The sequence below is a fragment of the Elgaria multicarinata genome, chromosome 3 (genome assembly GCF_023053635.1).
Source record: "Elgaria multicarinata webbii isolate HBS135686 ecotype San Diego chromosome 3, rElgMul1.1.pri, whole genome shotgun sequence".
Taxonomy (NCBI): Eukaryota; Metazoa; Chordata; class Lepidosauria; order Squamata; family Anguidae; genus Elgaria; species Elgaria multicarinata.
The window spans coordinates 53,225,074-53,349,907 of record NC_086173.1 but is presented as its reverse complement, the minus strand read 5'-3'; the positions used below and the strand labels follow the sequence as shown (position 1 = coordinate 53,349,907).

Genomic DNA, 124,834 nt, shown 5'->3' with positions numbered 1-124,834 from the left:
TCAGGCTGAAAGAAGTTCAACATTCCTGGTTTATACCCATCTTCCCCAGTGAGATGTGTGCCCCTGCCTTTCCCAATGAGAGGCACAGCTAGTGTCCAAGAAGATTAATTCTTAAGAAATGCTAATTGCTACTGTGCTAACTGCAGCCAATTTGGACCTCAAATCTTTGCTACAGTAGTTCCTTAACTAAACTTTGTTCTCTTTGCTTCCCTGCTTCCTCTTCATTTCTTGATTCGTTTCTTAATGGGACTTGAGTTTCTCAGAAAGTCATTTTCTGCAAAAGGATGTGCACCAGGATCGGCAAATTAAATAACCAGGTACAGGACTTTGTCGATCCTGGTGCACATCCTTTTGCAGAAAATGACTTTCTGAGAATCTCAGGTCCCATTAAGAAATGAATCAAGAAATGAAGAGGAAGCAGGGGAGCAAAGAGAACAAAGTTAGTTAAGGAACTACTGTAGCGAAGACTTGAGGTCCAAATTGGCTGCAGTTAGCACAGTAGTGGCCGAGAGCTGACCACAAGGCCATGTTCAGGGTGGGTAATGGGTCCAAACTCTCAGGGGTGGCTTTATCCTAAAAGCCATATTTTATACTTTTTGTATACGGGATGCCTGTAGTTCACCATACCGGAAACTCTTTTGGGTTGTAGATTCCAGAAAGGAACTATTTTCCTTGCGTGTGTGTGTACATTTGCTGGGAAAGAAATTAATTGTTAACTTTTCTGTGCAGGTGACACATCTAAAGTAGGCATTGTAAACTTTGTTCTTGTTTATGTTGCCTTTTTTTCATCAAAGGATTTGAGGTGGAAATTAAACTTGCCAAGTCAATTCCTGTTTTGCTTTTTAGTCTTATTTTTAAATTTGCTTTCTGACCAAAGTTCTTCCTTTTATTGAATTTCCCTGTTCTGCCTGTAAGCAGAAGCCATCACCACTCACCAAAAACCACAACGCTCTGAGTTCTTTGTGCTCGTTCACTCAGACAGCTTTACCTCAGCCTATTGTTGCCCAGACCGCTTACAGCACAGCTCCAACTTCTCCAGCTGTAGCGCATCTGTGGGCCTACCTCTCCCAGCCAAGCTGGGCTCAGGGCAGGTTCAGGATTTGCCCGAGTGGGGCTGAGGAGGCGGCAGCGCTGTTGCAGCTGCACGAGTGAGAGCAGCACGCAGACGGGGCTCCTCAGTGCATGCGCCTCTCTCTGGCCCCAGCAGCAGGAGGGATGGCCAGGTGGGCCTTGTCAGAGCCCCCCTGTTGGTTTTGGATGTTGTGAAAAAACAAGCCGAAGGCAGGGGCAGAACCAAGGATAATCTTGAAAATATTATTTGTATAAAAAAGGGTTAAATGAAAGTGCCTACGCATTTCGGACAAAAAACGTCCTTAGGGCTTATTCAACAAGGTTTTTGCAGTTGTCTGCTCAATGAAATCATAGGCTTGAGCAGACAACTGCAAAAACCTTGTTGAATAAGCCCTGAGGAAGGACGATTTTTGTCCGAAACACATAGGCACCTTCATTAAACCCATTTTTATACAAATACTTTGCAGGATTATCCTTAGTTCCACCCCTACCTTTGGCTTGATTTTTCACTCCCTCACGGGGTTTCCCTTCTCTTCCTGCATCAGTTTTGGATGGTGGCAGCTACAGTGACAGGAACGTGAAGGTTATTGCAAGATTTCCATTACCAGGGGAATAGAAGACCGGTGCAGAGCCAAGAAACAGTGTTTTGTTATTAAAGCTTGAGCTTTGAACTTTTTTCCAGTTTCAAAATTTTCTGCATGTCTATCCTACTCAAGCTTCATTTAAAAAAAAATGAGCAAAATTGGTCTGGTAGATCTTGAGTACTAAACCGTACACTACAGTATTCTTATATAGATTAAGGGTGGAGACAGTGAGTAGATTTTCAAGCAAACGTATCTGGCTTTGGGTGTATTCTAAATTTGGTGATGCTGACCTGGAGAGTGAATCTTCTTCATCTTGGTAAGTACATCCCATCGCAGCCTTCCCCAACCTGGTGTCTTCCAGATGTTTTGGACTTCCCCATCAGCCCCAGCCAGCATGGCCACTGATCAGGAATCCTGGGAATTGTGTAGTCTAAAACAGATTGGGGCACCAGATTTATTTATTTAAAACATTTGTATCCTACCCTAAATCATTAAGATCTCAGGGCAGCGTACAGATTGGGGCAGGCTGATCTAGAGCAACATGCTGTGTCTTAACTAGCTGGTGTGAAGGCAAGTGTGCTTTTCAGGCCAAACGTTAAGGGGTTTATTTGGGTTGTAAAACCTCACCTGAGCTTTGGCTACTGACCTGACATGTCAGAAAGCTTCTAAAGAGGTGTCAGGAGATCCTATGATTTAGTCCAGCTTGCTGTTGGATATTTCCTAAAATAAGAGCATTTACATCAAGCTCTTCCTTACACACAGCTGGTAGTACAATGCAGAGTGAGAAGCAGATATGAACTTAGGGTGTGGATAAAGAGAAGTGCAGCTGCTGGGACCTCTGGTGGTACTAGGAAGAAGGTCTATGCGTTGGACTGGCACTGACGACAACAGCTAGAAGGCAGGAGCTAGGTGCACAGGTGGCTGTGGGATTAAACAAGCTAAATTGCAAAGAAATGTTCTGTTCTAGCTGTGTTTTCAGGGATGAACACTAGAGGGTGATGGCTAGGTGAGAACTGCACAGTTAGTGAGTCCTGGAGAGTATTAGTCTCGTTAAACTCATTGGGATTTTATTTAGAGAAAAAGCTCTTGCGCTCAAAAAATGTGGCAAAAATGTAAATGAATTGTACTGAAGTGGCTGCAGCATTCCAAAACAATCAGATGTGCCAACCTTCCCCAACTTGGTGCCCTCTGGATGTTTTGGACTACAATTCCCATCAGCCCCACCTAGCACAAGCAATGGCTGGAGTGAGGGGAATATAGTCTAAAACATCTGGAGGGCACCAGATTGAGAGAGGCTGAGCTAAACCTCGTGTTCTGAAAAATGGATTCCCATAAGACAGAGGTTGATTGAAATCTCTATTCTCAGAGTAAAGTTGGAAAACATGCCATCAATAGGGTGGCCAGTTATACATTGCAAAAAGAGAGAGGGAAAACAAAAGAAGGTACAACACTGTGCAAAAACTGCATATGCAAATTTGTATGTATAACTTCAAATTTAGAAGCAATTACTAGAATTTCAATAGAGTTACTTCTATAGTGAAGTAACTTCTATAGGGAAGAGTGTAACCAGGTGACCTGTGTGCTTGCTCAATCTGTGACCCAGGCAAGGCCAGCCCTACCATTAGCCAGTGAGAAGCAGTCATTTCAGGCAGCAAATAGGTGGCAGGCAGCAAGGTGTTGGAGAAGGGAATTGTGAGCCATGCACCCTGCTCTGCACCCCTTAAATTAGTTCACAGCCTTGAGGGGCAATGGAGGATACTGCCCAATTGAAGACAGTCCTGTTGATTTTTGTATATGTAATAGGAGCGATGCCATCTTGTCCTTCACTCAGGCAGCAAAAGGTCTTGGGCCCTCACTGGGTCCAGGTGCTAACTGTGGATGGGCAGCTTCATGCCCCCTGCTCCCTTGAGGACCTTCAAATAGAGGACTTCCCTCTGTAAAGTAGGACACCTGGCTAGTTAGCATCAATTGCATCTTCCTTTTTTACAGTCCCCTCCCCCCAAGCAGAGGATTGTATCTGATGTTAGTCTAATTTAAGCCCATCATTTCAATGGGCCTACTCTAAATCAAGACTAACACTGGATAGAGCCCAGGGTCCACACTGTCATCCCTACTGAAATTCACATGGGAGGAAAGGAAGCAACCTTCTATATTGGGGGGGGGGGGGCGAGGGGGGAATTGCTTCTCCTTCCATGAAACCAGACGCTCTGTCTTACAGTTCGTCGCTTTCCCTGGATTGTGAAGGGGATGGAAGGCTTTCCTCATGTAGTTCCCTGCCAGTGGCAGCTTGGGGGACCCCGCCTCCGACTACTTTCCTTGTGGAATTTAGTTTTCCTTCTTCCTCATACCTAAGGCTGTGGAGAGGGGGGAATTGAGGGGCGCCACTCCCTTAAGTGGAAGGCCACTCGCTCGCCTCAGGCGCTGGCTAGAGCCGCCTGCTGCGCTGCTGACACGAGTCCCTGATGGGCGGAGTTGGCCCTCCTGCTCCTAGCCCTGCCCGGGATCTGGGAAAGGCACCAGCCCCGGCCGCGCGCTCTTCGCCTCTTGGGTCGAGCTCAGCAGCATGGATACGGGCTCCGGCCCCCTCAGCCCCGTGTCCAATCTGCTCCAGGAAGGCCCCTTCAGCTGCCCCATCTGCCTCGACGCCCTGAAGGACCCGGCCACCATCCCGTGCGGCCACAACTTCTGCTTGCGCTGCATCGGAGCGCACAGGCAGCACCCAGGGGGCGTCGCCGGAGCCCAGCAAGGGACCTCCCGGTGCCCTCTCTGCCAGGAGCCTTTCCCCGCTGATCTCCAGCTCCGGAAGAACCACACCCTGGCCGAGCTGCTGCAGATCCGGCTGCCCGCTCCGAGCAGCCCGGCGGCGGGGTTGGCCATGTCCCCCGAGGAGCTGCGCGCTCCCGCCGGAGACGCCTGCCGGCCCGGGAACGCCGATAGCCGCCCTCCGCGCGAGCAGGAGGAGGAAGTGGTGCTTTGCGACTTCTGCACCGACGGGGAGCGGGCCGAGGCGGCGCAGTCGTGCCTGGTGTGCCTGGCCTCGTTCTGCGCCCCCCACCTGCAGCCTCATCTCAAAAGCCCCGCTTTCCAAGGGCATCGGCTGGTGCCGCCCTTGCGGCACATCGAGGAAAGCCTCTGCAAGCTGCACCTCAAGCCCCTGGAGAGCTTCTGCCGCACCGACGGGAGCTGCATCTGCCAGCTGTGCCGGGTCCAGGAGCACCGGAGCCATGAGGTGGTGGCGGTGGAGGTGGAGCGGGAGCACGTGGAGGTGGGTAGCAGCCGCAGCCGTCGAAGGCACAAAAAGGCCCTTTGTGCAGCCTTGTTCGAGGGGCGCGGCGGGCTCGCGTTCCCCTCGCGGGACTGTGCGGAGATTCCTGCGAGCGTCGCTCACTAATTCCTGAGCAACCGAGAGAGTCCTGGGGGCAGCGATGGGGGTTGCTGGGTTGTTGCTTGACGTGCTAAATTTAGGAGCGTCACAGCCTGAAACTCCGATAGCGTCGGGAAGTGGCTGACTGGAAATGAGGGGCCGGGAAACGTGGAGGCGGGAAAACTCGGCTGGAAGGAACGGCAGACAGAGGATTGAGTCCAATTCCATTGAAATGAATGGGACTAAAGTTAGACTAACATTGGATACAAGCCAGAATGTGATTTGTCAAATGTTTGGAAACTACCTCAAAACTTGCTTACTTAGACACCCTGTTTCCTACTTTAGGGATATGGCCAGTGAGGAGGAAAAGGCACTCTGCACATGCTCAAAGGCCCATTTTTAGAGTTTACTTTTTAAAAGGAGAGACATTTAGGAGCAGACTCATTTTTAGAGACTGGCTACAGTTACTCAGTACAGGGATAGAAACGCACTGTATCTCAGAGGAACTTAAAGTAGTACTTAATTTTCCAAAAGGAGAGGTGCTGGGGTCAGATCTACTTGACAATCTTACACATTGAGCTGGAAGCCTTTCCCTTACATTTAATTTATAGTTAAGAAGTGTGGGCAAAGCTAAAATAGCCCAGGGTAAGGTTGAGCCGTGCACTTTGCTTTCTAGTTAGCCTAGATGTTCTGGGGTGAGTGTTTGGAGACAGAGGTATTCTCTCATGTATGATATCGTTGGATAACCCTGATGCTGAAAACAGATTTGTAGCAGAGCCCTGGTGAGTTTTGGTAGTGGAGCATGGTCAAGGAGATTGGCAAAGCCTAGGTGGGGAACTACAGGTTTGAAGCAAGGGAAAAGGAGAAGCAAATGGCACTTTATATAGGGTGACCATATGGAAAGGAGGACAGAGCTCCTGTATCTTGAACAGTTGTCTAGAAAAGGGAATTTCAGCAGGTGTCATTTGTATACATGCAGCATCCGGTGAAATTCCCTCTTCATCACAACAGTTAAAGCTGCAGGAGCTATACCAGTGACCAGATACAAAAGAGGACAGGGCCACCAAATGCCACCTTGATGTGCAAACAGCCCTAGTGACTGTCCCAGAGTCACCCAATGAGCTTTATGGCCAAGGGGGGACTAGAATCCAGATCTTTTGGGTCTCAGCCCAACACTTTAACCACTACACCACACTGGCTCTCTATTTCGAATTCCCAGTTATTTAACAGTAGCAACAACAAATCCTTAGGCTCAGGATGTGCTCAGAGGCACCCTATTAGTTAATTCTCTTCTTAGATCTTTTTCACCTGGCTCTTGTTGGTGGGTCTTGGGGTGCTAGAAAAAAAACAAAGTGGATTCAGCAAGCCTGAAGATTGGGTTGACTGTTTGGAGCAGGTGATCAGATTGTTTGTACAATGGACAGTGCTGCTGCCTGGGTGACATCTTTAAGGTGAAGTACACATGAGAGGGCCTCTTTAGTCTGAGTGTCTGGCTAGGCATATGGCCCTCTAGAGTTGTAGTTCAAGACTTTGGTAGGGCAGCAGATTTGGGAAGAATGCCGGAGAGGAGCAGTGGAACGACAGGAGGAAGGGCAAGGACTGTTGGAAGAAACCCTTGCCTGGCTGTCCCACAGTGACTGCAGCTTGGTCTGGCAGCCTTTGAGTTGTAGCAGGCTGTCAATGCATGGAGATGGAAGACTTGAATCGTTGCTGGCTGTGTGGACAGAATGCACTGCAAAGGACAGGGTGGAGTACCATGAGGAAATAATGTTTAAACTCAGAAAAGGGGAGTCTTAATTGGGTTCAAACCCATTACATTCAGAATACACTGAATAATTTTTGTCTCGGACTGTGTACAAACAATTCTTTATATAGGATTATTTCTTCCTTACCATACTAAGATCATTAGCCCTTAACCAGCATTGGTAGGTTGATAACCATACTACCATAGTAGTGAGTGCAGCATGCTTAAGGAGTGAAAATTGTTTGGCTCTGTTTTCTGAACTGCAGATGTACAAATAAATGAAGTAATTAAATTGACTAGACCACATTGCAAGCAAGTTTGGGTCTAATCACTTTTATTCCTAAAGTGAACATTGCACTTTTAAAAAACCTTTTAACAGTGTTTTAAGGCTGCGGTCCTAGTCATGCTTACCTGGAAGGAAGTCCCATTGAATTTAGTTGGATGTACTTCTGAACAAACATGCATTATGCTGTTAAGGTGTTTATGTAGATATGCATCTGTTCTTTAATCTACAAACAATTCCAAAACAGACTCAGCATGGAAGGGGATTAATCACCATGGGAACCATCCAAAAGGTGACTAGGACAGTCACATCCATTGTAGCAATTCTGACCATACTGCTGGTTAGGAGTTCTTTTCAGCTTTTCCCAGTTACTGCTCAAAGTGATGGAGAAACCTGCAAAACCCATTTAACCAAAAACTTTTGGGAAGAAAAACAAATGAATGTGTGTACCTGTTACCATGTGTCTACTGTTACACCCAAGATGTAAGTGTACACATGTGACCAACCAAAAGTTATGGATCTTGAGCTGAGAGACAAGGTGCACCACAGGTAAATTGCATTTCACATTTAAACCAGGAGAATATTAGCTATTGAACACAGACTAAGATCCGAATCAAGTAATACAGGCTTTATTACAAAATCTGTGAGTTTACCAAATATATAGAAATTGGTTAGATTAGATTAACACAGATTAGATTAACCCAGTTGAGCTTGGACCCGCAACTCTTAGCTAGACATATAAAACCAGGAAGTAGAGAGAAAGCAATAGAGGGGGAAAGGTATGGTTGTAAAGCAAGGGGAGGGTGCTAGAGATCTGTGTTGGAGACCTAGATGCCATGGAGCAAGCTCAGAATGTACCTGTCACAGGACTGAGCAAAGCACGGGGCAGAATGGAGAGGTGATAAAAAGAAACTGGAAAAAATCAGACAGAAGGAAAATGGTAGTGTAGATATTTTACCTGTTTCAGAGAAAAAGGAGTCAAAGGAGGGTCTTTCCCAAAGGTTCGTAGTGATGCAAGAGTTTGTCAAGGGGGACCAGATACCAGGACTATGGGAATGGCAGTTCACAAAGTAAAATGGGAATAAATCCACCTTGTCTCTACAAAAAACAATGGACAGGTTGTTTTTGTTCCCAGGCAGGCAAAAAGTAATGGGGGACTGAAGATAAGCAAGCCACTTAGGTCTCCTTGACCTCCACACAATTAGAATTTAAGAGCCCTGCTTAGTTGGCTCTGGCCAAAGATCTATCTGGTCCCACAGTGACCAACTAGATTCCTCTGGGAAGCCTACAAGCAGGACATGATTGCAACAGCACCCTTTCGCTCAGGTTTTCCACTGGCGTTCAGAGGCAGGGTGCATCTGATACTGGGGGCAATATAGAGGCATCAGGACTAGAAACCATTGATGACTAAATTACTTCTGGTATGAAAGGCAGCATGTCTGCCTGCAATCTCCCATCACTGCCTTCGTCTGCTTGGGAACAAAAACAACTTACTGATTGTTTTTGTAAAAACAGAATGGAGTGGGGCAAGTTAGATGAAAACTGGTTTCTCCAATGAACCCTTCTAACTGAGCTAAACATAGAAGTGACTAGCTTAGAAAAAGCCAGGCAATTAATGTCCCGATTTCCTGTTGGGCCACTGTTTTTAAAAGAACTCAAGAACTGCAATACAGGGGTGAGAGGGACCATCTTGGGGCTATCTGCCATCTCCAAGCACATCTCAGGGAAAGCAATCCATACTGCCTCCTGGATGGCTGCTCCAGGAACACCAGCCTGTAGGTCGGATGGGTGCTGCTCCAGCTGTGGTCAGGAGGAGCGAGGCAGGGGCTCCTTCTGGGCCAGCTGTGGTCGGAGGGGCCAAGCAAGGTCTCTAGGAAGATGGGTTGCGGGCGGATAGCCCCTGGCAGAGGGTCTCCTTGAAAGAAGGACTGGAATGCAGTTGGGCTGCTGGTGCTGGATGAGACGGTGGCTGGTGAGGTGCTGGTGGAGGTTCTAAGGACCCGGAAGGCTGCGGTTGTTTGCTGGGGCAGCAGGGATGGGCTCATGGAACCACTGCCTGTGGCCATGATCAAGGGCAGGCGTGGGGCAGAAGCAGCCTTCTGCACGGGTGTACTGGTCAGAGGATGCCATGTGTGGTGAATGCCCTAGGTCATTGCTCTCTGTTGGGGCTACTGGAGGTGTCATCCTGAGCTGAGAACTGCCCCTTTGGGGGTGTTGGCATTGGCGGGGGGGGGATGACCAACAGCGTGATCCTGCTCCTCACGGTGTATCCAGGCACAACGTCATGTCCTTCTTCTAGTAGCCATGCCAGCTCATCATAGAAGGGCATGGTGCGTGGTTCAACCCCGCTCATCTTGTTGTGTGTCACAGTCTCCTTGAACTTCTTTTTGAGCCTGTGGAGCTTGTCCTTGCACTGCTTGGCAGTGCGGTCACACCCGCGTAGCTTCATCTCGCTGGAAAGCCAGGGTTAGAGGCTGTCATGCCTGGCAGTGGCCATATAGCTTGTGCCTCTGGGCTACTCCATAGCTCAATGAATGCGCCCACTGTTTTAGACCATGCTGGCAAAAGTAGCAGTCCGCAGCGTTAGTGGGAAGCTTCCAGGATCATCTGCCAGGAAGGATCCTCAGCAGCAGTGGGAGAGTACAGATTAGGGACCTGGAGATAGCTTTGGGAACTAGCCATAGACACTGGGGCAGGGAAGGGGTGATTGCAGAAGCAGGCCCATTGAAGTGTTATGTATACTGGTGGCAGTGGGACATGTTTCTTTTGCTGGATCTACTGAGGTCCTCAGTAAGAGTATCACTAGAATTACAGCTTTAGTAGCTTCATATCTTCTCAGAGACTATTGCTTTCAGTGGAGATGGTTCTCACATTCAGCTACAAGTCATGAATGCTGAGCTATCAAGTGATGTAAGTGTATGGTGGTATACATATATTCCCTTGGGACTATACTCTGGGGATATATAGTCTTTCTAGCTTGTGGGGGGATGGGGAGTTGGGTTTTGCATAGAGATAGCAGGAGAAACAAGTGTAAGGCAGGGGGCCTGAGAGGAGGATATTTGGAAAGGATTTGGAAGTTCCCTTCTGAGTATCCTTGTTGGGTTGAAAGTTTAGACTCCAGAGACCTAGAAGGGACCGGGTGCCAGGTCATGGTACATGGAGATTTTCTCAGTGAAGAAGAACACTTTCTGTTGAAATTACAACCTTCTATAAGTTCTGAAGTATTGAGAACTGAGGTTTGACTGAATTAGAACTATACGGAGGCTGAAAGAAGGTGTCATCACGGGGTGTGGAGGGTGCGCATGCATGTGCATATGCTTCTGGTGCTGTTCAGTGTTTAACCATCCCCTAGAATGCTTTCCAGCAAAGGGGTGATAATAGAAAGACAAACATTTAGCTGAACTTCACTTTGGTGGATAGACGGTCTGGGCTGCCAAATTACACACATGTAAACAATCTGTTGCAGTTGGATTTGGGAAGAACGCAGAAACAAAAGTCAAGGGGTGGGTGGGGAGAAATAGTGTGATTAATTCCATCTGGTGTTAACTGGGCCCAGCCAATTCCTGTTCCGACTGCTTTGCCTTTGGTGTAATTGCACCCGGAGCTCATTTCTTTCCCTTGTAGCTCTTTCCCACAGTGGCTCAGACCGGCTCCTTTATTTCGTTTGGCTGCTTTCCCAGGTTCCGCTCCTTGCCCCGTTTGCCTTTTGTGTTCCATTGACGACGGGGCTTTTTTTTTCCATCACTCCCCTTCCCAGATGGCGCTGACTCACCTCCCACATTTTCACCCACTCATTTTAATAGAGCTGTCAGTTTTGGTTTAGTACAGAGTAAGTTAGGAAACCACATAGTTACATAGGAAGCTGCCTGATACGAAGTCAGGCCCTTGGTCCTCCTAGGCTAGTATTGCTGACACTGACTGGCAGTCACTCTTCAGGGTTTCTGACCATACCCGGCGAAGCTGGGGATTGAAGAGGGCACCTTTTGCATGCAAAGCAGGTGCTCTACCTGCGCACCCCACATCTCCAAAAGGTGCATTGACTCTGTGCTATCTTTGGGGGGATTGTTAGACTTGGGAAAGTCATGTAAGAAGTACTTTCCAACTCCTTAAAGCAACTTAAATCTAAAGATCTTTACATGGGGCATTTAAGGACATAGAATTCTTCCTTAATCTGTTATATCAAATGTTTGGGAAGTGAAATGCATTTAAAAGATAGAAGGTGCACTGACTGGTATTAACATGCTATAATAAGCCATTGAAAGTGCCTTAAACCTTGTAGTATGCTCAACCCCAAAAGGCCTGCTTGCAGAGTGTTGAGCTCATTAGAACTTGAGGGACCTCGATTTGGTGTTCTCTTCCAGCGCCCTTGCCATAAGCCGTGCACAGGAGTGAAAGCTACTGTGGTTTTCATAGTGAGAACAGGTCTCCCTAAAATAGCACCAGCAGTCATTGTAGTCATTGTGGACAACTTTCAGGGGGATGGGGGGCTGCATCGACTCCACCCCGGGACTCACTAGGGGCCACACCCCGCTACACTGAATTTTTCTGCCACCACAAGGATAAATTGGTGTAATTTTTGCTGTGGCAACAAATTCACCAGCAGCAGCATGGGACACAATAGGGGGGTGTAAAAACATCAGGGGCACACATAGGGTCTGTGGGCCGTGTGTTGCCCACCCCTGCTATAGAGGTACAAAGGAGGGGGCATAGAGACCATCCGTAAGGTGAATCTTGCAATGGAGTTCGAAGAGCATAGCAAAGTTGCGGCAAGGAAGGGAATTGAGTATTGGTTAAAATGAGGCAGAGTTTGGCAAAGGTTAGAAGGGGGTTGAAAAGGGAACAGATCTGAACACTGCCTAATACGTTGTAGACAATCCTGTGGCCCAGTGGTGGAGCACATCCTTTGCATCTAGAAGGTCTTGGGTTCAGTATCTGAGTACCTCTGGTTATAGGGACGTGGGTAGCAGTGCATGAAAGACTTTGGCATGAGACTCTGGAGAGCTACTGCCAATCACGGCCAACACAACTGGACTAGATGGACCAATTGACTGAGAGGATATAAGGCAACCCTTTGAATCCTAGGCACCGAGTCCTTTTCTCCTGCCAAGCAGCCATCAATTGTCCTCAGTTCTTTTATGGAGCCAGAGCAGTCTGTAGCTGATGAATGGAAGGGAACACATCTATTAATTATTTTTCCCCTGGAATAAAATGTTATCACTCCTGGGTGGAAGAAGTAGATGCATTCCCATGTGACAAAAATAGATTGCTCTTGGCTCTGGATCAGAGATGGCTACACTTGGCAAGGCGTAAAACAGCCTTCCCCAACTTGGTGTTCTCCAGATGTGTTGAGACTAGAGCTTCCACCGTCCCAAGCCAGTATGGGCACTGGAGATGATGGGAGTTGTAATGCAACTAGATTGGAGGGTGCCAGTTGGGGAAGGCTGGAGTAGAGCAAGTTTCTTCTTTCAGGGCAAGTCTGAAAAAGCATTCTTTAGGAATGGTGTGAGTGAGAAAGTTAGAATGCACATGCATAACAATATAGTTGCGTTGCATAAGAATAACACCTTGGCATATTCCTCTAAAGCAGGGGTGGGTGGACTTGCAATTTGAAGGTTCTACTTTGGTTTTATTATTAGAACCCAGAGATCCACCAAGTGCAAAATAGTGGCTCAGGCAGATGGGCATATGGTAAGAATGATGGAGCATGGTGCCCTTGAGCACATGATCAGCAGGGGAATTTATGCTCAGTACCAGAACCAAGCTCACAGAAGTCCGTTCTCATGCAAGCTTTTTCAGAATCCTAATTTGCAGCGGGAGGAGTGTTAGTTGTTGCTGTTGTTAGACAATGAGAGTTGGAAGTCCTTGCCAATTTATAAGTAGATCCCAATCTGCCTTCTCTGAAGCAAGGCCTGGCTTTTTAGATGTTTTGGACAATAGCTTCTATAATCCCTGACCAGGCTGACTGGGGCTGATAGGAGTTGAACTCCAAAACTTCTGGAGGGCACCAGCTTGCCTAACCCTGATCTAAAGAGAGAGGATAGCCACCTGCTTAGCCCATGCTAAAGTGACATTACCATTTCTTTTAACATGCATCTGTTTTGTTTTAGTTCCATGCAATACTAGGAAGAAGCAGTGTTATGTTTTTAATTCGTGTACATAATTAGCACATGCAACTAAGAATCATCTATTCCCCACTCTGGGGGAAAGGAGCAAGCTGTTTTACCAGAATCTGGCATTATGTTAAACAGTCTGGGTTACTTTACAGTTTAATCTCTTTCCTTCCTGCTCCCTAGTTCTGTTTTTAAGAGATCAGTGGGTTACTATGGCTTCCCCAGATAAGCTCTGTGCGTGGCACTCTTAATTTCCTTGCTTTCTGGTCTGGCCGAGGGTGTTGATATGATTTGGGCTGGGGCTGTTCCTTTCTCTGATAGTGCAATGATTGTTCCTTTCAGTGCAGCCCTCTCAGTCTGGTCTTTATCTCCCTCCGGCACATTGTTTAAACCGAGCTTGGAGCACTTTGCTCTTTTTAGAAAGTTTCCAGTCAAAATTCAGCTATTGGACAATTGGAAAGGAGGAAATAATGGCTTCCCTTACAGGTCCTTTAGACAGTAGGCTGTTGCTTTTGCAAAAACAAACAGACACACACAATACATGGTGATGATGATGGTTCCAAAGACTCCCATGTGTTCAGGGTCGACTGCCAGAGAAAGGGGTTGTTCCTGTTTTTGAAAAAATTGTTGGGAACAAAATAAATAAGTGAAGAGAAAAGAGAGACCATAAGGACAATGAGTTATGTAGCATGGGTAGACCGTATATAGGGGCTTGGGGGAGCAGGGGAGATGAGACCGAGTGCAAAGTGAATTGATTGACCATAAACATCTATATTCAGATGTCCCCTGGGATTTGCATCTTCAGAAAAAATGATTAATTTTAGCCTATACAGAAACACATTCATTGTAAACCTTTATCTGTAATGATGGCAATTTGAATATAAACGTGTCCTCTTCTATAAATGCAAGTAGATTTGTGATTCCTTCTTCCCCTATTTTTTTTTTTTAATTGGTAGGCCCAGAGACCGAAAATCTTGAACAATGTTGAGAATCAGCTGGATGAAATTGGAGTCACTATTTCACAGACAAGGAGGACTGTGGACCTTATCAAAGTAAGATGATCACCTTTTTTTCCTTCCAAGACTAAAAACTGAATGTTGAATCACTTTCCCATGCCCTGTTCCATCATTTACACAGAAATCCCTACGATATCTCTGGATGTAGGGGGTTAAGGGCGTAGGCTAACAATCCCTGGCCTGGTTAGCATCTGAACTCCCATCATTCCCAGCCAGCATGGCCAATGGCCTGGAATGCTGGGAGTTGTAGTCCAAAAGATCTGGAGGGCAGCAGGTTGGGGAAGACTGGTGTAGGCTGCCTGTAGACTTAGGCCACAGCTAGACCTAAGGTTTATCCTGGGATCATCCAGGGTTCCCCCCTGCCTGAGCACTGGATCCCCTGTGTGTCACCCATATGAACAAGTTTGACCCCTGGACGATCCAGGGATAAACCTTAGGTCTAGCTATGGCCTTAGTTACCAAGAGATGGCTCATCCATGGATACTTTCCGTATACTACTAAAATGTTCTGAGGTTTCATTAAAAAGGATGTATAAACAAAAGAACAAAAGTACTCTTGCATGCGCACACTGTTATGCAAATATACAAATTTCCTGAGAGTTAATCTACATAGGCAGCAGAATTGCACGGTGTTTTTCCCAGACTGTGCCACCTCAGACTGCAGGTGGATCACATATTTTAATGTTCCATTATCAGAGTGTATGTATATGTGACTCTGTGCCTTTTGAAAAGTAGAATGCCAAGGGTAGCCTCCTTCAAAACATGCTATTTTTGCATTGGCACAAGGACACTTCCTCATTTCTGGAAATCTGATAAAGACAGGAAGATATTTTATTAATAGCCATCTTGGTTTAGTGCATTCCTGAGATTCTGAGCCTTAGCTAAGGGATCAGGAACACTCCTTACTTTTCAGTGTTAACTGGTTTCAAACGCCAGTAGAAAGCCAACCATGGTTAGCATTCAGCATTGTACTGCTGCAACAATAAATGGGGTTGGCACTGCAAAGGGAAGAGAGCTGCAAATTTGAATGGGAGAAGGGAAAGGAGTGATTGCTGTTAATTTTTTAAAAATAAATTATGATGTCTCCTGTTGTGTTTAGCATCATGCAGAATGTCTAGTTTGGCCTAAGAGTATTGGCTACTTAAATACAGATATTGAATAACTTTTAATGGGTCTTTTATCTCACCCCTTTAAAGGACGGTTTGTTCATGTTTTGGGGAACCACAGTATATTAGATGGACTTTAATTGATTTCAAGCCACATCTGTGTGTTTAGGGCACTGCCCAGAAGGAGAAGGTCAGCAAGGTCTTTGCCGAGACAGCCAGGGTCCTTGCAACTTTTCAGAAGGAAGTCCTTGGCTTCATCGAGGATGGGGAAAGAGCCATGCTGAGCGGGGCAGAGGAGGAGCTGCGGCAGAAGGAAGAGAGGCGTGCCCTGCTGACCGAATGCAGGCAGAACCTGGAGAAGGTCCCCAGCACAGATACCATCTCTTTCTTGCAGGTGTGCTCTGCATATTAGTCCTGAGGATGACTGACCTGCTAGCAGAGAGTCGACCACAAGGGCAGCCAATGAATGGCTCTACTCCTTGCCTCTTCCTGTCCTTCCTCATCTGGGCAGCAGAAAAATAGGAGCATTCATGCTGCAACATCTCTCCCTGGAGAAGGGCAGCAGCAATTTCGGACCCACAAGCTTGTTCATGGACAGGTGCTTTTTTCCTGCCCAGATGGAGCTTTGTTTATGGATGAATCAGGACATCTCAAAACTACATTTAGATTTGCTGCTCGTACTTACGGTGACAGCCTGAGTGCCATTTCACACGTTCTGCAGCAGCAAAGCTGGCTTTGCCACCAAGCATGCTCTCAAAAGGAGCTAAACCCATCCTGACTCTCTGATGTAGATATTTCTAAATGGAAATGTTATGTTCATGGATTACATTTTTAGGTATGCACTTCAAACATTTTTTGAAGTGAACCGCCCAGAGAGCTTCGGCTATTGGGCGGTATAAAAATGTAATAAATATAATATAAATATATAATATAATAATATATAAATATAATATAATATAAACATTTTGAATGTGCATCTGAAACAAAACACATAATGTGTGAAATAAATAAATAAACACCCCTCCGATGTCCTATTCTTCATAAGCATGATGCAATCCAGGCAGAAAAGAAAGCACCTAGCCATGAGCAGCAATGGTTGTGTGAACTGGTATTTAATATTATGGGCTACTGGAGAAACTGTGTGAAGCTAGGAGCCATGATTTATAGTAGACAAATTATGTGGATATGTGTGCTTGATAGCTAATGTGTGACAGTGGGTGATTCTGTGTGGGTAAAGGCAGCAAAAACAACAACATTTAAATAAATAAAAATCAAATAAAATGGGGTTACTCCCGCATTGGGGGAAGGTGGAAATAGGCTTTTATTTCTTGTGCTGGGCCCCACAACTTGTAGAGCTTCTATTAATATTACAGTACTCAGACCTGTCAGGATCTCTACTGGGAAATGTGTCCTCATCTGTTTCATTTGTATAGGCTGGGTAAAACAACCTTATAGGGAGGAGGCTCTGTTGGCTTCTGCTTTGTTCCAAATGTAGATCCAGGAGTGCAGCATGCCAGCAACTACAGCCAGTATAGCTGCTCTTTCTCTCTCTCCTTCTGGTATGTCTATTTCCATACCATGAGCTGCAGTCATAGGCTTTCTGGTGTTCTGGGAAAAGGCGGGTCTGCAGAATCAGTCCTACAGTCCATCAATTGCTGTATTTTTTTTTATTTGGCACAGGAGTTTCAGGCACTGAAAATAGCAGCTGAAGAAAAAAACATCTCATGTACAAGCTTCCCTAAAGAGCTGAGCTTTATCAAATCCAGCCACGCTGTGCTCGCAGTGAAGGAGCTGCTAGTGAACATTTGCAAGAACCAGTGGGATCAGCTCTCAGGGAAGGGAGATGAAGGCCCTGTTCTGTACGGGATGCCGGAAGGTTTGTAGTGGAGGAAATGCTGTCCTTATGTTCCACATAGAGCCTTATGAGTTTTCTGCAGTGTTTTGACTTCAGAATTCTTTGCTGGCTCTGCAGTTTCTGTAGAACCTCTTTCAGCCTGGGGCAGAATTCCATTTTGGACAAGCTCTCAGGCTGCATTCCAGTGGCGGGTGTGTGGCTGAAGGCAAAAGAGGCATGGCTGAAAATGCCAGCATATTTTAGCTTAAACCTCTTGCTGCCAGTATTTATTCAGAACTAAGCCTTAGGGGAGGCATTTCAACCTTTTAGAATGGGGGAAATCCTCGCACAAAATCCAGGAAACTGCCAAACTACTGGAAGAAAGAGGGTGATGCCAGGGGAAGAGTGAGTAGCCATCCAGGGAACCCCAGGGAGCTGGGAGCTGGTTTAGGACTCCGGGCCAGAAGCTCTGCACCCCCTGCTTTAGAAAGTATTTGTGGCTACAGAATATCAGATGCAGAGATGATGATGATGATGATGATGATGATGATGATGATGATTTATTACATTTGGATACCACCCCATAGCCAAGGCTCTCTGGGCGGTTTACATAGGATACCAATAGTAGCTGCCCAGCAAATGATTCAATCCACCATCTCCAAATAACGATATATTTCTAAGCCTCTGACTATGAGTGGGTTGGAAGAATGGGCAACAACACACATAGCTTCTCCTCCTTTCCACCAGTTTTCAGGGTGTTCACTATAGAACCATTTCAATACTTTTTCTTCTCCTGTATTTTATTTTAGAAATTCCTAATTCTTCCCCTTGATGCCACTGTGGTAGCCAGCCTTATGCAAATTTAGCATAAACTTGCATTCATGTGATACATTTTATTTGTAGAGTTTTGCTGCTTTTATTTTGCAGTTTAGACTCTGGGGCATTAGAATCCACTGGGCATTATTCACATGATAGGTAGTCATTCTGTTCATCTACATTCCCTTTGGTATTTTATAAAGGAGCACATAAGCACTTTCAAATTGGCATTTGAGACTAGTAGCTGAATGTGAAAAGTCAACATCCTCAAAGGGAAAATATGTTGCAAGCTACAGCCAACAGCTCAAAGTACTGCAAAGCATGCAGCTGCTCTAAAATTGCATAATAACAAGACTCTAATTTGGTCTCAGGTTTCTGGGACTCATTGCCTTACTCTTGAGGTTTCATGAGGTTTCCATAATGACTCAAATCTGAAAGCAACAAACAGATATCGTTGGGTGTGGTCAGCAGTGGTTTGGGGAGCCTATCCAAAGTGGCTGTCCTTGAAATAGGGCCTTGTCTTTCAGAACATAGGGGAAGCTTCATTTATTGACAACCTTTAGTTTCCAGACTCCCGATCCTACCAGGATTAGTGCTGATGTTGCTGGCTGAGTTGTAAAGGGAGTTAGCTGTCTTCTAGCTGCATTGTTTGAAACTCCCATTTTGTTTGCATTTTCCCTGTGCAGGTGCACAAAACAGTACTCAGGCCATTTCCCCCAATTTCATTTGGCTAGTATGGCTCTTTGTTCTAATGAAGACCACCTTTCCCCAGTTACAATCAACTGCTACCCAGAGAAGTCATAGCAAAGTGAATGCTAGCCTAGCTTTGGGTCCTGACTGTTCAGGACCTGCATCCCTGAAGTGTTTAGGCTCTGTCATCAATCCCTGTTGCCTTCATGGACATGTTTCAGACCATGTAGGGGCAGGAGAAGTACTTCCTGAGTGCTCAGCAAGCCTGGGATAATTGCCCCCAACTACTTCCAGGTTTCTTCCCATCGCTGTCCATACTTGCACAATCCAACTAGAGTAGGGTAACCATATGAAAAGGAGGACAAGGCTCCTGTATCTTTAAAGTTGTATAGAAAAGGGAATTTCAGCAAGTGTCATTTGAATGCATGTAGCACCTGGTGAAATTTTGTCTTCATCATAACAGTTAAAGCTGTAGGAGTCTTGCCCTCTTGACCAGATACAAAAGAGAGGAGGGCACCTGCAGCTTTTAACGATTGCAATGAAGAGGGAATTTCATCAGATGCTGTATGCATACAAATGTCACCTGCTGAAAATCCCTTTTCTCTACAACTGTTAAAGATACAGGAGCCCCATCCTCTTTTTCATATGGTCACCCTAAACTAGAGGAAAAGTTTGACATCTGTGAAAACTGAGCACGCCACACCCTTGTAAGGGGGGAAGGCTGAAGGAAGGGGAGCAGAAAGGGTTTAAAGGTTTGCAGACCTAAGAAAAAAGTTTCCCAGCCCAACCACTTAGTAATGTGGATGGATTACAACATCTGGGGTGGGAAGAAAGCAGCTCTTGAGATTTTGGGGGGAATTCACTCCGATGTCAGCATGACCAATAGGCAGGAATGCTAGGAGATGAAGTCCAAAACATACTTCCGGCCACCCCTGGACTGGAGGACCACAGCACATTTATGAGTAGTCCTTGTTGCTGGTTAGCTGTAGAATAGCATGATCATATATTGATAGAATCTTGAATCCTGTAATAACTCCCTGTGGGATTTCCTTCTGATTTATAGGTTTAAAAGTCTAAGCACAGTAGCCCTATTGATACTAGCTGAAGCTGAGGTAAAAGAGGGAGATTTGCCCCCAAGTGGCTGTTTGGAATGGCGCACCACACACAGCCCCTTTAGTGTGCATGTTTATTTTTGCTGTATGGAGTGCTGGTGTAAAAATTATAACACATTCCTCTCCTCACAGTGACCATTGGACCCCAGGTTCCTGAAAAAAGCAGCAATCCTGCCTGTTTGGAGTCACGAGACTATTTTCTCAAATGTAAGACAACTTTATTTTATATATTTCTTTTTCTCGGGTGATTGAGCAAGTTTTAGCAGAAGGCAGGCTTTCTAGTGTAGCGTATTACATAATTGTAAGTCTATTTGAAGTTCATGCCAAAATTAATTGACAATAAAAATTATATGCACAGTCCAGCCAAAATGAAATACTTTTCAATTACATGAACGAATGATTTTTTACCCACTGGAATCAACAGGTCTGAAAAGTGGTTCACTTTGGTTGTATAGCATTAGTGCCCGTTACATCCCCTGACAGGAAAGTTACATAAGGAGATACCCAAATCTGGTCAATAGGCTATATAGCCCAAGCCTGTCAACGGATTATTTCCAATATTTATAAACCACTTTTCAATTAAGCAATTAGAGTACAACATTGTTCAAACTATTTTAAAAAATACTTTAAAATAGGTTTAATGACTCAGTAGTTGTCTTTGCCAGCCTGGCTACTTCTAGTAGAGATGTGGGGATTTAAAAATGGGTAGGAGAGAGGACACAGGACATGCCCTGTCATCATGCTACCCCCTATTCTGCATATTAGAGGAGATGGAGAACATGTGTTCACTCCTTCATTGCATAAAATGGTTGCTGAAAGAGCTATTTAAGTTAATTATATAGTGGACTACCATAAGGGCTAGGAATTATTATTTTTAAATAGCCTGAGATTCTTGATGCGCTATATACTTTTTAAAAAGCGTGTATTCTGTTTTTCTACTTTAAAAGACTACAAGGTGACTTAAATAAAAGTAAATAGTAAAAATAACCAAATTCCTAAAATGGCAATTGGCAAACTAAATTATGCAACATTACAAAATTGGTAAAACAAATTTACTGCCACCCTAAAAGATAGTCTTGGTAGTATCAGGTGGACCTCCATGGGGAGGAAATTCCAGAGCTGGAATTCAACCTTGTGGTCCTTCCCTTTGGTAACCACTTGCCTAGCCTCCCAAAATGGGGCACCTGGATAAGGCTTCAGGACAAGATCTTAATTGACACACAGGTTCATATGTGAGCCACCAAAATGCAAGAAATCTAGGGATAGGCAGAGCAGCAGTTGGATTTGCTGGCTCTGGAATACATGAGAGCTCAGACTCCTAAGCATCTGAGCACTCATGGTTTAAAGCGCATGTGTATCAAGCTCTCATGTTTGACGGGGCAGTTGGGGTGGGAGAGAGAACCTGAAACCATGAAGGCAGTTTTTGCTAAAATGTAGAGAAAGTAGAAGGGGTCTTAATTATCAGTGTGCCACTAATTTCTTCATCACAGTTTCTGCTGTCCACAGTCCTGTCACACTCTGCCTCTAAACAACCATTAAGGGCTCAACACATTATGCCAGCTATTCTTTTTTACTAGGTTGTTGCAAGAGTCCAATCCCACCATGATAACCATAAGGTAATTCCTGGAATAATTGGACCTTACACGCAGAAGTGTGTTAATGAAAGGAAAGTGACTTTAAAAAACCACACCTTTGCCTGCCTGCCAAACACACAGGCAGCACACAGTGCCTAAGAATGGAGCCCTTGTGTGAAGGGATAGGTGGGCACAGAAACGTGCTACAACACAGTTTTTAAGACCCCCTGTCTCCTTCTCCTGCTGGTGGTAAGCAGCCAAACTCCGGATGCTTGGCATAGGTTTTATGTACACCATACACACAACTAGAGCCTTCTCTGTTTTATATACATACGACTGGAGCCTTCTCTTTGCCCCCTGCCCCCCATTGCTGTTCCTCCCCAGTGCAAATGTACACATGCAACTTAAAACACATATTTTGCTTTGCCTCTCTGTTAGGCCACTCTCTAATATAAGCGAAGGCTGCAAAAGGTGCTCATGGCCAGGATATGATGCATTCCTGAGCTGATTGTCACTTAGCCTCAGAGATTTTAACCCACCAGACAAAAATATTTATTACTTCTTGACGAACTGAAAAGCACCTTCATGGAAGGCTGGCTCTTCGTCTCACTCTTGCATGTTCCCATCTTCACCTTTGACCCCACCCATCACTGGAATGTGGCCCCTGAGTGCTACTGTGATAAATGTACTCATTTTTGTGCAAGATATATTTAGGATGCAGCTTTGGAGTTCTCCGTTCACAGAACAGAAAATTAGTTAAAAATGTCAAACCTTCTTAAACTTCCCAAGAGACTGCTAAACGACGAAATATACAAGCCCCTGTGACTGTATGTTTTGGTTTTGTTGTCCAGAGAGACCTTGTGACCTTATTTGCTTATCTTTTCGCCTGCCTTTTCTCTCACCTTCTGCACAGTTGCTTTCATCATCGATTTGGACAGCGATACTGCTGATAAGTTCCTCCAGCTCTTTGGAACCAAGGGAGCCAAGCGTGTACTGAACCCCATTGCCTATCCCGAGAGCAAAACCAGATTCATCAACTGTGAGCAGCTGTTGGGCGAGAACGTAATGAACCGTGGCAACTATTACTGGGAAGTGGAGATCATTGATGGCTGGGTGAGCATTGGGGTCATCACGGAGGATTACAACCCACAGGAATCATATGACACGGGCCGTCTGGGCAGGAACGAGAAGTCCTGCTGCCTGCAATGGAACGGGCAGAACTATGTCGCTTGGTTTGGCGGCTTTGACTGTGTGATACAGCAGCCTTTCTTCCATACCATCGGGGTGTACTTGGAGTATTCAGAGAAGGTGCTGACATTCTACGGAGTCAAAGATTCCAAGATGACGTGCCTGCAGCAGTTCAAAGTTGCTCGCTTCAAAAAGGGCAGTTTTGATCCCTTCCAGAATAAGATCAACCACCAGTTTCCAACCCTCTTCACACACAACCTCAAACCAGCCTTTTTCCTCGAAAGTGTAGATGCCCACATGCAGCTTGGGCCTTTAAAAAAAGACTGTGTTTCAGTGCTGAAGCGACGGTAACACACTCAGTGTATAGCAAGAGAATATTGGATTCAGCAAAGAAAGTTAAAATAAAATCACTTTGGGGACAGTACATCACCTTATTGGTCTAGGGATGTGAGACTCATCACTTATAAATCTGTCACTGCCAGATTTGAATAATTGGATAGGTATCTTTAAAAATAATAGACCTTTTAGTCAAAGACATATAATCTTATGGCATATTCACACTGGGCTTATCCCAGAACACCTGATGTTTTGAGTCACTGTTCTTCTCTTTCTATATCAAGGGTGGGTAACTTGTGGCCCTCCAGATGCAAGATAAAGCCTGGGCTGGAATTCTAATACTGCCTTCCCCAACCTGGTCTCCCCCAGATGTTCTGGGCTACAACTCCCAGCATCCCCTGGGGGACAGGAGCAAGAGATTGGGCTCTTTTAGCATCTGTAAGGCCATTGAGTCCAACATATGTTATTTCTTTTCAAGCAGTAGGTGGAAGACCTAAAGTTGTTAGCGTTTGAGTATAGAACCAAGAAAATGGGGTGAGATATACTGATTAAGGCAGAGAATGGAGGTTTGAACTTCTGTATGTGGTAAAAAACTGAAGCAAATATATGTCAGCCTTCCCCAATCTGGTGCCCTCCTGTGGTGTTGGACTACAGCTCCTATCATTTCCCAGACAGCATGCCAGTGGAATTGGGTAAGGATGATGGGAGTTGTAATTCAACACATTCAGAGGGGCTGCAAGTTGGGAAAGACTGGCATACTGAATCAACCCTTTCCAACGCCACAACTAACATGAGGCTGCAAACAATATTTCATTTAACATCTAGTCCTACTGAGAGCATTGAGGAAGGGGGAGAAATCCCAATGTCCCCTCTAGCTGCTGCCTGAGCTAATCTATGATGCATTACAAACATTTCTGTGGGCATTAAGGCACTAAACCTAAACTTCTGATTTAAACTGTTCTGTTTCAGAATGCGAGATGGTGGTTGAGTTGAAACAGATTCCTTCCATTTCTGGGATATCATGAACAACTGATTGTTACAAGACTTAATATAAATGTATGATGATGGAAGGGAAAATGAAACTTGGTTAGATTGGAAATAGAATTAATGTTTAGTTCCAAGATTTATCTTCATGCATTCATCTTCAAAATAATAACTGAATTACTCTAATGCTAGTGTACTTCGTTATCCATGGTATTAGTATTACAGATATGGTTGTAAGAGTTTTCTCCAGTATTAGTCTGTAAATTGCCTGCCCCACAATGCTTGTTTTTTTGGTACAAAATAAATTCTATTACGTACTGTATACAGAGTGAAAAATATTATGTACTGGATTAATCATGAAGTTAATTGAATGAGTTCACTTGTTCCTGTCTACCAGCAAGAAACAATGAGGTCACCATAACTATTTTCTACTTCCGCTAATGGAAATAACTACAGTGCAATGGCTCACAATCTTTGCCCAGCATTGTTATATTTAAGCCTGTTAAACTTTCAGCCAGATGCTAAGTAGATTTAATCAGACATTAGTCTGTCTTGAATCATTGTGAGAGACTTACTTCCTGGTAAACATGCCTGATTGCAGCCATATACCTTCTCTACTGCAATTGGCTGTTGACAGAATGCTGTACTAGTAATATTGTGACTTCTATGTTCTCAACAAGCCTTTGGGGATCAACTGGAATGATCAAAAAGTTCACACTGAAGCAAACCTGGCTGTATCCATTGTTCCTTTATAAGCAAAAGGGTAAAGCCAGTATGTTTCTTTCCTTACATAACTGTGCTATTGATACTCTTCCTAAACTGTGTTTCACTTTTGGAATAGTAACTTTTTGCTTTGTCCCTCCCCACCAAAAACCATACACAAGTTGTTGTATAATAAAGTGTGTGGGGAAATAAGTGGGGATCTAACTTCCATTAAACAATGTGCAAATACAATCCTAATTTCTCTGTCTTCTGTAAACCAGGAATGAATTCCCATCTGCTTTCTGCAATGGTTAGCATTTATACCAGTTTTCTATGGTCAGATAATAAATGGCCACCTTTCTGTCTCTACTATAGAATCTATAGATAACAAGTGTACTGCTTGCACAATCCACACCATCCACTGAACAAATAACATTTGCACACCAATGTATTTGTGTATTTATTTATTTATTTATTTATAAGGCCCATATTTCTTTGTTTCATGATGATATACACCTCTTCCTTGGATAAAATCTAGGGCTCCCCCCGCCCCGGCACCAAATTCTATCACAAAGTATCATGGGAAGACACTCATGACTACTGTAATACTTGGTGCTAAACATGTTGACTAACGTCAAGCTCAGCACAAACCTGAATAATTCTCCACTCTCCACATTCATTCTCTAAGTTCTGTCCTCTGAAGTGCATGGAAATGGAGAGGGACTGGTCTTGGATATGGGTTTTTTAAAATTAGTTGGGGGAAGTTCAGGTCCAGATAGGCAAGGATGGTTTGGACAGCGGACATCTCTGGGTGCAGCATTGTGAACTAAAGCAGTAATGTGATGATTAGTACTGAAGGTGGCTTACAGTTTAAAACATTGGTTTACAACAAAAAGAAGATACACAAAGGGGAGTAGGGGGTAATAAGCAAAATCTGGATATCAATGCTTTTACAGCATTACATAATAAAGGTAGTTAATGAAACAGGTGAAATTGTCATTTCGGGAGACAATTCTGGGAAGGGAGAGCAAAAGGAGAGTAGATCTCAGCCAAGCTTCTAGAGGGGGTGCTCACCTTTCCCTTTGTCACAGGTGGAATGGCCACTGATGGACGCAGCTCTAGAAGGAGAGAACCCAAATGGCAATATTTATTTATTTTACTTATATCCAACCCTTACTATCTAACAACCATATAAAACACAATATATTGCATAAAGAACATTAACATCATGGCTCTAAAACCACAAATATATACTAAAATGCAATAAATACATCAATACAATCAATAAAAAACCCAAATATAGCATTTGCCTATGCTCCTAAAACCTGCACAAATAAATAAGGATTTAACTGGCACCTAAATGACAGCAGCGTGGGGGATAGCCAAATCTCTACTGGAAGAGGGTTCCATAGCCCTGCTAGATGTGGTAGCTCCAGGGACCACACTCCTCAAGGCTACCACAAGCAAAGTCCCATCCCTCAGCTGATCTTAAATCCCAGGATGGTTGATATTGGGGAAGGCAGCACTAACCAGACTGTTGGTGGAAACCTTGCTGCCTCACCTCTCCCTGTGATGCAGCCAGGTGCAATAGGACTGGGCAAGGGCTAAGACAGTAGCAGCGAATGATTTATTTAAGGTTAATCGTTTGTTTTTTCTTTTAAAATTCCTGGTTCTTTGGCTCAATCTTTCATGGCAAGTTTAGAGCAAGCACCTAATGAAACCATGTATAAACACAGTATTGTAATCGTTCTGAGACCATAAAATAAGGCAAGTTGCAAAACTGCAGCTGTTGTTTTCATAATGACGTTCAATTAATTTTCTTTCTTACAAACAGAAATAATGCTATTTCTATTTTGTTGCAGCTCTGTCTTCTCCCTAACAGGGCTTGCGAACTTGACCACATTTGCTAGTGGGGGTTCATTTGTAGATGTACATATAGTTCTCACTTACAGCATTTTAACTTGGATGAAAGCCCTGGAAAAATGAGTGTTTTCTCCACTACTGAGCCAGCCAGGAAATTTCTTCATAAAAAAGCAATGGCACAAAACCACACAAAACTAGAATTGTAGTAAAAATAGCTCGTAAAGCCACAGAAGTGCAAAGATTTCTTTTTTTAAAGGCTAAATACCTGCCTCTGAATTGCAGCTGTTCTGTATGGCAAAAACACCAAAAAATCAAGTTACACTAATATAGCTTTCCCCAATCTGGTGACTTCCAGATGTTTTGGACTACAACTTCCAGCATTCCTGACCATTGGTCATGCTGGCAGGGGCTGAAGTCCAAAACATCAGTATGTCTGCTGTTTCCTGTTTAAGTGGTGTTCAGATGATTTAATATATATTTTATAGAGAGTGAGAAGAAATAAATCAGGAGGCAAATATATTATCAATTAAGAATCCTGCCAAAAGAGGATGAAATTAGTGTATGGACTAGCTTTAAGCATAAATCTAAAGTAATACATAACTAAGTCCCATGGAAAGCCATGGGGGTTTACTTAGTAATGACTTAATCCTGATTAGAATTAAGTCATATTTTCTTGTTCCACTGGTTTCAACTGAGCTTAAATGCAAAGTATATTAAAATATACTGAAATCTATAATGCAGGATGGTGAGGGAGGGGGACCTCGGGCCTGGGGGCCCAATTCAGCTCTCTGAATTTCCCAAGATGGCCAGAGCCCTTCCCCACCCACCAGATAATGATATTGATGCTGATGATTGATTTATATATAGGGGCAGCATCAATGCACATGGCACTGTACAAAACAAGAATAAAACAGCAATTCCTTGCCACAATGCATGCATTCTAATAAAATCCTCAAAATAAAACTGAAAGGAAGGATGGTTTGCCACCTTTTGTACAGTTTTCCCCTATTCTAAATTATTGAAATACTTCTCCTAAGGTTTAGTTTTAGCCAGTAAGAACTTTAAGCTACAATATGCTATTGGCCCTGCCTACGGCCATACTACCTTGAACACGCCCGATCTCGTCTGATCGCTATTGGCCCTGCCCCCTTTGCCTTCAGTCCTGCCCCCTTTGCCATTGGCCCACCCATCACTGAAATACAGCCCTCCCTGGTCACAGAGAACTTCTCCAAAATTGAATTTGGCTCTTGGGCTGAAAGAGGTTCCTCACCATGCTATAACGTAAAATCCACCAAATGTTTGACATTATTCGTATTAATATCAATTTTATTATTCATCTTCGTAAGCTGCTCTGAGAGCCTTGACAAGCGGGGTAAAAATGTTGTAACCAAATAAATAACATTCTGGTGATTGTAACCACAAAAAACAAAGGTCCACAACTATGAGTCATTCCACCTGTTTCCATTGTTAATCCACTCTTCTGTGACCTACGCCTTTCAGGTTTTTGTACTTCAACTCCCATCAGCCCCACACAGCATAGCCAGTGGTCAAGAATGTTGGAAGCTGTTGTCCAAAGCATTGGGAGGGCACCAGGTTGGGCTAGGCTGAGCTAGTCAATGAGGCAGTGGAGTCATGGGGCCAGGCAGGCTAGCTCAGCCCTTAACTCTCAACGTGGTCTCTCTCACACACACATCAGAGAACTTCAGAAAGGGCTCTAAGCACATACTAATGTACATTCATAGATCGGCCCTCAGATGGAGGAGTGCTACATGCACAGCATGTGCACAGAGAGCACCTTCTGAACACTTGCGGGGGTGTTGCTACCAGCTGTAGGCCCAGGCTAGCCCATACACCCCTTCACAGGTTCTTTCAATGTGTATGTATGCAAGTGGGTTTCTGAACGCCCCCCACCCCGATATATAAACTATGCAACTTTAAGAACTGGTCCCTGAATTTGCTTCTTTTCGTGTTTTCATCCCATTTCCCTTTTGTGTTGTGCATTTTAGATTGTAAGCTTGCGGGTCAGGAGTCTTGTTTTTGTTTTTCATCTGTGCACGGAGCTTAGTAAATATCATGTGCTTTCTAAATGTTTAATAGTAATCCTGAGTGACCGATGGAAATGGAGATTGCCTTTTGAGAACATCTTAAATTTGACCTTGATGTTTAAATGAGCAATATATTGTTGTTGTTTTCTGGGGTTTTCTGGACCCTTTAATACAGTTCCTCAGTTGTGGTGACCCCCAACCATAAAATTATTTTCGTTCTCCTCTACACGATCCATTGTCATGGGATGGTTTGCTAATGAAAATAATACATAACAATAGCTTTAATAATACAAAAGATGATACATGACAGTTCAGTCAATACAGTTTCCTAAGACCATCGGAAATATGTGTTTTCCGATGGTCTTAGGCGACTCCTGTGAAAGGGTCATTCGACCCCAAAGGGGTCCCGACCCACAGGTTGAGAACCGCTGATATATGACAACCGACAACACTTCATGCCCCTCTCAATCACTTAGATAACGTCCGCTTCTCTCCCCCCACTCCGCGCTCTCTTTACACTTCCCAAGATGCACCACGCGAAAGGTTTATTATGGTGATGTTTCAAAAATGGCCGCCTCGCTTCCACGCAACGAACTACCTTTCCCGTCAGGCTTCACGCCGTCCCTTCCGGTCTCTGCGTTGCTTGGAGCACAAGTACGCCGGAAGCCTTCCGCAGAGCTTGCGTAGTGCTACTTCACGACATCGAGTCCCCTCAGTCCGGCAGGTGCAAGGGAAGGGTCCGCATTTGGTTAGTAGCTATGGCGCTGAACAGGAACCATTCGGAGGGGGGCGGCGTCATCATCAATAACAGCGAAAGGTATTTGGGGGGGGGCGGGTAGGAGAGCGCGCGCGCATTCAACGGTGTTTGCTGTTCGAATTCTTCTTGTGGGACTCCGGTCTGTGCATAGTGCGTCAGCTGCGCATCATCCCTCCCCACGACCCGTGACCCTCAGTGCCCCCTTCTCCGTTCAGGGATGCCCCGCCCTATGAGGGGCGGGGAGAGAATGTTTACTTTGCCATTGCGGTCACCCCTCCCCCCCCCTCCCCCCCATGCTTGCTTTCTTCCCGACACCGAAGTCCTGCTGGACTAACTGGTGGACTAGCTCGGAAGTCCTACCCCTGGCAGGCTCACTCCTCGCTCCCTGGGCTTCTTTCGCTGCATAGACCGTAGTCACACCGGGTGGCAGTTTAACTCAATGGCACTTTTAATGCCACAGTCTCCAGTAAAAGAAAGGACTTTGCATTTGCAAGTCTAGGAAGCTCATCAACAGGCTGTTTTGCCTTGACTCCCCGTTTGAACTCTAATTGAAATGTCACGGATTGCACTACTTGCATTTCATCACTGTTAAACTCCCAAATTTTTTACATGTCCTCCGCCTTAATGTATATATACCTGCAAAGGGAGAGTTACATTTCATGCATCTGATGACGTCGACCACAGTCCATGAGCGCTCAAGCCACAATAAACTCTTTGTTTGCGGTAATATCACTGAATGTGGAGGTTCTACTCTTGGCTTGTGGGGCTAATAGACACTGCTGGACTTAATCTCCATTAATTTGACTTAATGTGTGTGTGTGTGTGTTTCTTTCGGAACAGTTTATTACCAACAGTGTGTGGCAATGAATTCCATAGATTAAATATGCATTGCATGAAATCGTATTTCCTTTTGTACATACTGAACATATTGTGTTTATTTGAATGTCCTTGGACTGTAGCATTTTGAGAGAGAGAATAACTTTTCTCTGTTTCTTGAACTCCTTAATGTTCTCCCTCAGTTTCCAAGTTGAGGGTTTGGGGGTGTTTTTCTTTTTTGAAGTAAAACGGTAAGTTTCTCTTTCTTATTTTAATTAATTTGCTGTTTATTCTCTTCTGTATCAGGCTAATAGCACTAAAATCCCATTTGGGCTGCTATCAGTGGATGTCTCTTCCCATTGTCTAAGCAGCTGGCAAGTTGATAGATACAAAACTTCTGCGGGATCGGGCCCAACGTGGATTGGAAAAGTATCATGGTTGTCACATATAGTCTTCTGTTGGAAGATGTTGCAAGGAATAACCTCAAGGGAGAAACTAAGGCATTGTCAAAGAGCAGCATGTAGTCCAATGCAGACTACTGATCAGAACAAAAAGCTGCAGCATGGCCAGCTGGTGTCACAGCCAGATAGTAAATACACAGTGAAGTGGAGCAGGAACCAGGATCTGAAATGGCATCATACTTGGGGGGCCTTTGGAAAATTGACATGTGTCATTATGTGAACATCTGACAGAGGGATCCACATCACCTATCAGTCTCCTGTGATGCTCTAGCCTTTTGTGGCTACATTTCTTGGTTACTCCTCATATAAGATTTCACAACTTTGTCATGCCTGTAGGTTACTTTCCATATAAGATTTCACAGCCTTTGCAGATCTTGAGGAATCAAATGTGAAAGTAATTAATGCTGGACTCTAATCTTGAACCGTGGGGAAACTTACGTCTCAGGGTTGCTTTTGCTAGTACCAGTTTGTAGAATGGGAATACTGAGGACAGCATCATCAAAATCAGTTGAACACATACTTCTTCTATAGGAGAGAGTGTACGTTAGAAAGAGTCTATGGTTTAAATTATTACGTTTGGAACTATAAGTGAAACTGGCAATCAGAAGGCTTACATGTGGAATCTTGGTGCAATGCCATATTGCAGATTTTCAAGAGGCTCTTCCCCTCCATGCGCTCCTCCTGCTCCTGACTGGTTGTAGCATAGTGTTGTTGGGCAGTAGCTACCTGTTACAGCAAAAATGGAGCTGGAGAGAGGCACACTACTCTGGAGATCGCAGTACATATACACAGATACTTATTACAAATTTCCTGTGTGCATATGTGTGCTTCGTCCTCATCAAAGGGGAGATGGAACAGGAGGGTGTTTACAAGAGCAGATGATACAAAATCACTGTAGTATAAGGTGAATTAGGTGAAGCTTTTGGAGTAGTTTGCAAGCAATACTTCATTAGTTTCCCAGGTTGTTTACCGAGCACAGAGAGACAGAACATCCCTGGAAAAAGCTGATGGGTCCTTTTCCTTTCAGAGTATATAGCCACAATGACTCCTGTCAGCTATGTGAATGAGCAGAGGATCAATGAGAGCTGAAGTGCTCTGTGCATTCATACTGCAGAAATTGGTTTCCATTGGACCTCCTCTGCTCATGGCAAATTCCATATTGGGATCATTGAGAAAGGAACTGAAAATAAAACTGTCAATATCATAATGCCTTTCTGTAAGCCTGTGGTGTGACTACACTTGGAATGCTGTCTATGGTTCTAGTCACTGCATTTCAAAAAGGATATCAAGGGGCTGGAGCAAGTCCTCTATAAGGAAAGGTTTCAACATTTGGGCCTTTCTAGCTTAGAAAAAAGGAAGAGCAATGGAGGAATATGATAAATGTGTACAAAATTATATGTGGTGTCAAGAAAGTGGATAGGGAGACATTTTTCTTCTCTCATAATAGTATAACCCAGGCTTGTCAATGAATCTGAATGGTGGGAGATTCACACAGACAAAAGGAAATACTTCTTTGTACAGTGCTTAGTTAAACTATGGCACTTGGTACCACAAGATTTAGTGATGGTCATCAACTTCTTTAAAAGGGGTTTAAACAAATTTGTGAAGTATAAAGCTCTTACTAGCTACTATTCACATTGAGTATTGGAGGCAGTGCATTTTTGTATACCAGTTGATGGGGAACAGGACTAGGAAGACTGCTATGGCACTCAAGTCCTGCAGTGGGCTTCTCATAGGCATGTGGTTAGCCACTGTGTGAACAGAATGCTAGACTAGATGGCCTTGGTCTGGTCCAGCATGTCTCTTCTTATATTCTTAAATTGGATGCATTGAAACATTATGCACAATCCTCGAAAAAGAGTCATGTGGATTTCCCTACAGTGCTAAAACAATGGTAAGAAGGCAGTGGATGGAACCTCTTCATGTAGTAACTGGGGGGCTCATGTGAAATAAGGCATGAACAACATGCTCAGTTTACCCTTGCAGGCTAAGCAGTTCTGGCTGCATCAAGCATTCTGGCTTTGACATTGCTATACTTCTTGTGCTGATTAAATTTTGTATCAGTTTTGTGATGACTCTCCTGTTTAGCTTCTCTTAACTCAGGAGGTTGCTGGCAACCAACAAGCAATCACCATGTTTGTAGATGTTTTTAGCAATGTGGGCATATTACACATGGGTTGAACTTGATGATGCACTGTGTAATAATGATAGCCAAATGTTATCCATCCTACATATAATTCATTGCTAAGGAATGAATCCCAAGTATAACACCTCTCTTTTGTTTGTATATAGTATCTTGATGACTTATGATCATATCGAAGTGACATTCCATGATATGGAACACATGCCAGATGCATTTAAAGGGACCAAGAAAGGCAGTGTCTTCATGACCCCATATCGAGTAAGTAGGCAAGTTTGTATTTAATTCCAATCTGAAGAGAGAAGAATCTCCCTAGAACCAGCTATAATTCTACTTAGAAACTCTCAAGGGTCTCCGCCCTGACTTAACCTGGAAGAACATGAACAATTTGTAGCCTCTTCCGTTAAGAGCAATCGGTATACCTGCATTTTGTCTCTGATATAAATGTGGCTGACGTTTACGATTAGCCGTATAGTCTGCAGGTGTAGTGAGCTGAACACTAGAAGAGAAGTATCACAAGTTCAGCTGCAAAACCTTCAAGAGCAACAAGATGCACTCGAAACATTGGCTTGGTCTTCTCTTTTTATCTCCTTCACCTGATTTGCCATCATTTTGAGTCAGAGCAAAGCAAAATGAAATGTGAGGACTGAGGACTTAGCTAGATCTACCTGTTATTGTGCGACCGAGGGGTGAAGACCTCGCAATGTTTTTATCGCGAGATCCCCCTTCTGTTTACACACGGTGCGCGATGACCTCAAAGGGAGAGGCATCGTGCCCGCCGTTTTGTTTTGTATTTTTAAAGGAGAAGATGCGCACAAGCTCTGGTACACAAAAGTTAATGTTTTTTTTGTTTTTTTTTAATTTATTTTCCCTGCTCCCCCTACCCCACCCCCGATGGGCGCAGTGCTCCTGAGGAGTTCTGCGTTCTGTGCCCGGGACAAACTGCGATACCCGGCCACACATTCCGTGGTAGACCATGAAAAAAACGGGCCTAAAGGGTAGGGCGAGGTCCCAGGGCAACTAGGGCTCTCCAAATGTGTTAGACTACAATTCCCATCATCCCCAGCCAGCACAATCAATTGTCATGATAGCTGGGGCAGGGGATGGAGTTGTAGTCTAATGCATCTGAAGGGCACCAGGTTGGCAAAGGCTGGCTTAGAAGAAACATCTTTTCCCCTGAAGCTACGTGGAGCTTTGAGATCCAGCTGGCTAATTGGAGTATCCTTAATAGGGAAGTTGAGCCATTGAAGAATTATGCTGGTGGGGAGAAGGTGGGGGAGGACTGGAGAGATGGAGTGGGTGAATGACTTCTGCTACTTGCATATACAGTGGCAGATGGATTCCTCAAGGGCCGTGCATATCTTCTTAATGCATCAGTTAAGCTTCGTTGAAACTATGAAGCTGTCCAGAAATAGGCAGACAACAATGCCAGCTAATGTGTGTATCTAGAATGTATTGCTGTTTCGTAGCATCCACTTGTTGCTACTGTTCTACTGAATACGTGACCTGTGGAAGCATTAGCTTTGGAAGCCCATTTTAGATTTTCAGACTCTAGTGGTAAGCTGTAGCTTTTTCTTCCTCTGGTTTGAAGTGGGTCTTGTTAAAGATTTCTATTCTTCTTGCCTGCAGGTCATCTTTGTGTCTAAAGGAAAAGATCCAATGCAGTCTTTCATGATGCCCTTTTATTTGATGAAAGAATGTGAGATTAAGCAGCCTGTTTTTGGAGCAAATTACATCAAGGGTGCTGTGAAAGCAGAGGCAGGAGGTGTGTACTATAACCCAAACAATTGTGCTTTGGGTGTTCAGTTCTGTGAAATTGCAACAAAGTGAAGAATATGGAAATTGGGAAATAATCTGGGTTCTTGTGAATACAGGACAGCCTTCTGTTACGAACAATCAGAAACCGTTTCCTTAAGAGCTGGAGAATTGCAATGTTGGATCAGATCAAAGATCTATTTAGTACAGCATCTGTGTCTGTCAGGGGTGAGTCATATGCCCTGGTATCTGATCATTCTGCTTCTGAACAAGCGGATTTAATTTTTTGCTATACATTTATCTGAACTTGTTTTTTAACACACAGCAAACCACTAGTGCTTGCGTAGCTGTTGCGACATTTAGTGCTGGCAATATTCTTAAAGTAATTGTGCATTGTGGCAACAAATAGTGGTACTGGTCCAAATTGAACCTACTGCCAGTCCTGTAAATTGTATTGGATGATCCCAAGTTGCAGCATTCAAAGAGAGGAACAGTGCAAGTAGTTGTTAGTAACTACTTGCATCAGTTACTAACAGTTGGAGGCAAGCTGGGAAATAAGTGTGTTTTCCCTTGCTCAAACTGATTGTGTGGAATTATCCTCATTATTTAAATGAAAATGAACTCTGCCACTGTGCCTTGCAGTTGCATAAAGAACTGAAGAACAAAGATAAACTGAAGAATTAAACCAGAAAGAGACTGTGGCTTGCATTCGTAGAGAACTGCTTTAGTTGCCTTTACTCCCCTTCCTTCACTGTTACCCCAGGTCCCTAGTAGGACACTTTTTTTGGCTCCCCCTTTGGTGGGATTGCTGCCCCCATCCCAAAAGATTGCCAGTAGTGGAGTCACTGTGCCTGCCAACTTTTCTCTGGCCTGTCTCATTTTTTCTTTATCCCAATCCTTGCCAGAATTCTAGTTCTGTAAACCCCCTATATTGTATTTGTAGTAGTATGCACTGGACTTAAGATTGTTGTAACTTGGATGGTTAGTGCTTTGCAGAGAGTTGAGGTTTTCTTTGCATAAATGTCTCCCAGCCTTTTGCAAGCAATTGAGCTCAGTCAGAAGGGTTCATAATACAATGTGTCCATACAGTTATTTTTTTAATAGTAAAACCCATAAGGAAAATTTTGCCTCGCTCATTCTTTCTGCAGTTATAATGAAGAAAGATGTCACAAAATAACTGACTTCTCATCCTCCCCATTCTAGATATTAAAACTAAAATCTGCCAAATGTTTTCATCCATTTCACACCTTTAAATGGCTCGCGACAACAGCAGTCCAGGCCCCACAGTATCTAAGAGAGGTCATTGAGCTATCGCTAGAGCCTTATCTGTGCAGCTCTACATCTGCGTTGCAAGCATTACACTTAATTGACTAGAAAGCATTTGAACGGTGTTTGCTTCTGGTCTGCATAAAAGCGAGGCTTTTGCCAGATAGTATTCTAGCAGTCTTTCATTCTACACCCACTTATGGCATTCACAATTTATTAAAAAGAAAACAGAAAAAAGAAAACAGAGAAACTTAGTTCTGAGTGTTAAATATTGTTCTATTAAAGGGGCGCTAAATATTGTTCTATTTCAAGCTCCTGTTCCAGTGATGCTGATATTACAAGACTATTTGGGAGGTGTCAGGTGCCTTTGGTGCTGTCTGATCATCCTCGCTCATGTGCTGTAGCTCCTCATCCTGGATTTGTTCTCATTGAATCCACCCCACTTTTCCCCTTTTATTCTATCTTATACCTTCCTTGCCAGCCTTCAATATTGGTTCCCCTCTAGTTAAAAAGAACATGATCTGAGAGTTAAAACATTTATTAATAAGTAGGTCATATGCTTCCTTTTTGCTGGTTATGACGTACACTACACTTTGGAAGTAGGTAGGTATTTCATTCATTGAAAGCTTCTGCCAGGATAAACCGCTTGGCCTTTAAGATGCCACAGGACTCTTTGTTCCAGTAACTGTATCTCAAGCCTCTTATTCATAATGTATTTTGTTTTGTTTTTAAAAAGATTAAACAATAGTGGAATATGAATTGCAGAAGATGCACCTAAATGTACATAGACAATGATAAGTCTTTGAAAAGAAGTAAACTTGCCTAGTAAGTTTTGTTCTTTCTTTCTTGAAGACTTTACAAGCTATATCTCATAAACAGCTTTTTTCCTGCTTAGTCCCACCCTGTTTATCCTTTCACTGAAGTTGGTTTTCTAGGTTCTGTACCGGATTGCTGGATTTGTGGTCAGCCAGATAATCCAGAAACTCTTGCAAATACAAATGCAAGTAACTCTATCATGCTTTTTCTGGTGGAAAAGCATGTGCCATTTACCAGGACAGGAGTAGCAGCATAAAATTACCTAGTGGAGAACTCCTGTTTGCTTATGATATATTGCCTTCCTCTCCTTCTGCAGAGCTAATCACTTTTATGGGGCTTAAGACTTTCCTCCCACCTGCATCTTCCTGAAAGGAAGGAAGGCCGTTCCCAGACACCTTGCCATGTTGTGTGTGCCACCAATCTCTGGCAAGCGTGATGGGCAACCAGCCTTCCTCCAAAGCTTGAAGCTGCAGAGATGGGCGGGGATGATTTTGATAGTCATGCAGCAGACTTTGCCTCCTCACGAACTCCGAGGTTCGAAGGAAGGCTAGGGAGTGTTTGGCAACTGTATAGCCAAGGCGCTTGGACTGCCTTGTTCACATAGGTTCAAACTGGCCAGAAACCACCCCCCACACTCTGTCCCCCTTTCTTGTTCCAGAACAGGAAAGGGTAGAATGTTTTTTTAAAAAAAATTATTACATTTATATCCTGCCTTTTTTCCTCCAAGGAACCCAAGGTGGCATACATAATCCTCCTCCTCTCCATGTTATCCTCACAACAACAACCCTGTGAGGTAGGTTAGGCTGAGTGTCTGTGACTGGCCCAAAGTCACCCAGTGGGTTTCCATGGCCGTGTGGGGACTAGAACTTGGATCTCCCAACTCCCACTCCAACACTTTAGCCACTACACCACACTGGGTAGAAGAGACTTCCTTTGCCACTGCTCAGCAAAGGTGCTTCAAGTAACTCCACAAAGCATTAATTAAGAAGAAAAGAGAGGCAAGGGGAGTGCCAGTGGGATAGGGGCAGGGACAGGAACCTGGCAACCATTGCTTTTTATTTGGCTACCAAAGCCAACTGAAAATTGTGGATCTTTGGCTGTGCCTGCTTCCTAAAGCATATATCTCCTGGACTCAGTGTGACTGGTCAGCCCCTTAACAGGCTGTGATCATTGTGTCTAGCTGTGCTATGTCTCAAGGATCAAGCAGAGAAGGCACAACAATGAGAAGCTTACGTATCTTTGAAGGCAGTGTTAAATAATTGACTTGGATTCTCCCCAGAATAGTTCATGGGTATATTGACTCTATATACACGAAATGGGTAGTTGACTACTCACATATAGTATTTCTTCAGCAATGTCACTGGTGCACGTTTCCAAACCTGCACGCTCTGTTGTCATGAGTCATTCTGTTTCTTCGAGCTATGTCATGTTCCTTGAGACATAATATAGTTGCATTTCCCATTTAATTTCATGTTACTAGACTGTCATTCTAGGCTGATCTATGGCTAACTTGCGAGGCTACGTGTAGAGACTTCTTAGCAAATCAGATTTGTCCTTGCTGAGTCAGAACAAATCTAATCTTCTTAAATGTTTTAGTGTACCAAAGGTTGGCAGACAGAATTTTGCTGTTCTTCTTTGGCTTTTAAATACACTCTGAAGCAGGTTTAGGTAACGTTTTGGGCCCATGGGCCCATTTGGAAATTTGAGAAACTGTCCTGAGCACAACCATAAAATGGCTGCCATTGGTGAGCATGTCTAGTTACAAATAACCTGTCCAGATGCATTTATGGGTAATTAAGGCAGGAGCTAAAAGCTCCCACTTTGCTTTGACAGAATCCCAGCTGTCAGCAAGGATTTTTTTTTTAAATTAAATTAAGTTTGGGAGGAGTAGGATGTCTTGATGGGCACCAAGGAAGATGTCTGAGGCACATTGGTGCCCACGGGCCCCACGTTGACTACCCCTGCTCTAAAAGATGCCATTCAAATTCAGGTGGTCAGAGTAAAGATGGGGGCTTCTTTGTTTTCCAAAGTTCTTTCATACAGCCTTTGAATACAGCTCATGGAAACATAAGAGGTTTCTTTACATCTTAGAAGTAACCTTTTAGCCAGCCTGTTAATAGACAAAACTCGTTCCACTTTTTCAGCCAATGTCATCTTCTTTCTAGGTGGTTGGGAAGGATCTGTAACATTCAAAATGACATTCTCAGCTGGAGGTGCAATAGAATTTGGACAGCGCATGCTGCAAGTAGCATCTCAAGGTACTGGTGATTTACCATAGGGAAGCCTGTTAAGCTAAAAGGCAGATGAGGGGTCTAGATGTAGTTTGCTGGAGGGAAGGCTATTGTTTCAAATTCAGATATATCTAGATGACTTAAGACATTTGAGAATTTTAAATGACCATGGTAAAAATTAATTTTGGCCACACTTTGGTTGATTGCTAACTTCCCTTTAACACCACTTTCCCATATCAAGAGAGACAACTGTGCGAAGAGCTTCAGCTATTGGGCAGTCTAGGAATGTAATAAATAAATAACAGGGAAATGACAGTCACAGTGAAATTACTGAGGTATGTTATAGGTTTTAATTGCAAAATAAATGTTTCTCTTGATAGTCCACGTCTCATGGTCATTCTGTTATTTGTACCCCTTAGCGAGGCACAATTGGTGCATTTACACCTGGCCTGGTATATCCTGTGTTTGCTATTAATGACCCAGTGTTCCATAAACCAGATGATTGTCCTTTAATCTCCCCAATATGTATGACAACCTTTTCCCCCCACCATCCATACCAACCGGCCACATCACTTCAGCCGGCCCCTCCTGCTGCCTCCTACCTCTCCCAGGTAACCAAGTTGCTGAAAGTCATGAGGTTGCAACTCCAGCAGCTTCCCATTGTTGGGCATCAAGCAGTTCTACCTGCTGCCTCCTCTCTTCATTCCCCGTCACTAAGATGAGGGGGTTCTAGGCATCTGTCCAAACACATTACACTACTCAAGGCCTCCTCCTTTCCTACTGCACAAGGCCCCGCAAATCCTAAAGCCAACTCTGAGCATCATCCAGGAAGTGCACTGAACTAATTAATGTTGCATGATGGTGTTATAAGATATAGCAAGCCCTGTAGTTATTTATCTTGCCAGCTGCAGATTTGCTTGGCATAGAGTTTCAGGTTTGTCGAAGTTGCTGCCTTCTAGCTGTTTTGTTCTCGAAACAGACCCTGCAGGCTTGAATGAATGTGCTTACCTTTGTTTTCCAGCCTCAAGAGGTGAGGTCCCCAATGGAGCTTATGGTTACTCATACATGCCGAATGGGGGCTATACCTTTCCACCACTTGCTGCAAATGGGATGTACCCTACTCCTCCTTCAGGGTACCCTTACCCACCACCACCTCCTGGTGAGTTTGGGAAATGAAAGAGGAAATCTCTGTACTTAGTTATTAATTTAAAAAACCAGGCAACAGAATGAGCTCATCTGTATTGTCTTGATTTTGGGCCACTTTCAGATGTCACTAAATCAGCCCGAATAGACAACTCACTTGCTCAGTGTGAGCCAGTTTTGTTTTGCCTGAAATTTGAAACAACTTGCTTTAAATAACAGAGTTCCTACAGGTGACAGCTCATCCTCTTCAGTATGAAGCCTCCCCATGCAACATCATGTTTTCAGTTGCCACGAAATCAGATGGGAGCTAATCTGAATCAGCATGAAGTAGTTAGCATTGTCTAAAATGGCTTTGAATGTGGTGTTTTATCTATCGTAACTTCCCATGCCCAATGAACAATGAATAAATGCTGTGCCCGATGTCAGGGTGTTCTCTCAGAATTTTCTTGTTTTGAATAAAATACACATTAAAAAAAAACCTACCCTGTCAGGTTGAGGGCAGGCATTTTAGTGATACATTACGGAAGCCTGACTTAATCCGTTGTTTTTGCAATATTTTATTCTGTCATTCTCCATTGTAGCGGAATTGTATCCTGGTCCCCCAATGGACGGAGATATGGGATACATGCAGCTTCCTCCACCTCCTTATCCTGGGCCCATGGAACCACCTGCTGCTGGCCCAGACCTTCCCTCCACTCCAGCAGGTCAGTGATGTGCCCGGAGGACCGGATTGCAAATCGTCTGAAGGACAATAGAACTGTGCAAGTCCTTCAGGCCTTTCTATATTCATTAGAATTCACTAGACCAGGAGTGGGTGGACTTTAGGCTTGTGGTAAATCTCTTGTTTTTCCTAGAACCCACAAGGTCCATCAGCTGGAGCCAAGTGTTAAATAGTGGCCAAGAAAAAGAGCCAGATATACTCGAAGAATTAAGGAACAGGGCTTGCCTCAGTGCATCTCAAGCCAGGGATCTGTTTTCACTACCAGAACTGAGCTCACAGTCCTTTCACACAAAAATTAATTCCTGGTCGTCGTCCCCCCACAAGCTTTTGTTTGGTTTCAGCAGCCTAATTTTTTGGTGGGAGGCTTGCCACAGTTAAAGAATTGGAAGTCAGAAATCCTTGATGATCTACGACAAATCCCCAGAGATGTGCCTGCAGATCCAGTCTACTTTCTGCCCACTCTTGCACTGGACTTTAAGCAGACATTGTTAGTGTTTGTTTATCTTTCCCTTAAAACCTAGTGAGGAGAGGGCTTGTGTTTTGTAAATGCCATAGTATAGCGATGCATTTTTAACCCCGAAAGCAAGTTTCTAAAAAAAAAATTGTACAGTTGAGATGCCGTACTAATCACCTTGTTCTGGCTCCAGAACTAATTTAATCCATTTATAGCGGAATTGTTGTCTCCTCGCTGCCAGCTTTGCAAATGCAATTAATACATAAAGCAAAAAGAGAGGGGGGGGTAGTGTTCTACACTGCATCTCTTCAGAGAATAACAACACAGCAATTCCTCTAATACATGAAGAAGGCAAGGAATGAGTTTTCCATAGGTATGGCAGTTTGTTTGGTCTAACATGGATAGAATAGCGAAACCAGCTTTGCTTAGTTGACAACACTGAATAAGAGAACTACTGAAAGAGGCAGTTTTAAAGGCTCTTTTGAGGGCTGAACTAGATGCTTGGCTGCAGACCTGAGTTGCCACTGAACAGTTGCAAGATGGCAGAGGGCACAGTTTGTAATGGCCAAGTGACAGCTGGGAGACAGGTGGCAAACATTTCTCCTCCTCCCTTCCCCCATATTATTTCCACCCACTTTGAGAACCCCAGCTGGGAAAGAAGGATGTCAAGGAACGCTTAAGCCTTCTGCCTGTGGCGTGCTGCTTCTGCCCTTCAAAGTGCACCCTCCAGCTGTTTTGCATTGATTTGGTGACCCTGGATCTACTGTAGATGTCTAGTTCAGCCCCTATAGTAGAACTGCTCTTTTTATGATCACAAATCCTGCAGCAGATCCCTACAGCGGGTCTGAGTTTGATACAGATTAATCTGTGATTTAAAAAAAAATGCAAAAAAAGCACACTACAGGATGGTGATCTGTTTGCTGCTGCAAGTGGGAGAGAGCAGAGCACCGTTTAGCTAGCCAAGAATAAGACGCTGACTATGGGGTGGAAGGCGTAGTGTATTTTTTGCACATACCCTTGATGCTGAATGCATTTGGGAAGGAGTTTGAATCTGGTCATGAACACTGCATGTAAGATGATGATTGGTTGCTAGATTAAGATGTTTGAGGCCTGTTATTAGACTCTCAGGGGTGACCATTGCAGGGGAGCAGCTACTGCCTTTGTACTAGCTCCTCTTCTAACAAGTAAGCCTGTGTGCACCAGTTGCTGGGGAACATGGGCGGGAGGGTGCTGTTGCACCTTGTCCTGCTTGTTCATCCCTGTCCGATGGCTGGTTGGCCACTGTGTGAACAGAGTGCTGGACTAGATGGACCCTTGGTCTGATCCAGGAGGGCACTTCTGATGTTCTTAAGACACTTGGGAAAATTCCATGGAGTTTGAGAGGCTGGTGGAGGAGGGGCAGTACTGTCCTTGAGAAGAAAAGATTCGCAGCTTTTGGAGGAAACTCAGGGACAATTTCATATGCCTGTGTTCACATGTGGTGGAATTTATAGAGGTGGTCCAACTAAGCAGTGAGGGGAGGGGGAAATTGTTTTTTTGTGTTTTATTACAGAAGAAATCAAATTATCGTCATGCCTAATGCATTTCAAGTACAGCATAGTGTTTGCCAGAAGCAGCTAGAAAACACGACTGTGGTTTAATGCTGTTTTACTAACCAGGATCTTAAAACCAGGATCATTCCTGATTTGAGGTCCTGGTTAGTAAACCAACATTAAACTACAGTTCCCCATTTCAGACATAATGGGAATCTAGTTTTCAGAGGCCAGTACCAGAGTGCAGATCCTAGTATATGAGGGGAGGGGAGGGGAGGGGCCAGTGGGGAGAGGCCCAATGTTTGTTCCCAGCCTAATAAACTATAGTTTATTATGCCAGGAATATTGCATCCAAACCAGCCCATTGTTTTAATCTGAAGGTTGGTGCTGCCCTCCCCTCTTTTTTCTTTTCTTTAAACCTATTGTGCCAAATACACTGCAGCTCCTGCCTAATCCATAATATGTTTCTCCTCTAGCTGAAGCAAAGGCTGCAGAAGCTGCTGCGAGTGCTTATTACAACCCAGGCAACCCTCATAACGTCTACATGCCGATGGTAGGCTTTGCACATTTACTTTTTTCCTGTATTTATATTCCACCTTTCTTCTACCATGGAACTGAAAGTGGCTTACATGAGGTTCCAAGGTAGTCTCCCATCCAGGCAGTGACTGGACCCAATCCTCCTTAGCTTCAGCAAGGTGGCTGCATAATGTGCCCTCAGGCCATGCCCCTGCTTCCTTTGCTCTGCATATCTCTCTGCTCTCTTAGAAATGAAGGGAATAAAGGGCACATACTCTTCCATCCCGCTTTCAGCCGTCCCTCGCATCCATACATTACGAATTAGTCCTCGTGCTAGAAAAATGTTGTGGCAAATAAACCAAATCACTGCGGTTGCAGCAGTGGGAGAGCAGGAGAGGGTAAGGGATGAATGGTGCCTATCATATGAGACCTAGATTATGTACAAAAGATCCTAATGACAAAAACAGCAAAATTAGAACAAAACAAAAAACCTCAGTATATGCTAAAGAACGTGCTTTATATATTATCATAACAATAATTTGAATAGCAGATCTGATGCAAAAAGCACTTTCATTTACATTGTGAGGTAGGCAATCCCCATTTTACAAGTAGTGACTTAACTAAGGAGCACCTGGTGGATTAATGGCAGAACAAAGCTTTGACTTCCATGTCCAGGTTTAAAAACTAGTTTGAACAACTGGGCTCAGTAGGAAAGAAGCAATTCTTAGGGAAGTTTGCTTATTTATTTATTCTATTAGAATTATATCACAAGGTTACCCAGTGAGCTTCATGGCGGAGTGAGGGATTTGAACTCAGGTCTTCCTGGTCCTAATCTGACATTCTAACAACAACGCCATGCTGGCACCACTTGTCTTTCATATAAATGTTTTTATTTAAGTTCTAAGATATGTTACAATTTTAACATAACTATTAGAACAGCAGTGCACAAATACACGCAGTTTGTCTTATTTTGTTTGTCAAACACGGGAGGCTTTGAGACGGGGAATATATTGAATAATAAGTTTTAAACAAGATGATTTCTGAATTCATGGTCTGAATAATGTTCATTTACTTACTGGAATGTATCTGCATTAGCAAATTTGGTTGCTCCTGCAGTTAAATTTGTTTGTGTGGTAATGGATTGAAATTCCTTTCTTTTTCTCTCTCTCTTTCTCATATTAGGATCAGCCTCCTCCTCCTCCATACTTTCCTCCAGAGGACAAGAAAACCCAATAAACAGCCATCACACACAGTGCTTCCTCATTTCCATTTGGCTAAATATTGATTAGGGATATGACAATGATAAGGACCTTCTAGCCTCCCTCCAATGCACGCAACTCCCATGAACAGCAGTGGTAGATACGTGTGGCATTAGGAAAGAGATTCTAACATTTTCTTGGATTGTCTTGCATACACACCCACCCACCCTAAGAATATATTGTTTTCTTCTTTCTCCATGTCAATATTAATGAAAGAAAGGTTTTGTTCTTCCGCTCCCATCCCATCTTTCAAGTGTCCTGGAGAACATTCCTTTCTGAACAAAAACTATTTAAACTGAAACCTACAAGCAGCTTTTGAATTTGGAAGGTGTCAACATTGTGTTGACCAGCTCTCATGAAGCTTCAGAAGAAAATCAACTCTGTGTTCAATCCGTCGGTTCTTTGTTGCATGAACCCTGCCATATTGTGACCAAGGAAATGCACTGATCTTCTGACAAGATAACCTAATGGCACGTACTTAGACATTTGGTTCTAGATACACACTGGAATTTTCTGGAGTTTTTTTCCACAAGATGCATGTATGGTCGCATGTATGCATCATTAATTAATTTTGAACATTCCTAACTATTCATTTATGCATCTTAGTTATTTTCTTTCTTACAACCACAAAATGATGGATGCATGATTCTAGCAAGTAAAGCATCTTACCTCTACAGCTAATATGGAAGTTGACTTGTCCAATGTTGTTTGATCAGTTGTCTAAACTCCATCCTAGCAGCTGAAAGTATTTCTAAGGAAGAAGATAGCTCACATTTTGACTTGTTTATTTATTTAGTTTGCTTTTTCAATTTATTGTTTTCATTTTATCTCTAGTGTTCTGAGCACATCTGAAACAAAGCTGTTCCCCTTTAGCTGCATGTGTTCAAACAGCCATCGCTCTCTCCATTGGGTAAGATTACCTTCCAGCTGGGTAATTTTTTTCAGTTGATGCCTAAACTGACAAATGGAGAGAGTGTGTAAAGAGCAAATACCTCTTGGGGGTTTCTGCATCTTCTGTTCCCTCTAGCTGAATTCTTAATTCAGTGCAATGCCACATACAACAACACTACAATAAGGTCTGGCCCTTGTTTTTCCTGTACCAAAATATGGGAAAGAAAAGGGAGGGAGAATATTTGGAAGTGGTTTTATATGATGGTAGTGCTTGGGCACATATGGTTCCCAACTTCCCAAAGATCTCAGAAACATGCACCTGAACACCTGAAATTCACTTTATACAGACACAGCTGAGTCTCCTAGCATCTGTGGATAACTGAAAATCCACTATGGATTTTATTAGCATTGCTTCAGACTTTCAAAGGAATAAAATTAAAATCTGGCTTGTATACAATTTCCCATCTTTTCCTATAATTTCTGGTAATACAAGCACATTACATTGCAGATCCCTGGAATGCTAGCTTACTGAGCCAATGCTGAAAGCTTGGAGCTCCTTTCACAGTTGCTTTGATCCTGAGAACCAGGTGGTGTTTGAGTCAATGCTAGTTCATTCTAGCACTGTGCACATTGCAACTCTGTTTCACTCAGCAGTAGACACCAACTGTTTCCTGTTGTTGCTGCAGAAATGTCCCAAGGAACGATGCAGATAGCATCTGTTGCCAAGAATATGGCGATGTAGGATGGTTTAACTACATGACTCTGCAATGCTTGATTTTTTCTTCCCAGACTTAGCGGTGTTTCATTTTGACCTTGCAAAATACTGACCTTGTAAGCTTCTAGGGGATGGAAGTGCAAACTTCTTTGTTTTTTTAAATGTCCCCATGTGCATTGATTTCAGTAGCAGTCACCTTGCTAATTTGCTGCAGGATGGAGTGATAGCCAAGCAGGTGAGGACTTTGATTTTCTACAGGATGCAAATTCAGTGCATGTGCTTTTTTGCAGAGCCTTTTCCAGCAGGACCTTTAAAAACATCCTGTACTAATTATGCTTTGCCCTGACCGGCAAAGTCCAACTCTGAAGTCCTTAGTTTGATTTCCCAAATGCTTTCTAGCTGACCAAGACTTTTGTGCACATACTTTTTGTGCACTGTCCCGCCCCCCTAGATTTGCTATTTAAACTGCAGTGATGTAAAGAAATGGTTATTTTAAGAATAGGTATGTATTTTGGAGAACTTCTATTAATATATTATGGATGTGAAACAGTTCATTTGAATGCAAAGCTGTCTTTTGATTTGCTAAGACTGTGAAGTAAAGATAACATTCATCAAATCTCGCTGGCTCAGTGTGTCTGCATATTTGGGTGGGAAAGTGTTCACTTTTGGTAATACATCCTTCATAGGCCTTAAGATAAATTTGCAGTTAACGCACCGGATGCTTGCAGCGGTGGGGTGGGGAGTAAGCATACTATTTCTCGTCTTCCACTGATTTCTGCTGTGACCAAAGCTGAATTAATTAATTTCAACAGCCCTTGTGTATGAAGAAACTGCTTTTGTCCACATGTTCTTGTAGGCAGTGGGTGTAAAAACTACATACGTGTCTCCACAATTCAAATGAATTACAATTAAAAAGTATGACTTTTCTGGGTTTATGTGACAGAAGTGTACTTCACTAGGTGTCTTAATATTATTTGCTGAGGCCCTTCTGTAAAAATATTGAGTCCTTTAAAAGTTTTTATCAGAGCTCTACTGAACTCCATCTTGTGTATGTCAATAGTTCTTGTGCTCTTTTGTATAGTTACTGTATTTCTTCGATTCTAAGACACACTTTTTTCCCCATATAAACATCTCTAAAAACGGGGTGCGTCTTAGAATCGCAGGTCATTTATTATTTCTTAGAATCAAAGCTTTTTTTAATGTTGGTGGTACTGAAATTAGTGTGCGTCTTACAACCGATGGCGTCTTAAAATCGAAGAAATACGGTACTTCACTCCTCCACTGGAAGATCCTGATACAAACCACAATAGAGGCTTGAAGAGGCAGGAGGGGTGGATGAATATGGGCCGTAGAGTTGCCAGTCCTCCCCAATGTCCAAGGTCTTTTCCAGGTTCACAGTTTCTGGGGCATTGCCTATTTTATGACATTTGTAACTTGCCCTTCCTTCAAAATACTTGGCAGGAGCAAGGAACTACATGTTACAATAAATACAGCACTACTCTTTTCAGTGACAACCCTATGTAGAGGTTTTCCCCTCCTCCATGACATAATAAAACTGACCCTTGCCAATATAATTTGTGCTATGTGTTTTTTCTACCCTGCTGTTCCACCGTGGCAGGAGTAGGAAAATCCTCATGTGAAGTCATGAGTAAATTCTATTGTGGAGGAGGAAAACTTGACCCAGAATTGTTTATCATAAGATGTAGTTGCATCCTCAGTGCAACGTTTTAGCCTCCCAACAACCCTATTGAGTTAGTCCAGCTTGAGAGATACTGGATTGCTAATGCATTAGCTGAGTAGCTGGGCAGAGATCTGAACCTAGCTTTATTGTATCTTATCTACTGTACTAGGCTCGCCACCCTCAGATAAAAAGTCATTGGGATTTTGGAGTATATCAGAGGGAGCCTGCTTTGAGCTGCTATTCACCACCACCACCACCACCTTTGTGGTGAGAGGAAAGGCTTCCAGCCTAACCCTAAGGCCTTCTCTCAAGGCCTTTGGCTGCAATTCTATAGCCTGAGGCTTCTGAATAGACTTGTATATAGTGGCACAGTTAGTCCTCCTTATGGGCAAGGAATACAGCCAGCTTCAGTCCCTACCCCTTCTCCCAATTGTCTTCACAGCAAACTTGCTGGCTCTCCTGGCTGCTTCTAAAGTTACAACTACTAGTCATGCTTCCACATGACATTTGCACATGGGAGCCATAATGTATGGGAGCCATGGCCAAGTCACACTGAAGTTTTTTGCATCAGTGGCCTGAGTTTGCAGCGGCTTCCATGTTATCATGGAGTGATCTTCAAGTTTGCTTCAGAGGAAGGTGAGGGCCTCTATTGGTTATTTTAGGCTGTGGGGAAGAGAGATCAGGCACAAATGACACCCATAAAGTTCTTGCATGAAATAAAACTCAGTAGACCTTTCCTGTGTTATAACTCGCCAACACAGAAATTTCCATAGCACACCTGTTAGACTTTGCTTCCTGGTATGAGTCACCTTGTGACACTTACTCCAATACCCAGAAGTGTAAGTGGCCTGTCACTTCCACGCTAACACTAGTGCATCCCAATGGTTCTTCCTTGAGCCCAGTTACTGTCAGCATAAAGAAATCTACTCATGGTTCTCTTACTACCGTTGCCCTAGTATAGATGGAGTAAGCAGTCTGAACAGACCATTTCTAGGTTCTGGCATCCACCTGACCTTGCTTGTGGAAATTGCAGGCTGAAGGGGAGATTGTCTGCATTCCTGAGATCTAGTGCTAAATCTGTAGCAAAAAAGAAGTATAGACCCCCCATCAGGTTCTCAGGAACTTAAATAATTAAGAAATGTAAATAACTCCTTGGGCTTTGAAGAGCTTGTTTGGCATGATTCCAAAGATCTTATTTACACACAATATGCACATGTCTCCACCTCTCTAATTTGTCATTGGTATACTGCCTCTGTTCCTGCCCTTTAGGGTTTGCCTTTTAGAAATGAGTCAGTACAGATCTCTAGCTGTTAAAGTGTCTCCTCCCTTGCAAGTAAAAGGCACGTTTAGCAGAACATCTCTGCATGCCGACCAAGGTGAGTTATGACCTTTTCTTTCCCCTATTGCTGTCGCAAGCCCACCCACCTGTTTTTCATATGCTTGGGTGGACAGTTCTCCCCAAAACAATGGATGCATTGAAAAGTCTGAAAGCGAGCACATGGCAGAAATGCTGCTTGTGGGAAAGAATTCAAAACAGCTAGAAAAGGGTGAGACAAGCCTCAGCTTGACAAGTGTGCATGTAGGATTGCTGAACCGAAACTGGCACAATAAATCAGTGGGTGTCAGAGCGTTCCTCTTGCAAAGACAGCCCAAGCAATTTTGTACCTGAGGCAGGAAATCCAAAGGGTGCCTATCTCCTATGGTGGCAATAATAATTAAAAACAGTAACAACAATAATAAATGGAATAACATAAATTTTACTGGTCTTCAATGATACACCCAAATTTGCTGTCTGAGACGCCCTGCCTTATCCTGCCAGGTCTAGCATTGTCAGCTTTCAACAGAGCATAGAGAGATGGTCTAGATGTTGCCAACCATCACAAATCAACCGCATGATCCAAGCTACAATGCTGCAGACAGGCACACTACAAAACACGTTTTTCTGTCAAATAACTGTCCAATAGGTTATCTTCTTATTGCTTAAACCTCTGTCGCATGCACCAGGCTCAAGACCTTTTAATTTTAGGAGTAGGAACTGATGGTTGTGGTATGAACATAAAAGCACGAGTAAAAAAATTTCAGGAGTTAGTGGATCATGGGTCCTAGCTGTGGTGGTTGCCTACAGTTGTATGGAAAAGACTGGGGAGAAGCAAAAGAAATGTTGACAAGACTAAATACAAAAATGGTGCATTGAATGTTGTCATTGGCAGCGGGATTCTCACTTTACCTGGGGACTTGTATGCCCTGAGCTCAAAGAGCTTGGGAGGGGAGCATGCAAAGATGAGCACATTGCAATACTGTACCCTTGAATGGCTCAAGGACTAGGTTGATCCAATGCTGACTAGACAGATTCACAGCCTTGTTGCTTGTTTTTGACTTGGCTGTGATCAGGCAGTGATCCCACACTGTGTTCAAGTCTTTTTAATGGACCATATTATATATGCTTAGCTTCTGTTCTTGCTTTCTTCTCTGGAACTCTAGCTCCATTATGGATGCTTCTATCACCATGCCTCATTTACAGAATTTTGCAAGGGTATTAGACCATGGGTGGGCAAAAAGTATGTCTCCAGACATTTTGGACTTCAATTCCCAGGATTCCTGACCATTGGCCAGGCTAGCAAAGGCTTCTGGGAGTTGAAGTCCAAAACATCTGTAGATCTACCTTCTGTCTAGACAATTATGTGTTCCACTCATAACCTTCCCATGCTTTCCTACCACTGCTTCTGTCTTTTTTCTTACTGCTGAAAATGGAAAAACCGTGAACCGTGACCAGCCATGGTTCACCTTTCATTTTGCTTATTTTAAAAATCTATTTCAAGGAGTTTTATTCTGTTTATATTGTATTTTTATCTTGTACACCGCTCTGAAATTTTGAATGGGGAGCGGTATATAAATAATGTAAATAATAAATAAATAAAAACAGAATAGCTGCACAAGCCTTCTAATTGGTAGTGCTAGGAGCCCTCTATATGGAAGTACTTTATGTCCACAGACCAATTCATCCTTCCTGTTATGAGTGCTCTTGCATGTAGACTCCTACCAGGTACCAGCAGTGATTCCTATTCTCAGATATGAGGGGGATCTACACTACTGCTTTTAAAGCGCTTTAAAGCACTTTGAAAACATTTTGAAAATTGTATATGCAGTGTGTCCTGGGCCCCAACAGTTGTCAAAACTTTTATAAAGCACTTTAAACCATCTACAATGAATTGTACCATCCACAATTCAGCTATTAACCTAGTTAATTTTCCAAGATGAGTGTCCCTCCTGGTTTATGGACTCCTTCCGGCACATCTGCTAGGTCTATCTCTTTGCGAAACAGACTGGCAGTGTATGGGTGGTTTACCTTGTTAATTACTTTTTAATATAAACTAAAAATCATATTCTAGCACAATATTTTGCTTTTTGTTCTACTTGGTTTTCTCTAAAATTTGTCTTCTTTTCTTCTTAATATAATTATTAATAATAATTTTTCTTTTAAATTTTTAATTAGCAAATACAGCAATTACAAAAAAACACACAAAAGAGAGTGGTGAAAGAAGAAAACAACATATATCACAACATAAAACAACACCCTTAACATAAAAATAAAGGAAGGATATAATACTTCCATTTAAAATATATATGTTAATATAAGGAGTCCATATATCTAAATAACATTATTTTATGACTTATTACATGTAAATACAAAGCCAAACCCAACCAATAGTGAATGCAGAATATTCTAATAAAATTAAATCAGTCTATTCTCTCTAGGGGATCAGGAAAGGGAGCTGGTAAAAAAGTTGGCAACCCCAATTTATGCAAACTCCTGCTCTCTGTAATGTCCTTACTGAACTTCAACAACTCTCAGTGAGACAGAAGACGTAAAGTTAAGCACCTAGATCCGAAAGTGTTCCTGTGAAGGTGTCTAGGGTTGCCAAATTTTCATTGCATCTCATACTGATCCTGTCAGCAGGCCTGGAGGTGGAGTCAAGGCAAACCTGGAGGAGTAGATGTTGAACCAGGGCTACACCTTTGTGTAGATTTGATGGGTCAGTGGGTGTGGGTGTGAAGCCAGGACATACCTTTGGGAGTTAGGTAGGGTGACCATATGAAAAGGAGGACAGGGCTCCTGTATCTTTAACAGTTGTATTGAAAAGGAAATTTCAGCAGGTGTCGTTTGTATATATGGGGAACCTGGTGAAATTTCCTCTTCATCACAACAGTTAAACTGTAGGAGCTATACTAGAGTGACCAGATTTAAAAGAGGGCAGGGCACCTGCAGCTTCAACTGTTGTGATGAAGAGGAAATTTCACCAGGTTCTCCATATATACAAACGACACCTGCTGAAATTTCCTTTACAATACAACTGTTAAAGATACAGGAACCCTGTCCTCCTTTTCATATGGTCACCCTGGAGTTAGGGGCGTGGCACATGGCATAAATGGGATTTTCCTAGCAATTCAGATCCTGATCATCTGATGATATGTTTTTTCTGATCTGCAGCCTTAAAGGTGACCAACTTTGAATTCTCTCTCTCTCTCTCTCTCTCTCTCAAAAGCAGAAAACTGGAGAAGTCTGGGATATCTTGATATGCTTCAGTACAAATAAGCTTCCCTGAGGGAAGTACATTTCTGTACATCAAGAGTGTGTACTCAGTAAATTTAAGCACCACTCCTGAATATTCCTGGTACAAAAAGTACATGCTTGGGTTTGGTCAAGGGTATGCAGCCAAAGGGTCTCTCCTTTTACAAGCTCATGCTCTTAATTTGAAAGGGTGACTTGCCATTTTCTTCATCTCCCCTGAAGAAACTGAAGCACTTGAAGCAAGCCAGACCGGCCTTGAATTGTATTAACAGCCATGCTTGCAGCCCAGACTTTTCTACCCTTCTGCATATTAGGACTCAAAGGAAGACCAAAAACAAATCTAGTGATTTGTATTAATTTGTTTTTGGGGCCAGACAGAGCAGCCAATTAAATCAGAGCAAGACTGTAAACACAGGCATTAACAACAGGCAGCTGGTAAGGCCAAAGGCCATGCTTCCTGTCAGCAATGACGGGGTTACTGTCTGCTTCAGTATAATAAGCAGATAATTAAATAAAAAATTGATTTTTGTTTCCGCTCTACGTGGAATGGGATTGTACTATCCATAAGGAGCTATCAGTGGAACAGAAACCCTCAAGGAATATAACAGCTGGGGACAAAGTTTAGTTTGGCATATCAACTGGCAATCGTTGGATGGAGGATTGTTGTCATAGTCTGCTCCGCTTTCAACTTCCTAGGTAAGTTATATATGTGTGTGTGTGTGTATGTATGTGTATACAGGGTTACTTTTGTGGGTGTGTCTCAGAAAACCACATAAGCTTGGAAGGTTCTGCAGAATGTGTTATGTCTGTGCCATCTGTGAGCTGAGGTATTATTTTACATAGGTTGATAATGGCCACAGGCTGCTTTCTACGGTACATTGATAAGGTATTGTACACTGGGTGTGATGCATTAACTAATCCAAACTTGCTGGCATGTGCAGGTTTTGTATTCGGAGTTGTTATTACAGACTGGAATATTCTCATGATTTCATTAAAATGTTTTGAAATGGGTTCTCTCCCTGCCTCCACCCCCCCACCCACCCCACACACAACTTTTGCCACTGTTTAATCACTTTGTTTATGATTAATGTGGGTGGGTGGGTTGCAAAGCAATCCTAATGCATATTTATTCAGAAGTAAGCCCCACTGTGTTGAAACAGGTTTTCTCCCTAGCAAGTGTGTTTAAGAATGTAGTGTAAATGATTTAAAGGTGTAAAAGGGATGCCTTCAAGTATTATTGTGTGCTTTTTGTGTAGATCTGAGTTAGAAAGTGCAAGTGTGCCATGCCTTCTTTGCTGGAAATTCTGTAATGCCTCAGCTCCAGAGAAGAGCTTTCCCCAACCTGGATGTCCTCCAGATGTGTTGGACCACAACTCCCAGCACCCCTAGGCAGGTTGGGGAAGGTTGATATAGAATACTGTAGGACAAACCTTATTTCAGTCACAACATCTGTGATATGTCCTTCAGTTTTTAGAAAACTGATGTGGCAACTTTAAAACAGAAAGGACAAACATTCAAATAATCATAACACAAATACCGCTTGAAGTGTCTCTTTAGGTATGTGAACATGCACAGAGCAAGTGGGTGGGGGTGGGAGAGATGTGTATTCCTGATATTGTAAACAATGGATCTAACTGGAGCTACTAATATATTATTTTACCATTTTGTTTTAACTCGCCATTAGTCTTTGCGATGGGATGTTCTGCAACTCAGTACAAGTTAATTAAGAGTAATGATGTAATGCTGTGCATGCTTATTCAGAAGTAAGTCCTAACGTGTTTAATGGTGCATATGTGCAGGATTATGACCTCCATCTATACAGTAACAACACTTCATAAGTCTGATGGAATAGCTAAAATGTTTAGGACCTATCATTAACAGCAATAGTATGAGATCAAAAGAGTGAACACAGACTCTAAAAGCTTCATCCGACAAGTGTTTTATTGCATGCTCATTACTAGGCATTCGCAGAGTTTGCTCAGGTCCCTCACGTGACGTCGTCTGCCTCCCATGTGCCTTCTGCCCCTTCTGGCCTTCCTTGCGCGACAAAAAAAAAAACTCATTAAGTCTGATTTTTTTTCAACTCGGAATTGCTGCTCTTTCCTGCTGTGTGCAGGAGAAGCAGCGCCATTAGAATAGTGGACTCAATGGGCCTTGTGCTCGTTCTGTACTTCCTCTTTTGAAAAGAGGAAGTAACTGAGGAACTGAGGAACAAAAACTCGGGCGGAGAAGCGATGGTAGGGAGTGTGTTAACCCCTGGTGTGATGGAGCTTTAAGTATAATGTCTATAGTTTGAAGACATAGGGCTTGTCTATATGCTGTATATACTCCATCGTGGCTGCACAGTTGCACTCTGTTTTCATAGCTGTCCATTTTCAATGTATCATTTCACCACGAGTTTTACTTTGCTCTGATGTCACCACAGTTGCTTGTGTGTGTCAGTGGTGGCTTCAGTCTGGATGAAAGAGAGTGGGCATAGTTACAGGGGCAGATCCCAGTGCAAGGTAGGTGTGGGAATCCAGGGCAGTGGGAGGGATCCAGGTGAGTGTTTAGTAATGAAAAGTGAGTGTTTAGTTAAAGTCTCATTCTGTAAAGTACACCGTTATTATATAACACATAAATTCAATGAATTGGAGCTGTGCAGGTGCAGCTTTCAAAGCTACAATGTTACACAGAGTTGCCATAAAACAACAAAAAATATTTTGGGAGGGTTTTAGTCACTTGATATTTGCTGGGCATTACTGCTTTGTGATAACGGCATAACGAATTTTCTTGGCTGGATTGACTATGTCTAACAATGTAACCTTGTCATTGCTGCTTCGCAACAGCAAAGCTGTGGCTTTTGGGGGAAATCATTAGCAAAAGTGGTGCCTTATAGATACCCACACAGTTGCTGCATTGCAAGGCAGAGAATATGTGTTGATCCTACTTCCACAACGCTTAAAATGTTTGTCTTTGTATTCTATACCCTAAGACTGTGCATTGACTAAATTATACAATGGTAATAATATAAATGACTCAATTTTCCATATATTATTCTATTAGGAAATAGTTGCTTTTCTCCTGGATTTTTTTTTGGGGGGGGGGGGTAAAGAGGATTGAGGAACTGGAAGAGAAAAAGAGATGTGGAACATGATCACATGGCAATGGGTGAGTTGATCATAGAATCATAGAATAGCAGAGTTGGAAGGGGCCTACAAGGCCATCGAGTCCAACCCCCTGCTCAATGCAGGAATCCACCCTAAAGCATCCCTGCCAGATGGTTGTCCAGCTGCCTCTTGAGATAAGCCCTGACTGTCAGTATAGTTGGTTACCAAATTTCAAAGGGCTGTGAAGAATGATGGCAATTGGCTTTTGCAGGGTGGGTGGAATGAGTATGTTAGGGATCCCAAAGAAAAATCTTCTTCATCTAGATCTCTTTTGGCTTTCATTCTGAATCTTCAGCAAAAGCTGTCCAGTTATATTCCAGTTTTATTCTGCATCAAGCCAATGTCACATTTGTTGCCCCTTGCAACTGATCATGGGCAACAGGTTATAGCTGCATTGGCTGCTTTAACAAGTTAAACCAGTTGACTGAGCTAGTCTGGGAAAGCTTACATTCCTAACAGCTCACCTGGAGTGTTTTAGGCTTCAAGTCTCAGAGCCCAACGAAAACAAATACAACTGAGGAGAGACAGTTTTTGAGGAGAATCATGGGCAGGGGGTTGGACACTCCCTTTCCCATGTGCTTTTAATTGCCCCTGAGCTTTGCAGGGATTTGACAGTGACCCAAGTCTGACATGCAGGTTTGCTACTGCCAAAGAATATTCCCCCAAAGAATATCAGGCATGCTGGGCAGGAAGCTACCATTTTTCATCTTTTTTCACTCGTGTATTGGATGGCTATCTGCTGGTCATTGCTGTCTCTTTCTTTTTGGTGCACCATATGGATTGGACACAGTCCAACGCAAGCTAAATGTCTGTAAGTCTTATTAATTTCAATGGAAGGATTTTTAAGCATGTTTCAATTTTGGTACTGAAACCAGAATTAAACAGGCTTAACTTGGGCTGAATTGTACTCCATGTGTTTCCAGGTGGACTTGGTCCACAAAGCTGACTTGAACATTCTTTAATTAGTGAAACAAACAAAACTTTATTTTCTAATTTAAACTGTACTTAAAATCCCGAAATTTGATGCATGCTAGCAAAATTATGGCATCTGATACCACCAAGCAATAGCTGATGTTGTACTAGCATTGTGAAACTGAATTCTTTTAGTTTGAGATGGCAACCATGGTTCCCTCCAGAGTCAAGTGTCATCGAAACACCACAGTTTTATGCAATAATCATTTTACCTCACCTCCCCCAGACCAGCCTACCAACTTTAGCCTTAAAAGAAGAAGTGATTCATTTTGAAACACACTCTTTCATGTGTATCTGTAAAACCATATTCATATATTTCTAGGTCACTACTCAAGATAAAATCAAAGGAAGGACAGAACTGCAAGACAATCAAATAAGAGGTAAGCACAGGCCTTTGGGGAAAAAATCTTCAGAGGTTTCATTTAATATTGGATGATCTGTACAAGAGATTTTTTCATCTTTGTAAGGTTTTTTTCCTAAGTAACTGTACCTAAAAGGGACTGATTATTTAAAATTGGGTTTATAAAGATACATCTTAATGATTTGAGGCACCTCAAAAGTGTCTTCACACAACAATGTGGGCTGGATATGGGGATTTTCTACAGCTGATTGAAGAAAGATATGGAGGGTATATAACAGCATCACATTTTCATGTGAGAAACATGCCATTCATTTCAATGAAATTTACTTCCACCTAAATGTGCTTTATGATCTCAATTTTATAGATCAATCCCAGAGAACTGAGCAAAATCTAAAGAAATTAAGTGCCTTAAAACCTTTGGGATTTAAGACCTTAAGATTGCACATATTTGTGAACAAGTCTTATTGAATTTAGGGGGACTTAACTCCTGAGTAAACATGCATGGGACTGGAGTTGATGATAGTGGTTTTAAGCACTGATTCTTTTATATTGTTCCATCTATTGGATTTAGGATTAGTGTTGTTGTAAAAGCACCTCAGGAAAAACCCCTTCCCCAAATTAACTGAATGTTAGTTTTTGTAGTTGTGGTTTTCATTTGAGAGAAATGCTGTGCTCAATTTATGATATACTCTTGGCTTGCTTATTAGCTATAAAGTTTAAATGTTGGGATATGTTACTGTGATTGATTGATTAAAGTCCGTATCTCAGAACATTTTATTCAATTCCTTATCTCAGAACATTTACTCCTGCTTGTCCAAAAATCCTTGTAAGTTTCGCAAACATGGACTTAAAAGTTCTCTCTCCTTCCTGGAATCTAGAGCAGATTATTTTCTTAAATTAATCAGATTTTTGTCTTCACAATTCTCCAGAGACTTGCACAATTGTCATAGTGGACCCTTTTTAGGACTGTTACAGCTGTTTGAAGCTGTTTGTTTGCTTGCTAAGAGTCAGGGATGCTCAGTTGATGTTTTTTTCCATGGTGTGAGTGTGTGCACATATGGTATATCTACACATGCGTGCAAGGGTGGGGAAGGGGAGATTTTAACTGAAGCCAGAGATCTAGAGGAGCCCAGCCTTCACTTCATGCCAGTTACAATCACGCATTTGCTCTCCATTTGCCTCGAGGCACAATCCTCAAAGCTGCCCAGAGAGAAAAGGTAAAATGAGTGAGCAGGCCTTGGCAGCTGTTCTTCCTTCTGTTCATTCCCCTAAGGCACACACCCTCTGAGCCAGAACGGCAGAGCAGGGTGAGCAAGCAGCGGTGATGAGTGGAACAGCAATAGGGCCAGGACCAGGTGCTCTTGTCAGCAGTGGAGACCCTGGGAGGCCTCCACTGCTGCTCCACAGTGATGACTTCTGATGCTGGTTGTGCATAGAAGAACTAGGGAAAGGGAGCAGTGTCTAAGGGGCCTTCGACATATTTGCATAATTCATATGCACACATGTCATACTGCCCTGTCTGGCTATAAATGCAAACCAGTCAGCCAGATTTGCAAGGCGCTGAAACAAAGGGACCAGTCAATCCTCCCATTTTTCAAAACAGAGAAGGCCTTTCATGGAGGAGAGGATGCGTTACAAGTTTGTACCAGCCCGAGCAATGATGCCTGAGCCCCCTGTGTGTATGTGTATGTAAAATAGGAAACAATTGTCAGCTTTTGAATATGCAGAGAGACAGACAGAGACAGAAAGAGCTGTGAATTTATCTGGATTGGTAGCTGCCTGGAGTGAGTCTAAACTATCCTTCTCTGGGAACCTGATGGTTTGCTGCCTATTTTAGAAGTCTGCCTTTTTCTCATCGGCTCTGCTTCTACATTTGTAAATAAACAAAGTATTTTAAAAAAGGCAGCATTAGTCTCCAGTGCTTTCTCATCTAAAAGAAACCAAAGCCTCTAGTATGGTCTTCTTAATGAACAAGAAATTGGGAGTGCATAATAGTAGAGGAGGACACAGAATTTGCATTGGAAGAAATGTTTGCATACCAGTGACATCGGTACTGCCAATTTATTTTTATTTCCTCCCCCCCCCCCCCCGGCAGGGCTCCTGTGTCTTGAATTAATGCCTGTTATACAGTTGATTAATGCTAGTGCACTTTCCCCTACCACTACAATTTCAAAGCAGAGAAAACTTTTCCCATTAATTACCCACCCCCATTGACAGCAAGTGTTGTATTGTGGTTAGTATATCAGACTAGAGTGGGAAGACCCAGGGCGTCATCACATGGGGGAAATTGCGTTTGCTTACTGTTGTTTCTCCGCCCGCATGTTTCTCACAAATTACTTCCTCTTTCAAAAAAGGAAGTAAACAACGTACATGTGGCCCATTTAGTGGCCCATTTTGATTGCGCTGTTTCTCCTGAACACAACAGGAAATAGTGGTAACTTCCGTCTTTAAAAAAAAGTTAGACTTACTGGGGTGGGTTTTTCGTTGTGCGAAGAAGGCTGGGAGGGGCAGGAGTCATGCGGAAGGCAGATGACATCATGAGAGGGACTCAGTAACAAGCGTGTAATAAAATGCTCATCTCATGGAGCTCTCAGGCTCAAATCCCCAGTCAGAGTGTCTTCAGAGGAGCATTTTATCGCATGCTCGTGAATGGCCACTCATGGATCTTCACGGATTGTTTTGATGACGCAGCGATCCTCCCGCATGTCTCCCACTTCAGTTGTTTTTCACGCTACGAAATAAGGCCCGGAAAATCCGTTTCTTCTTAGCTCTGATGATAATTGGTGCCACTACCACTACAGGTAGACGAGGAAGAGGCGTCCTTGCTGCCGCCGCCACCCACCTACTTCCTCGCCGGCCGGGTCAGAGAGCTCGGCGGAAGAAGGCGGAGTGGAGAGCTCCACCCCGCCTTCTTCCGCCGAGGTCTCCGTCCCGGCCGGTGAGGAAGTAGGTGGGTGGCGGCGGCAAGGACGCCTCTTCCTCATCTCTTCTCCAGGCAAGCTACACGATCGCTTTGGGGCCGCACTGGGGGCGCATGGAAGCGCCCTCAGTACGACGTGTGGAATACCCCCTGCTGTGTGCAGGAGAAGCTGCGCTATAAAAACTCAGCTGAATGGACTGTGTGGTCACTACTTGTTTCCTCTTTCTGCCCCAGTGATGAAGAAAGAGAAAGTTACTCATCCCTATTGTGGGACAGAAGCAGGAGGCAAAACGATGTCAGGGAAACGCAATTCCCGCCCCCCCCCCCCCTATCTGAAAACACTCTCAGACATAAAACTCACTGGGTAACCCTGGGCCAATTAATGGCTGGGTTTGGATGTAATGTTCCCATAGCCATGGGTTTGCAATCCTGGGTAAAGGGATTTCCTGGATATCATGGCAAAATTGTGGTTTAACAAGGCAGGAAAATCTCCTCTGGAGCTAGGCATGTAACGGAGCACTCAGGTTCATTACTTCTTTCCACTCTGTAGTTTATTGAACTGGGAATGTTATGTCTGAACTGGGTTGTTATCTGTCTAACTTATGTCACAGTGTTGTTGAGAGGATAAAATGGGGGCGTGGAGAAACTTGTACAGTACACCACTCTGAACTCCTTGAAGGAAGGGGCAGATAAAAATGCAATAAAAAAATATTTTCTGTCAATAAATAGACACAGGAACGGACAATCCTAGAATTAATTTTTGACCATTAGTGTTGGGTTTGTGTGTGTGTATTAAAATATTTTGATGTATTATATGACTGGCATGGATAGCGGTCTATGCAATTTTATTTATTTAATGTGTGCTTGTGATATTTGTTTGCGACTGGATATAGGACAAGAGGGTCTAGCAGTTTGGGTAATGTGGGAGGAAATTGTCCTCACACATGAATTCGGCAGCAAGCCTTTTTCCTTGTGAGACAGAAGAAGAGATGAATCTTTCAACATCAGTATTTCCTAATGTAGTTCCTCGAACAATGTTACTGCAGCAGGAAGGAACTCCCACTTTAAACAAACTACCATTTGACGAGTATAATTTGGGTAACAGTCATGAACCAAAAGGCAAGGCATGAGGGTTGGGGGGTGAAACTAAAGAGACCCAGCTGATAGGGTGATTATTTAATTATTATATTCTGACTTATCTGCTAAAAAAACATGAAGGTGGTATATAACAATTTAAAACAATAAAACATTAAAAATGAATATTAAAAGCAGTAAAAACATGAAAACATATTTGTCAATGACCCTACAGCATAATATACCGGCATAGCTGTGAAGAGGATTTCCCAATGCTTCCACACACACACACACACACAAGATCCCATAGTAGAACAATTATACAAGGCTTTTACTTTTAATTTAAAGTAAAAAATTATTTTAGCTGTTGCATGTTGCCTAGATAAGATTCTCTTGTAGGGTTTTTGGCTGGAAGAAGTATCTGAATTAGAACTATATTTCTGAAGTTTTAATGGGTCTCTTTAAATGTGCTAATATTGTACTAGGAGCACATAAAGATGGCTTGTCAGAGTTTGTGAATGACTAATTTTCTCTTTGGGATTTGTGGTTGGTTGACAGCAAGCAACTTCAACAGCAGTGGAAAACATGTTGGCATTTAGTCAGAGTTGCTACAGCAAATCAAAGAAAATAGAAGCTCTTGGAAAAACAAATGATTTAAAGTCAGCCCTTTAAAGGGTGCAGACTTCAATCTTACTTTTCATTAAAAAAAAAAAAGGAATGGTCAACTCTGATTTCCAAAAAAGTATTAGGTTGCATAGAGAATGCTCTGAAGGCATATAATGTAGTTCTATGGCTGACAACATCTACACTACAAATTTAAACCAAATTGAAACCATTTTAACTATTAATGGATTTCCCTAAGCAGCCTTGGGAATTGTGGTTTTGTGAGATAATTAATTATTAAAAATTGAATCATTTATTAGAATCACTTATGCTCTTTGCTTTATAACCAGTCACATTCAAGAACTATGGATATCCACAAGCAAGTCTGGAAATGTGTCAGGCCTGAATTGAACACTAAATTAATTTCAGTCTATTGCATGCCTTCTTTCCTCTCTATTTTACATTAAACAAAGAGGCATTGAGGTTTTCAGTCTTGATAGTAATTTCTTAGGATGGTGGTTGATTCTGGCAAGTGATAATATGCAGTTGCATAGACTACCAAAGAGAAGTTTGTTAGTGTATCTTCCTTTTTTCCACCAGTGAGAAGAGAGCCATTGTCTCTCTCCAAGGGTGATTCCCAGATTAGGCATTATCGCGCCATTGCCCTGCCTCATTTGCTGAATATTTCAGGGGTTCAGATGATGTCACTGTAGACTTGTAACCCTCTTGGGGTTTCTTCTGTTAAGGATAAAAAGATGGAAGAGCACCACAGTATATTTTGATTCGTATCTGTGGAAGCACCTTTATACCCAGGATATTTCAAGGACTTTTTACATGAGGCATTTATCATGTTCTCATAATTGTTCACTCATGGATATTTGCGGGTCCTTTTCATGACATCATCAACCTCTGGTGCCTCTCCTGTCGGTTTTTAGGTTTATTCCACCATTTTATACATTGCCAAAAATGCAGTACAAAAAAGGTGCTAAAACCACCATCAAGGAGGTGATATAATTCAAGAATTGCATGATATTGTAGCACCATTTAGTGTCTGTATAAAGGAAACAAGCAACTAGGAAAAATGGGGGTGGGAAGTGTGTGTATTGTGCCCATCATAAACCCACAAAGACTCCTGAGGATGAAACCCTGGTAAGGCTGAGGGATTTTTCCTTAGAGAAGCCCTCAGTCAGAAACCATGGGAAAAGTTTACTGATCTTTCAGTGCTTCCAGATGGAGGGCTACTAGCGCTACCATTGAGAAGGCATTGCGCAGCTATTTTGTCTTTTTCTTCTTAATGGATTCTCTGTGATAAAAGAAAAGACAGAAGAAGCAATGGGAAAACATAGGAGAATTACGAACGGAAGGCAACTATGTCAGGAGCCATGTGAAATTCCTTCAATAAGGCAGAGCAATGACTTATTAAAAGCCTCATTTGGAAGCACCCCTAGTCTATTAGAGTTCAAAATATCTTCTCTTCCATCTTTGTCAGAAAACTGAAATAATTACAACTCTATCAATTTTTTGTTGTTGATGTACTATACAGCTGAGCTTTCTGGGAGGGGGGAATACAGACAAAGTTCAGTGGATGTTTTGGCTTGATTGATACAGATAATGCACATTTTGGGCCCAGTAAAGCAGCTTTGGCTATTCAAATAAACTGCTTATCTTAGCTGGGGTTTGAGTAAGAACTGTGTCTGCTGTTACTGTAAAGAGGGAGGGAGCGGGGGGAACCCAACAACTCACAGAGTAGATTCTCTTTACACAGAATGAAACAGAGTGCATATTTCTGCACGTCTCTTTGGTTCTAGCTTGGTTCCACAGCACAGATACCAGAGGCCATGGCACATTGGCTAAAGCCAATGCAGAGCCACTAAAGGGGGAAAAAGAGCCAGTACAACTTGGGATGTTTCCAGATAAAGGACTCCTAGTGCTACAAGCTAGAAGGCATTGTGCTGCAATTCCATCTTTTTCAGAAAGATGGGAGTTGTAGTCCAGTGCAGATCATCTGGTTGGGGAAGATTGCGGGGGAATCCGCACGTCGTTCTCAGGGCGCTTCCATCCACCCCCAGTGCACCCCGAAAACGATCGTGTAACTTGCCTGTAAAAGAGACGAGGAAGAAGCATCCTTGCCGGCACCGCCACCCACAGACCTCCTCGCCGGCTGGGACAGAGAGCTCGGGGGAAGAAGGCGGGGCGGAGAGCTTCTTCCGCTCTCCACCCCGCCTTCTTCTGCCAAGCTCTCCGAGCCAGCCGGCGAGGAGGGAGTTGGGTGGCGGCGGCAGCGGCAAGGACGCTTCTTCCTCGTCTCTTTTACAGGCAAGTTACACTATCGTTTTCGGGGTGCACTGGGGGCAGATGGAAGCGCCCTGAGAACGATGTGCGGATTCCCCCTGCGTGAATGTCTCTGAGAGTAAACAGCCAGTGCACAGGCCTGCCTGTAAGGAGTTCAAGTTCCCCTCCATGCACTGCTTTCCTAGATTTGCAGGACACCTTTTCTCTTCTCACAGCTGCTGTTTCTCTTTGTTTTTCAAAATTTTTGTAATATGCTAGTGAGTTAGCAAAAAAAGCACCAAGTAATTGTGTCTGCAGTGGCAGCACTAGAAAAAAAATTCAAGGGGGGGCACAGCAGGGGCAAAGCATATTTCTAGGTGGGCAGGCTGTGCCCAACTTGTTAAGGTCTCTGAAGAAAAACAACAGTATATCTCACACTAAACTGCCATCCTAACTATATATTCTGAAATAAACCATATATTTAATTTTTTTTAACATAGTATGTATTAGCTAAATTCAAATTGCAGTAAGGAAAAAGGCTTTTAAACAAGGTGGTCAGTACATAAGCATTTCCTTGACATACAGATTAAACAGACAGAACACTTTCTTTAGAAAACAGTTACTTTTCAGCCAGGGCAGGTAGAACCAGGAAGGTAGACTCTTAGTGTAAGGAAAGTAAGAGCAAACTATGGGCCCTGTACACCTAGGAAACGCAATGTATGTTGTTGTGTATCTGAATTATAACCATCGCTGGCTGATTAGATTGTCACTGAGAGGGAATAGAGAAGTATGTAGATCTAAAGAAGTTGAATGTGCCAATTCTTATGCATGCCTGCAAAACGATTGACAACAGTTTCAAGGTCCAGGGCTTGACAGTTTCTTTTCAATTGCCAATATAGCAATATTACTTAGACGTTCATCACCCATACTGCTCCTCAGGTATGTCTTAATTTGCCGCAGAGATGACAATGTTTGTTCACATCCAACATTTGTTGGAGGTATTGTAATGGCTATGGCACACAGTCTGTGGAGTTCACTGAAAGACAGTTTCAGTTCTTCAAGAAGAGGAAGCACTTGGTTCACTCTGTCAATTTTTATTTGTCTTTCTTGTTCATACCCCTCTAGAACTTTGGGAAAAAGTCTGCTTCAAATCCATCCATGTCACTGCTATAATGACTTGCAAATAGTCTGAGTTTTTCTGGATCAAGGAAGTAACAGCACTTGGGATTGAAAGCGCTAACCCCATTCAAAACATTACAATTGTCTGTAAATCTTCTCTGAAGTTCACTAATAGTGTGATCAACAACAGGAAGGAACACCTTAATTCTAAAATCATGGTCAATTTTTGGATCAATACTTTCCACTGTTTTTAATTCAGAAACATAGTTTTGAAATTGTTTTAGAATACAGTGCATTCTCTTTTCTTTATTTTGCATTTTGATTGAATTTTCTTCTGCAAACATCTTCACATCTGCCATAATGTTATGGAAATTTTCCTTATCTCTGAGATCTTGCAATTTATCAGTCAGAGAATTAACAAGGGCACATGCTTGAGCCACATCACAATTGGATTTTTGCAAATAATCTGATACCACCCTTAGTTCAAGAAGCACCTCACTAAAAAGATTCAGACAAAACACAAAGCCAAAATCTATTTAATTTAGAATGCCACAAGCCTCTACACTTCTTTCAGAATTTGATTCATTGCTGATTATATTCAGAAGCAATAGAATTACAAGAAGTTTTGCCTTAACAGCTAGACACGATGCAATCTGACACACTCAGCGAGTGTCTGACAATCTTTTTAATTCAATAATTCTATTCCTTGTTTGTCTTTGCAATTCAATGAAACATGGATGCACATAAGAAGAGGATACAAATATGTACAATTGTTGAAGAAGATTAAAGAAGTTTGCAACATCAATATTCTTACATACATCAACAATAATTACGTTTAGCCTGTGGTTGAAACAATGAACATAGATGGCTTGAGGCACCTCTTTCAGGAGCAGTGCCTGCACCCCATTTAGTTTCCCACTCATTACACTGGCATCATCATATGTTTGTGCTATGCAGTTCTTGATATCTATGCCACAACATGCTAAGATTTCCTTTATGTAACTCAGTAGTGAAGGAGCATTCAGTGAATGGCATGGATGGAAACCAACAAAACGTTCATATATATTGCCATTGTAGCAATAATGGAGCACTACTGACATTTGTTCCTTCTTATGTATGTCCTTAGTTTCATCAGCAATTAATGCAAAGAAGCCAGCTTCCTTCACTTTGTGAGAAATTGACTCCAGAACCATTCTGCTCATAATGCTTAACAATTCATCTTGAATGGAATGATGGGTGTACTTTGCATTGCAAGGAAGAGTATCTATTTTAGACTGGATTCTGGGATCGTGTTTTGCGACTAAATGCAAGAGTTCAAGAACATTTACCCTGTTATCACTTGCTTCACTTTCCCAATGTTCACACTGAGCAATTTTTTGCACAGCAGCGAGCAAAAGAATTTCTGCCACAGTGGTTATATAATGCCTATTTTCTTTGATAAGTTCTTTATGAGCATCACTTAATTGCACTAAAACTGAGCCTCCTTTGGATTTCTGTATTTGTTTGTAACTCTCCCGTGCCACCACACAGGCTTTGTGGACTGCACTTCTGTTATGCAGCTTCAATCCTGAATCATTAGCAGTAGCTTTTTTCCAGTTGTACAGCGCCTTTATGAGTAAATGGATTTTCAGCAGTACAGGGATCTTTTCCAGAGAAATAGCAACAAGCAAAGCAAAACACAGCATTTTGTATTACACTGTATTCTAACCAAGAATAGCATTTGTACCAAGCTAGTTTGAAATGTCTCCATGGAGATTGGCCATATTTTGTTGATGGATAACTTTTTAGCGCTGGCTGAATTGGACTTTCTTCTTGAGACTGTGCAATGTCACTTGGACCAGGTGACTTTTTTACAAAGGGAGGCATTAACTCAACCCCTAAACAAGCATCTGGCAGCTCTGAAACATTTTCATCTTCAGAATGATCTATTTCAGAAATATCAGACTTACTACTACTGCCAGATAATTCCTCCTCCCAGTCAAGTTCTGGTTCAGTTAGTCTTTCCAAGGAACCCTGTGCTTCTGTGACATCAGACCAGTCACATTCTAGTTCAGTTAGTCTTTCTGAGGAACCCTGTGCTTCTGTGACATCAGACTTTTTCCTGAGTTTTGCTCGGCTTATGAAGTAATAGTCTAAAGATCCAAAAGACAATGTTTTTGAAGATGATGCTCCTGATGAAGCTGGGTGTTTTTTATTACAATCCACTGCCTTTGTAACATGTAATAAAAGAAATAAGAGGCATTGAATATAGTGGGATTAATTGATGAGCAAACATTATGAGTAAATTCTCACAATTTACTCTTGCACTGTGAGTAAATTCTCTCCACCCCCCATTCCTGTCCTAATTCTCTGAGGAGAAAAAAGGAAGAGAAAAAAATTCATCTGCTTATTCCATGGAATAAGCAGATGAATTCTTCCAAGGGTGTTCTTCTAGATGGCTGGCTGCTGGTGCTGGAGTATAGCTTGGAGAACTGCCAAGAATAAGTTTAGGCATCAGGGGTTTTAAGTGTGATGCAGTTATGAGTGCCCCCATCCCAAACCTCAGTTACCTAACCCTAATTGGTGGGGCAGGAGGCAGAGCCAAGGGGATCACCTCCCTTCCAGAAACCTCTACAGAATAACACAGAGAAAGCAGTTTGTGGCAGAGCCCACTTATTGAAGCAAGGGGAGGTGGGAAAAGAACAAGCCCATTTCACACACAGGCAAACTGAGGCAGGAGGCAAAAAATGAGTCAATTACTGCAAGAGTGAGTGAGTTTGGGTTGCATAATTGCAGCGCACTAAGTTCCCAGAGCCAACAGAGAGCAGGCTTTTTTCCTTAAAAAAAAGTTTCTTAAAAAACACACATCCCAATTTATCTAGGGTATGTCACAGCACAGAGAAAGGCATTTATAGACAAGCCCACTTCTCCAACATTTAAATTAAATGTAGATGGGAGACCAGGAAAACCCATTTCACACATAGATAAACTCAGGCAGCAGTTAAATAGGAGTCAATGACTGCAAGTGAAAGAGTTTGGGTTATATAATCACATGTTTAAAGGGAAAAATGTGCCCCATCAAACAGGAGGAATTTGCCATGAATATGTATTAACTTGCACCATGAAAAGCAAAGAAATTGTTTTTTAAAACCACATGTTCACAATATAATTGAGATGAATTATATAGCAAAACAAAATGGATTCTAGGCCCAAACACACCCACACACGAATTTCTCAATCTGAAAATCACATACACAGCCCAAATAGATTTTTACACAACATGGCAGCACAGACTGAAATGCATTCCCTATTCAGTCACAACCCCATGAAAATATTTTTACATGAATCTATTGGGCTCTGATGGGAATGGGTTTTGTTAAAACAAAAGTGTTTGTGCTGAGGGAAAATATCCCCTACTCACCCAGAAATGAACAAAAGAGATCAGCAACCACCAGCAGCAAGAAACATGATAAAAAATAGCAATAAGAATAGTGATATTCTTGAAGCTGCCTGCACTCGCCCCACCCCTGCTCAGACTGAGCTGGCCAGATAGGCAAAAGTTAAACAGCGAACTTTAGTAGAACTATTATACACTGGGCAAAACAGGCTGATACCAAAAAGCAACATGCAAAAAAACCTCCAAAAAACCAATGTGCTGAATATTAAAAAAAAAACCAAAAAGCTTTTTGCAACCAGCACAGAAATATTCCAACAACTAAATTCAATTCACAAAAAGGCAAAAGTGGGATAAATAAAATGTTCCTTAGTGCAGAAGATTTGAATATTGTATTGAGCATTTTCCTGACAAACAATTTTAGGAAGTGTTTTTATAAGGGAAAGCAATAATATAAATGGAATGCTAGATTGTTAGCAGGCTGTCTTAAGGGAATGAAATGACATCAGTAACTTAAAGAAAAGAAGGAGAATCTTTTAAAACATACTTAATTTAAACGGGGTGCAGTTGGCGGCCGTGGGGAAAGCAGAGGCAGCAACCTGGGCCCTGGCTAGTTGCGCCTTATCCCATCTTTGTTCCTTCCTCCGCTCGCTTGCTATTTTCTCTTCAGTTGGATCTTGCTCCCGCAGGAAAAGAAGCAAGCAAAAAAGGCATCGGCAGTGTCTGCTCACTGAGGCTGCTTAGCCTGACCTGCCTGGCACGTGCTCGCTCTCCTCTTCACTCTTGCGCAGTCGCTCCTTCCTAACCTTCCAGCCTGCCCCACCTCTTTCCAAAACAACAAGCTGCTTCTTCCAGATAATTAATCACCATGACAGCGAGGCCTCAAAGTCTCCACCCAAACAGCCCTGGAACTGGCTCTGGAACTGGATCAAATCCTCATCCCCACTACCACTGCCTTCTTGGCCATCCCAGAATGCAGGCAATTATAACAGGAGTCCAAAAACTGGGGTGGCAAGCTCCTTGTTTGGGGGTGGGGGTTGCCCGCCCCTTCCTGAGCTGCCACTGTGTGTCTACACTGTTTGTCTACTTGGCAGACTGTTAATTATTTATTCAGGTTGTAGTGTACTCTGTTTCAGATGGGTGGTTAATAGTATGCTTTTTAAAAAATAAAGAAAGAAAATAAATCTCGCAACCTTCAGTTAAAGAAGAAACAAACGTTTAGGAACACTAAAATGCACCATAGCGCTGTGAGTGGTTTGAGTAAGGAAGATGATTGTGTTTGGGAAGAATCAAAGGGGAATAAGGTGATAAATGTTTTAGATTGCGGGGCTGTCTATACGCACTCAAAGCCCTGCTGTGGCTGTAAATTGGCGCTGCGTCAGCCATATGAAGCAGCCAGGTCTTTTCCGTATAGCTGTGTTGTAAAAAAAAAAAAAAGTCAGGGACTTACTCTGACCTTTTTGGTGGGAGCAACGTCACCCCGGCTCTTCCGCCATCTGACCTTGCTCCATGGCTGATTCACATGGCAGTCCTGGTGGCAGACTACTGGCAATTGATCACCAGAAGCCAGGAAGATGGCAGAGGGTGGCTCCAGGACCCAGATGACTGACGGCAACCCCATGTTCCTCTTTGATGTGAGGATTATCCAATGCCACCCTGCAGGGGAGAAACTGCAGGGTTTAGGAAGAACATGGCGCCAACTCGATGCCGTGAAACAGCCTCTGAGAAACAATGAAAAGAATGTCTGGGGAAAGGTGAACAGAAACCTGTATGTTTAACCTCGGGTGGGGGAAGATTTAGGAAAAGATATCCACATTTTTGTTTGAAAGGTTTGAGAGTGAATGATGGCTTTTCTTTTTCAGTGAACAATGTTGGCCAAGAGCCCTTGCGTATAGTCCTGATCCATCTTAATCAACAAAAGAATTTGCCACCAGTATCCCACACAGTGAGAGCTGTCTTTCTCCAAGGGTGCTCTTGGTGGTTTTAAACTCTTCAGACTACTGTAAACGAGCAATTTATTGCAGGTTCGTGATTGGCCACTCACAGAAGTTTTCATGTCCATTACATGACATTGTCAACAACTAGGAAGACTCGCACAGTATCCCCTAGAAATCCCACTATTAATGTGGTATTATCTGGGGCGAAAGCAGGATCTTCAGTCACAAGATGACACAGTCTCAATGGAAGTGAAGGGAGGGGAAATATTCAATTCAAAGCATGTGGTCACCTCTCTTCGCCCATGTAATATAGTTTATAACAATTGCGCAAAAGAACCAGGAAGCACAAAGCCCCGGTAAAGCAATACAATTTCCCCTTAATGTAGAGACGCCCTTAGAATGATAGGTCTTCCTGCCCTGGGCCTCCTTCTCTATTCCTGAAAATTCCACACTTGTCCTTATCCTCATTCAAAATTCTTTCATTCCACGATCAAGTTGCATCATGCCAGAGGTGCCTAGAAAATAACAAGCTCATTTTGCAATAGTACTCAGCCTGTATGTTTATAAGCAAGTAACCCAAGCCATACCCACAACCAGAGAAGGCCACAAGAAGCTCAAAGGGGCTACCATCCATTTAACCTGGTTGAAATAAACTTCTTCACCACAAATAGCCATCCGTTAAACGTGAACATGAAAGCAGGCACCATTTACTTACCTTAGTCATGGGGAAATATCCATAGCCTTTTAGCACAGGTGTGGAGGAAAGTTAATAGGGCGCATAGCTTGCAATAACATCAAGGTAAGTATCGCAAGCCGTGGGCTTGCAGCTTCGCATCTTTAATGTTGGCACAACACTTTTTTAAAATTAATATCTTTATTAAGGGGGGGAAACACACACACATATGAGAGATTGGGGGGAAAACAGCCTCAGTTCTTCCAGCAAGATGGCGATGGCACGTACATTTAATCGCCTAACAACAGTTAAGCACTCCCCCAGAACTGGGAAATTAGTGTGAATACATTTCGTGGAAATGCTCTTCGCTCCACTCGTCACATACCCCGACTTCCCTCCCTGGCGATTCCTTAAGTGTCTTTACTATGTTTGGGACTTGGCTGTGCTCTCTTAGAAGTCTACAGCTGTCCTACGCACACAACATGTGTGATACTAATTTCCCACTTGAGAGTGCATTCATTTTATTTATTCAGAGAATTTCTACCTCTCAGGTTAGCTCTCAGGACAGCTGAATGTGATGCGGAGAAGCCAAATCGAAGGATTGATCATTCCTTTGAGATTAACCAGTGGCGTATAGAGGACTCTGCTTGCTCTAGAAAAATGACAGCTCATTTACTGTAAAAGAGAACCCTGCACGTTTCCGTTTGCTGTTACAATGGTCAGAGTGTGATAAAAGAGTGTGGTTTCCTCTTAAGCATGTGAGACTGATGGGAACGGTATGCTCTTAAGGGCAGGTTTCTGACTTCAGGGTTCAGCCGCTGTCTGAAGCATATGCACACGCTGGTGGTGATGTCTTCCTCCACTCAGCCGAAACTTTCCAGCATGGAGAGTGACAATAAGACTCCAGTGGGGGAAATCCCAGGGGAAGACAGCAGAAAAGTAGGTAGTTTTTCTATTGTAGGATGCTGTTTAATTGTAACTAATAACTACCGTTTTTCTTTTCCCTTCCTTTTCATGGTCTGCTTCAACATGCTAAGATATTAAAGCCTTTTGGGGTGTTTTATATATCATCCAGCTATTGAATTGCTTCATGTTTTTCCTCTGTAGAGCTTAGAACAGCATTTTAGCTGTGCAACCACCCTGTGGAGTAGGGTACTCCGAGAGGCTGTGACTGGCAATAGGCTACTCAGTGAGGTTCATTGTTTAGTGAGGATTTGAACCTGGATTTCCCTCATCAGGCCCAGTATTCTAGCTACTATACTACAGTGGTCCTGATCCTGACTTTGACAGCAGAATTGAGATCTACCCTTGACATCTTTTGGTGGGGGTGAGGTCCTGTCCCAATCCTATAAAAGTATGAAGTAACATGCAAATCTGGAAAACCATCACTATGTTCACACTAGGCAAATTATGGAGGAATATCTAATGGCTCTTACACTCCTTGATTTTCTTTATTTTCAAGTCCTGCCTTAACATTCAATGTCACTTGAGAGACTTTTGCACATGCAACATTAATCCTTGACTCTAGGATTTCTGTAAATAGAGCAATCAGTGTGGGTGGCTTGAGGCTATAGTCTTAAGAAGTGACAAAGCACTGGAGAGCCTACAACATTCTGGTGATGTGTTTCATTTGGAGCTAGGATAGCCCAAGAAGGCATAGGTGATGGATGGAAATGTCTCATCTTTCTTTCCCCCACTAGAGGGAGGGAGGTGTATTTAGCAGAAAGTGTCTGTGCTCTAACTGGATCTGACAAGGGGGAAGAGACTGAGGGGGGGATCTACACTACTGCTTTTAAAGCGCTTTAAAAACATTTTGAAACCTGTATATGCAGTGTGTCCTGGGCCCCAACAGTTGTCAAAACTGTTATAAAGCACTTTAAAGCAGTAGTGTAGATCCCCCCTGACTTTGCTCTGTGCAGGAAATTCTATGGCACTATGGGTTCCTCATGACATCTGATGGTGAACGGAAACCTTTTCTAGTGCTAATGCTATGAACCCTCAACTCATGCTCAATGATATAGATTTTACATCACAGAAATGCAGTAAGTCTTCAGTGATCTCCTAAGGAAACTGAATCCTGAGTAAAAGTGGGAACCCCTGAAACTTCTCATCACTCAGAAGAGGAGCACATGCATGTAACAAAATGCCCACTACTGACGGTTGTGGGAGCCAGGGGTGTAGTAGAATTAGTTACCATCTGCCTGTTGTTTTCCCTTGCAAGCCTTTTCAAAAATTTGTCTGGATTATTCTTCCATATATTAACATAACAAGCAATGTTATCTGCAAGTGGTATTATCTGCACACTAGGTAAGTATTAGAGATGGATTGTCAAGGCAGTTCAACACCTGGAACATACAATGGATGCATCCCATCTTATTCATTTCCAAGATCCGCTTCTCAGACTTACTAGTGCATCGTTTTATTGGTGGTCATAAGTTTGTCCAACCTTATGCCATGTACACGGTAGCACTTAATGCTAATTTTCTGTAGCTGGCAATTCCTAAGACTAAGTACATCCTCCTGAGTCTTATTTTCCTACCAATGTTTGCCCAGTTAAGTTTGCTTTGCAAATAGTGGGAACAGCCTTGCCCAAAATGAAATGAGCTGTATTCTTAAACTTTCCAGGTCTTATGCAATGTACAGCACAATAGACCTATCAAAGGAAACCATTCCTGTTTTCAAGCTACCATTCCCCCATCTCCTGGTATCTGTTGCCCTGGATGTTTCAAAGTTAGTGGACTGCTCCCCACAGATTCTAACAGACTGCTTTGCAAACAAGCTTCCAAGTTTTTTTTGAAAAAAATATTATTAAAGAGAAGGGCTTCTATAAAAGAGCTGTCTCAGGCTGTGGCCATGCTCTCCTCAAGCCAGAAGCCATGGGTGTTGCCCTTAACTACTTCCTGGTTCCTTCCAGGAAGCACAACCCATTCAGACTGAATCCAGAAGGAAAGCATATATTCATGATAGGCTGGCAGAACCCTCACACAATATTGAATGGAGGCAATCCAGCAGGCCGAAAGTGACAGGTGGGGGTGGGGGGAGAAAAGAAACTGGCAGACATGAGCTGTTTCCATCTCAGAGATTTGGCAGTTGGCAGCAGTGATGAAGAAGCAGGTGAGTGAGCGACCTCCTTGTGGGTGCCCTCCTCCTGCTCCCTTCTTTCCTCACATGCAGGGAAATTGCTCACCTGCTCCCTTGCCACCACTGCCTCCTGCTAATAAAGCTTCCCTGAGATGGGAGCTGCCTGTCTTGGGCTGCAGGGTTGTTTGTTCCTAGCAGGCAGTGGAAGAGTTTGAGATGGCAGTAGTTTGCTCCTACCTTACAGTAGGAGCAGACTAGTATGGAAAGTGGCATTCCTTCATTTACACTAGGGTTGGACAATCAGTGCCCACTGAGATGCTTCGGCCTAGACTCTCACCATCCCTCACCATTGGCTATGCTGGCTAGGGCTGATGGAAGGCCAATACCTCTTGGCCACAATTACCCACCCCACACTCAAACTGTTACAGGAATAGCATACATTAAATTACTGCAGATCAATGACAAATATGTTTCTTATTTATTGTAGATGGACCTGCTCCATAAATTCTCTAGGAAAGAGGTAAGAATCTAACATTCATTCCCTAATAATGAACATAGGAACAACCATGCTAGGTAAGACCAAAGCTCCATCTAGTCCAGCATCCTGTGCCTCAGAAAGCCCACAAAGAGGAAGCAGGGCAATCCAACATCTGGTATTTAGAAGTATATTTCCTTTGAATCTGGAAGCTTCCTTTAGCCAGCATGGCTTATAGCATGTGCGGTGGCGCTGCATCGATTACATGACGCAGCAGCTACTGCGGATCCACCCCAGGGCTTTCTGGCAAAGCTGTGGAGAAAAAAAGTCAGGGACTTACCCCGATTTTTTTCTCCGGAGCAAGGCACGTACAGTGCTTTGCTCCGGAGTCGCAACCAAGGCATGGCTGGGCAGATGGCAATCCCTGATTGGTCTCTGTCGGCCTGGGCAGAGGGCCTGGGGTGGGCCCGGAAATGGCCACCGGAAAGCCTGCACTGCCACCCTTCATCTAGATTACTCGCTGTCACCCTGCACCAGTGATACAGTGGGGTTTGGTGGCAGAGCGGTGCTAACTTGGCGCCGTGAAGACAGCCCCCAGGAATTATGGATGTCCTGGACAGAAACTAGGACTACTCCACCCCACCCACCTCACAAGTGATCATCTCATAGTCCCTCTGTTCTGCTTCTCCCATCTCTGACTGAACCACACTTCTTTCCTGTCCTCCTCACAGTGGTTAAGTGAAGAGTTAGTTAAAAAGAGGTTGCCTAGCAACTGTAACCCGGCTTCCTCTTTCTCAAACCTGTCAAAAGAGCTGGCTTGGCTGGACTAGACCATGGCTTGAGCTGAAAATTGTGTCAGCAACGGTATCAGGGCAAGCCCAAGACATTTGCTGCCTGAGGTAAAAGGCAAGATGGAACCCCTTCCCCATTCCATGTATAGAAGCCAATTGGACCGACAATTGAATGTTACTTCAACACTGGTGATAGAGTAGCAGCTTCCATTGCACCTGAGGTAGTAGGCAAGTTTATGGTGCTGAGGAAAGGCTGCGTGGCAGGCACAGCTCTGTTTTTCAAGAATGAGGAAATGGTGGGGGCTCCGGAGGAACAGTCAAGGGGGCTGCTGCTGGTGTCCCTTGGTGTCTGCTTCCTGAGGCAGTTGCCTCACTTTGCCCTAATGGTAGGGCTGGCCCTGCTCTAGGCAGTTAGTTGATCGGTGCCTCTGCTGTGGTGCTGCCTGCTTTCACGTGCCACCCTAGATGATGGGGCCCGAAATCAAGATGACAGTCAGGTGTTGAGCATTCCCTTTGGATTTTTTAAGACTGATTGGGCTTCTCTCCTGCATTTTAATGGTTATATGTTTATCTGGAGAAAAATGCTAATAGCCGTACCAATGTCTTTGAGATGTACCTGCTTTCTGTTTGCTGTGGCACACTGTGAACTGATCCTTAGTATAATATGCAAGGATACTAATCCCCAAAATGTTGACTTGGTTCTGATCTGCTCCTAATGTACTGTTGCAGCTCACCCTGCTGTATGAAGAAGTCCTCTACACCATTCTACATCGCTTGGGCAAACCAGGACCCAACCATGTTGCTGATCCAGATGAGCTGTATGATTATGTGCAGAAGGTCAGGCTAAAGCGACAAATCTATCTGTCTCTATACAATCCAAAGTCTTGCCCCTTTATTTTGGGGTCGTGTTCTTTTCCTACCAACTTCAACTTCTTTCAGTCCCACTATGAGAAATGACTAATCTCTAATCTCTCCCCAAATGATATCTTCAGACAAGCAATTTTCTCTGCAATAGAAATATTATGAGCTTCCCCACGTCACTAAGTCAAGCAGCTGTAAGCAATGACAAAACTAGAAACCAGCAAAATGGGTGGAAGCTTTAATAATTCCTGGATTCATTCCCTTAACCTGCTTTTCCCCAGCCTAGTACTTGGCGATGTTTTGGACTACAACTCCCATCACCCCAAACAATAGGAAATGCTGGATGGGGCTGATGGGAATTGTTCAAAACATCTGGAGGGCACCAGTTTGGGAAAACTGCTCTAAGAGGATTTGGGATTTGAGAGAAGGAGTGTAACATCTAGTACCATGTTGCAGGCAGAAATGTTGTCTAGGGGGCTAAAGAAGGACATTTAGCTGAAAATGAGAGCTCTAGCAGACAAGCGTTTTATTGCATGCTCGTTTCTGGGCATTCATGGATTTTCACAGGTCCCTCTCATGTTGTTGTCTGCCTTCCAAACACCTCCTGCCCTTTCTAGCCTTCTTTACATGACAAAAAGACACCCCAGTAAGTCCAACTTATTCTTAAAGATGGAAGTTGTTGCTATCTCCTGCTGTGTGCAGGAGAAGTAGTGGGATCAAAATGACCCATTGAATGGGCCACATGCACATTGTTTCCTTCCTCTTTTGAAAGAGGAAGTAATGAGGGAGAAATGTGCAGGTGGAGAAGTGACGGTAAGCAAACACGATTTCCCGCCAAGTTTGATCAGGAGGTGAGTGGCTAGGCTTAGAATATTCTGCAGCAGTAAATTTCTGTACAACTTCCCCACAAAATTAACCAAGAGTAATTTTGTTCACGCCTTATTGTGTACCCTGTCTTAGTCCCTAAAGATAATACTTTTCTAGTCACTACTACATAGCAAAGGTGCTAGCCTTTCCTCAATGCTCCCTTTGTTTGTATGGTTACCACTGCTTTTCTACTCCCCCCTTTGATTTTATAATCTGATGTTGTGCATATCCATCCATTTTCTAAATCCATATTGGCACAACATCTGACTACTTTGCAATCTTGCAGAGGTCTTCTTGATCTCCGCTATTCTTCGCAATAAAAATGACATCTCAGCAATGTTGTCGAGGTCCACTGGGATTAATGGTTGTCTGGGCAGTGCATGGATGTTATTTGAAAGGTTGCCTCTAAACATGACCCAAATAACAGCCCCTATTCCCCAGAGCAGGAAAGACGTACATACATATATGGGAATATTCAAGCAGCTATCCTGAGATCTCAAGGGTCAATGCAAACTGAAGCCATAAGAACTGCAATATATTCCCTTATATTCTATTTTTAAACCATTTATCTGCAGAACCCCAAAATATTTATGAGGCCATGGGTGAGGAATCTTTTTACCATTCAGGACTGTGTTGCTTTGGGGCTAATCTGTTCAGAACCAGTGGGCAGGACCAGAACCAAAAGGAGGAGGAGGTACCCCTTCTCTCTAACCTGGTTTGCATGGTATGACAGTCCATGATATGACAGGCTTAATTTACTCGTAGGGACTGTCATATTTTGCCCATAGTTAACGTTTTTACATGGTGTCCACAGTCGCCCAATTTGCTGTGACTTGTTGTTTTGTGTGAACCCAGGTGGCAGAGGTTGTTTGAAGGTTAGACAACTTTCAAATAACCCATAGTTTGATTTAGGATTATTAGAGGGTTGTCTAGTGCTTAAATAACCCCTGATGCCTAGATTTGCATGGCGCAACAAGCCACAGCAAGCTTGGTGCCTGCAGACGTTGTGCAGAAATGGTGCCTGTGAGTGCTAAGATGACACGACAATGGAACCAATTACTTAGGGGGGTGGGTGGGCTCTCCCACACTAGAGGCATTCAAGATGCAGCTGGACAGCCATCTGTCAGGTATGCTTCAAAGTGGATTCCTGCAATGAGCAGGGTGTTGGACTCGATGGCGTTATAGGGCCCTTCCAATTCTACTATTCTATGATTAAGCCATGGCGGGCTGCTGTCATGATGAGCAAATTCTCTCTCTGCCACCCCATTCTCTCTTACCTCTTTCCCTCCCCACCCAGTGAACTGTCAGGGGAAGGACAGATTGCTCTTGCCAGAAGTCTAAGCAGATCACCTGCAGAGGACTTTGGAAATGAGGCCAAGGGTGTGGTCTTAAGATTGCAGGTTGCCCACCTCTAATCTTAAAGGGTATGTTTGTTATTGCCTCTCTTTCAGAGAGCTTGAGATGCTGGGACTCTGTGCAGTATTGAAATCAAGTTTTGTTCTAATTCTTTTTCTCCTAACACTTAAACCAGGCCTTCAATATGGAACCAGAAGAGCATCATATTATACTACAGCGAGTCAAAGAGCTAGAGGTAAAGCTAACTAAAAAGTAAATATGCTCTGTGTGCCCACACAAAGAGCTCCATCACACCTATTTTGTTTCCCTGGTTTGTTTCCGTGGTTTCCCCCTCCGTTTCCTTAGCGAGTCACGTGCTGGGCACTTTCACGTCTGTGCGTTATTGAACTCATGTATCTTTTCACCTATGTTGCTACTATGCCGGCAAAATCTTCCTCTTCGCCCCCTATGTTTTCCTCCCCCCTGCAGTTGTTGTTGTTTTTGCTCATTTCAAAGGGTGGGCAGATGAACAATAATTTTAACTAATTTCTTTGGAAAAGGTGGTCAGGTCCCCTCCTTTGCTCCAAGGTAAACAAAATGCTTACATCTGCATAATTTATAAAGATAAAGAGATGAAACTTCTTAAGGAGGGCTTTAGCCATGCCAAGTTTGAATCAGATCTGTTCATGCCTTGATTTTTAGGAATTTTATTATTATTCCCCCTCAAGCCATTCTCCTGATACTCCACCAATGCGAAAGTCAACCTGTTTGTATTTGTGGAGGATCTATTTTCCTTTACTTTGATAATGTGAAGCTGTGTATCTCCAGTTCATAAAATAGAGATCTGCTGGTTCCCTTACTTAAGTGTAAATCCCAGTGATTTCAAGTGCATTTACATCCAAGTCATACTAAAATCTGATGCATGCTTACCTTTGAGTAAACCCCATTGAACAGAGAGAGACTTACTTCTGATTTACTGTATAGTCTGCTTTTCTTGCTTCGTGTACCCCTGAAGGATCAAAGCGAATTTCATGAAAATCCAAATAATATGCTTCTCATTCCGTTTTCACGTAGATGGCCCCTTTGTCTGGTGCAGCAAAACAACACATTTAGTATGTCATAAGCTTTTGCGGACTGCAGTCCACTTCATCAGATGAATGAAATGTTGTCCTGAGTTTCTCACACAGATTTACATACACATATTTGTGGGTGGGGATTGTGAATTGTGAGTAAGAGGGAATAAGTTTCTATCTGCAGATCTTCTCAAGATAATAGCCTTTGGTAGCAAATCTATGAACACTTCCTTGGGAGTTGGCCTCCCACTGAACACCCAGAGGGCTTGCGAGAGATCTGTAATTGGACCTTGTGATGATTTTATTTTTAGTTAAAAGCAACCTTATTGTGGGAGGGGTGCATTGGATCTGGGCAGCAATATTGGTGAAGGGGAAGTTAGTTAACCCTCTCTACCACCACCACCCCGCTCATGTTACTTCCTGCTGCACTAATTCAGCTCTGGTCTCTAATGGCTGCTTTTACTTAAAAAAAAATAAAAAAGCTAGGAGATCAGATTGCAGATCTCTCCTGCAATGTTGTATGCTTTGGCTTTCACTGTGACTTAATATTGTAAATATGACCAGATTAGGCTGTTTAAACAAGCAGTTAACATTTTGAAAATTCTGTAATTTGTGACTATAGTGGATCTTTTAAAAAAAAAATTCTGGAACTGCTCGTGGCTTGTTACTTGTTTAATCATGGTTTGTTTGTTTTTTACTTTCAGAAGCCAATTTTTTGTCTTAAAGCAACTGTGAAGCAAGCCAGGGGGATTCTGGGTAAAGATGTCAGTGGTGAGTAGAAAGGTGTTTGCAACTCAAATGCAGAAACTTTTGGGCCTGATGATATAGCTAATTCTGCTCAAGATGGGCTCTGCTTATAAAATCCTTTAAAATTTGTCAGATTATGCAAACTGTTGCTATTTGGGACACATTGATGCAGCCTTCCGTAATATGACTATTGGACAGTAACTAAAACAAAACATGATGTACTCCAGATGCATTGGAGTGCAATGCCATTTCCCACAATTCTTTTCATGCACTTTAAGCACCAGAGATATATCGGCAGAGCCTGATGCAGCTGAAACACAGAGTCACCCAGTTTTCCCTCTAACCATCCTACCTCCTCTTTCCAAATAAGGGAGGGGGTTATATTGAAAGTGATCGGTACCTAGCACTGCAGTGGAGACCTTACTCATTATTGTGGGCAGCCTCCAGTCCTCTGAGCCAAGTGTCATGGCTGACACCTGACCTGCCTGTTGTTGTTGATGTTGTATTCCCAGCGTGTTTAAGGGCTCTTTGCAGGGTAGAATGAAGTCAAGACAATCCCCTGCTTAATGCTGGAGAACTGGAATGGGAGGGGAACTGAAGGCCAATCTGTTGGAGACCTGGGAGGAGAGAGCTTCCCTCCTTCTCCGGCATGTGCCTCTTTTCTTGGAGTAAGTGGACAGAAGCCAAGTTCTTTGTTCCCTGGGTTGCTTTATAACAGCGGTGGGCCTCCAGATGTTGTGGCCTACAACTTCCATCAGCCCTAGCAAGCATAGCCAATGCTGAGGGTTATTGGAAGTTGCGGCCCTCCAGATGTTTTGGCCTACAAGTTGCCCACCCATGTTTTAGAGCATTCCCTGCATGCAGCTGTTACAAAGTCCCATCCTGCTGGGGCCTTACCTTGTGAAGTGAATGCTACACATTTCAATAGCTGCTTCTTCTGTGCTTGCAGGATACAGCGACCCATACTGCCTCCTAGGGATAGAAACGAAAACGCAGGACTCTTCCACCAATGGCAGTTCCCATCAAGAGAACAAGAAGCGATCCAAGGCTGTGGTGAAGAATCTGATCCCTGAAGACCAGACCCATCGCACTCAAATCATCAGTCAGACGCTAAATCCCGTCTGGGATGAAACCTTTATCCTGTACGTCTCGTCTCCTTGGCATATTAATTTTGCTTCTGCCTTCCTTGAGAGATTGTGTCTTATTGAAGAAGCGATTCTCTAGTAATGTGGCTTTTTTACAGCATGGTTTTCGATGACAGCCATGTAAAGGAGACTCATCTACAGCTAGGTGGCAAATCCAGGAATAGGAGGATCTGATATTCTTTGGGTTGACGGTGACTGAGAGAGATGAGCATATATCTGTCTGCTTTATTAGGACAGCTCTAGAAATGAGGCCTACGCAAAGTCAGCTGGCTCTCATAATAAGGGAGGCTTGAGAGGGCACATTGGTTGAGCTGCAGCAGGGATATTGGGAAAGGTGCAAGCACAATCTCAGTTCAGCATACTGTCTGCTTGTGGGAACAGATTTTGAAGAGGCGTACGCAACAGAAAGCAATTAAGGGTGCAATCCTATGCCTGTTTAGACAGAAAAAAGTCCTACAACATCCAGTGTTCCCCATGCTGGCTGTGAAATGCTGGGAGTTATAGGACTTATTTTTCTGTAAACATTCATAGGATTGCAGTCTAAAACGTCTCTTTACAAGACAGGGAAACAAGACTTTGTCTAGTCCTGCTCTCTATGAATTTGTCTCAACCTGGTGGTGGTAGTGGCGGCGGCGGCGGCGGCAGCCTACCTTTATCAGCTGCTTTATCCTTTCTTTGCTTTTATGGCTATTATTATGAAGAAGCAACACTGCTGTCCTCACCGGAACACATGAGGAGGGAGTGGGATCACACCCACTGGCCATGCCCCCTGCAAGCCAATGCACATCCTAACCTCACCCACCCCCACACCATGGCTGCACATTTGGTGTCAGTGTGATAGATTCCCCTGATGAACATCTATATGTGACTCCTTCACACTGGCTTTGGGAACGTGGTGTACATGTTGGCATAGAGGGTGCATAGCCAGTGGGCACCATCCTGTTCCTCTTCATACTTATTGAGTGTACATGGGGGATTGTATGTACCCAACCCCTCTCTGTCAGCTGCATACAAGTTGCACCAGTAGTATTTTTCAATTGTGTCTTCCAGGGAGTTTAAAGATACAGAGAATGCCAGATTCCATCTGGACATGTGGTGAGTAGGACTGGATGTTGTTCCTGATAGAATTTGTATCCCTTGATATTTTGGGATTAAGCATTCAAAATTAAGCCAAAACACAGGCAGATTCCTATTGCAAACACAGTATAAATCACTGATGGGGAACCAGCACCCAGCCCATAGCCTGTGGATGGTCCCCAGTTCAACCCCCAACATCTCCAAGTAGGGCAGGAAAATCTCCTGCCTGAAACCCTGGAGAGCTGTTGCCAGTCAGTGTCAACCATACTGGCCTAGATGAACCTGTGGCTGGATTCCGTATAAAGCAGCTTCCTATGTTCCTAAATCTCACTTGGTATAAGGCAGCTTGCTGTAACCAACATATCATAGGTTCCTATGACCAACTCCACCCCGCCACCTGTTCACAGCAGGTAAGATTTTTTAAAAAAACTTCCATTAGTGCCGATGAAGCTTTTAAAAAGCCTGATTGCAGTGTAAGGCGGGATTTTATGAGGAGAGGCACTGTACCTTGGGAGGAAAGGTTTAACAGGTGTGCTGCAGCCCCTATTTCACTGCAATGAGGCTTGAGGGAAAGCCTCTAATTGGCTCCAAGATTTTTTTCATGCCTAATTGCTATGTGGAGTGGGAGCATCTCCTTATGTTTTTGTAAGAAAGTGGGGGGGATTTGTGTGTAGTGTGTGTATGGCGTATGCTGTGTGTGTGGAGGGTGCGTATGAGAGAATGCTCTGTGTGTGTGTGTGTGTGTGTGTGTGTGTGTGTGTGCATGAGGACGTGTGAAGGGGTGAGTGGAGAGGGTGTGTATGAGAGAGTGTGGGGCAGGATCTACACTACTGCTTATAACGGTTTATAATGGTTTTGACAACTGTTCAAGCCCAGGACACATTACATATACAGTTTTCAAAACGTTTTTAAAGTGTTGTATCCTGCTTAGTGTAGATCGGGCCTGGGATGCCTTTGCCCACTTTTTGCTTTAGCTCCACCCGCATGCCATGTAGCCACTGGAAGGTTTGTCATGAACGAATAAAAATAGTATATATCTTGCCAGCCCCATTTTTTTTTCTGAACCCAGGTTGTACCCATAGGTATATCTGAACAAATCTTTTTGCATTGGATAGGAATCTCTCTCACACTACTCGCATGCCTTACATCAGAATTTTTTTTTGCAATTGAGTCTCCATTTTGTATTCTTTCAAAGGGCTCTGAGGGCTTGGGCTGACTTGTATCCTCACACAGCCAAGCAAGTTTTGGAACGTCACTCCAACTCTTTGGCAAAATGCTAAATTCTGTTTGAGTGCCAAAGGTACTGCTCCTGTAGCTTTGGTTCCATTGCTTTCTGTTTCACTGGAGATCTTGAAAAGGGACATCAATGCATATTTTAGCATTCCTTTCTTGCAGGGACTCTGATGAAGTTGAAACTGTACGCCACAAACTGGGAGATCTCACAGACCTCCACGGCCTGAAGAGGTTTGTGCTAATAATAGACCTTTTCACATTTTGTAGAGTTAGTTCTCCTTAATTTAAGAGGGGGTATTAAACAAAATAAATATTTAAAGAACAGTGCACAGTATATTCATTACTGCTCTGTCCATAAGAAATCTTTCTGTCATTTCACCATCCCTGGCTTGCTTTTTCTTGCCCAGGATTATTAAGGAAGTTCGGAAGGACAAAGGGCAGGATGACTTTCTGGGAAATGTGGTGCTTCGCCTGCAGGTGAGGAACGGTATAGTGAGTTGAAATCCTATTGAAAATTTACAGTCCGCAATCAGAAGATATTTATACAAATTATCACCCGCCAGAATTCTCTTAACCGCCCCCCCCCCCTCCCCTGGTCTTTCATGCAACTATTGTTTTCTCTCCTTGTTTGTTTAGGACCTGCATTGCAGGGATGACCGCTGGTGCAAGCTGGAACCTCGCACAGAAACCTACCCCAACAGAGGGCACTGCCACCTGCAGTTCCTTTTCGTCCACAAGAAGGTAGGGGAGAAGTCCATTAACATTTTGATAGAGATGTGAGGTCAGCCACAAGGGGACCAAAGGAGGCCTCCGTGCTGCAGTCTTTGACTAGCATGGCTACTATGGGTGGGGGGGCTTTTCTGCTTTGGTGTGACACCTGTGGAACTCCCTCCTCAGGAGGCTTGTTTGGCCCCTTTCTTTGGTTACCTTCCCAAAGATACTGAAGGCTTTCCTGTATGAGAAGGCATTCAGGTGTTCTAAAACTATGAGCCAGTGTGGTGTAGTGGCTAGAGTGTTGGCGGGAGATCCGGGTTCTTGTCCCCACTCAGCCATGGAAGCCCATTGGGTGACTTTGGGCCAGTCACTGACTCTCAGCCCAACCCACCTCACAGGGTTGTTCTTGTGAGGATAAAAATGGAGAGGAGGAGGATTACTGTATGTATGCCACCTTGGGTTCCTTGGAGGAAAATAGATTTATTTATTTATTTATTTATTACATTTTTATACCGCCCAATAGCTGAAGCTCTCTGGGCGGTTCACAAAAATTAAAACCATAATAAAACAACCAACAGGTTAAAAGCACAAATACAAAATACAGTATAAAAAGCACAACCAGGATAAAACCACGCAGCAAAATTGATATAAAATTAAAATACAGAGTTAGAACAGTAAAATTTAAATTTAAGTTAAAATTAAGTGTTAAAATACTGAGAGAATAAAAAGGTCTTCAGTTGACGATGAAAAGAGTACAGTGTAGGCGCCAGGCAGACCTCTCTGGGGAGCTCATTCCACAACCGGGGTGCCACAGCGGAGAAAGCCCTCCTCCTAGTAGCCACCTGCCTCACTTCCTTTGGCAGGGGCTCATGGAGAAGGGCCTCTGTAGATGATCTTAAGGTCCGGGCAGGTACATATGGGAGGAGGCACTCCTTCAAATAACCTGGCCCAAAACTGTTTAGGGCTTTAAATGTCAATACCAGCACTTTGAATCGGGCCCGGACCTGGACTGGCAGCCAATGAAGTTGTAGAAGGATAGATGGGATATAAATGCATTAAAATAAATAATACTATGATTATCATACTAGTATGGTAATACTATTGAGAATGAGCATTTTACTGGTATGGGCTTTGTCTTATGGATTTGTATCCTGCCCTGGGTCTATGTGTACTTTTAGGCGGAAGGCTCTGAGTGCTTCCAATTGAAAGACATTGTGCAATTATTTTGTCTTTTTCTCCTTATCAGTTTCTTTTTGTTAAGAAGAAAAGATGAAATTAGTGATGGGAAAGCATAGGAGGGTTAAAATTGATGATGATGATGTCTGGAACCAACTCACCCTCCATAAAATTCTGTGAACGAAGCAGGTGATTGCAGACTTTAAAGCCTCCTCTGGAAGCATCCTACCAGTGCTTCCAGAAGAGGCTTTTATTGCACCATCGCCCTTCCTCATTCATATTATTTCATGGGGAGAAAATATCATCTTCCACTCATCATACTCTGCTTTTTCCACCACGTCTTCTGTAGAAAGCCCAGTAAGAAAAGGCAGAATAGCTGCACGATGCCTTCTGATTCCTAGCACTAGGACCCTGCCATCTGGAAACACACCAAGTCTTGGACAAAGGGAAATAATAAACATAATAAGTCACGAAACAACATTTTCCCTGCCAGTGTGCTAAAACATCAAGGGCTTGCTATGCTTGAGTGTTAAGCGATACACTATTCCCAAGCTTCTCTGATATTATGAAGTAATGTCTCTCTGTAGAGAGGAGGCTTGTTGCTCCCCCAGAAATCCTCATCGTATCTAAATGCTGGATCCTTGATTTGTTTCCTTTTCAGAGGGCCACCACAGCCAGTAAGACGCAACCAAGCTACACAGTCCACCGGCACGTTCTTCAGCAGATGGTTTCCTATGAGATTCTTCAGTATCAAGTAAATGGGAAAGAACAAAACCAGCTCAGGAAAAATGCTAAGGAGTAGAACATAGCAGGGAAGCACACACTCTGCTTCTCACTGGAGTGGCATACCAGGCTAAAGAATGCCTTCAATTATGCTTCTGTGTCTCGTCATCTGCTCCTTCCACCACTCTGCTCAAGGGCAGATGCAGAGTTGATGACCCTGTTCAGAAGACACCTTAAACCATGGCTTTAACCACAGTGAATAAGGCAAAAAGTCTTATTCACCGTGGTTAAAGCTGTAGTTTAAGGTGTCTTCTGAACGGGGCCAATCTCTAGCAGCAACCTCTTGCAAACGTTTGAGCTGTAGTAGTAATTTATTACTGCTTAGGCCATAGGCCATTCGCATACAGAATAGATACACTATGGAGAAACAACAATATAAAAATACTACATATAATCACAAACAGATCGTACATAATAAAAGAATAAAATTCAGTACAATTAAAAGCATAATTTGAATATAATTTTTTTAGTTAAATAAGACCATCTCCAGCACAGTCAACTGCAATCTCAATAATAAATCTTGCCCGAATTTTCATTGCTGCCAGGGCAAAAAGAGATACTTTGTGCGTTACCCTAGAGTCAGTGTCAGACAGGAGATAGAAAATCTTTTCTGAAGTGGTATTGAAGTGTAGTTGATACAGAATAGAGTCCAAAAATTTGGTTCTTGGTTCAGAGTATAAAGAACAGAAGAGCAAATAATGAGGCAGATCCTCAATTTCTGGGGCCCCACAAATACACAGACGGAGGGCCAAAGGGGTGCGCTGATATCTGCCATCCGTCACAGCTGCTTTTGAGCTGTAGGTTGATTAAGCAGACTGGCTGATTGGCAGCTCCACCTATAAAAGTGCATCCACAGGTAGATTTAGGAAGCATAAGCAAGAAGTCAGAAACTAATTATGTAGTTGGGGGGAATGAACTTCGCATCTCCTTTAAAAACCAGGAGGAGAGGTCATGTGATGGATTTCTGTTCTTGTCTCCATGTGTTTTTGTTCTACAGTACAATATAATGGAGCAATATTTTTCCTCCTCTTCAGACTGGTGCCATTTTAAGTTTAATAACATACTTTCAGTGAAAACAATGTCAACCAGATGTACAACATGACATGTGCTTCAAAACAAAGACACATTAGTGACAAACAAATGTAGGCAAGGTGCTGCTTTGTGCAGTGTCTACTCACTATTGTTTCGGGTGCTACGAAGTTCACATTATTGAACTGAGTTTTCCTGCACTATCTTGCTCTAGAGCAGAATTGTTTAATTATTTTGCAGGTGTAGCAAGCAATTATTTTGCAGGTGGAGCAAAGGGATATAATCTCTCCTTTGCTGCCCATGGTGACTGCTAGCATTCTCATCCCAGCCTTCAGTTTCCTTATGACACAACATATGTGCACACATGTGCAGTGTTGTAAGGGAACATGGTAGTCATGGCACCTCACAGAGAAAATAAAGGTTAATGCTGAGTGGATGGGAAGAATTGGAAATTAGGTAGGACCTTTTCAGAGGCTGGGTATCCTGGATGTGGCCCAACGGCCACTTAATGTAAAAGAGCATCCTATGAGCAAGAGTGAGATGATGTACCATGTCACATTGATGAATATAAGCGACATTCTTGGGAGTGGTTCAGTAGCTTGTCTCCATGCAGAGGGCTCAGTTTATTTGTCTCCGATTCTTTCCATCCAATCCACTAATCTATCCTTGGTAAATGGGGCCAAATGAAAACTGAATGTCAGTGGAAACAAGCACCAAACCAAGTGTCTCACTGGGCATTAAGCAGCTAGTTCTTAGAGCTTCTCAAAGCAGTCATATACCGGGACTGCTGCAATCACTGTCTTCTACCTGATTAGGAGGAATCATTTTGCTGTTCCCCTTCTCTCTAGGCTGGCAGCACATCCTGGAATGGGGAGTTAAGCAAACATGCCAGTACAATCCTGTATCTACATGCTACTCAGAAAGACCTTTCAGACTTCCACGAGGTTATGGCGTAAGTATCTCCTACACCTTCCCCTCTACCCGATGTGGCAGCATCTGGGAAACAAAATCCTGGTTTGAATGTAACAATAACCCAGGGTACAGGCTGAGAATAGGTTGTCATTGAATGACGGCTTGACATTATCTCTGAACCCTGCCCTATGTTAATCACGAACAACCCAGATTTCACAAGCCAACAATAAATGATGGGTTATGTTCCTGGGTTGTAACAACAACTCATGATTCAACAACAAGCCATGATTCAATGACAACCTATACTCTGGGTTACCGTTCCGTGTGAACAAGTCCAAAGACTGACTTAAGAGCTTGGTGCTGGGAAGGGACCTGGTTTCTGTTCCCAGCTCTGCTACTCTAGTTCCTTAAATGTTTAAAATGCCAATAATTGTTATTTCTTATTTTAGAAGGCTGCTACAAAGTTTAATTAAAGCTTGCAGGCATGCCATGTGATCAATGGAAGTTATTACAAAACCTAAGAGTTAATCACAGATATCCTCTTCTGATTCCTCCACTACATCTAAAATCATATTGCACAGTTTTGATTATTTTGGCTTTCTTTTTTAAGTGGGATCTCTTCTTCTTGATTAATTACTGCATGCTGCATACTGAATGTGATTCCAGGAATGGGCCTTTGCAGGGCTATTTACTGTTCCAGAATAATATGTATAATCCTTTTTCTTCCACCATCACTTCTATAATAATCCTGCCATCACTTCTATTATAACCAGTTTCAACTTCTGGGGAAAAAAATATTTTATGACAGAAAGAAGTTAAAAAAAAAAATCAAGTCAAATTTTGGAAAGATACCAAATCTGCATAAATTTATTCCAGTCAATGAATGTGAGTTTGTTTTTGTTTTATTTTTATTTCAGAATGTGGAGGTGTTTTTTTTTTATTTGATTCATTTGGATATTCCGCCCTTTTGAGTGAATATTGCCATAACCCCACTAGTTTTGTGAGAGGTTTTATCCTCCTTATTTCAGTCCTCTTCTTCCCTCCTTGACACAGGCACTGGCTGGCTTACAGCAAGCTATACCAGATCTTAGAGTTCGACAGCAACTGTCTGCTCCACCAGATCACCAGCATAGAGTACCAGTGGGTTCAAGGACGGTTAAGAGCTGAACAGGTAAGAAATAAAGGACATGGAATTGTATGGCTGGTAGAATATTCCTGTCCAGCTAAAGAAAACCTTAGAAACAGTAAGGCTTGATCTAGAAGGGATTTTTTTTATTATTTATTTATTTATATAGCACCATCAATGTACATGGTGCTGTACAGAGTAAAACAGTAAATAGCAAGACCCTGCCGCATAGGCAAATGTCTCTGTGAGTAGCCCTTCCTGGTTTTGTGCAACTGGTATAACATTCAAGAAGGAACTGCATCGTAGAGAAGTACGTTCCTTCATTTGTTGTAACTTTGCCATGCACAATCCTTTCCAAATACTACCAGCCATGTGAAAATAGGAAGCTTGAATAAAACTGGATGTTATGGTAAATGTAGGCTTGCCAGTCCTCAGTGGCCCCATTCAGAAGACACCTTAAACCATGGCTTTAACCATGGTGGTTAAGCCAGAAAGATGGGCTGTGTTCAGAAGACACCTTAAACTACGGCTTTAACCACAGTGAATAAAGCAAAAAGTGGTTAAAGCCATGGTTTAAGGTGTCTTATGAACACGGCCTGTCTTTCTGGCTTAACCACTGTAGTTAAAGCCATGGTTTAAGGTGGCTTCTGAATGGAGCCAGTGTGTATTTATGCAGCAACACTGACATACTCTAATTCTGATGCATGCACAAAACCTTGGGTGGCTCCTAGCAATTGCTGCTCTTGACCCTACACCCACCAGATTTTGCCTTTTTTTACTGCAAGCTTTTATAGAGACCTTGGGGAAGGGCTCGGGAGTGGGGTTGCTGCCCTCAAGATCAACTGAGAACAGCAGTGTCTTTCTCATCAGATCTAATATATTCTTTGCTGCTTCCTTCAGGAAACAGAGTTGGCTGACTCTTTCCAGTCCTTGCTGTCCTATGGGATTTCTCTCATCCAGAGGTACCGGATTGTCTTCCCGCTCTCTGCTCCCAAGTCTACACAGAGGATACAGTCACTGCTCAGGTTAGCGGTCAGACCATCCTCCATGAAAAGGGGACCATGATCAGCCCTTGCACATTTAGGTTTAGGAGGAAAAGTTTCCAACAACCATCAAATAGAAATACTGACTAGCATTCTTGCCTGATTAAGCAGCAATGCATGACCTTGTGTGAACATTATTTGTGTCTGTGTTAAGTGGCACTTCAAAGGCTAGCAAATTTATTATGGCATAAGCTTTTGTGGACTAGAACTTATAGTTTATGCATAATAAATGGTGTCACCAGATGGTTGGTTGGTTTTGGTAGAACAGACTAACACAACTAAACTTCTGTTTAGTGCAATCTTGTACATGTCTACTCAAAGTAAGTCCCACTGAGACAAATTGGGCTTACATCCAGGTAAATACATATAGGATTGCAGCCTAAGCCACCTCTACATCTTAGATGTTTACATGTGCAGAATTATTATTATTGTTGTTGTTGTTGTTGTTGTTGTTGTTATTATTATTTCTTACCTGCCTCAGGTAGGGAACAACATTAGTACAACAATACTATATAAATCAAATACATAAAATTAATTAAAAGCATAAAAAACCAATACAATATCAAAATAACGATCAACTCATCTTAAAAATTCTTGGTTTAAAGTTCATCTGGGTAGGCCTGCTGGAAAAGGCTAGTCTTTAAAACTTTAAATGAGATGAAAGAGCAAACTGAAGCCCTTCAGACTGCAGGTGGGGGATATGTTCTCCCCATGTGAAAAAGAAACTTCCCTGTAAGAAGGAAACTAGTACAGCAGGAAGAGAGCTGGGCTATTTGTTTATGTAATGTATTTATATTCTGGTCTTTAGGATAAAATCCTCACAAGGCAGCTAACTGCAATTAATAAATATAAAATATTAAACAATAAAACATTTAAAACAAAAGGAAAACCAGTAAATTAACTATTTAAAACAGCAGCAACTAAAAAATGAAGCCAGATAAAGTCATCAATAAAAAGCCAAGCAGAATAAAGAAGGGAAGATAGTTCCAAAGATGTGGGGTCACTGCTAAAAAGGCTCTGCCTCTGATACATGCCAATGTGAAGGAACTTAATGGTGGGCTAGACAGTAGGGTCTTTGGGGCCAATCTCAAGGCCTTGGAATTTCAAGTAACCTGGTCCCAAACTATTTGGGCTTGAAAGGTCAAAAACAGCACTTTAAATTGAGCCTGAAAAATGAATAGGCAATCAATGCAACCGTTGCAGAATTGGTGTGATGTGATTTGAGTGCCTGGCCTCCACAAACATTCCCGGAAGCTGCATTTTGTACCAGCTGAAGATTCTGAACTGTCTTTATGGGTAGCCCCATGTAGAGAGTCTTACAGTAATCTATCCTGTATGTAATTTGCAACGTGTACCTGAAACCAGTCCTTTTTCTCCAGATAGTGTTGCAGCAGGCAAACTAGCCTAAATTGGTAAAAGTTTGGTGTCACCCCAGCCCCCAAAGGCACCTGCACCTCCATAGATAGCTCTGGGTATAAGAGAACCAACAGACTGCATATCTGAGTTTTAGGGGAAATGCAACCCCATCCAGGAGCAGTTGGCAAACCACCATCCAGAGAGTGGTTGTGAACCGCCCAGAGAGCTCCAGCTATTGGGCGGTATAGAAATGCAATAAATAAATAAATAAATCTAGATCAGCAGTCTTCCCAACCACCACTGCTTTTGTCTTGTTTGGATTAAATATCAGTTTGTTCACCCTCCATCCATCCAAGAACTGTCTCCAAACACTTATTCAGAATTTTTACCACCGTGCTGGAATTAACATCATGACTGCAAGCCCCACTCTGGAGGGGTAATTTAGAAGAGCCCTGTGGTCAGTCTCTCTCTCTCTCTCTCTCTCTCTCTCTCTCTCTCTCTCTCTCTCTCTTTCCCCATACATCACTAGATCTCAGCAATGTGTTTTTTGTCTTCACAGGGTTTTGGTCCAGATGTGTAAAATGAAAGCCTTCAGAGAATTTTGTACTTTGACCCCTGACCTTCAACAAATGGTGACAGAGGCACTCAAGGTACAGGTATCTATAGTAAGGGAGGCAGTGGTCGTGAAAATGTGAACAAAAGGAACCCAAAGGCAACCACCGTAGAAACAAAATAAACCCAATGAATTAAATTGTCATTCAAAAAATTATACACACTTGTTTTTACTAGAATAACTATTCACAATCCAATGCTAATACAAGTCTATAACAATCAATTACTACATCAGTGTAGCATTTCATTACATATCAATAAGCATTCAATTGTACTTGACAATCATTTCAAACCAAAAATTTAAACAATCATTGCAGAAAATCCGACCCATAGACATCAAATACTTTCATCTAATTACATCAACAGTATATTAAGACCAAAATTAGTCAACAAGGTTCATGTTATTCCTTGTTTCGAAGTGTCTTCTTCAAAAACATTGGTCTTTGTACTCGCCAACAGGCAGTTGGCCAGCAGAGAAACGGAAAACAATGTGAAGAAGCGAAATACGGTTTACTGATTTTGATATAATACCGGAAGATAGTCTCACCTTGAAAAACTTAATAAAGAGAGATTGCGTGAGCTTTCCACTGCCTGTTGGCGAGTACAAAGACCAACGTTTTTGAAGAAGTTTATGATCTAGCTTCATCTTCAGAGACTGTTGAGCAAGTAACATTTCATAGATGGCTCAGAAGATCTAGTTTTGGTTCTAAACCTTTCTCCCTGTCCCATGTCATGCTTGGACATCTTGCATGATGTACCTTCCATTGCAACCTTGGGTCTGGATAGCACATTGTTCGGATGTAATGACCAATGTCTGATTTCAGCCTCTGCATACGGGTTTTGTATGTTTGGGAGCATGCAGAGAGCTACTGTTGTATTCTTCATTGTGTGTACTGTTTTCTTAGGCCGGAACAGCAGAATGGTTTCAGATGAAGAAGCAACACCTCAAGCCGATGGTGAAGGTAAACTTCTTTGCTAGCCTGTTAGGGTTTATGAAATCTGGTCGGTTGTTGAATTGTGTGCATCCCATAGATTATGGCTGGTCCAATTCATTGGGTTTTTGTCAAACTTGCACTACTGTCCCACCAAGACAGAGTGGAAGTAAGGGATGCTTAGCATATTGCATTTCTTGTTCATGCAAGCAGACCCAGCCTTCTGAAATAAACACTCTTATATAGTCTGGGCAATCAGATATAGCCAGCAGAAACTTCATTAGGGAGAAAAGGGATCATTAGGTCACTTTCCCCCGTTCCATAGAAATTGGTGGTGGCCATATCTGTGATGGCCTAGATAATGTATTAACTTTATTCAAATGAACATGTATCTGGGGAAGGCTGTTTGGCTAGATGAAAAGTGCATTGTGCAAGACGCTCACTAAGTTGCTCAAGCTATTGGTGCTGTTCTAACGTTAAGAACCACCCCATTAACAATGAACCACCCCATTAACAATGAAATCACATCATTGTGTGGGGTGGGAGACTATAGAAGTGGCATTTCTTTTCATTTCAAAAGTGTTCTGAGAGTTCCGCAGAGATGACATTGTGGTGGTGGAGGGAGAAATCCATCCATTTGAAAAAGGGTTTTTGCGGGGAGCAACTAAACTTATGCCAGGACTTCTCTACCCTCTTTCCCCCACCCCTCATTTGCAGACTATGGAGGAGTGTGGCAAGGCCCTGGTTGGTCTTCTTATGGAAGTGAATACAGATCTCCAGCAGTGCCACAAAATCGGGAACAAATGTTTCATCAAGTAAGTCTCTGGACGTTGTTTTTCTCCCCCCTCCCCATGCAGTTTCTGTTGGCTACTCATAAATTACTTGCCCAAGTCTTCCTCCAGCAACAAAAGAGGGTCCTTAGCTATCAAAGCAAGTCGTTGAAAACAAGTCAGAGATTGGATCAATAAACCAAGCAATAGCAGAATCCCACCCCAGTGATATAGTTCCTAGTTCTTCCCAGAAGATTAAGCCACTGCTTATTTTATACATCACTCCACTTAAATGAATGTCTATTTTAACACATATGCCTGTTAGCTGTCATTAAATCAGAAGGAAAGAAAGAAAATATCTGGATTAAAATCAGCTGTTTTGTACCAATCACCTCACTAGAAAGGTCTTCTCTTCTTGTTTATATCTCTGATATATGGAATTCCTCAGAATTTTTTTTTACAGTGAACATCCCTTGTCAGTTGCTATTTTTATGAGAGGCCTACTTTGAAGATGAGATGTAAGTGGGAGGCCTGAGGCCCCTCCCCATCCTTCCCCAAAGAGGACAGTCAGCAAATCACAGTGCCACAGACATCACTTCCTCTACATGGGCCTCTTGCCTTTCAGCTGGCAATTCTGAGGGGTCCAGCTTGATGGTACTGAGAGTGTTGGATATGGCACTGGGGCTCTGGTTGCAGGCCTCTACTGTATGTACATCCTGTTGATGGGCCTGAAAAGGTTGAATATACTATGATAAACCAAGTGGGTTAAGCACACTTTTGGATAGTATTTAGCAAATCTCTGATCACCTGTTTCTCCCTCTTCTTCCTGTGCAGCACCATGAGAGTGGATCTGTTCTCAATTGCATACCTTGAAATGCAGGAGCAGGTGAGTAGCTGCCTTGTTGCTCTGTGACAGGGAGGACTTCGACTTTATATCCCACAGGAGAGCAGAAGATGGTCGGGGAAGGGACCAGTCGAGGGACGAGGCAACAACTGCATCCTCTTGTCTGCCCCAGAGCTTCTAAAATTATAAGCAAGAACTCTGTGCTAGCCCCAGCAACTTCAGTGGGTGGGGAGGGTTAATCTGAGCCCCATTCATGATGAAACTTATCCCTGAGACAGTTATCTTCATGTTTCAACCCAGGACTAATTCACAGGACATTTTCAACCTGGTTGAAATGTACAAACTGGTCATGTGTATACAGTTACATCCAGTCCAGGACCTAGCTAGCACACCTGCCAGTGCTTGTGCCAGCTTTTATACTTGGCTGCTCTTGAGTGTTCCATTGTTTTGGGTGCTCAGGGAACATATTCCTTCAACTGGTCATTACACACCAATTCAAACTGGGATGATGTGAGCAGGGACAGAAAAGAAAGCCAGCTCGGATTGAAATGAGCCTTGCAATAGCACTAATAAAATAGCAAATGATAGATAGATCCCCATAAACATATATCCCATTGGTAGGCTGAGAACCAGTTTTCCCCAACCTGATGCCCTCCAGATGTGTTGGATGACAGCCCTTGCCAGCATGACCAATGACCAGGAATTCTGGGAGTTGTAGTCTAAAACGTCTGGAGGGGGCCAGCTTGGAGACGGCTGCACTAGCCAGTATGGGCTTGGTTTTCTACGTGGTAGAAGTGGGAGAAAGGTGGGGAGGGGAATGTAGTCCCCAAGTACAACTCTTCCTTTGCGATTCTCACCTACAGTCATCTGACCTTAATTCCTGGGCAGATGACTGCTGGAGAGGGAAGCATTCCCTACAATAATCAGGACCCATACCTTGCAGGACTTACATTTGAGACCAATGCAAGTTGTAGCACTCCTGACTGGACTTAGGGCTAGTGTTTTTCAATATTTCAGCAATTGTATTCTGTACCAGATAAAGCTTTCAAACCTTTTCCAAAGGTAACCCAAAGCACAGCTTATTCAAAGAGCCTCCTTGTTGAGTCTCTAGGAATGGCAGTCCACCTTCTGGAAGGCGGAGTTCTACTTCTCATGGACCAATCATAGTTTGTGTTGCCTACTGCAGGTTTCCTGTTACGTGAAGGAGCAGCTGAGTAAGATTGACAGCGGCATGTCCCAGCTCACAGCAGAGAGCCTGTTCCAACTCTATCTCAGCCTGCAGGAGCTGTATCTCATGAAGGACTTTGTGTGCAACAGGTGCTGACCTCCGCATAGCCTCCAGTATTAAGGCCACCACATGGAGGCTGTTTTTACACCTCGCTGTTGCCTACCTACCAGGCCCTACCAGACATAAGGGACTTTGGGGAGTGGCATTGTGTGTCCGCTGCTGTTTGTGTGTGTGTGTTGTTGAGACAGGCTTTCTGTTATGCCTAACCTGGATAACCAGTCAGTCCCTGGAGCAAAACCAGTCTGGAATGATTGAGGTGGCACAAGATGCAGGATTAGTGTCCACTCAGAATCATCTGTGTGAAACAGGAGCTAGTTCTGTGTCTTTTTTTATTTCAGGGAAGGGCCTGATGCACTTACAAACTTCCACCAGTGGTTTAAGGAAGCCATCCCCAAATGGCTCCAAAAGACGTACACAATAGCCCTGGAAAGGACCCAGAGAGCTGTCCAAGTAGACCAGGTAATTGATTCACAGGAAGGCGAGAAAGAAAGACCCTTCCGAGACTTTTTCCAGCTCTCTTCACACTCTTTATGCCTGATGTATATCTTTCACCTCCGTCTTAGAATCATAGAATCATAGAATAGCAGAGTTGGAAGGGGCCTACAAGGCCATCGAGTCCAACCCCCTGCTCAATGCAGGAATCCACCCTAAAGCATCCCCGACAGATGGTTGTCCAGCTGCCTCTTGAATGCCTCTAGTGTGGGAGAGCCCACAACCTCCCTAGGTAGCTGATTCCACTGTCGCACTGCTCTAACAGTCAGGAAGTTTTTCCTGATGTCCAGCCGGAATCTGGCTTCCTTTAACTTGAGCCCGTTATTCCGTGTCCTGCACTCTGGGAGAATCGAGAAGAGATCCTGGCCCTCCTCTGTGTGTCTTGTCAAGTTATTTTTATTATATAGCCAACGCAGCACCACTGCACAGCCACGATGGCGTAAATAGGGCGTATAGACAACCCCCAGTTGGGTAGAGCAGTTCTAAGTACCTGGGGGTGGGGGAGATCTTTGATGTGACATCCAGTGCCCTACTGGCTTGCAGTGGTCAGGGCATGAGATGGTGGGGGGTACTTTTCTTTGGACTTTTCTTTTCTTTTTTTTAACTTTCAAGGGGCTTGATCCAGGGGCCTGTCTGGAGGCAGAGGAAACAAAGCCTGTTTCTGACATGTTCCCAGAACACCCCATTAAGGCTGCTGCCACTGATGAGAACACCATCAATGGTACTCCTATGCCTGCAGAGCTTTCTATGGGCACTCTTGGGACCTCTGCAGCAGACAAGCCACCCTGCCAGTGGAACGGAACTACTGCCCCGGCCTCACTCCCCTCAGCCAGCTTTCAGCATGTGTTGGGCTGGCTAAGTAACTTGTTTTTTTAACAAACAAACAAACAAACCACCCCAAATCCTCCGATAGCTACTTGCACTAAGCTAATGAAGTAGGTGGGAGGATCAGAAATCCCCATTGTCTGTCTCGGAGATTCAAGCTCCAAGGTGGCTGAAGAACGTAAAAATAAATCCTGCTTTTGCTCAACTGTGTCACTGTGTTCCCCACCTCCTTTCATTTCTGTTCAGCTGACACCATTGGGGGAGCTGAATAAACATAGTACATCCACTGTGGACTTATCCACTTGTTATGCTCAGATGGTAAAGACTTGGCAGCAGTTGGACTGGCCAGATCCTGATGAGGCCTTCATGATCATGGTGAAATTTATTGAGGTATGTATAGAGATGGGCAAGTCACTCTATTTCTGGTCTGCACTACTTTCACTTGTGTTTACCCAAAGGTCCATTCTGGCCCTGTTCAGACAACACACTAAACCATGCTGCTTAGCACAGAATGGTTAACAGAATGCATTAACCTTAATGCATTCCATTAACCATTTTGTGGTTAAGCAGCATGGTTTAGCGTGGTGTCTGAACAGGGCCTCTGTCTTGTAAATTGCATGAAAATTGACATTTACATACTTCTCAGGTTGTATTAGCAAACCAAAGCATGCAATTTTAGGGCAATTTATTCAGATGGATTATCATAGCAACATTTGGAATTCAGAGTTTGACATGCCTTGCCTTTTACGGTAAAATTGGGTGGATTTCCCATTTCTCCAAGGATTAGAGTTGGAGATGGGAATGATTTAACTATAAAGAGCTAAGAAATGTTCCCCTTTTGAGGAGGGTTACCAAATGCATTTTGCTTTCATGGTCAGGATTTAATTCCTCTGCCATAATTTGTGACAGGAAATTTTCAAAAGCAGCCTGTTGTAAAAGCATATTCCAGTAGTCCAAACAGGATGTAACTAAGGCAAGTGTGACCGTGGCCAGATCAGATGTCTCTAGGAAGGGGCTTTAGGAATGCTTGCCTAATAGCAGCCTCTAACAAGGAAAGTCTGGTATATTTCTGAATGGTGGCATGAACCCCTCGGGTGTTTCTGCAATTGTGCTATACCACAGTGACACCTAGTGCTTGGGTAATGGAACATGTATAAAGGCAGAGAAAGAAACCCCCTGGGGAAAAACATGCATAAAGGAACCAGTGTTAATCACACAAAGAATCTGGAAGCAGAAGCCTCAGTAGAGGTACAGGTTAAAAGCCTCATGTAGAAAAGCCCTTACTGAACTTCTGGGTGTGATGCATCTTGCATCACACTCTTGGTTTTTGCATGTGGCCCACTGTATTCTGGACAATAGGGGGGTTGGAAGATTTGGAAGACCCTTCTTCAATCCAAGGAAGAACGCAGAACCTATAATCCACAAAGACGCATAAATTGGCATTGACTTAGACCAGCCTTCTGCAATCTGGTGCCCTCCAGATATTTTGGATCTTTACTCTCAGCGTTCCTCAACCGTGGCAATGAGAGCTGGATTTGGAGTACAAAACTCCACCAGGTTGGGGAAGGCTGCCTTAAACAGAAGGCATGATTTTTTAAAGGGAATATGTTATACACAAAACAATAAAACATCCTGTGGTTTGCACTTCACACTTTCTTTCTCATCGTTTGCTGTTCCAATGTCCTCTCAGGCTGCATTGTCCTCTCATCCATTCATTTCATTTATTATATTCCTATTCTGCCCGATACCCAAATCTCTCTGGTTGGTTTACAAGTTTAAAAACCTTAAAAATGCAATATTATACATAGTATAAAAAACATTTAAATACTACTCCAGAACCAAGAGTTAATGCATCTTTCTATGGAAAAAGATCCTGCTTTAAGTTGGACCAGAGGGTTGGACTAATTACTTTTATCAGAACCAGATACATTTCCCCTCTTGAAATTCCCTTGTCACATTGTGTAGAAGATCTTCCTTTGCCTGCCCACATCCTTCCCAGGTCTCCTTGCAGGATGCAGTAAATCTTGGGTATGCCAGGGTTTGATATGGTGAAAGCCTTTGCTTCCACAGAGCACAGTATCCTCATGTGTTCTCCTTTTTGACTACTTAGGACATGTGTAAAATCGCTCTGATGTACTGCCGGCTGATCAAGACCAGGGCGGAGGAACTGTCCTCAAACCAACGTGAGGAGGGAGAAGCAGCAAACAGGGTGAGTGGTGGAGCCAGATTCCAGTAAGCGTTTGCCTAATGTCGCTTCTCCGCCTGCACATTTGTCCCTCATTACTTCCTCTTTTGGAAGAGAAGGTAAACAACCTGCACAGGGCCCATTCAGTGGGCTGCTTTGATTGCGCTGCTTCTCCTGTGCACAGCAGGAGATATTGGCAACTTCCGTCTTTATTTTAAGTCGGACTTACTGGGGTGTTTTTTCTGGCAAGAAGGGGCAGGAGGCTCATGGGAGGCAGATGACGCCATGAGAGGGACCCACAAAAATCCATGAGTGCCCAGTAATGAGCGTGCAATAAAACGCTCATCTGATGAAGCTCTTAATTTAGGTAGATAAGTTTTTGCATTCATATATTATAGAGGGAGAAAACGTGGAGGCAGTGACAGACTTTGTATTTCTGGGCGCAAAGATTACTGCAGACGCTGACTGCAACCAGGCAATCAGAAGACGTTTACTTTTTGGGAGGAGAGCAATGACAAATCTTGATAAAATAGTTAAAAGCAGAGACACCACACTGACAACAAAGGTCCGCATAGTTAAAGCAATGGTATTCCCCGTAGTAACCTATGGCTGCGAGAGTTGGACCATAAGGAAAGCTGAGCGAAGGAAGATAGATGCTTTTGAACTGTGGTGTTGGAGGAAAATTCTGAGAGTGCCTTGGACTGCAAGAAGATCAAACCAGTCCATACTCCAGGAAATAAAGCCAGGCTGCTCACTTGAGGGAATGGTATTAAAGGCAAAACTGAAGTACTTTGGCCACATAATGAGAAGACAGGACACCCTGGAGAAGAGGCTGCTGCTAGGGAAAGTGGAAGGCAAAAGGAAGAGGGGCCGACCAAGGGCAAGATGGATGGATGATATTCTGGAGGTGACAGACTTGACCTTGGGGGAGCTGGGGGTGGCGACAGCCGACAGAAAGCTCTGGTGTGGGCTGGTCCATGAAGTCACGAAGAGTCAGAAGCGACTGAACGAGTAAACAACAAAAAGAATATTACTAGAGTTTAACTGTAAGAGTTCATTGGGGAAGAAATGGGTTTTTAGTTGGCGCTGAAAGCTTGTGAGACTCAACTTTCCCTCCCCCTCCTTACAGCTCTGCGTTGTGGTCAACAACATTGAGCAGCTCCGCATGATGATCCTGAAGTTGCCATCGCAGCTGGACTGGGCACGTTTGGAGCAGAAGACCCAAGACGTCATTGCACCGGAACAGATCCAGAACACTCTGCACCACCAGCTTCAGGTTACCGTCACCTGCCTGAACAACGAGATCCGAGGCGTGGTGCAGACCCTGGCAACCAAAGTAACCAAGCAGCCTCCTTGGCATTCACCTTTCATTCAGTCTAGAAGAGAAAGGGTTGGGATGGGGGGGGGGCACGCCTGGAAATGTCAAAATGGAGCCAACGACGGCCCAAGTTAGCGGCCCATGGTTTTGGCACCCCAGGATAAGGGCCGTCTGTGTTCCACGTTTCTGTGCAAGTGCTGTGCAGAATTTGGCATGAATATATCATGCAAGTTTAAAATGAACCAGCTAGCTCTTACGGCTTCGAATATAGGTTTGAAAGTTTACAGGCAATGCTAGTGAACTTACAGAAGCTGAGGCAGAAATGAGGGAAAGCTTCAGTGCTTCACATATTTCCTCATTCAAAGTAGAAGACTTTAAAAAGAAAGAAGCAAATATGTGCACCGTTGCAAGACTGGCTCCAGGTTTGGGTCATTTTCAGTGGCTGCAGCAGCAGCTGCTGCTGCTGCTCCTGGTCACCATCTCCCACTTGCTGAGTGTTCAGGGTGCCAGACAGCCATCACTTCTTCTAGAATACTCCATTTCTCTCCCTGCCCCCAACAGACACTCAGTATTCTGTCCCCCACTAAACAGGCTCAGTCTTCATTTAGCTTTTACTGGGTTGCTTTATGCAAGTTCCCCAAGCCTGCTGATATCTCCTTCTTTTGCATGGATGCAAGAGAGGCTTTTGGCTACATAAGGATCAGCACTTGGAGAATGAGTGGCCTATTAGTATAAATGATGATACCAGGATGGGGGCAGATTCTTTGGGGATGAGACCTTAAGATACCTTTTATCTGAAGGAGTTAAAAACATATCGACAGTGTGAATCATGAATTCCCTGGTTCAGTAGTAGTGCACATGGTTTGCATTCAGAAGGTCTCAGGTCCAATTCCTGATATCTCTAGGTAGGATTAGGAAATAATCCTGCCTGAAGCCCTGGAAAGCCGCTGCCAGTCAGTGTTGACAATACTAGGCTTAGATGGACCCAGGGTCTGATTCAGTATAAAGCGGCTTCCTATGTTCCTAAATCTTGACTTGGATTTTGCTGGGTTGCCTTATGCAAGTTGCTGATTTCCCCCACAAAATCTTTAATACAGGAATATAATAGATGCCTCACCATAACTGATTGGTGTAAGGATTACTAAGATAATGTTTGTGAACTGCTTTGAGCTCTTAGTATTTGTATCTTTCCCTTAGTAATGTTAAGCAACATATGTTTGTTTTTTGGCAGCTGGATGCGGGAATCACAAGACACATCCAGGAATTGTCAGCCTCAAGTGACTGCAAGGACCCAGAGGATGTGAGTTTTGGGATGCCAGAACAAATCTGTTTTTAGACTCCAGGACAGAATGTTAGATGCCTGTAGGAGAGATGCAAAGAGGTAGCATATAACATGAATAGCCACAAAGCAAGGTGGGGATTGAATGGCTAGAACAGCTTTCCCCAGTATGGTGCCCTCCTGATATTTTGGAGTTCAAATCCCGTCAACTCCAGCCAGTGGTCAGGAATGCTTGAAGTTGTAGTCCAAAATGTTCGGAGAGGACTAGGTTTGGTAAGGCTGCACAAGAGTCACTTCTGAGCTTATTAGGATTAATAAGGTATCTAGGTTCATGTCTGAAAAAGTAAAAAATAACATTGATGAACCTCTGGGACAAGATGGGTTATCACACGAGGCTGAAAACTTGCACCCTTATTGGGGCTTTCTGCTTCCAGTTTCTTTCTGGGATTATGATGGATCACAGACATATGATTTGAATTGAATTGTGCTGAAAACTTCCTTTCTCAGAACTGTTCTTTTTCTTTACCCACTGCCAACTAGTGGCTGAATTATAGCATAACACTGACATTTCACCCTGCTGATATCTCGCATTAACCTTTCTTATCACTTTATCCCCAATCTTTTAAAAAATGGAATAAAGCTTAAAAAAGTGCAGGAGATGTTCTGGAGGTTGACTACATTATGCAAACTTTTCACGAGCATGCAATAAAAGCCTTGTGTAGAAATCCTCCCATAGTTGATGATTATGATGTTGATGATAATAATAGAATTGGCTTTGGGAATTCCCCTATAGGGCTGATTTGTACTGTGTGAAAGCCACTGATATTCTTACCTTTTATGAATTGTTGGTTTCCTATTTTTAAAAAATCCAGTTACAAATAGCTTGAGGGACCCTATTATAATTAATTCTATGGAAGGCAAGTTTGTCATATCTGTTCCTCTGCTCAGTTTATATGGTGGAACCCTCCACAGCATCATAACTTGAAGCAGGATTGTTACTCTGGTACATCTCCCATTTTCTCTTTTGCCTTTCCTGCTTTGGGCCAGGCTAGGCTAGAAAGGGAATCTGGCCATCTTTTGCTGCGGAGTCCAGATTTTGTGAACTCTTCAGGCTGAGTTAAATTTATACTCCCGCAGGGATGCTATCAAAAGTGCTTTAGCCCTGTCAGTGCTTCAAAAACCTTCTTGTCCCATATGCTTGCTGCTGTGCATACAGTTTATGAATGCTTGCATTGTATATTCCTGGTGCTGGTAGGATGCTGTCCCTGTATGCGTATGGGGCCAGCACACAGGGTAAAAGACGTTTAAATGGGACGTTGGCCATGTGGAGCAGCACTCTACAGACCCTGTATGGAGGTTGCTGAAACTCTCAAATCAGACGCCGTGGGTTATATAAATGCTCTTCCCTCCTCACTTGTTTCCCCTGATTTTTTTCTCCCTGTCCCTCCAGTGCATCACCCCTTTAATGCGATTCTTGGAGTGTGAGTTCCAGTACCTAAATGGGAATCTTGTCCAGGAGAACTTTAAAAGGTGAGCCACACTGGAGTTGTGAGGTCAAGAGTAGGCATGCTTGGGCACCTGCCAAGGGCCCCCACCCCAGCAGGGGGCCACTGACAGGAGCCCCCGGAGTTGTTCCTCCTTCTGGTGGTTTGCCTACCTCTCCCTCACTCTTGCTCAGACAACAGCGATGTTGAGAGGGAGGAGCAGTAGCTGCCGCTGCCTACTGGCTCTCTGCAATGACGAGAAAGAGGATGAGGAGCAGTAACAGTTGGTGGCATTGTCAGTGTGAAGGTAGACTCACCGAGGGAGGGGAGGCATTGAGGGGATCTTGCCCAAGGGCCCTCCAAAACCTGGAGTCAGCACTGGTGAGGATCACTTCTTGACTGGATAAAGTCTAAAAGGAAGCCATGTGGGGAGAATGGGATGCGCGGAAATCTCTTGCCAGTTCTAGTAGCAGTTCTAGGCTGCTGCCTGGGGCACCACATGGTGGAAACACTTCTCCCTCCCAGCATCAGCTTGGTTAAAGTTCTTATACTGCTCAAAGAACAGCAAAGGTGGAAGGAAGGTGGGAGGGACTGTTGCTACTGGGAGATGAGTGAGGGCCCTCTAATAGGTAAAGGACCCAGTGAGCAGGAGGCGAAGGATCTAGTTGCCATGGCAGCCAGTGTAAAGTATAGGTGGGTGAACAGCAGCAGCTTGTGACAAGAGGGGAAGAGGGGGGACATTCTCTTTGGTTTCTAAAGTGAGAGCCTGGCCAGAAAAAACATTTGTTGGACCTCGAAGCCTTTCTAGATGTGGATTTGCTAGCTGAGGCTACTTGGTGATGACAGCCATTCTGCACAAGCATTCCTTCCTTTATTTTACATCCTGGGCCCAAGGCTGAATCTGCTTCTGAAAATGGGCGAGGATGAGGAACTCAAAATGCCACATAAAGAGGCAAGATGCTTGAGAAGGGGCCATCAGGTACATGAAGAGTGACTTCCATTTGGATCCATCTTCGAAAACCATTATGGTTGAAAAGAAATACATATTGTAAGCAAGTACAATAATGTGCCGGAGCTCTATTTTGTTCTTTGAATACTTTAAATAAGTGTGATTATCCCAGGTCATGTTAAATTTTATTTTATTGCTATTTTGCTTTTGGCAGGGATGGGCAAGTTTGATCCAATGGACAATTTCCACCCCTTGAACAACCCACGTGCTGCTGTGCATTTTTGGTGGTGTGGTGGCATCAAAAAAGGCAGTTTGCCACTGAAATTTGGTGATAAACTGCTGCAGAGCCATAGAAAGGCCAAATTTAGCTGGAAAATAAGCTAATTTTGGCCTTTCTAAGGCTCCATTGCAGATTTCCCCCCCCCACCAGCAGTGGCCACAGAATTGGGCAGGCGGCTGCATGCTTTAGGGGCTTTGTCTTTGCCCCCTCCCACCAAGAGTTTCTTAGAATCCAGCCTTCAGGCTGAAAAAAGTCCATCACTCCAGGTCTAGGACATTCTCTGGCATGAGTCAATGTCCTTTTGAAGTTGTCTGAAAGGCTGCACTTTTCATTCCCTTTTCAACTGTAGTGTTACGCTATGCAATACGAAGGAATGAAACCTCTGGGAACGGGGGAGTTGATAACCTGCACTTGCCTTTCCCCCTTGTCCACACTTGGGTTTAAGAGGCTCTGCTGGCATCCACTGAGCCTTATTAGATGAGGCTCTACATGGTAACCTAGACTCCATCTCTGCTTTCCTCCCTCAAATAGCCTCCTGGAGCTGCTCTGGAATCATACCCTGGACATGCTGAAAGGGGCTGCAAAACAGAAAGTTGGCGACTTGGGCTACTACAGGAAGTTGCAAGTTGCCCTCCAGGTACTTACAAGTGTGGAATGGAATGGAAAGGGAAGAGCCTGACTTCTGTGGTGCCTCAACAGTGGATCAATTACTTTTCACTTTCTCCCCCCCTTCCCTTCATAGAGCTTGGACTTCTGTTTTCATGCTGAAGGCTGTGGATTGCCAAAGGACATCCTTCACACTGCAGCGTTTACAGTAAGATGTCTTAACTTTTATTGCCCCCTCTGGACCGGTGGGGTGGTGGTGGTGGAAATCCTTCAGCAATGGGCAAGGCAATCTAGTCACAAAATATCGCCAAAGATGATGGCCTCTTCGATGAGTAATGATGGGCCTCTACTCTTATTTGCTACTCAGACTGCCTGTTCTGCATTAGTTTTGCCAAGTGCAATAGTTTCTGGGCAATTTCCAAATTGATATGCAATTGCAGCAGCTCTTTGAATTCTTCTTTTGTACTAGCAAAATCATGGCTAAAGTATACTGTACTGGATTATGCAGCCATGATTCAGGACAGTTATGTGGTTATGGACTAATCTGCAGTAGTACAATACAGCTGCAACATTCAGTATCCAAAGGGTATTCATTTTCATGTATTAAAAAAAGAAACTAAGTCACTAGTCCTTACAATTGTTGAGAAGTTGGAGTGGGTGGGTATGGAGCAATTATAGGGGATGTGGAGGTCAGAGGGCCTTATATACTCCCAAAGGATCTTTATTTTTTCCCATAGAAGCAGGGACATTGATTTATACAATAAATTAAACAAGCAGAGGCATATGTGTTTGCATACTTTGCATTCAAGTTTACAGAATTTTATTTTTTCTGAAGATGGAATTCATAGTGCTGACATGGTAGTGTGGCCCTGGTTGTTCTTTGGTTGATGCTACTCCATCATTCCAATAATGAGGGGCTTGCCTTTAATTAATTTATTTTTTTGTAGGTGGTTTTATTCCTTATCTAAAATCAACCACCTTAGCTGTTTAAGTTTGATAGCTAGATCTGAAATTATGTTCGTTAAAAGTTGGTGAAAATCTATCCCTGGCCGTACAGTTGACCGGGATTGGTTTAGTTAAAGCACCTGAGATCATATACAGATGTATATTGTTTCAGTGGTCAATTTGCTATGGAAGGGTGTTCACTGCATACCTAACACACATATCCCCTTCTTCCTAGGATCACGCTGGGAATGGATGGTGGGGGGGGGGGGGGCGGTCACTGTTTTCCAAGTGGGACTAGTGGAGTTTTCCCCCACCCCAAAGGAATAATCTTTTACATCTCACTGAGGGTGGTTAAGTCCTGCAGATATGGGGAGGCCCAAAGGAAATACAGAATGCCCCCCTCATTCCACCCATGTTTATATAAACAGTATGCTCAATTTGCATTGCTGACCATATGGTTGGGTCTTGGAAATCTAAATTCTAAATTACTTTGGCGTTGCTGCCGTTTGCTTACTCGCTTTGTGTAAGCCTATGCGGCAGAGTCTTGCTATTTACTGTTTTACTCTGTACAGCACCATGTACATTGATGGTGCTATATAAATAAATAATAATAATAATAATAATAATAATATGGGGCATCTTCGTAATATCACCCAAACATTGCTCTATTGCCTCCTCACTGTGCCTCCAATGAGGGCAGCTCTTTCCCCTCCAAGAATAACAATGTTGCATTGATCTCATTGGGCCATTCTGCAGCAAATGGGCATGTCATGTGTTTAAAAGGGGGGTGGAGTAGGAATCCTGCTGCCACCTTGGATTAGATCCAGACTCTGCCGTCCACAAGAGGAAGGTGTCTGCTCGCAGAAAGTCCCTCTGCACGATTTTTGGGGCTCCTACACACACTACAGCTTATCCTGTTCAGCAGGGTCTCCTGACTTTCAGGGGGTTGGAGTAGCTGGCATGGGAAGGAGGGACAGGGAAGTCTTCTACCAGTGCAGTTGATCCAGTGTAAATCCAAAGCCTGATCTTAAATACCAATGAGCCACCCTGACCGAACATTAATAGCATTCAACTAACTCCTGAAGATTATTACGCTCTTCAGAGGCTGTTTTTGTCCTCGCCCCAAAATGATGGAACCATTTAGGCCAAAGTACTACGCCCAGAACTAGTACATGAGTACTAAAACAAAAAACAACATGTAGCTAAAATGGCAAGATTTATTTATTTATTTATTTATTAATGTATTAAATTTCTATACTGTCCTTAGCCAAAGCTCTCTGGCTGGTTCACAACAATTAAAACCTCAAAGTGCATCAAAGTTCAAGTTTAGGTGAATTGTTGGTATGACAATTAGTGTGGCTGGAACATAGCAAGACATGTGCAAGTGAAAAGCGCTACGTCTCCTGAAGTGTAGAAAGTTAACTGCAATTCCACCTGTTGCTTACAGCAGGGAAACAATGACTGCATGGCACTGAAATCTTCCGGTCTGGGAGCTCCCTGGGAACTGGGAGCTTCTCTTGTGTCCCCGTCCCCCCACCCAAATAGTCTTAATATGTCAGTATTGGCATTTCTGTTCACACTCAGTTCTCTCCTAGGCCCTGGAGAAAGAGCTGGACCTCTGCTCTTCCACCAGTAGAAAACTTATCCAGAAGTATTTCAGTGCCCGTATCCAGCAGCAGGTACGACTTCAGTGGGCCTTGCTCTTATTTATGAATGACAAGTGCCCCTTCTTCATTCTTCTTTTTGCTGAAACGTATTGTGCCAGGAGAAATTTGTCAACTTAACAGTCTTCCGGATTTTAAGAAAGCTGTAAAGACTGATCTCTTCCAGCAGGCCCACCCAGTTGAATTTTAAGATGCCTTTTAATAATGTGCTGCTTTTAATAATGTATTAGTTTTAAATGTTTTAATTATATGTATTTTATGGCATTTGCATTTATGTTGTACCCCGCCTTGATCCGGAGGGAGAGGCGGGTAACAAATATTATTATTATTATTATTATTATTATTATTATTAATAATAATAATAATAATAATAATAATCTTGCATGATTTGCTGATAAGACCATAAATGTAGAATTACAGGATGAGGCTTACTGTCCGCTTGATTATTACAAAGAGCATAGAGCCACCAGGACCATCAAGGGCTGGCAGATTTAAAATGCATTTAAGATTTTCCCTCTGTCCCCCACTGATTGCTTCTCTGGTTGTTCTTGTATCTTAGACAGAGGCTAGCCCTGAAAAATATGGGGCTGTGACCATTAAAGCTGTTTACCGCCGCTCAGAACAAAAGCTGCGCATTGAAGTGCTCAACGCCGTTAACCTCCTTCCTCTGGACTCCAATGGTGAGAGAAGCCTTTCTGCCAAAGAAACGTCCAATTTGGGGGAGGTTCCAGATGAGTCCTTTATTGTTTGTTCATTCATGCAATTTTACTGGGGAGTCCAGACAACAACCTCTTCCATTTGTAGCCCTCCTGTGTTTTCACACCATTTCATTAGTGTGTGTTTTTCTCACCAGAAAAAATCTGTTAAGGAAATCAGAACAGGAGAACAGTGTTTTTTTCATTGGTAGGGTTACAAAGCATCTTGGGGAATATATCTTATTTCCCTTAGTGCAAGGGCATGGCTTGTTCCTTGCTGTCAATGCCTAGTTCTCCTGCAGTCTTAGCAATGCTGCATTCAGGTGCTTAAAAGCCAATAGCATTCTGGGGGATGCTTGTCCAGCACGCTGGGTATTTGTTTATGGGTGTGGGTGTAGCCACATCCTGACAGCATGAGCAGTCAGTAACATATAGAGACCATTCCAGCGGGACTGAGCTCACTGTAGGAAGTGACAGATTAGCTAAGAGCAGCAGGGCAAAGGGAAACAGGACCTGCCTTTTTCTACCTAGAGTTGCTGCTGACTTTGGAGGACTTACTTGTCTAGTCTGCAGGGGATTTTCATGCAAAACCTCAACCACTCACCTCATGGAGCGACCTGTATACTTGTTGTCTGCCAGGCAGACAGATTCTATCACATGGCAAATGGATTAGCAAATACCTAGCAAAAAATGTGTGTGTGATGTGTGTGTTGAGAGCTAATATATTATTACCACTGGTGTAGTGTATTGCTCTGTGCACAGGTACGGGCTGTACCCCTTTTCCCTGCCAGTTCCCTATGACTGAGGTGTCAGTCAGTGTTACCTAATGTCAGGGCTGGAGGGTAGGTTTTGCCCTCACACATCAGCATGCCCAAGTGCAGTGTTTTACTTCTCTCAATAGGAGCAAATGACAACAATACACGGGAGAAAGGCAGGGAGCGCCCTCCGAATGAAGTCGAAACCTCTTTCTTGCTCCTGGTGACCCCAGTCGCTGAGAACCAAGCCTGCTGACCTTGTGGAAAGGAGGACAGGGCTCCTGTATCTTTAACAGGGAATTTCAGCAGGTGTTATTTGTATGCACACAGCACCTAGTGAAGTTCCCACTTCATCACAACAGTTAAAGCTGCCAGAGCCCTGCCCTCTTTTGTATCTGCTCATTTTACTAAAGAGGACAGGGCTCCTGCAGCTTTAACTGTTGTGATGAAGAGGGAATTTCACCAGGTGCTGCGTGCATACACATGACAGCTGCTGAAATTCTCTTTTCTATACAACGGTTAAAGATACAGGAGCCCTGTCCTCCATTCCATATGGTCACCCTAGCATAGCCCCACTCTGGATTTTATTTCCTGTGCAAAGAAATGTTGGGAATTGCCTCATATAGTATAGAGTAGGGCGCATCCAGACTAGCAGTTTTCTGCACAATCCATTAGTGATAGCAGTATAAGAAAGGGGGCATGGGACAGTTGGTATTCTGGTATTGTTTGTGCTTTAATTTCTAGGTGTGGGTGTACACCTGCACACACAGAATCCTGCACCTCATTAAAAAGCTTTTGCATGATTAACCTGAACGAAAGTCTTCTGCCTATGGTGCCTTGTAACATTCAGCATTAAGGGTCACACACACACACACACACGACTGTAATTGCAGATATTTATGGGAACCATGCAAACAAAACTGAAATTCAATTTAATGAGAGTGATGGTGGGGATATATACCCTGACTATTCGAAGAGAGGAGTTGAGCAGTTCATTCAACTCTCCAGAAGAGGGTATTGTTGCTTCACTGCTGAATCTCCTTGCAAAGATTGTGGTTGTGGATCTGAGATTTTATACACTTGGCTTCTGGACTCTGTGTGTTCACAAATTGGGATGGGTAAATATTTTTTAAAAGTAAAACTTGAGACAAGGGAAAGAAGTTGTCCTGCTCCAATGAAAATACAGTGCTGGATCACAAGGTGGCCATAGCTTAAAGACAGAGAATACACTTTGCATGTGGGAGTTCTGAGTTTCAGTCCCTGGCAACTCCAGTTATAAACCCAACAACCTCAATTAGCAGGCCTGGGAAAGACCCCCTGCCTCAGACGTTGGAGGGCTGGTACCATCAGAGGAGACAGCATTGGGCTAAATGGACCAATATGCTTACTTAGTCAAAGGCAGCTTTGCAAGTTTCAATCTAGACGTCTGATGTTTAAGCAGCCTGAGAGATTTGCTTACTGGAAGGGTTTGGACATGTCAGTAACTCTTGGCCTCAGTCCACAATCTATAAAAAGGAAGTTATGGCAAATGTTCCACAGTGGGAATGTCTTAGTCACTAAGGTAAGGACTCTAAATGCTGAAGTAATCATGGATATTTCAGGATACCAAGTGCATGTGGCTGCCTGGCAGTTTGCTAAGGGGACAAGTGCTCCAAAGTGGTCTAGCTGCTTTTATATGATGGCTCTCTTGCTTCCAACCCCCCCACCCCCTCACTCTCAGGCTCAAGCGACCCCTTCATCCAACTGACCCTAGAGCCACGCCATGAGTTCCCTGAAGTGGTGGCACGGACGACCCAGTGCATAAAGAATGATCTCCACCCACTGTTTGATGAAGTCTTTGAGTTGTACGTATGTGCTGAACCGGTGCCTGGCCATGACAATGGACTGGATGAGGGCTAATAAACTGAAACTCAATCCAGACTAGACTGAGATGCTGTTAGTGGGTGGTTCTTCTGACTGGATAGTGGTTGTTCAACCTGTTCTGGATGGGGTTGCACTCCCTCTGAAGGAGCAGGTTTGTAGCTTGGGGGTTCTCTTAGAACCATCTGTCACTTGAGGCCCAGGTGGCCTTGGTGGCACAGGGTGCCTTCTACCAACTTCAGTTGGTGGCCCAGCTATGCCCCTATCTGGACAGGGATAACCTTGCTTCAATTGTCTATGCTCTGGTAACCTCCAAATTACTGCAATGCACTCTATGTGGGTCTGCCTTTGAAGATGGTTCAGAAGCTGCAAGCTTGTGCAAAATGCAGCGGCCAGATTGATAAGTGGAACCAGAAAGTTCGATCATATAAGACCAATTCTAGCCTGCTTGCATTGGATGCCTGTATGTTTCCGAACCCAATTCAAGGTGCTGGTTTTAACCTATAAAGCCTTACACAGCTTGGGACCACAATACCTGATGGAACTCCTCATCCACTATGAACCTACCCATACACTATGCTCAACATCTTAGGTCCTCCTCCAAGTGCCTACTCTGAGGGAAGCTCGGAGGATGGCAACAAGGGAGGAGAGGGCATTTTCAGTGGTGGCCCCCCAATTATGGAATGATCTCCCCGACGAAGCTCGCCTGGCACCACCATTGTTATCTTTTCGGCGCCAGGTCAAGCCTTTTCTCTTCTCCCAGGCATTTAACAGCATATGCTGAGGTTTTTTTTTAACTGACCGTAGACTAGTTGTTATAAATGGATACTGTCTGTTTTTTTGTTTGTATTTTATGCTTTTTATGGTTTTAAATTTAGTATATTTGTTTTTAATGTTCACTGTTCTTAACCTTTGTAAACCGCCCAGAGAGTGGTATATAAATGTTAATAATAATAATAATAATAATAATAATAATAATAATAATAATAATAATAATACATATGAGCAGTTGCTTGTCTTTTCCCACTTGGCAGCTAGATAAACGGCATGAAGTTTACCAGTTAGATCCATTCACAGTTTTTTTCTATCAGTTGCTATAGTTTGGAGATCTCTGTGGGGGTTGGGCTCTCCTTAATTTGGTACTTTTTGTGAGCTTAGTGGAGGCTGTTTCGACCTCTGAGAAATGGTGCCATGACTCAAACATGTTCCTCTGCCTCTTTTGCAGCTTGGCCTCTCCAGATAAATGCCAACAGGATGGGGCATGCCTGTTGCTCACAGTTTTTGACTACGACACCGTAGGAGCCAATGATCTGGAGGGAGAAGCCTTCCTCCCCCTTTGCAGGGTGTTGGGACTGAATGAGAATGAGGAAACCATCAGTCCATCCAGAGTACCACAGACCCGTTTATCTTTGACTCATCCTGGAACTACTGGTAACCTCCCTGCTTATACCTTGCCATCCTCACAAGCCCTGCATTCTTCTGACTGTTGGTCAGTGGTTCATAGTATACAGGGTCACAGGGTTCCCCAAAAATCATGGCTTGGAAAATACAGGTGCAGAGCATGTTATTTATTTCATAGCAAGTACCAGGCTGTTAATATATCAGAGTCCACCACATCAGTCCTATGGTTTTGTTATAGGGGAACATAGGAAGCTGCCTTATACGGAGTCAGATCGTTGGTCCATCTCACCCAATATTGTCAACACTGACTGGCAGCAATGGATCTCCACAGTTTTAGGGTAGATTCTTTCCTAGTTCTACCTGGGGATTGAACCAGAGACCTACTACATGCAAAGCAACTGCCATGCCCTTCTGCTGAGGGAAGGAGCAGCAAATTAAATCCATGTGAACACAGTTCTGTATTGCTAGACCAATGAAGCCAATTTTAATTAAATAGCTTACAAAGGTTGAAGCGAATGTAGTTGCGAAAGTCTTCTATACATCTCTGTTGGTCAGGCGAAGGCAAGATTCTGGAGATAGTGGCTTTCATGATGTCTTCGAAGGAGGTGGAATTACAAAATTCTACTGACCCTCTATTATTTCCCTCATTGGGGAGGGAATAGACACTAATCCTTGAGCCATTTCTACTCCTTTCGCAATAAATGCTACTTTTACAAGATGGCTGAACCCTAGTGCGTGCCTTGTTGCAAGCAGGCTGACAATGGGTAACAATTTGAGGGATACAAGTCGGCAAAGGAAGAAGAAAGACCTAATCAGGAATAAAGGCCTGGCCTTACTTAAAGCACTTAGTCCCAAGTGTGCCCATAGTACATGTTTCCAAAACTAGGTGATGTTGAAGTAATTTCAAGCTACAGGTTGCTCTGCTTTTTTCAAATAATAGCATCTTCTTCTATTCCATTACTGCTCTAGGTCTGTATTGACTGGGTGCTCCTGGAGTTACTTGAGGCTCATAGCAGCAGCCTAACCATTTCCTCTCCTTAGAGACCCCCTGCTCTCATTCACCATTATAACTCCCAACTGCTCAAAGTACAAGATGGGCAATAACGTTGTCCTCCATTACTTTTAATAAAATTTCTTCCGTCTTGTTGCTTGAAAATCCGCTTCCATAGCAACCTTGAGCTGGGAAGCGCATTAGAATCGCTGAAGGGAATTGCAAGAGGTGCTTAGGACTAGAATAGGAGCTGGCAACCGCTGGTTTTTCACTTTTTAAAAAATCTGCCTTGTCTGTAGTGTACACATCTATCACATAGTATCTATTAATTGTGAATTTTTCACATAACATGTTTCTCCTTGATGTCCTGGAGTTTTCCATTAGATACCTCTGGGTTTCTGCTTAAGATAGAGGCATTTCTCCAAAAGGATTGTGATCTATACCTTTCTCCTGCCTATGTTTGTGATGTCTGTGGGTGCTTCCAAATGTGTCATCAACCTGCTGCATTCACAGCATCTTACAGGGGATCCAGAAGCTGCTGTCTTCCACTCATAACCATCCTGTGTTTTTCTCTCTCCAGTTTTTCTGCTTTTTTACTTACCACAGTTAAGGGGGGGAAAGATGGAATGGCTACTTTTAGGGTCTTCTGATTGGGAGCACTAGGAGTCCTCCATCTAGAAGTACCCAGATGTTAATGTACTACGAGTGCTTCCAGACAGAGGGCTCCTACCACTACTAGTCAAAAGACATTGGGCAGCTATTCCATCTTTCCTTCCTTCACAGATTTTCTGTGGTGAGAAAAAAGGTGGAAGAAACAGTGGGGAAATGCGAGACGGTTACAAGTGGAAGACACAGGCCCCATTCAGAAGACATCTTAAACCACGGCTTTAACCACGGTGGTTAAGCCAGAAAGCCAGGATGTGTCCAGAAGACACTTTAGACCATGATTTTAACCACGGTGACTAAGGCAAAAAGCTTTATTTGCAGTGGTAAAAGCCGTGGTTTAAGGTGTCTTCTGAACGGGGCCATCATCATCAGCTGGAGCTCCGGTAAAATTCCATGGCTGAGGCAGGGCAATCACACATTAAAGGCCTTGTGTCGAAGTACTCCAGACCTCCTCCACTGAAAACAGGGCAACATGCGAGGGGTTGTTAAACAGCAGGAAGGCAAATGCATGTCAAAACATTACGATGAAACCGCCGCACCTTGTTAAAAGTGCCCCCTGTCTTCCATTCTACCCCAGGCAATGAAATACTGAAGCTGCTGGAGATCCGAAAAGCAGACAAGGAAGCTCAGGCATTTGTAAAGCTACGCAAACAGCGGGCAAAACAGTCCAAGGAACTGGAGTGACAGCAGCCAAGCCAGAAGGGCTAAAGCAGGGGCTTGGCTGAGGGGCAGCAGGACCTGGGCCGCCATGGCAACAGCAAATCACACCATGGAGAGCAGGAAGCCATTAGGCGGGAGCGATTTCGACTGGCGGCTTTGATGCAACAGAAATGGGGGGCGTTTTGGCCCGGCCCAGCAGGCAGGCAGGCAGGCACTGAGGCTCTTTGTCAGTGCAGCGTGAAGAGCTGTGGCAAGCGAAAGCTCCCAGTTGACGCTTGATCGATTTCCATCCAAGAGACGACAGGCAAGAGGTGTGTTTTTCTCCCTCATATCTGGCATTCTTCATTTGCAGCAGGGATTTTTATTATTATTATTATTGTTATTTTAAATGAAAACATGGTACTATTGGAAACGGCTGCCGGCTCTGGAAAGTTGCGAGCCAACACCTGCACGCAAACATACATGCGCACACGCGAGCACACTGGAAAGAGCCTGCTTGGCTAGCGAAGCTTGAAATGAGCCCCTTCTGGACTTCCTGCAGGAAATTCTTTACTCTGCTCTCCAGATGGCATGCAAAGCGAGCAGCCTCGTATACTGCGATGCCAAAGGGGGAATAAAATAAGCATTTGGTGGGGACAAAATAGATCTATCTATACCCTCTGCTAGGGAGGCTGGCAATTCCTTCTGATGAAGCACCACTGACTTAAAAGAGAATTAAATGGACCTGCCGGCAAGCCTCTGTAATGGATTCCGTGCCCAACCAGTTCCAAGGCACACTTTTGACTTGTAAAGAAGGCCCAGATGTTGCTAGGGAGTGAGTGTAATTCTTGTGGTATAAAGCACTGGAGGATTTAACAACACCAATAACAATAAATAAAAAATCCCTCTTCTATCAACAATACTACTTTTGTTGCGTCTGTAAGTTGTATTTGGTTCCCATAAGCCACTAAGCCCTTAGATGGCAGGTAATGTTAAACCAGAATTTCAAAGGCCGTTGAAATTTCACCTTGGTTTAAGCAGTAGGAAGGAGCATCAGGTAAATCCAGAAACAGCCTAGTGTGCTTATGAGGGAAAGACCACCTTCCAACACAGCATTACAGGATGGAAACAAAGTTTAGCTGGCAATATTCCCTCAATTTCTGGGACTCTTGAGCATCATTTCTTTCCCTTAGCCTGGCATACGTGTAGAGAAATGCCTGAGATAGGAAGCCTACCTGCTTGTTAAGGGTAGCATATGCTGTTACTCTGAGCACAACGACCCAAATGCCTGTGCTACAGCTATGGTACTCAACTTGTTCTCGCATCAAGAGGAACTACTATTCTGTGAATATGTGAATAGGACAACTAAGGGATTAAGTGAGACCCAAGGCATGCTATTTTTGTCACCACAGCAGCTAAAGGTTAGAGCCAGAGAAAGAAACCAGGCTAGGTCCTAGTATGGGAGAGGGATGGCTTAGTGCAAGCAAAAGCGTTTCTTATTTTACGTGTGTGTGAGAGAGAGAGTCTGGCTGAATAGAGGGAGCTATCAAGCATCTTAAAGTTGCTTTTATGGTAGTATAGCAGTGCAACCTTTTTAGTACAATTTTCACAGGGGAGGGTAGAAAACAAACAGCATCCTTTTACATCGGGTGGGGATAGTGTGGTCCTCTAAATGTTGGATTGCAACTCCCATTAGCCCCAGGCAGTATAGCCAATGCTGAAGGCTGATGGGAGTTGCAATCTAACATCTGGAGGGCAGCATGTTCCCTATCACTTAATCAGAGGCACCTAATTCTGTATAGGATTGCAGCCTGTTGCGTATGCACTGCTATTTGTAAACTTAACACAACAAAGGATTGCAAGCATCTTAATAAAAAGTCCACACAAAATGAACATTAGCCCACACTGTTCTAAGGGTTTTGGTTCAAGCCCAATCTAATAAACCCATACACCAGAGCAGTGAGAGGCATGAGGAGTTGACAATGAAACCGGTAGAAATAGGGCGGTTCATGTATGCAGCGCTTTTCAATTTTCACCCATTCAGTTTTCTGGAATCAAGGGATGGACAGGTTGCACAGAACAGTCATTCACAACATTCTAGAGCAGAGCAGAGTTTTAGGCAGGAGCACACTCCCCCTCTGTGCATGGCTCCTGCCCAACACTCCATTCCATATCTGCTGTGGCAGAAGAATAAATTGAGAAGTATCAAAGCGGGGAGGAGGGTGGGTTGTGCAAGATTACTAAGAACCAGTTACAGGTAAGCAACCTGACCTATTCCTTCATGATCTCTGTGACTCACACATATGCATGGATATGAAGAACTTACCAGAGGAGGGAGATGCCACACCAGGATGAGAGCGAGGACTGCCCTGCCAAAGACTGAATCCATATGAGGTCTGATGTCCAAGCGGCAGTGCTTAATGAAGGTTGAGGGCTGAATTCTGGGAGGGCGTTTTGGAAGAAGTTAGCAGTAAGAGGTGAACACAGTGCAAGCAGTAGGCTAGTCTGGTTGTGGCTGTTTGGGATACCTGCATGTTGGGCAGATTCAATAAGGCTTGGGTTGGGGGTGAGCAGCTAGACAGCACCTCTGACCGGTTGCTATTGTGAGGAAAGCAAGATCGTCAATTGTGGGAGTTATAACATGCAGTTACTACTCTCCCTGTAGTCCTGAGGACATCGTGGAGACAAGTGATGCTATCGTGATGGTGATCATCATAGTAGTAGTATGGCAGTGACCAGGCGTAATAGGCACGCTGGCAAGTATGTTGTAGCGATGGTAGAGAAAACTCCAAGAGGAAGCAGATGATGCTGGGGAAACTTTTCAGTCCCAAGGAGATTTGGCCCTGTGGTAGTGGAGCCTATGGAGAGTGATCCTGATGGGAGGGCTGGTGAGACCCTAGAGTAGATTGATCATCTTGTCTTCATCTTCTAACATACCTGGATACTGTCAGAGGAATTATGATCCTGAGGAAGCAAGTTTCTCCAAAACTTGCGTTGGAGACGTGAGACAAGGTGGTTGTGAGACCATCAGTATTGGGACTGACTGCTTTTGGCATAGGTATAACCATTGGTTCATCACCAGACTCAATCCTATGTGCAGCTGTCTTCTTTGGTCCTGGTGCCCAAGAATTAGTAGGACATTTGTTTTGGGACTTGGTTGGTTTGACCTTTGTCTCAGCCACCAGTATCGACATCTTGGGGTCAGGCTGAATTGCCATGACTGACAACTGGCTCAAAGGCAAGGCCAAAGATGACATAGAAAGGGCTGCTTTGTCCGAAACTGGGGATAAATTGCTCTGCAATCCCTTCCATCAACGGGGAAGGAGCGGAAGAGAGTAGAACTGTGCCGGATTAGTCCAGGTTGCAGATGAGGCACTGTAAAGAGGCCAGTTTAGGGCAGCTATATCTGCCAGCCTGAGGGCTTGCTCCCACAATTGGGCACAGGGATGGGCTGTCCTGTTCCTCCTGTCCTGCTTAGTATTGGCTTGGCAGCAGGTGCAAGAGTCTATTCAGTGCACTTCTCCCACGTATAAGTGAAGGGTGGTATCTTCTAGCCACAGCAGCTGCACTTTTGGAAGGATGCCTTGGAGGCCATGCAGACCCGAGGAGCGAAGACAAAAAGGAATTAAAACTCGAAGACAGCAAGAAAAAGTTAAGAAAGGAGGAACGAAAGGAAATTTGCAGTGAAAAGAAGCTGTGAGACACAGAGAATATTCTAAGTGCCGCCAGTTGCTGCGGTGGATGAAAAAAACCTGAGTGCCAGGTGGGAGCCATGTCTAGAACATGTGCAGAGGCGGTGGGCAGGCTCCCACCTAAAACTGTGCTCAGCTCTAGAATGTTTCAAATGACCCGTATATGTGAGTCACAGAGACCACAAAGAAGTCCCTGTATCTATGAAACAGGTAATCAGTACTGCAAGTTTCCAGGGTAAGGAGACAGTCCCTTAACATTTCAAAACTTCAGGATAGACAAAGCCTAAATAAATAAAATGGACATTTGACAAACTTGCTCCTTTGCAGTGCAGTGCAATGTGTGTGTGCAATGTGGTGAGAGACAATGCTTGACATGTCTACTCAGAAGTAAACCCCACTGAATTCAATGGACTTATTTCCAGGAAAGTGTGGGTCTGATTTCTGCTTAAGGAAGCAAGCTTCCTTTCCTGGGACATTCTACACAATTGGACAAATCACATTCTTTTCCCTAGTTGGCCTTGGCAATTAGCATACAGCAGTTAGGTATGTGTGCGAGAAGAGCCATTCTCTTGTCACTCCTCTTCCTCGCTCTGGTATCTCCCAGAACCCTCTTGGGAAGGTAGGACTCGAACTTAAAATAGATGACAGTAGATTGGAATTCTTCAGAGAAGGTGAGGGGCATGAGGAAGCCCCAACACCTGAACAAGAAGTAGGCAGGACCACATTACATGTTGTCACCTGATGAGGTCCTTGCTCTGGGAACATTTAGAGTCCCATTACAGAGATAAGACATGGAAAGCACATTTGTATTGAAACCAACATCTGACACACATGTGTGGATAAGGACTTTTGTTGGCCTCACATATAAATAAATCACTAGGTAGCCTCAGCTTCAGAAATTCTGTGTAGCAATTTCATGATCTGTGAAATGGTCCTCATGCCTAGCTGAATCAAAACTCATGTCAAACTCTTTTTTACTTCCACAAAGAGGCCTGCCTCACAGTATGAGAATTATTATTCTAGTCGGGGACGACTTATGTCTGCTAGATGTTTTGGCCTACAACTTCCATTAACCCCAGCCAGCATGGCCAAGGGTGAGAGAAGATGGGAGGGGAACTGGAGGCCAAAACATCTAGAGGGGCACATGTTGCCTATTTGTTCTAGTCGAATGGCATGCTAGCACCAAGTCTGATGTCTGCCACATCTCTCTCCAACTCTATATGATCTCCCCAAATTGCTGTTCTACATGCTACACTCAGTAATGCAGAGTGAACATCCCAGTATCCAATCAAACATCCACCACGTGTTCTTAACCATTCACACTTTTGGGTTATATTAATCAAAGAAGAACAGCTTCAGACAGATCATGAAGCCAGAAAGAGACTACAGAGGATGGGATAGAATCACTACAGAGACAGAATTGCAAGACATAGCAAAACACAAATATAGTTCGGAAAAGGCTACATCCCATTCCAAGGGAAGTCAGTTCTATTGAAATCAATGCTAGCTTAACTGGGTCTCACATTAGTCACAACTATCTGTCCTGCTGATTTCAATGGGTCTCAAGTATGACTAAATCTTTAGATTTTGGTTGTTAAATTTCCATGACAGAAAGCTTCTCATGTTCTGTTATCAGAATTACATGAAAAGGGACATTTAGGTAAATATTCATTGGATGCACAACTGTGAGAAGTGGTTACAGCTGAGCGAAAATGGCCTCCCAAAATTTTCTACACCAGATGTGGGTGGCGAAAAGGGGAAGGAGAATTTCAGTTGATAGGTGAAACTGCAACAGGGAGGGGGGAAGAAAACTCTCAGAAAATTTCTCAGAAAACTGAGAAATTTTGGCTCACTTTCTGTGGATTCCTATATTTACTCAGAGCTAAGTCCTACTAAATCCAATGGGACTTATGTCTTGGTATGTGGGTTTAAGATTTTAGTCTTAATGTTGAATGAAATTTATTTTTAGGCCATATTGATAGCTGAAGGAAGCAATACGCTAAAAGAAGAGGACTGGATGGTAGGCAAGAAGGCAATTGCTTCATTCAAGAATATTAAAATGTTATTAAACAACATTAAAACTGGATCCACAGTTGCACCCAGAATTGTCCACCCAATTTATGAATGGTGAAACTGTGAGGCCATTTTGCCAAATATTCGCCAGAGTTTGACTGAAATTCTCCAACAATTTAGGAGGAGCTCAAAAAATAATTAGAAATTTTAGGCTCAGCCCTAGTTAAAGGATGTTTTCCATTTTCAGGGTAATGGGAAGAAAGACAAGATGAGACACTGCTGAATACCCATTTTGAAGTGAAGGGGAAATATGGAAAGATCTGAGCTAGACTTCTAAGAAAGGATTGATTTCCTTGCAATTCCAGTTGGGTACTAAAAGGCTGACTGAGGACAAGAAAAGTTCCCACCCAAAAACATCCTCTAAGTTTCTCTCCAGGTCCAGAACTTTGTTTCCATGAAATCCAAGGTGAAGGTGTCAGAGATAACACAAGACAATTTTCTTTTGAGTAGGCACTTAGTGCTTGAGAATATGCATGGCTTCTTAAGCATTGTCATTATAGCAAATCCCCCCCCCCCAAATTATATGTATTAAGATAGGATGAGGGCTGAATTTATATAAAATACATGCAGTAAAATGAGTGAGTGTTATCTTTGCAACTCTCTAATTGCATGCTACGTTTTCCATATTGTCAGGGATTTTAACGGGTGTGGTATGTGGCATTTCTGGTGTACAATTCACAAAGAATCTCTTTGGGCGCAAGCTCCATGAGAAGAAAGGGACAATCGCTTCACTATCCTGCAGCTCATGCACTTATTTTCCATTCACGTCCATGGAGCTTGAACAGGAAACTTTCACAGTGGAATGTACTCTATACCAGTGAGAAGTAGTTCCCCACCCACCCACCCACCCACTACCTCCCTAGCTTGCAAGCAGAGATTAAAGGCACTCTGAAGATTCACATGACAGCACAGGTACAGTCTAACACACATACATATATGCACACACAAAACTGCTGCCTTTTTTTTCTTAGCAAAAAAATAAAAAAATTTATTGTCTTCTAGAAAATCCATCCTGCCTTTGGAAATTGTGACACAAGATTGCATTTTTTTTAGCTCCACATGCAAATCCACTTTGCCAAGAAAGAGTGTCTAAAACCAGGTTTCTGGACAGCCAAACACACATATATACAGAATACGAGAAAGAACAACAGCTGAAATCACAGTTCCGCATTACAGTCTATAATAATGGAATCAAACACCACATTGTACACACCACCTATTACCTTTTGGCTGATTTCTACACAGACTTGAGTGACTCTCTGCCCCAGCCACCCCCCTGCTTAGGAAAATCTAAGGAGAGAGACTGGTCAAGAATTGCCACCATAAATACTGTAGTGTGTCATTTTAAGAATTTATATTGTATGTATTTTACTTTTTTTTCTTTAAAACATTGGAAGCTACAGAGTGGGGAAGCCCCATAGAGATCTTTGATCCACAGTCACCAGTTTGCAGAATACTTCACTTTTAATACTTTTCACCAGCAACATCTACTTCCCGTTGCATTGCTCCAAAGGCTGATATAATCCCGGAAGGGAATTTAAAACAAACAAACAAACAAAAGAGATAAACAACAATCACCCCACACTGGTAATAAATACTTTTCCTTTTCAGAGGAGGAAACAATAGGGGAAAGTCCTGTCTAGTGGAACAGCAATAAATGGTTGAGTCTTATGTTATTCTTTACCAGGAAAAGAAATTCTCTTCATTTGTCTGAGCTGTGCCAGCCCTTGGAGTGGCTCAGGTTAAGCTTGGAGACTTATGGAATAGTTAAAAAGGAAATGGAATTTTCCTGTGTTAAGCAATAGTTGCAAGGGTTCTGTGTGGAGTCTCTGGCCTGGTTCACATGTAATGATAAACCATGGTTTAGAATTACAAAGAGAGGCCACTGAGCTTTGGGTTCATCCGCTCTCCTCCTCCCCTCCTCCACTACTGCAGCTATGAGGAAAAGATCAGAAGTTTCCACTTCCATTTCAGATTAACCACAGTTTAGCGTTGTGTTCCAACTATAAACGGCAGTTAATCTTAAGTCTGGTTTGTGAAAATATGGTTTGAAGTCAGCTTGTTTCTATTAACCTTAATAAAAATCAACTGGTTTGTTCAAGTTCAGACGACACAAAGGTCTGTGGTTAGTCTAAAACAGTAGTGAAAACGCTGAAATTGCTCCTCAGGGTTGCGCTGGAGAAGGAGGAGGGAGCATGCAACGTCAAGGCTCACTGCAGTTTGTCCGTATAATACTAAACCATGGTTTAGTGTTATGCGCAAACACAGCTTCTGTGCCCTGCAAATAGGCAGCTCCCGAGAATGTATGGGTTAGGTGCCACTTTCCCCTCTGCTGAAGCACTGCAGGAAGGGAGCACAGCTTGGCACCCTCCAGGGTGAGGAATTACTCAGCTGTCTGTTCCAATATGAGGACATTCCTCAGCCCCACAAAGCCGCTCATCTTGAAAGGAATACGGACACGTCATTCTTAACATATCCTTTCCTACTCATTCTTCAGCTAATGATATTCCTCCTCCTTTAATCAAGGTAAAGGGTTACTGGCCTTTTTGAATACTGTGGTTTTGCAAATACAATATCCCCTTGTCTCAGAGCCAGAGTGAGAAGAAAATTGACAGTCAGGTATAAACGAGCCATAGCAGGCCCTCCCAAGTCTGTAAGACCTTTGGGGTGATAGTGGTGGTCGGGGAAACGATCATTTTTCTCTAATTGGGCCTTTGCACTCAAGGGAAGAGACAGGAGACAAGAGGCCTTATTCTGTTCAAGAGTGTGTGGACTTCCATAATCCAAACACAATTCCTTGTGCAATCCATTCGGGATGATTTACTCTAGCACCATCTAGTTTGCAATTTAGCATCAGGCAAAAGCCAATGACAGACTCCTGTTGGTCTTTAAAAAAAAGTAGTGCTGAGCAGGTCCTATGCAAGTTAGCAACTGCGGGCACAATCAAGATTTCCTTTGTAAAAAAGATTTCCTTTGTATATTTTCTCTCATTCATGGTTCATCCCACCCATCCCAGTAAACAAAATTGCCTATACAGAAACTTAATCCAAAGTTAATTCTTTACAAAACAAATTGAGAGATCAGTTTTGCTTTTCCATTTGGTACCTAACAAAGCATTCACATTTCAGGTATTTCATTTCAATATTAAAATTCATAGAAATCTAGGATCCTTTTTTAAAAAGTGCTTCTTAAAGAGCTAAAGAGTGGGGCTAGAGAAGCGTGTGCTTCTATAGTTCCCAAGTGTGGATAAAACCAACCAGTCACTACATCCTCTTGCCTACAGATCACACACTGACAGAGATGAAGCAGAGGGGGGAAAAACATAATTGGATAGGAAGCAGTCAGGAATTTGTGGGTTGGGGGGCATTTTTGATCCCAGTTTGGATTCTTTGGTCCTTCACAATTAAACAGACAGACAGATTGGGTTGTGGCACTACATGTAAACAGGCTTTTGCCTCCGGTACAATTTCTTTCACACATCCCACCAGCAAAGCAATTTGCCAATGGATGTTGGAAGAGAGGAAATGGAATCTGATAACCAGCAAGATTCTATAGAGTTTCCAGGTCTTGAAAATAGGACAAACTACTTCTAAGTGACACTTGAGGAGACCCGTGACATATCTAACCCCCCCCTTGTAGGATTCTGTTGGAATTACACAAAGCTGTAGCAATTCAGGACAAAACAAATCGTCCCACAAAGTCATCATCTCACTACAGACAATCACATAGAAAAGCAGAGGAAGCAATAAAACACCATGTTTACAAAACTAAGTGTTACAAACCAGTCACCATCAAAGAGCCGGAAAATGGCTGCAGTTTTGTATAAACACTGAAGACCCGATTCAAAGATTTTATTTCCTATGATCTTTAAATTAGTTACCAAAATAGTTTAGTACATTTCCAGCAGAGTATTACTCCCCCATAATTTAAGTGTGTGTGTGTGTGTATGTTTTTAAAAATGTTCACATATTTTAAACAAACAAACTTTCCTTAAGACTGAGGCATATTTGCTGGCCTTGGAGACCAGGGATGCCCCATGGCACAGACATTCAAAGGCTACACAACCAAAAACAACACAACCACAAGAGTCGGCCAGTAGTGCCTCTCCATACCGGGGGGGGGGGGGGGAGGGGGAGCCAATTAGGTGTTCTTTAAAAAAAAACAAAAA

The 124,834-nt window shown here is 43.3% G+C and overlaps 4 protein-coding genes across 4 annotated transcripts in view; all 4 read left to right on the top strand.

Moving 5' to 3' along the window:
- The window catches only part of TRIM65 (tripartite motif containing 65), a 15,317-nt gene extending 14,490 nt beyond the window's left edge, over positions 1–827 (top strand). The window contains exon 6 of the mRNA XM_063120319.1: positions 1–827. This exon is cut by the window's left edge and continues 962 nt beyond it. The gene's annotated coding sequence lies outside the window, so the exon portion shown is untranslated.
- Positions 828–4,218: 3,391 nt separating this feature from the next.
- On the top strand, positions 4,219–24,747 carry TRIM47 (tripartite motif containing 47). The gene is made up of 6 exons (XM_063121507.1): positions 4,219–4,920; positions 14,113–14,208; positions 15,447–15,671; positions 16,958–17,153; positions 19,862–19,936; positions 22,217–24,747. Exons 1-6 carry the CDS (start codon positions 4,219–4,221, stop codon positions 22,840–22,842), a joined length of 1,920 nt encoding a protein of 639 aa, XP_062977577.1. The 3' UTR covers positions 22,843–24,747.
- Positions 24,748–29,089: 4,342 nt separating this feature from the next.
- WBP2 (WW domain binding protein 2) lies at positions 29,090–46,510 on the top strand. The gene is made up of 8 exons (XM_063120318.1): positions 29,090–29,238; positions 32,748–32,856; positions 34,225–34,360; positions 38,598–38,690; positions 39,685–39,822; positions 40,388–40,510; positions 42,990–43,066; positions 44,212–46,510. The coding sequence occupies exons 1-8, from the start codon at positions 29,180–29,182 to the stop codon at positions 44,263–44,265; spliced, it is 789 nt and encodes a 262-aa protein (XP_062976388.1). The 5' UTR covers positions 29,090–29,179; the 3' UTR covers positions 44,266–46,510.
- Positions 46,511–52,710: 6,200 nt separating this feature from the next.
- UNC13D (unc-13 homolog D) lies at positions 52,711–115,899 on the top strand. Its single transcript, XM_063120317.1, has 33 exons — positions 52,711–52,841; positions 56,589–56,646; positions 74,166–74,198; positions 75,674–75,781; positions 78,204–78,263; positions 79,785–79,851; positions 80,777–80,969; positions 82,023–82,067; positions 83,445–83,513; positions 83,690–83,759; positions 83,919–84,023; positions 85,834–85,926; positions 87,833–87,936; positions 88,950–89,067; positions 89,923–90,047; positions 91,981–92,071; positions 92,939–92,995; positions 93,683–93,780; positions 94,570–94,621; positions 95,766–95,896; positions 96,206–96,326; positions 97,431–97,574; positions 99,295–99,393; positions 100,499–100,705; positions 101,919–101,987; positions 103,417–103,496; positions 105,211–105,316; positions 105,422–105,493; positions 107,826–107,909; positions 108,454–108,574; positions 111,065–111,188; positions 112,430–112,635; positions 114,840–115,899. The coding sequence occupies exons 3-33, from the start codon at positions 74,166–74,168 to the stop codon at positions 114,944–114,946; spliced, it is 3,159 nt and encodes a 1,052-aa protein (XP_062976387.1). The 5' UTR covers positions 52,711–52,841; positions 56,589–56,646; the 3' UTR covers positions 114,947–115,899.
- The last annotated feature ends 8,935 nt before the right edge of the window (positions 115,900–124,834 follow it).

What these genes read in the sequence shown, in the direction of transcription:
- TRIM47 (XM_063121507.1), top strand. Translation starts at nt 4,219, where the DNA reads ATGGATACGGGCTCCGGCCCCCTCAGCCCCGTGTCCAATCTGCTCCAG. An exon ending in GGACTGTGGACCTTATCAAA is followed by an intron (nt 14,209 to 15,446) that starts GTAAGATGATCA and finishes CTGTGTGTTTAG; the next exon opens with GGCACTGCCCAGAAGGAGAA. An exon ending in TCTGTACGGGATGCCGGAAG is followed by an intron (nt 17,154 to 19,861) that starts GTTTGTAGTGGA and finishes CTCTCCTCACAG; the next exon opens with TGACCATTGGACCCCAGGTT.
- WBP2 (XM_063120318.1), top strand. Translation starts at nt 29,180, where the DNA reads ATGGCGCTGAACAGGAACCATTCGGAGGGGGGCGGCGTCATCATCAAT. An exon ending in ATCATCAATAACAGCGAAAG is followed by an intron (nt 29,239 to 32,747) that starts GTATTTGGGGGG and finishes GTTTGTATATAG; the next exon opens with TATCTTGATGACTTATGATC. An exon ending in TGTGAAAGCAGAGGCAGGAG is followed by an intron (nt 34,361 to 38,597) that starts GTGTGTACTATA and finishes TCTTCTTTCTAG; the next exon opens with GTGGTTGGGAAGGATCTGTA.
- UNC13D (XM_063120317.1), top strand. Translation starts at nt 74,166, where the DNA reads ATGGACCTGCTCCATAAATTCTCTAGGAAAGAG. An exon ending in GACCTCCACGGCCTGAAGAG is followed by an intron (nt 83,514 to 83,689) that starts GTTTGTGCTAAT and finishes TTTCTTGCCCAG; the next exon opens with GATTATTAAGGAAGTTCGGA. An exon ending in GTGCCCGTATCCAGCAGCAG is followed by an intron (nt 107,910 to 108,453) that starts GTACGACTTCAG and finishes CTTGTATCTTAG; the next exon opens with ACAGAGGCTAGCCCTGAAAA.